Source organism: Cynocephalus volans, chromosome 5, assembly GCF_027409185.1.
Source record: "Cynocephalus volans isolate mCynVol1 chromosome 5, mCynVol1.pri, whole genome shotgun sequence".
Lineage (NCBI taxonomy): Eukaryota > Metazoa > Chordata > Mammalia > Dermoptera > Cynocephalidae > Cynocephalus > Cynocephalus volans.
Genome location: NC_084464.1, coordinates 44,927,235 through 45,050,580, shown reverse-complemented (window position 1 = coordinate 45,050,580; position 123,346 = coordinate 44,927,235). Strand labels below are relative to the sequence as shown.

At 45.4% G+C, this 123,346-nt stretch overlaps 10 protein-coding genes and 2 pseudogenes across 13 annotated transcripts; 8 read left to right on the top strand and 4 right to left on the bottom strand.

Annotated features, from left to right (window-relative positions):
* Positions 1-22,839: 22,839 nt before the first annotated feature.
* On the top strand, positions 22,840-23,082 carry SMIM40 (small integral membrane protein 40). Its single transcript, XM_063096384.1, has one exon. It carries the CDS (start codon positions 22,840-22,842, stop codon positions 23,080-23,082), a length of 243 nt encoding a protein of 80 aa, XP_062952454.1.
* A 2,384-nt stretch (positions 23,083-25,466) lies between these two features.
* Positions 25,467-29,827, top strand: DAXX (death domain associated protein). 3 transcript variants are annotated; one of them, XM_063097172.1, is made up of 8 exons: positions 25,467-25,547; positions 26,429-26,687; positions 26,840-27,671; positions 27,798-28,009; positions 28,166-28,373; positions 28,541-29,018; positions 29,178-29,400; positions 29,601-29,827. In XM_063097172.1, the coding sequence occupies exons 2-8, from the start codon at positions 26,481-26,483 to the stop codon at positions 29,658-29,660; spliced, it is 2,220 nt and encodes a 739-aa protein (XP_062953242.1). In that variant the 5' UTR covers positions 25,467-25,547; positions 26,429-26,480; the 3' UTR covers positions 29,661-29,827. The 3 variants fall into 3 exon arrangements, with proteins under 3 accessions (XP_062953242.1, XP_062953243.1, XP_062953244.1); XM_063097173.1 differs by having other exon boundaries at positions 25,472-25,547; positions 26,432-26,687; XM_063097174.1 differs by lacking the exon at positions 26,429-26,687 and having other exon boundaries at positions 25,473-25,547.
* A 640-nt stretch (positions 29,828-30,467) lies between these two features.
* On the top strand, positions 30,468-33,815 carry ZBTB22 (zinc finger and BTB domain containing 22). The gene is made up of 2 exons (XM_063097383.1): positions 30,468-30,552; positions 31,215-33,815. The coding sequence occupies exon 2, from the start codon at positions 31,285-31,287 to the stop codon at positions 33,175-33,177; it is 1,893 nt and encodes a 630-aa protein (XP_062953453.1). The 5' UTR covers positions 30,468-30,552; positions 31,215-31,284; the 3' UTR covers positions 33,178-33,815.
* A 210-nt stretch (positions 33,816-34,025) lies between these two features.
* TAPBP (TAP binding protein) lies at positions 34,026-44,117 on the top strand. Of its 2 annotated transcripts, none has more exons than XM_063097385.1 (8): positions 34,026-34,149; positions 34,307-34,477; positions 34,710-34,970; positions 41,038-41,202; positions 41,818-42,159; positions 42,239-42,328; positions 42,460-42,497; positions 43,987-44,117. In XM_063097385.1, exons 1-8 carry the CDS (start codon positions 34,113-34,115, stop codon positions 43,996-43,998), a joined length of 1,116 nt encoding a protein of 371 aa, XP_062953455.1. In that variant the 5' UTR covers positions 34,026-34,112; the 3' UTR covers positions 43,999-44,117. The 2 variants fall into 2 exon arrangements, with proteins under 2 accessions (XP_062953455.1, XP_062953454.1); XM_063097384.1 differs by having other exon boundaries at positions 41,038-41,436.
* Positions 44,118-45,771: 1,654 nt separating this feature from the next.
* On the top strand, positions 45,772-53,118 carry RGL2 (ral guanine nucleotide dissociation stimulator like 2). The gene is made up of 18 exons (XM_063097145.1): positions 45,772-45,861; positions 46,088-46,287; positions 47,610-47,693; positions 47,950-48,128; positions 48,259-48,309; positions 48,399-48,696; positions 48,966-49,217; positions 49,298-49,401; positions 49,510-49,594; positions 49,672-49,740; positions 49,938-50,012; positions 50,582-50,614; positions 50,737-50,858; positions 50,952-51,047; positions 51,124-51,235; positions 51,344-51,634; positions 52,059-52,173; positions 52,302-53,118. Exons 2-18 carry the CDS (start codon positions 46,129-46,131, stop codon positions 52,511-52,513), a joined length of 2,337 nt encoding a protein of 778 aa, XP_062953215.1. The 5' UTR covers positions 45,772-45,861; positions 46,088-46,128; the 3' UTR covers positions 52,514-53,118.
* A 640-nt stretch (positions 53,119-53,758) lies between these two features.
* On the bottom strand, positions 53,759-55,054 carry PFDN6 (prefoldin subunit 6). The gene is made up of 5 exons (XM_063097146.1): positions 55,011-55,054; positions 54,721-54,872; positions 54,391-54,461; positions 54,185-54,309; positions 53,759-53,935 (listed from the first exon to the last, which is right to left on the bottom strand). Exons 2-5 carry the CDS (start codon positions 54,782-54,784, stop codon positions 53,806-53,808), a joined length of 390 nt encoding a protein of 129 aa, XP_062953216.1. The 5' UTR covers positions 54,785-54,872; positions 55,011-55,054; the 3' UTR covers positions 53,759-53,805.
* A 134-nt stretch (positions 55,055-55,188) lies between these two features.
* Positions 55,189-70,980, top strand: WDR46 (WD repeat domain 46). Its single transcript, XM_063097361.1, has 15 exons — positions 55,189-55,528; positions 55,642-55,854; positions 55,964-56,044; positions 56,188-56,300; positions 56,419-56,506; positions 56,629-56,690; positions 56,962-57,066; positions 57,333-57,483; positions 57,609-57,744; positions 58,356-58,455; positions 69,517-69,830; positions 69,969-70,063; positions 70,230-70,325; positions 70,480-70,593; positions 70,709-70,980. The coding sequence occupies exons 1-15, from the start codon at positions 55,460-55,462 to the stop codon at positions 70,808-70,810; spliced, it is 1,839 nt and encodes a 612-aa protein (XP_062953431.1). The 5' UTR covers positions 55,189-55,459; the 3' UTR covers positions 70,811-70,980.
* Positions 70,981-71,551: 571 nt separating this feature from the next.
* On the bottom strand, positions 71,552-72,703 carry B3GALT4 (beta-1,3-galactosyltransferase 4). Its single transcript, XM_063096203.1, has one exon. The coding sequence runs from the start codon at positions 72,701-72,703 to the stop codon at positions 71,552-71,554; it is 1,152 nt and encodes a 383-aa protein (XP_062952273.1).
* A 943-nt stretch (positions 72,704-73,646) lies between these two features.
* Positions 73,647-77,932, bottom strand: RPS18 (ribosomal protein S18). Its single transcript, XM_063096808.1, has 6 exons — positions 77,857-77,932; positions 77,245-77,343; positions 74,288-74,374; positions 74,106-74,207; positions 73,898-73,989; positions 73,647-73,769 (listed from the first exon to the last, which is right to left on the bottom strand). Exons 1-6 carry the CDS (start codon positions 77,857-77,859, stop codon positions 73,694-73,696), a joined length of 459 nt encoding a protein of 152 aa, XP_062952878.1. The 5' UTR covers positions 77,860-77,932; the 3' UTR covers positions 73,647-73,693.
* A 173-nt stretch (positions 77,933-78,105) lies between these two features.
* Positions 78,106-95,743, top strand: VPS52 (VPS52 subunit of GARP complex). The gene is made up of 20 exons (XM_063096645.1): positions 78,106-78,390; positions 79,216-79,300; positions 79,450-79,502; positions 79,677-79,752; positions 79,928-79,995; positions 80,298-80,473; positions 80,863-81,013; positions 81,298-81,398; positions 81,516-81,648; positions 81,783-81,840; positions 82,193-82,326; positions 82,792-82,947; positions 83,437-83,555; positions 84,011-84,134; positions 84,412-84,507; positions 84,615-84,722; positions 84,930-84,995; positions 94,404-94,515; positions 94,748-94,866; positions 95,051-95,743. Exons 1-20 carry the CDS (start codon positions 78,301-78,303, stop codon positions 95,195-95,197), a joined length of 2,172 nt encoding a protein of 723 aa, XP_062952715.1. The 5' UTR covers positions 78,106-78,300; the 3' UTR covers positions 95,198-95,743.
* A 6,608-nt stretch (positions 95,744-102,351) lies between these two features.
* Positions 102,352-103,538, bottom strand: LOC134379008 (17S U2 SnRNP complex component HTATSF1-like; annotated as a pseudogene).
* Positions 103,539-109,095: 5,557 nt separating this feature from the next.
* Positions 109,096-109,528, top strand: LOC134379007 (ubiquitin-conjugating enzyme E2 variant 1-like; annotated as a pseudogene).
* The last annotated feature ends 13,818 nt before the right edge of the window (positions 109,529-123,346 follow it).

Here is a 123,346-nt window from a genome sequence, read left to right as displayed (position 1 = left end):
TTGGTCTGTCAGCCCAGTACAAGAGCCTAGTTCAAAACAGTGGCCTCTTAGAAATTTTACTCAGCATTTATAACTCTGTATCCAGGTAACAATAGTCTCATGAAGCGTTTTTCTGCTATTGGAAATAATTTGTATAAATCAGCGGCTAATTTCTACTCATCCTTTAGTTCTCATTATAAACTTCACATCCTTAGAAATTTTGTCTTTTCTGTCTTTCACACTATGTTGTTAGGTGTCCCTGTTCCATATCTCTCATAGCACATTTTATTTCCTGTTGTAAGTAGCTTCATGTTTTGTTGTAATGTCTCACTAAATGTTGGTATTCTCAGCTGGACCATAAGCTTCATGAAGGCAGGGACCTAAGTTTTGTTCACCCCTACCCTGATGCTTAGCACACTGATGTGACAAAGATGGCCATCAATGAATATTTGTTGACTAAGTGAATGAGTGAAAGAAACAATTTCAAAGTGGGACATAAATCAAGTTCTCCCTGCATATGGGCAAATCTGATCTCCCTGTGAAGGCCTTCTGCTTCTGGAGGTTGATTTCCCGCACAGAGAGAGGGGCTTGGACAGGGCTAGATTTTTCTTAATACGGCAGGTGGAGCCCCCCAAAGTATCAGTTTAAGAGCACTATATAACCCAGTTGTATCCAGGCCTGAGAAATTAGGTTACACTTTCAAACTCTCAAATCCACTCAAGGCAGAGAGGCCCCTGGAGAATCCAGAGGCATGAGAAATTCACTCACTGGAAAAACATGATAGCCCAGATGTTCTAGCTTAATCTGTCAGTTTTGTGTGAGTTCAGTTAGTGTCAGTCAGCCCCCTTGAGCTTCAGTAACTCTGAATATATTGGCAAATAGACCTTTAGACTTGCAATGATGATCATCAGGCCTTGTTCCTAGATGGTCGTTTGTTCACTCATTCAATAAACCCTAACTGTCCACCTCCTGTATGGGAGACTGTGGTTGGGTCTGTCTGTGGTATTGATCTAGACAGCTATTTCCATGTAACCCAGAAATCTTGATCTATACATTAGACCTGAAAGCCAATGGCTTATACCAGCTATTTGCTAAATTTCTTCTTCTTCTTTGTTTTTTTTGTTTTGCTTTTTGGAGGCTGGCTGATATGGGGATCTGAACTTTTGATGTTATAACACCATGCTCTAACCAACTACCCCTTGATAGCTGGCCAGCCCTATTTGCTAAGTTTCCTTCCTAATGTTTCAGAGGAAAATATGGTGATGAAGGGAGAAGGTGCTTTAGAGGGCCTGTTTTAATCATGCAGGTTTGAGTAAATTTTCGGTCGGGGTCACCATCACCATGACATCTCTCCCTGAATAGAGCTCAGGGCAACCTTAGGACTAACTATAACTCTGAGTAAGGGACTCTGGGAGCCTGGTCCTGACTCTTCCCTGAGTTGACTGGCTACAGGGGCAGATCAAGGCCACATTGACATTTTTTACTGCCACATCCAGACCTTTCACTTTTTCCCTATGGGAACATTTAACTGCATTATCCTTTGAATCAGGTGGCAAGTACATAAGAGACTTTAGCCTCACACTACTTGAAAGGCAGGATATCATAGTAGGTATAGTATAAGTATGTCCTCTGGAGACAAAGTCTGGCTTCAAATTTAACCTCCAGCACTTACTTCTCTGGGAGTCATGGAAAAATACGGCTAATAAAAGTCCCGTAGTTTAGGATACATTCAGATGCAAACAACAAAAAAAACCAGCTAACAATAAATACATTTAATTGTTTCATACTACAAAAATGTCTGGAGGTAGACAGCTGGTAAAGTACTTTAACTATCTCATCCAAGACCCAGGCTCTCCAGCACCACCTGCCCAACCCAGGGTCCTGAGGTATGGATCCGGGGACCAGACCCCCCTCCCACAACCAGGCACACCACTGTCGCCACCACCAACTAGGTAAGGAGTGTGCCAAAAACATCACCTCCATGTGCGTGTCCCACCACAGCTACCACAATAACCATGGCTGCTGCAAAAGTGGCTAGATGCACAACCACTGTGCAGATGGTCCACCAGCCACTGGAGGGCATTGACACAAGGAGAGTCACCAGCAGAGACCAAGGAAAAGAAAAGGATGTCTCTCTCCACAAAGCTCATTCCAAAATGACAGAAGAAACATCTGGTCTACGATAATATTGGGGGACCTGAACATACCTCTCAGCATTGGACAGATCATCTAGGCAACAAATCAACAGAGTAACCATTATTCTTTCAGAGGGAGAGAAGAAATCTAGAGTAATTAGAGGGGTGAGGGGTGAGGGAGAGGGGTATGGGGAGAGATTGGAAAAGGGGCATAAAAAATAAGTAGGATTTGTAAGAATATATATGCTAGTAATATTGATTTGATCAACATATGTCAACATTGAACCCCCAAAATATGTATAATCAATTATGATTCAATAAAATTTTTTTTTTAAAAAACAAAAAACATAAAAAAGACCCACGCTCTCTCATCCTGCTCCATCATCCTTGATGTGCTGGATTTGGGGGCCCTCTGCGACTCTCCACTGATACTCTTGTCACATGGGAAACACTGACTGATCTTGGAATTCCCAGATTGATATGGGGGTACTACTGCTTGAGGGGCAGGCACGGGACAGTGGTCCTTTGGTGGTTTGAACTGTCATTCCCAATTCTTTTCTCCCTCATTATTTAAGTATACATCCATGCCCTTTGCTGTGCAACTTGCTTGGGCCAATAAAATGTCAGAGGACATGTAGTAAGCAGATGCTTTAAATGTGCTTTTGTAATTTGGCCTGGCCTCTTGTACTCCTACGATCTGATAAGAGAAAAGCAAATTCTAGATGTCCAGTGCCCCTTCAGCCTGGGCCCCAGAATAAAGATCCTGGTCCATAACTGAATACAATCAGAAGCCTGCAGTCCCACCAAGCTCTGTAGAGCCCAGCCTGGATCAGCCAAGCCACAACTAACTTGTAGACTCATGAGCATGAAAATAAATAGAAGTGGCTTAAACAATCTTCTGGGGGACAGATATAGGAAGAGAGCTGGGGTCCTCATATACTCAGTGTGTCCTTTGGCTTCTCTGGTTTATGGGTCAGTATGCTCTTGGTCATATTCATCCTGCAGGCCTTCAGCTAAAGTCAACATTAGATTGGGCAGGCCTGTGGCTCACTTGGGAGAGTGTGGTGCTGATAACACCAAGGCCACAAGTTCGGATCCCATATAGGGATGGCGGTTTGCTCACTGGGTGAGCGTGGTGCTGACAACACCAAGTCAAGGGTTAAGATCCCCTTACCGGTCATCTTTTTCAAAAAAATAAATAAATAAAGTCAACATTAGAGTGTGTCACGGATCTCTTGGTTTTGTCTGATCTTGTTAGTGTTCTCTGGCTGACTCAACTTCCCCATGGCTCTGGATATCCCAGTGGGCCTCCTGAATTTCTGCCATATCCCCCACTCAACCCCTCACCCAGCTGTACAAACACATGCCTCTTCTGCCAGGTCACCATCTTTCTGCCACACCGTGTCCCATGGCTCTCAACTCAATACCCATCACTGGGAAAAACTGAAGTGCAAACTAGACCCCATCTCCATGCCATTTCAACCTGATTTGCCCACTTATCTATACTGGTACAAGTTTGTACCAGTTTCAGTTATTTCTCTTATATTCTGGTTGTTTCTGAGGCTATTTCCCCAATTCCAAGTTAAACCCCTATGATTCCTGTCTCACACTCACCTCCCTGCCTTCCTCTTCTTCAGTCCCTGAAACAAGAAGGGGGGTGGGCTTCTCTTTTATTTCTTTCATATCATATCTTTGGCTTCTTGACTTTAGTTGCCACTTAAGAAGACAAGGGCTCCTTTTGGAAGCAACCCTTTGAGGTAGGTGTCGTCCTCATTATGGACAGATAGGATATCAAAGAGGAGGATTAAATTACCTCCTCTTTTGGTAGAAACTTGAATCTAGATTCTCCTGATTATGTTAAATGGGAGCTAAATGAATGCAGAAAATTATTTCTCTCTCACAGAGTCCAGTTCTCGAGCCCTTTGTCTTGCTGCAAAATCCTATTTTGAATTTTAATAGATGCGTATTAGCTCTTTCCTTCTCTTTATATATCTTCTGAAACAATCCTAACCTCTTTACAAGCAGATTGATGTCACAACCAAATAAGGAGGAATTCACTTACTTACTGAAGGCAAAAAAGAAAAGAGTAAAAGGAAAAAGCACATTAACAGTTTCTCCATAAATTATCCATCCCAGCTTCCTACTTTCCCTGACTTCCCTACCCAAAGTCTGGAGAATTCTTATCTACTCCTTTGAGTATGTGCATGCACGTGTGTGTGTGTGTGTGTGTGTGTCTGTGTGTGTGTGCATGAGAGTGTGTGCATTTGCGTATATGTGAGAGTGCTGAGACAAATGAACTCTCCAATTATTCTTCCAAAGCTGTTATTTTATGCCATGAGTATTTGGCTTTTGAAACTCCAAAGTAAAAAATTTGACTCATTTATAATTGATGTTCTACGGTCATTCTTTTTCTTTAGATAATGAAGCCAGAACCCTTGGTTTTTGTGATAAGGGTAGGAGAGGGTAACAGGGGCTATAGGAAATAGAGGATAATAGGTTAATATTTTCAAAACCTATCTCTCCAGGTTCTAAATCAATGGCAATAGGGATGGAAGAGAGGATAATGGTAACCCAACCAAACTTCTGCTAAGCTGTCCAGCCTGCTGGCTCCTCCTCTGACTTCTTTGAATCATCACTCTGGCTCCAACAACCTCCCAATGCAGGAAAATATAGCCAAGACTTTTCTGTGTCTCAGCCATATACTAAGCGATATGAGATGTACTTTTATGTACATTACCTCATTTTGTCCTCAAAGCAATCCTTCAAGGCAGGTGTTATCATTCTCACTTTTTAAAGATGAGGGAGCAGAGACTGGAAAGAGGTTGAATAACTTCTACAAGGAGGCAAAGATAACACACAAAAGAGGTGGGATTCAAACCCTGTTTCTGTGAGTGCTAACCTCACCATCCTTTCTCTGTACGGAGTGGACTCTATAATGATGAGTATTTTCTTCCTTGTAGGAGTTTCTTTTTAAAACAAGAATAAAAATGAGTTTACCTGATCTGGATTTAAACTAAAAGGACCAGATCTAAGGCCTTGCCAAAGAAATAGCACAAGTGGAGAGGCTGGCCCCCGCTCCCTTTCCATGTGCTAGAGGTGCTCAAGCTGAGATGGATCAAAAAGCCACCCAATCCGGAGCTACTGTTGGGGGCATTTCTCACTCTTGTCCTTAAACTTAGGCTTTTGAAGGATATAACTATGGGTATATTTTTTAAATGCTTACAGTTTGTACTTTTTTTTTTTTTTTTCGGTGGGGGGGGCTGGCCTGTATGGGAATCTGAACCTGTGCCTTTGGTGTTATAAGGTTATGCTCTAATCAGTTAAGCTAACCGGCCAGCCCTATACTTTTTAGAGATTAAAAAATTCTAAAATGCTTATTTTCTTCCAGGCCAGCATATGCTTTTAGTTTTCCTCTCTGTTTAGCCCTTTTCAAGTCTAAATGTTGCCAGACCTTCCTGGTATATAGAGGAAGTTCCTCAAACATCCATAACCCAAATTCCTCCTCTGGTTCAGTTTTGGTTATCTATTCCTGTGTAACAAACTGCCCCCAAACTTTGTGTCTTAAAGCAGCAATTATTTTATTGTCTCTCACTGTTCAGTGGGTCAGGAATTACAGCAGGGCACAGCTCACCTCTGATCCATGTGATGTCTGTGCGGGATAAGATGCCCATGATGGCTTCTTCATCACGTGTCTTGAGCCTCAGCTTGGAGGCTCCAATGGCTGGGGAATGACTGGAACCACTCAACTGGATCACATGTCTGGAGCCTTGGTCAGACAGGCAAGACATTGTCCAGGAAATCTGACAAAGACAAAAAAAAAAAAAAAAAAAAAAAAAAAAAGAGCTAAAAATATTGAGGGGAGCTAGCTGTAGCAGACGACACTGCCCCCACCTATATTTCCTGGGTAGTCCCATTGCAGTGTGCTCTCGCCGACTTCCAACTGCCAATATCCGTGGCTCTTTGCCTGAAGTCTCTCTCCAAAGCCAGGGAAGGTTACTCTATCCAGGCACAAGGCAGGCAGAAGTGCTAGAGAATTAACACTTCCCTCAGGAGCAGCTTTCCACCAGTGACTGTTGGGATTTGATGTATAAATACCTCAGCTCCCTTGCCTTTGCATGCAATAACTCTGAAGTGTGTGTTTTCACCATTTTCCCAAAGTTTCTCTGTAGGACTAAGCCTCGGTCACTCTCAGTAGTCGTTAGTATTATCACTACCTTCCCTTCCCTGTCTCACTTCTCTACTCCCTTACCTGTGTTTTCACAGGTACTTCCACCCTAAATATGTCTCGGAGTCTCTTGGGGGAAACTTAAACTAAGACAATCAGATTAAAGTTGCAGAGCCCAATGCAAAATGAACAGAGCTTCTAATCAGCTTTTTAATACCCTGGTCTTAAACAAAAGCAAACAAAGATCATCAGAAATATAAGAAAAACCTCTAACTTGAAATACAGAGATCGAGCAAAACAAAAATAAAACAATAATTTGGAGGAAACAGAGACTAAAAAGGGAGGAAAAAAAACCTCACCAAACAATCTGATCATCACATACTATACACAAATACTGATAGTCAACTCTGTAACCCATAAATATGCATAATCAAAAATAAATAAAATTTTAAAAACTTACCAAAAAATCTATTATTAATTCTTCAAGAGAGTTAAGAAATTATATCTATGAAATAAGAATGAAATACTATTAAAAAATAACATTAAGAGAACAAAACAGAGATCTTGAAAATTAAAAATATATGACAGCAGAATTGAAAAACATTCCAGAAAACTCGGAAGATAAAGTTGATAAATCTCCCAGAAAGAAGAGTGAAAAGAAAATGAGAGGAAAAAAAGGATTAAAAAATTAGGGACCAGTGAAGAGGTCCAATATCTGATTTTGGAAGTTAGAGAGAGACTAGAGAGAAAACAGTTAGAAGGAAATCACGAAAGAAATAATCTAAGGAAATCTTACTAGAAATAGACTTGAGTTTCTGGAGTAAATGGGCCCAGCACACTGAAGGAAAATATACCTGTTCCAGGGCTATATCAACTTTGAAATTTTACCAGTGAAGACAAAGAGAAGATCCTAAAAGCTTCTAGAGAGGATAAAACAGGTTTTATACAAAGGATCAAGAGTCAGAATGCCATCCACTGGAAACTAGAATACAACGGAGCAACGCCTTCAAATTTCTGAGGGAAGTGTTTTTCAATCTAGGATTCTATACCAAACTAAACAAGTCATTAAGTGTAGAATAACATAAATACATTTTCACTCATGCAAGATCTCAAGGCATCTACTTCCCATGCGTCTTCTCCCAGCAAACTTTTAGAGGATGTGCTCCACCATAACAAGGGCACAAGAAAAAAAGAAGACTTGACAAAAATGAAACAAAAGATCCAACACAAGAGAGCAAAAGAGAATTCCCAGGGAGACCGTGATAGGAGACCCCAAAGACCACAGCTATTCAGAGGGCAGCCAGTTCCCACTGGAGCTGGTCAAAGGCTTCAAGCGGGAATTTCATTAAGATGATATGATAAATTACTTAATGTGTTTGAACACTTTGAGAAGAGATACTTATCTGAGGGATAGTTGGGGGTTGAATTAACGGTAAGAACATAGAAACAATAACAAAAAGGCAATTATTAGGTCAAGGGAAAATGGGAAATTATACAGTAAGTAATGATTGCATGGTCATAACAGGTAAACAACAAATATCCATCTAACCAAAATTAGCTATATTGACTGATGGGGGATGAGAAGTGGGAAGATGGGGCTCATAGAAATATTTGTATCTTTAAACTATGTTCATGAATAACTTTGATTAAAAGGTTTTTAAATATAAAATTACCAAAATAAATAGTTAAGTAAAATAAACACTGGGACCTCTGAACAGGAATGGAAGTAACAGTGACCTCTTACTTATTGTAAAAAGACTCATAAAATTATGTGACTTTTTGTTTTTCAGCTTCTTCATTAACATTTGCTGATTGAAGTATAACATGCATATTCAAAGCGTACATACCTAAGTATACAACTTGATTTTTTTTACAACACAACCATGTAACTATCATCCAGATCAAGAAACAGAATATTCCAGAATATTACCTTACCAGGTGGCCCCACATACCCTCTTCCACTCACTACCTACATGGAAATCCCTTCCTAACTGTAACATGATAATGTTGGCTCTTTTGTATTTTATGTAAATGGAATCACATAGTGTGACCTCTTTTGTGCCTGACTTCTCTCTCTCAACATTATGTCAATGAGATGCATCCATGTTGAGGTGTGCAGTTGTAGTTCACCCATTCTCATTGCTGCAGTATTCCATCATGAGAATATGCCACAATTTGTCCATCCTACTGTTGATGACATTTGGGTAGCTTCCTGTCTGGAGCTACTATGAGGGATGCTGCTATGAACATTTTAGTAAATGTTTTTGGCAGACATTACAAACATATTTTTGTTGAGTATATGCTAATCAACACTAATCGAAAGAAAGCAGAGGGGCTATATTAATACCAAACAAATTAGATTTCACAATAAGAAATATTACCAGATATAAAGAAGGACATAGTGATAAAGGAGGCAATTCACAAGGAAGGCATAACAGTCCCAAATGTTCATGTGTAGAACACAACTTCAAAATACACATGGTAAAACTCATAGAACAGAAAGCAAGATCGATAAATCCACAATTATATTGGAGATTTCAACATTCCTGTCTCAGTAATTAATAGAACAAGTAGATAGAAAATCAGTTAAGGATATAGAAGACCTTAACACACTATCAACAAATTTGACCTAATTGACACTTATAGATCACTTCATCCAAGAAGAGAACACACATTCTTTTCAAGGGTACACACAGTATTCATCAAGATAGACCATATTCTGGGCCGTAAAATGAACCTCAACAAATTTAAAATAATTGAAATCATAAAAAGTGCGTTCTCTGACCACAATTGAATTAAATTAGAAATCAACAACAGAAAGATATCTGGAAAATCCCTGAAATATTTGCAAATTAAACAACATATTTCTAAATAAAATGATACAGAAAGAAAGAATAAACAACACACTTCTAAATAACCCATGAGTCAAAGGGAAATTAAGAAAGTATTCTGAATTGAATGCAAATGAAAACACAACATATAAAAAATTTGTGGGACACAAAGTGGTGCTTAAATGAAAATTTAAACATTAAATTATTATTATTATTATTATTATTAACTTTTATTGAATCAAAATTGATTATACATATTTTGGGGGTTCAACATTGAGATATGCTGATAAAATCAATATTACTAGCATATATATTGTTACAAATTGTAATTATTCTTTATGCCCCTTGTCCAATCCCGCCCCCTCCTTCTTTCTCTCCCCCTCCCCCCTCTAATCACCCTAGATGTCTTTCTCCCTCTGAAAGAATAATGGTTACTTTGTTGATAGCTACCCAAATGATCTGTCCAATGCTGAGAGGCATGATCAGGTCCCCCAATACTATCATAGAGCAGATGTCTCTTCCGTCACTATGAAATGGGCTCTGTGGAGACAGACATCCTCCTCTTTTCTTTATCTCTGCTGGTGACACTCCTTGTCTCAACTCACTCCAGTGGCTGGTGGACCATCTGTGTGCTGGTTGTGGCATCTAGCTGCCTTCATGGCAGCCATGGTTATCATGGTGGCTGTGGTGGGCTACCCACACGGAGCACATGTTTTTGGCCTGCTCCGTGGTGCTGGCAGTGCGCCTGGTTGTGGAGAGTGTCCGATTCCCAGTTCCATGCCCCGGGTCCCTGAGTGGGTCCCGAGGTGCTGGCATGGTATGCCTGGTTGTGGGAGGGGGGTCCAGTCCCCAGCTCCTTACCCTGGGTCCTAGGCATGCCCCGAGGCACTGGCACAGTGTGCCTGGTTGTTGGAGGGGAGTCCACTCCCTTTCTCCATGCCTTGGGCCCCGGGGCAGGGCCCTGATGCGCAGTCCCAGTGTGCCTGGTTGTGGGAGGTGGGTCTGGTCCTCAGCTCCTTACCCCAGGTTCCTAGGCCAGTCCTGAGGCACTGGTGCAGTGTGTCTGGCTGTGGGAGAGGGGTCTGGTCCCCTTATCAATGCCCCGGGTCCCAGGGCAGACATGAGGCACTGGCATGGGGTGCCTGGTTGTTGGGAGGGATCCGGTCTCCTTCTACATTCCCTGGGTCCCTGGTCAGGACCCAAGGCACTGGCAAGGCATGTCTGGTTGTTGGAGGGAGGTTTGGTCCCCTTCTCCATGCCTCAGGCCCCTGGGTGGGCCCTGATGCACTGTCCCAGCATGCCTCATTGTGGGAGGGTGGGTCCAGTTCCAACTCCTTATCCTAGGTCCCTGGGCAGGCCCCGAGGTGCTGGCATCATGAGCCTGGTTGTGGGAGGGGGCTATGGTCCCCTTCTACATGCTCTGGGTCCCCTGGTGGGCCCCAAGGCACTGGTGTGGTGAGCCTGGTTGTGGGAGGGGGGTCCAGTCGCCTTCTGTATGCCCCAGGTCCCTGGGCAGGCCCTGAGGCACTGGCATGGTGTGCCTGGTTGTGGGAGGGGGGTAAACATTAAATTAGATATGTTTCAAATCGGTAATTAAATCTTTCACCTTAAGAAACTGGAAAAAAGGAGAACAAATTAAATCCAAAGCAAACAAGGAAGGAAATAAAGGTTACAGCAGAAATCAATGAAATTGAGAACAACAACGGCAACAACAATAAAAGAGAAAAATCAATGAAATCAAAAGCTGGTTCTCTGAAAAGATCATTAAAAGCAATAAACCTCAAGACAGACATGTCAAGAAAAATACTATTTCAAAAAATCTGTAAGGGGTGTAATCAGATCAGTGCTTGCTAGGAGCTATGGCCTTGGGGAGGGGATTGACTACAAAGGAAGTGTGGGGGGGAACTTTTCAGGGAATGGAAATGCTCTAAATCTTGATTGTGGTGATGTACATAATTGTGAACATTTGTCAAAGTGCATAGAACTGTAGACCTAAAAAGAGTAAATTTTACTGTATGTAAATTATATCTCAATTAACCTGATGTTAAAGAAAATGCGAGAGTATTTTAGCATTTTATATAAAAGGAGTATTTCAGGAAATTTTTGTTTTAGATGTGTGTATTGCAGAGTACAATGAGGTTTTTACCCCGTGAATTGTGGTTAAAGAAGAAGAAGAAGAAAGAAAGAGAGACATTGCCCAAGAACACGACAAGGTCTTTCGTGCCTCAGTACCTTGCACTAGCTGCTCCCTCTTCCTGAAATGCTGGTGCATCCTGCTACTTCTCGTCCCCTAGGAAGCCCTTTCCAGGCCACTCTGTCAAGTAATTAAATCTCTCACCACTTTCTATCTCTGACTCTGTGTCACCCTGTTTATTTTCTTCATATCACTTACTCCAATCTGTCATTATTTTACTTCTGTAGCAGGACACTGAACCTATGGACTTTCTGATTGCAGTCAGATAGCTGCTTTCTCCTTTTCTTCCACCGCCTCTTTTGAAAGAAGGTGAGCGGAGATGCCGGGTACTGTTCAAGCTTTATTAAAGGAAAAGAATTTTCCGGGCTGTGCTCAAAGTGGTGGGCAGCCCGGGGCTGTCCTCAAAATGGGGGACAGCACCAGGTGTGGGGGTGGTAGAGCTTATATAGGGCACCAATGACCAGCTGATACCATCAAGGAGGGGCATTATGCTAATGTGGATACTATCCGATCAGGGTGGAAAACTGCACCATTGCAGAAGCAAAAGGGTTTCTGTTTAAGTCAGGAGGCTTCTCTTAAAGGGAAGGGGGAAGGGATTTGGTGCTGGAGTGGAAGACCAGGCCAGTGGCTATTTTGTGCTTATTGTGTGCACAATGGCACAGGTCACATCCAAGATCCATCACCTTTAAGTCTGCTCTCCGGGGCTAGCTCTTCCACTGCTCCTGAAAGAGAATCCAGGCAGACCACAGAGCATATAATGCTTAATCTCTGGTACAAAAAATTCTCCGAACTTCATTTTGAGTTAAGTTTCTTCTCCGGGTCAGCTAAGATGGCTTGACATGGAAAGCTGCTGGTGGGAAACAGGGGCAGCGTGGCTGGCTCTTCTCTATGCAGTTCTTTCCTGCCTCCTCAGTGTCCTATTCTCCCCCCAACCCCCCTCGGAGACACATGCAGAGGAGCTAAGGGGGTGAAAATGCTTTACTTAACTGGCACAGACCAGAAGTGGTATTGGTTTTCTCTGGCTGTGGCAGATGTTCACATCGACTTTTGCTTTTGTGGGATATTTGTGGGTCTTTTATGAACTCCCAATTGCTGACTATCTCTCACCTGAAAACTTGAATTTGTCTAAGTGTTAGATGGGCTGCAATTCTGCACCACTTCCTGTTACCATTGTGCCTTCTTGGCAGCTATTCCCATCCAAAGGTGGTTTGCTTCTGCACTCCTTGAATCTGGATTGGCCTTGTGACTTGCACTGGTCAATTGAATGAGGAAGAACAGCATTGTGCCAGCTCTGAGCCTAAGCCTCAGGAAGCCTTCTGCACTTTTCTGCCTTCAGTCCTGGGACCCTGCCAGCAAACAAGCTCAGGCTAGTCTTCTGGATGATAGGACATGTGACCCAAGCACACCTTGTCCCCCAGCAACCTCCAGTCAACCCCCAGCAGCTAGACACAAACAGATGAGTGAACCTTGCTGAGATTGAAAGAATTGCCTATGTGAGCCCAGCCCATATTGCTGACCCATGGAATTGTGAGCTAATTAAATGGTTGTTGTTTTAAGACCCTAAGTTTTGTGATAGCTCGAAACCCAGCAAGAGCTAACTGATATAGTCTGTCAAGACGTTATCTGTGCCAGCTGGATTCTGGTTCTTAATTTGCATGCCATAATTTTTATCATCCCTTTACTTTAAATTTTTTTGTGTCTTGATGATTATTTAGAAAAAATAAATAACAGGATGAATAATATTTGTTTTGGTCTTTCCAAGCCTTTTTTTTTTTTTTTTGCAGTTGACCAGTAAGGGGATCTGAACCCTTGGCCTTGCTGTTACAACATTACACTCTAACCAAGTGAGCTAATCAGCCAGCCCTGACTATCTTTTCTTGGCATAGGCACTTTGATTCCAATCTTGTGAGGTAGAGACTATTATTACTCAACTAATTGAGTCAAAGAAATTTTAAAAATTTGTCCAAGGTCACTCAGCTGCCAAGAGGTAGAATTGGAATGTGAACCCAGGCAGTCTGGCTCCAGAGTTGATGCTGTTAAATACCATCTACTCTGCTCTCTGCCACCCTGACAAGTACTCTCTGGGATATGTGTAAACAAGTTTGTGGAGCATAGGTTTAAAATAAAGTATTCATATATTGTTACCTCCAGCCTTTACTTTCCCAAATTACTTCTAATTCATAAGCAGTGTTCCTTAATATATAAAAAGCTCTTTCAAATCAATAAGAAAAGACTGACAACAAATAGAAAATGGGCAAAGGACATTTGAAAGGAAATTCAAATGGTTTTTCAATGTAGGAAACATGCTCAATTTCACTCATAACTTATGGAATGTGAATTAAAATAACAATGACATACTATTTTTCGCCCATCAGGTCAACAAAGACAAAGGCGTTTAATAACACACTCAGTTGGCAGGATCAAGGAAAGGAAATTGGTACTGTCATACATTGTTTTTTCTTGTCACACATTGTTGATGGCAGGGTACACTGGTGCAATCTCTACAGACAGAAATTTTATATTACCTATCAAAATTAAATACTTACATATTCCTTGACCTACCAATTCTACTTCAAAGAATATTCATCTACACTAGACATTTTTGAGAGTCAAGGGAGCAGTATAACAAACAAAGGCCAACCCAGACATTTGCACATACAGTCACCCTAACCACAAATTGTATACGAACCACAATTGCAATATTGTGTGTATTGGTAAAATATTGGAAATAACTCACTTATTCATCTATACACGAATAGTTAAATAAAAGTATCTGTTATAATGCAACACAATGGTTAAAAAGAAGGCAACTCAAAGCATTTGATTTCAAGATATTAAGTGAGAAAAAGCAAGGTAGAATACACCGAGCATGTATTTATATGTATTTTTTATTTTTATATATACTTGTATATATAAGTACAGGCTTGTATATGAAGACGGTACCTCTGGAAGTGTGGCAGATTCAGGTTTTGGGGGTGAGGGGGTGCCTGAAACTTATACAATTTTGCTGGCTCTTTTTAAGAAAAAGAATGCAAAAAGTACAAATACAAAATAAGGGACAAAGTCTGGGGAGGGCCTCGAGCAAGCAAGGGACTCAGATACAGAAGCATCATTAGCTTCACAGTAAATCTCCTCTATGTGGAAAGATGCATGAGAAACCAGTAAGAGGGTATGGCTTCTGAGAGGTACACTGGGTGCCTGGGGGACAAGGGAAAGCAGGGAATGCACCTTTATCCCTTTGGGGTTTTGCACACATGGTCTCTATTTAATAGTAAGGATTCTTCTGTAAATTAATTGCAGTGTCAAATCAATATAATTCCTAAAAATCAAGCAGGACAAGCAGGACGGTAATTTCTCAAGGGAAAGATGCATTTCTTTCTGTAGGCATTCCTGTCATTTTCAAGAGAAAAAAAAGAGGGTAAGTACCTTTTGTTTATTGTTTGATCTAAGTATAACTACGATTGTTTTTTAAATACCAATAGCTTATTTCTCCCACAAAAAAGTAAAATCTGGATCTTAAAATTGGGCTTAAGTTTTCATTTCTCATATACTGTTCTTCCTACAGCTCTTCTTTGTTGATTTTTCATAACATCCTGTTTGGGTTTTGTTTTGTTTTGTTTTTTTTAAAAGATGACCAGTAAGGGGATCTTAACCCTTGACTTGGTGTTGTCAGCACTGCGCTCTCCCAAGTGAGCCATGGGCCAACCCTCCTCCATGTTCTTTTTGACTTTTAATTTTGGGGTTTTTTTTTTGCTCATGTCTGAAGTCTTCCTCAAATATCTGGTGGTCCTTAAATGGACATTCATAATTAAAAGAGAGCCACCAAAAAGCTGGTGGGCTGCTCTGGTACGTTGGCAGGAACTAGTAGCTCTCCCTATAGTGTGATTGAGAGACAACCCAGCTTTTTATTTTTTCTTTGAATAATACCGAATGCCAAAAAACTGAGGGGCTCAGTTTTTTGAGAGATCAGAATCCGAGGGGGTAAAAGTGGATTGCCAGCCCTCTGGGAATCAGCCAGGGTGGCAGGGGGTAGCTGAAGGTTTCACTGCCCCGTATATAGATCTTCACTAAAGGCTCCTGTTTTTAAAGTAGGGAGAATTATCTCTGCTCTCAGTTGAGTTTGGTGTTCCCAAGGCCAGATCTGTCTAGTTTGGCCTTTCCCCATTCATCTTCCAGTGCAATGGGAGGACCTGGGGGGTTGCTTGTTTACCAAGTATGTGTGTGTGGCAGGGGGAATGCTAGACCTTTGCTCCTTCGAAAACTTTAAATCCATCCTCCCTTTGCATCTCCGCTTTCAAAGAAAACTGAGATTTCAATTCCTTAGATCTTCTCTAAGTTCTGCCTCCAGAATCAGCTTGCTTCTTGCTCCAGCAACAGCTCTCACCCTTAGCTTTTGCTTTCTCAGGTAGCAGAAGTTGGTTACCATTCTTCTCTCATTTCTATCAATTTTCCAGTTTCTAAAATGGTGGCATCTCTTCTCCTGTTCTCTTTGTCCCTATAAGTCTGTGTCTCTTTCTTTCTTTCTTTCTTTCTTTCTTTCTTTCTTTCTTTCTTTCTTTCTTTCTTTCTTTCTTTCTTTCTTTCTTTCTTTCTTTCTTTCTTTCTTTCTTTCTCTCTCTCTCTCTCTCTCTCTCTCTCTCCCCCCTTCCTTCCTTCCTTCCTTCCTTCCTTCCTTCCTTCCTTCCTTCCTTCTACTTCAGGGAGGTTTGTGGCATGAGGACAGACAGACTTGGATGTCCAATTCACAAGACTTAACCAAAAGAGCTTAAAATTGCCTTTTTATTTAAAGAAATGAAGTTAGAATTTGTTCTTAAATCAAGATATACCTTTTCTTGAGAAGGACTATCTTTGTAAGCCTTTTATTTAGCATCGATTCATTTATTAATTCATTAAAAAATATTTTCAAGTGACCAGTATACTGCAAAGGTTGGACAAGATGGTGTTTGTCCCACCCTAATGGAGCTTAGATTCTAATTGGGAGGAGGCACAGAGGAAGTAGAGAAAATCAACAAATACATATTACAAACTGTGGCAAACATTATAATGAAAACAAATAAAAGACAGAGATAAAGAATAACTTTATCATCCTCCTTTTCACAGCCAAATGTTTTTAAAAGAGTGGTTTGTATTGGCTGCTCCCATCCCCCATCTCCCACTCATTCTTCACAGCCCATTCCAGCTGGACTTCTGTCTCTTACTCTCCCTGAATTCCTCGATGACCTCCATGTAACTAGATCTGATACACTTCAGATTATTTGATTTCCCAGCAGCAGATGCCACATGAACTCCCACTTTCTTGAGACACTTGTCCCTTGGCCTCCTGACCCAACACTTTTTGATATTCCTCCCACCTCTCTGATTCCTCTTGATCTCCATTGCCTTCTTTAACCTGGCATTAAATACTGGAGCTGTCCAAAGTTTGGTCTCAGACCCTCTTCTCTTTTCACTTGATAATTGCTGGGAGATTGTATTCTTAAGACTTTAAAAATTTAGCCTCACTTTACCGTCTGGCTTCCACCAATAACCTTGACATTATTTTTTGCATACAGCCTTGACTCATTTGCTATTTCATTCTTCCCCAGTACTCTTGGCAAAGCCCTAACTTTCTGACAACTCTGCCACTGCACTCACATAGGTGTACCCAGAGGGAAAGAAAAATCACAAACTATGCTGGCTGGACTCACTTCAAATGTATGGTGGGCCTCAAATAGACTTCAGTCTGCCCAACAATCAACAGTCATGCTGCACCTCCCTAGTCCAGTGGTCTTCAGCCTAGAGTGTGCAAACCCCAAGGAGCACACAAAGGCCTTACAAGAGGTATAGGACATGGCCAGCTATGAGGTGATCTACTTTCACATGCTCTATTTCTTTCTCTAAAACTGACTTTCCTGATAACTATTTGTCAGATTCTCATTTCTCTTCTTTTTTTTTTTTTTTTATACCATTGCCCGTTTACCGCTCTCTGGGCTGCCAAACAAAAGTACAGTTTGAAATATTGTTTTTGAAAGTAAATGACTCTAATGATTGAGTAAGGAGCCCTTTAGCAAGTTAGGTGGCTTTCAATTCTTTGCTTTTGGTGAAATTGTAGGAGAATCTAATTGAGCTGTTAGCTTAAATATCATTAAAACTTATTTAATGATAGTTCACTATGTGATTTTTGACATATAATTCAGGATTTCAAAGAAGTGAGTGTCGTTGCTGTAATGAAAGTCTTTCCACTCCCATTTACTTATTTATATGAACAAGGACTCTAAGCCCTTACATTGATGAAAAAGAAAAAGTGGAAAGAAAAGTTGGTACTGAATGCTGTCTCTTTCCAGAAACATAATTTAGTGATACATGAACTACTTGAAAACACATTAAAAAATACATTTCTGATAAAATTTTCTATTTATATTTAATAATTATCTATCAAAACTTACAATATACTTATGTGATTTTGATCAATTTGTACTGATACTAATAGTTCAATCTAGAAGAGAAGTTTAATGTTTAGAGTGTGATAACCAAAAGAAATTTTTAAAAATTAACTTTAAAAAATATATTTTTTGCAGAGAAATAAAGGGTAATCAATACAAGACTGAGTATGAAGTAAATTGAATTGGGATAAAATTCTGTAGTGGAAGTGAATGAATATAAATTCAAGCAGAAAAATAATGTAAAATGTCCAACCATTGAAGAAGAGCTTATTCATCTTTTTAAAAAGAATGATGTTTAATGCCACATAGCTATGGCATTTAGATTCTATTGGATACATTTAAGAGAGTAGTAAATAGTTTTATTTGAAAATGTCAATATTTGTAAGACACTGGAATTTTTATACTTTTTGCAGTTATCTAAAGTCACAAGGGGTTGTCCGGTTAGTTCCGTTGGGAGATCATGGTGCTGGTAACACCAACGTCATGGGTTCGGATCCCCTTATCAGCCAGCCACCAGAAAAAAAGATAAATCCACCAAGAAAAAATTTAGATGCAAAAAGAAGATATACAAAAGGGCACATAGTTTTCCAAAATGTTTTTAAGGAGCATGCAAGCAAAAAACCCTGAAGACTGATGGATTAATCCTAGCACTGCTCTTATACCCAGGCTAGAGGAGACCTTGCCTCGAGCTCCACATTTTAGAAGGCCCCGCATATTATTACGTAAAAAGAAAAAACTTGGAAAGAACATATGGGCATCTCAGTTATTGAGGATCTGGTGCTCAATTCTGGCACAGTATATTAGTTATCTATTGCTGTGTAAGAAATTACTCCCAAAGCTCAAAACAATGCATATTAACATCTCATGGTTTCTGTGGATCAGAAGTCTGGGAAATTCCTGGCAGCTATTAGCAAAAAAAAAAAAAAAAAAAAAAAAAAGAGAGAGAGAGAGAGAAATCTGGCAGAAGCTTAACAGGATCCTCTGCTTCAGGGGCTCTCAAAAGGCTGCAGTCATGGTGTTGCCAATGATCTTATCTGAAAGCTCAACTAGGGAAGGCTCTGTTTCTAAGCTCACTCACAAACTGTAGTTGTTGGCAGGATTCAGTTCCTTATGGGTTGTTATGCTGAGGTTCTCAGTTCCTTGTTGGATGTTGTCCAGAGGCCATACTCAGTTTCTTGATATGGCAACATGTCAAAAGGACACAGGAGCTAGCTTGAAGGGCTTTCCCATTTGCTAAATTTGGGATAATTTAAGCATCAAAATAAATAATGATAGAACTGATTACAATTCATTAAATAAAATAGTGTTGAAACTGTAAAAATCAAAATGAAGTCACTTGTGTCAAACCCTGGCAAAATGGAGTCAGGGAAGGCCATGAGAGAGGGTTCTCACACATGTATGCCTGCTAACAAGAACTGTGACAAAACCTTAACCTTGCACAAAGGCCACAGCAACCTTACACAAAAAATACTTCTGCAAGGACATCTGCCCAGCCTGTCCAACCTTGGACTGATACCATCTTTGTTATTAATCCTTATAGCCAAAGATAATTGTCCCAAAACAACTTATATAGCCCTTCTCATTTTTCCCTTAGAAACTCTTGTCTTCCTTTACCTCCCTGCATATGCCCACATGTATTCCCATTGTAATGCTCATTTCCAGATAAATATCATTTTCTTTTAGAGAGTCTCTCTCTCTGTCAGTTATTTAAATGGACAATAGAAACCTACAAGTCCAAACAATATAAATAAATATGGTAGTAATGGATTACAATTCATTAAGTAAAATAGAAATTCTTGAGTCTATATGATATAAATAAATGAATATATGGGGGAGAAGAAAATGCTCTCTTTTATAGTAGATTGTTGACTAATAACTGTAGAAGAAATTATAGAAATAAAAAATTACCATTTTTTTCAATTTTATTTATATTTATTTTTGTGGGGTACAGTGCATTGTTTCAATACATGCATATACTGCACAATGATTCACTTAGGGTAGATAGCACAGTTTTGTTCCCTTTGGTTCACCCCTCCCAGCCTCTGGTAACTATTATTCTTCTCTCTACTTTTTTTTTTAACACACAAAGATTAACATCCTTATTGCAAAAGGAACTCTTAAAAATGCATTAGAAAAATCTAAGCAGAAATTTAGTGAAGGACATCACCAAATAAATCACACATCCCAAAGAAACACAGGTTAATAAGTATATTCTAAGATCTGGTTGCAGCTAGGGGCGGGACTGGCCCAGCTAGTCACAGGCCTGGATGTGCAGCGGGGTCGGCGCTAAGACTCACGCCCAGGCTCAGGACCCACAGGGGAAAAATTACCATTTAACAAACATCATCATGGTGGTTATTTCGACAGAAGTCATCAGTGAATACTAAAGCAGATAGGTGGAGATTTGATGATATTCCAGACATTAGGAATTACAAAGGAACAGCTTGTGACTTTAAGGTGGTGAGACCTGGTAGACTAGGTTGGCAGTATTAGGGGTAAGATGGATTCACCTCCTGGACCTCGTGAGATGCTGCACTGAGAAGGGAAAACCATCATTTATCTTTTGCCTTTACCTGCTCTTAGATTGAGAGACATCTTACAGAAATGAAAACCTGTACTCCTTAAAACTGTCAAATTCACGAAAAACAGGGAAATGAAAGATGAAGACTTTCCCAGATGGAAAGAGACTACAGATATGTGACAATTGAATGCAATATATGATCCTTGACGAGAAAGGACAGAGGCATTACTGGGACAACTGGTGAAATTTGAATGGAACCTATAAATTGGATAGTGGTGTTGATTTTCTGATTAGGATGGTATATTAGTTTGCTAGGGCTGTCATAACAAAGTATCACAAACTGCGTGGCTTAAACAACAGAAATTTATTGTCTCAGTTCTGGAGGCTAGAAGTCCAAGATCGATGTGTCATCAGGGTTAGTTCTTTCTGAGGGCTGTAAGGGAAAAATCTGTTCCATGCCTCTATGCTACTGTCTGGTGGTTTGCTGGCAATCTTTGGCATTCCTTGGCTTGTAGGCACATCACCTGATCTCTGCCTTTATTTTCACATGGCATTCTCCCTCTGTGCAGATCTGTGTCCAAATTTACCCTTTTTTACAAGTACACCTGTCATATTGGGTGAGCAGCCACTATACTCCAATATGACCTCATCTTAACCAACTGCATCTGCAGCAATCCTATTTCCAAATAAGATCATATTCTGAGGTACTGGGGGTTAGGACTTTCTTTTTTTCTATATGTTTATAAGTTTTTAAGGGATACAGCTTAAGGCTTAACAGATGGTTATATTAGAGTTGAGAGAGAGGGAAGGAGTGAATATAGCCAAATGTAGACAAATGGGGAATGTGAGTAAAAGAGATACCAGAATTCCTGGTATTGTTCTTAGATTTTTCTGTAAGCTTGAAATTATTTCAAAATTAAAAAAAAAAAAAATCTAGGGCTGGCCCATAGCTCACTCGGGAGAGTGCGGTGCTGCTAACACCAAGGCCACAGGTTCAGATCCCTATATAGGGAAGGCCGGTTAGCTCACTGGGAGAGTGTGGTGGTGACAACACCAAGTCAAGGGTTAAGATCCCCTTACCGGTCATCTTTAAAAAAAAAAAAAAATCGATAAGGTGCTGGGTTTAATTTACACAGATCTTGGTGCTGAACCTGCTATGGGTAAGTAATTATAATGAGATGATAAAGGGTTTTGTGTGGCCTTATTGTAAACCTGTCTGAGACATAAGTGAGGGTATCAGACAATATGTTATAGTTACATAGCAGTTTATAATTTTTAAAAAAAAGCAAACAATCAAAAAATGACCTTTATTTCATTTTTTCCCTCAGAATAGTTCTGTGAGGAAAGAAGTTTTCTCGATTTTATAAAAAACTAAGAAAGGTCTGGTGACTTGTTCAAAGTCACGCAACTAATACGTTATCAGTTTGAACTCTAATCCAGATTCTTTGTCTCTTTATGCGATCTCCTTGCAGCAGCAGCAAACTAATGTGCCACGACTCTAAACAAAATTGTGATATGGTTTCTGCTCTTTTGGGGGTGATCTGACTTCCCAAAGTAAACAAGGTCTTCCTGTTAAGGTCAAAATGAAGTTCAGGTAGGGACCTTAAAGGTTCCAGTTGCGAGGTCCACTTACAACACACACAGCTTCCTCCACCGTTCCCCTCTCCCACTATTCCCAAATAACCCCGGGGGCCCCAAGTCTCAGATGGGCTTCGATTTCCGTCGTGGACCTTCAGGCCAGTGCCTGGGGAACAGGATCAAGAAAAGATCTTCAACCCTTGCTCCAACAACAACCTCCTGGACGACATTCCCCATCAGCAGCCTCTCAGACCAGGACCCCCCACGCAAACCCTCACTCTTCCTTATACTTGCCCCAACAGTCAAGTCCCAATCACACACTCTCGCCCCGCCGACCAATCATTGTCCTTCTCTTTTTATAAACCTCCCCCTGGGCTCGTGCAGCCCAATTATAATCCTCCCCTGGCACCGCCGAGACCAGAACTTGAAAAGGGAGCAGTCTCGGTTTTAGCTCAGCGACCCCAGCCAGGGAAGAACTACGGCTGCGTGGACTGGAAACTCTCCCCGCCCACCACCATCACCCATCTGCTAGTCTCCACTTGCCTCGGTTAGGAGAGACCACCCCCCCGGGCCCCGCCACCCACCGTAAAGCCGGAAGGGGCTTTCAGATCCTTGACAGACAGTTGCTCACAGTAGCATACTAGATCCACTTGCTTCACTCTCTGTTGGGGCCCAAGATTAGAGCCTTGACCCTAGAGACCCAGAATGACGGGCAATTCCAGCTTTTGTCTCTATATCGAGGCTTCAGTTCCCAAATCACAGAATTACGCTATGGTAAACTTAAACAGAGTTTAGGCGTCTTTTAGTCCAGACCTTTCATATAGCACTAGATGATTAAATAATAGTTCCAAAGGCTCAGAGGCCCTTTTCTCCTTTGTCTCTCTCGGGTGCCGGAATTAGGGTCAGGACACGCAGGTGCAGGACTTGACATAGCCACGCCCCTTAATCCTGGCAGTGCTGAGCAAGGGCTTCCATCCCAGTCCCCTGATCCAGCTAGCTGTCAGACTGTGGGTTAGGATGGCAGAGGAGGAAGGTGATGTGGATGAGGGGGATGTGTTCTTGGCATTTGCCCAGGGTCCCTCTCCTCCCAGGGGTCCCCTGCAACGCGCCTTGGACAAGATGTTCTTTATCTTCCTGGCCCTTTTCCTGACACTGCTGATGCTGGAGGCTGCTTATAAACTGTTGTGGCCACTACCGTGGGCAAAGTTTGGGGACTGGCTTCTGGGGACACCTCAGAAGGAGGAGGAGCTGGAATTGTGACCATCTTTCCTATAAACATCCTTTTTCCCTGCCACAGAGGTGAGAGGGGATCAGGAGAAAAACTGGACTGTTGGGGGCTGTGGAGGGGACACTTGGATAGTTTAGAGCAGCAGTCTTTAAATTTCTGCACTTACACTCAGGGAAATAATTTTGCAAAAGTATGTACCTCCTCACATATTTTTAAGTAGGTGTCTAAAAAATTTTTATCATAAATTAAACTTGTTTCAAGGATGTAATTTCCGGCATATTGAAAATATTCACTTTTTTGGTGGGTGGCCAGTGCAGGGATTGAACCCTTGAACTTGGTGTTATGAACACCACATTCTAATCAACTGAGCTAACTGGCCAGCCCCACATTTTTTAATGTAACAACTAAATCACCTTTTTGAATGTTCAGGAGAATTGAAATATCATAGTGATTTGGTACCCACCACCACCCATTTAAAAATATGTAAGTAAGCTCTTAACAGTTGAGAATCATTTCTTTTCTTCTTTCATCATTCTCTTTTCTCCTTGAGCTCTTATTACCACTTCCCCACAGACAATTTTATGCTTTTATACTTGAAAGTCTTTTATTGACCAATCTATTACATTTTCTTGCATATATATATATTAATTGAGGTGAGAAATATATTGTAAGACTCTAGCTGTTAAAAATTCTTCTAGGTTGAGTTATTATAGTTATTATAAGAACAGAAGTGATCAAACTGCATAAAGATTGTACAAATTTTTGTAATTGTTAAAAATAAATTTTTAATAAGATAGAAAAGGAGGTGTTCATAGTGCCTTGATGAAAGAAATAGGTTAAATGTCTATTTAAGACAGGTAAGATTTCATGGTTAAGAACTATGTGTGTGTGTGTATATATATATATATAGAGAGAGAGAGAGTTATATATAAATATATATTTTAATATATATTTATATATAAAGTTATATATATTTAAATATATATGTATATATTTTTTTAAAGGGGGAGAAAGTCTATTGTAAAATGCCAAGGGAAGAAGAAGCTATACTGCAGGTGTTTCCTCAGGAAGACCAATTTTGGGACAGCCGAGGGTCTGGAAATGAAATCCCTATATCTGCCAAGTCCCAGAATCCTTGGAAGAGTTTACATGTCCCCCAATTTGAAGGCTGTAGGCTTAGACGAGTGGAGAGAAGTGATGTGGGATTCTTTAATGGAGGAGAGTGTGAGGTTATGGGACTCTGAGGGCGTCGGGGATGTGAGGGCTTCTGTGGTTCTAGCAAGTGGCAAGATGCCCACGAGTTGAGAAATGCTGAAGGATGCGGGAGGTGGGAATCTCAGCGACTGGGACCCTGTTAACCTTTCTAGTTTCCTCTGGACCCGGCCTGGCCTCCACGAATCCCTCCAGCCGCCCTAAACTGTGGTGGGTGGGGCGGGCGTCACAGCCAGTTTCTTCCCACTTCGTTCTTTCCTCAGCTCTCCCAGAAGAGGAAGAGACGAGACCAGAGGTATTTTATGAGCCTCATTTCGTCTCACAGCCCCCACAGCGGCAGTTTGGTCCCCATCATCGCCCGTCCTCAGGCCCTGGACCTCCCCGACAAAACACTGCCTCCCGGTCAGTACCGCCGGTCCTTCGGGGACCCCCTCCGGAGAAGAGCGGAGACCTGCTCAGGTCTCTCCACCTGCTTGGTCATTAGTTCCGTGGTGGAGCTTGAAAAGCAAATCAATAACAACAATAGCAATAATAATAACATCACACTTGTATGGCGCGTTGTGCTCATTTGTATGTATATGTTATGATTTAACGACTGGGAGACGCAGTACATGGGAGTGGAAGTAGCTGCTGGACAGCGGCAAGGAGCGCGCCGCCCTTGGAAGGGAAGGGGCAGGCGCAGTCGGTGAAGCCGTGCTATCGGGAATCTGGGAGATAGAAGGAAAAGGATTTATTTCCTTCTTAAGAGACTCCTACCCTTCCCTGAAGTCCTGCGCAGCCTTGGAGAGCTCAATTCCTTAACCACCCTGTTCCGTTCCCCCTCCCCTCCTTGGCACAATCCTCTCCGCACGCGACTCGCCGGCGGTTGGGCCCGAGGCAGGAAGTTTCTGATTGGAGGAGTCGCCGAAGCACCGGGTGAAAAGAGATCCACGGGCCGCACACCCGAGTCCGGGCGTAGCCAGCGCCGTACGGCAAAATGGCGGTCTCCAAATACTTTGGGACGCCCTGGGGAGGCAAACCCCGCCCCCTACAATTATTGGAGAAGGGAGCCGCAGACTATGTGGGCGGTGCGGGATGCGCTAGGGGGAGGGCCTTACTGCCGCTTCCGGCCATAGGCAAACTTGGTTCCGTACGACAATATGGCCGCACTTAGGTGTAGTAGGCGGAAACTCGGTGGCTTCCGGTCTGTAGAGGGGCCTGCTGTGGGAGGGGGAAGGAAGGCGGAGGGAACCATGCGAGGTTCTGCGATCAGCGGCGAGAGTCGCCTCCAGAGACCGTTTCTGAGGTGGGGGCCGGACGGTGCGGGGAGCGAAGGAGGGGGCGGGGATATCGAGGGAGAAGTATTGGAGAGACGCGGGAGCTGAGTCTGAGGGAAAAGCTGTGGTACCTTCCTATCCCTGAAGGGGAATGGGGCGGCCGGGGGCTGAACTGGGGGAGGGGGACTTGGCGGGAAGCTCATCTACTAGACCGGCCCGACCCAGGGTTGGGATCCGAGAGGATTCCGCAGAGCCCACTGGGAGGCTTGCGATAGGTTACAGGTCACAGAGAAAGAATGGGAAAAATTAGGGTGGGGTGAGAGGGAGGGGACTTAAGGTGAAATTCCTCCAACCTATAGCACCTATTTGAGGAGACCCATCAGAGGGTGAAATATGGAGACAATTCAGGGGGGGAAAGAGAATGGATTGTTGGGAGGGAACCTCTTTTGCCTCGGAGAATCTAAGAGTTGGGGGTGATCATTCAGGATGGGTGGGGTGTGGGTTTGACTTAAGGGCGAAAGGGGGTAACACGTGAGGTGGTGCCGACGAGGGAGAGTTATCTGTGCAAGGTGGTGTCAGGGAAATTTGGGGTGCAGTGTGGGAGGTGTTCCTGGGCTTGGGAGGAAGAATCAAGTTACCAACTGTGAGTAGTGGGGAAATGCAACAGAAAGACCGGAAATCGACGTAAGGGGTGGAGTTGGGGGTGTGGACTTAAGGTTTGGGGTTAGTTTGCTCTCCCCCGACTTGAAGGGCCCGAAAAGCGTAGAACTAATGGTTGCTGATGATAGGCAGTGAGGACATTGTTAGTAAGACTTGGTGTTACTAAAACCCAAGGAGATTGGAAAATGTGTCAGATAAAGGGATGGGGCTGTGCTGGAGGGGCTCTTTCTGAGGCCCCATCCCCTTCCAGCAGGAATTCCGAAATCCCCAACACTTTCTCCCTCCGGGGGATTTGATCCCCCATGGCCAGCGCTAACAGCATCATTGTGCTGGATGATGATGATGAAGATGAAGCAGCTGCTCAGCCAGGGCCCTCCCACCCACCCCCCAATCCGGCCTCACCCCAGCCAGAAGCCCCTGGCTCCTCTGAGCCCCATCGGGCTGGAGGAAGCAGTAGTTCGGGCGGCAAGAAGTGCTACAAGTTGGAGAATGAGAAGCTGTTTGAAGAGGTGAGCTTTAGGGGAGAAGATTCTTGTATCCCAGGGAGGGGGATGGCTGACTGGCTCTCCTATCCTTTCTTTCCCACTAACCCCACTTCCCTTTCTTTCTCTCAACCTCCCCCCGTCTCTTTCCCACTCCCTTCTTCCCCTGGATCCTCCAGTTCCTTGAACTGTGTAAGATGCAGACAGCAGACCACCCTGAAGTGGTCCCATTCCTCTATAACCGGAAGCAGCGTGCCCAATCTCTGTTTTTGGCCTCTGCGGAGTTTTGCAACATCCTTTCATGGGTCCTGTCTCGGGCTCAGAGCCGGCCAGCCAAGCTCTATGTCTACATCAATGAGCTCTGCACTGTTCTCAAGGCCCACTCAGCCAAGAAGAAGCTGAATCTGGCCCCCGCTGCCACCACCTCCAGTGAGCCCTCTGGGAATAACCCTCCCACAGACCCCTCCTCGGACCCCACAAATGCTGAAACCACTGCCTCTGAGGCCCCAAGGACCCGTGGTTCCCGGCGGCAGATCCAGCGGTTGGAGCAGCTGCTGGCACTCTATGTTGCAGAGATTCGGCGGCTGCAGGAAAAGGAGTTGGATCTGTCAGAATTGGATGACCCAGACTCCACATACCTGCAGGAGGCACGGTTGAAGCGTAAGCTGATTCGCCTCTTTGGGCGTCTGTGTGAGCTGAAAGACTGCTCTTCACTGACGGGCCGTGTCATAGAGCAGCGCATCCCCTACCGGGGCACCCGCTACCCAGAGGTTAACAGGCGCATTGAGCGGCTCATCAACAAGCCAGGGCTTGATACTTTCCCTGACTATGGAGATGTGCTGCAGGCCGTGGAGAAAGCAGCTGCTCGTCACAGCCTCGGCCTCCCCCGACAGCAGCTCCAGCTCATAGCTCAGGATGCCTTCCGAGATGTGGGCATCAGGTTACAGGAGCGACGCCACCTGGATCTCATCTACAACTTTGGCTGCCACCTCACAGATGACTATAGGCCAGGTAAGGGGTTAGTGAGATTCCCATCAGTGACTATTATATGTTGGATGTGTGGTGGAGGGAATAACTCTCTATTCCCTGCTTCTAGGGTTTGGGCTGAGTGCTCTGACTTTATATCTTCCCACGTAGGCATTGACCCTGCACTATCAGATCCTGTGTTGGCCCGGCGTCTTCAGGAAAACCGGAGTTTGGCCATGAGCCGGCTGGATGAGGTCATCTCCAAATATGCAATGATGCAAGACAAAAGTGAGGAGGGCGAGAGACAGAAGAGAAGAGCCCGGCTCCAAGGCACTTCTTCCTACTCTGCAGATTCCCCTAAAGCCTCCATGGATTCTGGTGAGGTGTGGAAGGGGTACATCCTTCAGAGAAACCTTGTTCTTCCCTTGCACTGACTACCTGGGAGTCCTTGGTGACTGATGGGGAAGTGTGCAGAAGGAATGCAAGAACCAAACCCTCTGGGGCAAGGGATTCCTTAGAGAAATTTCTTTGTTCCCCAGGGTCCTAGTGGAATGACATCCCAGGAGTGCCCTACTACTTCCAGGGCTGAGACGGATAATGAAGTTGATGAGGAAAGTGATGATGAGGAGGAGGAAGAAGATGAGGAGGAAGAATATGAGGAGGCCACAGATTCTGAAGAGGAGGAGGACCTGGAACAGATGCAGGAAGGTCAGGGGGACGATGAAGAGGAGGAGGAGGAGGAGGCAGGTATGTCAGGGGAACATTTTCCTCACCTGTCAGTTCTACTCTGTTGGGCATGAGCCACCGGTGTGAGACCCTTTCCCTTCTTTCTCTTACTCCTAGTGTCCTCTCAGCAGTATTTTTTCCCCCTAGTTCTCATGCTACCCCTCTCCTCTTTTCTTCTTCTTTTGCAGGTAAGGATGGAGACAAGAGCCCCATGTCTCCACCACAGATCTCCACTGAAAAGAACCTGGAACCTGGCAAAGGGATCAGCAGGTCTTCAGGCGAGCAGCAAAACAAAGGACTCACAGTGTCACTGTCCTCGCTGTCGGAAGAATCCCTGGCCCCCTTCAGCATAGATGCTGAAAGTAATGGAGAACAGCCTGAAGAGTTGCCCTTGGAGGAAGAGAGCCCTATTTCTCAGCTCTTTGAGCTAGAGATTGAAGCCTTGCCCCTGGATACCACCCCTTCCCCTGAGGAGAGGGACATTTCCTCTTCCAGAAAGCAATCAGAGGAGCCCCTCACCACTGTTGTGGAGAATGGGGCAGCCATGGTCACTTCAACTTCCTTCAATGGAGGTGTCTCTCCTCACTCCTGGGGAGATTCCAGTCCCCCCTGCAAGAAATCTCGGAAGGAGAAGAAGCAAACAGGATCAGGGCCATTAGGAAACAGGTAACAACAACAGGAGGAGGAGTAGGGAAGCCAAGGAGAAATTGCAGGGGGCTTTCTGAGAGGAATATTGGGAACTGAGTCTGTTGGGAGAGATTGGACACCCTCCTTTCAACCTCATACTCCCCATACCCCTCTACGTATTTATGTTTCTGTTCCCAGCTATGTGGAAAGGCAAAGGGCAGTGCATGAGAAGAATGGGAAGAAGATATGTACCCTGCCCAGCCCACCTTCCCCCTTCACTTCCATGTCCCCGGTTGCTGATTCCTCCACAAGGGTGGACTCTCCCAGCCATGGCCTGGTGACCAGCTCCCTCTGCAGCCCTTCTCCAGCCCGGCTGTCTCAAAACCCCCAATCCCAGACTCCCCGGCCCAGTACTTACAAGGTAAGAGGGGGGAGGCTATTTTTCATCTGACAGTTTGTTCTCTTTCATTGTCAGTTTCAGACACTTAGTCTCAATATTGCACCTGCCACATCTTCTCTCCGTTTTTTCCCCACCCAATTTTTAATATCTAAATTCTTCCTTCTGCTTCTACATCCTCTGTACTCCAGACCTCTCTGACTCTGTCTCTCACTTCCCTTCAGATGAGTGTGGCCACACAATGCGATCCCGAGGAAATCATCGTGCTCTCAGACTCTGATTAACTGCCTCCTCCTCTCCCCGCCTCCAAAATGTTTGGAATAGCATTTGGAAGATGGTGGGAAAGGGATGAAATGAGCTAATTCCTTTTTGGTCGTGTTTCTTTTAAAAAACAAAAGCCTAAGTTTTACACAAAAACGTTAATAAACAATAAAGTTTTTTTCTTATTGTATCCCTGTCTCTTGCTCTTCTGCTGTCACAGATTGGCATCAGCTGTCCCCAGGTTCAGTGTTAGCCCAGCCCCCGGATCTGTCCTTTCTAGCCGCTGGCCCTTGCAAGCCTCTGGAGTTTCCTCGCCTTCGGGCCTTCCTGGTGCCCGCTGTCAGGCACTTTTTAAAAAAATGTGCTTCAGCCTCTTTAACAGCGATTTACTTTCTCACTTCGAGCGGTAGGAGCAAAAAGGCCAATCAGGGGCAGATTTAAGGTTACTTGGCCAATCCAGGCCCAGGGGAAGGGGGCGGGACTTCAGAGGCACTGTCAAAAGCTGGGAAGAGGGCGATTTGGTCCCGCAAACCAGCTAATGGCCACAGCTCGGAGGCGGAGCCTGGGGAACGATGGCCAGGACCTATCGCCAATGGGAAAAAGTAGGCTTATAGAATTAAAGGGGAATAAATGCTTCGGCCGAACCAAGTCCTGAGTCTCCAGCGGAGTAGGGGAGCTAGTACCTTTAAGGTAGAATGAGACAATGGTAATTTAAAGGAGAAGTGGCCGAGTCGGCCGAGTATTGCCCAGCGGCACGGGCGGGGTGCCCGCCTGCCCCTTTAAAGTCGGAGGAGCGGGAGGCGGAGCGGAGGCGGAGGGCGGAGGGAGTCGGCGCAAGATGGCGGCGGGAGGGGCCCAGGCTGCAGCTCTGGCCGCCGAGTGAGGGGCGGGGGGGGCCCGGGGGCGCGCGGCCCGGTAAGCGGGGACGCGCGGGGTTGGGGGGCGCCTTCCGGGTGGGAGAGGAGGCCGAGGTAGCTCTCGGGGAGGAGCGGGGGGGGTGGTCGGGGGGGCAGACAAGGGGCGTGGCCTAAGGGACCGAGGGGGCGGAGCAAGGAGCGAGACTTGAAATGGGTGGAGCTAGAGATAAGCTGGGGGCTAAAGGGGGCGTGATCGGTGAGGGGCGGGGGGCCATAGCCTAAGGGGAGATGGAGTAAGGGGTGGTTTTCAGTAGAGAAGAAGACCTGTCCCCCTTTTGGTGTTTGTACAGAACACGAAAAAGGTGGATTTTGGAAAGTCAAGCTCTCAGGCAAATGGAAAATTGGGTGTAATTTTGAGGGAAGACACCCCATTCCCTAAGAGTACCTTATTTCCCTAACTTCCAAGGAAAAGGCACATGATTTAGAGTCAGGACACCTGTGGTTGCTGGCGCTGCCACTTACTGACTGCATGACCCTGAATAATCTCTTAATCTTTCTGAGCCTCAGTTTCCTCATCTGTCAAATGGGGTTTAGAGGAATACCTACCTCACAGTGTTATTGTGGGGAATTACTCAGATGAGAGTTGTGAACATATTTTTAAATTCTAAAGGAAGGGCTATGTTGTGAGACGTTATCATTCTTCTCTCTTTTTCTTCCCAGAGACCCCCCCGGCCGCCCTTCTCCTTCCTTTGTTCCTGTGGCTGGGGGGGGTATCCCCTCCCTCCACAACATGGAGCCATCTCCTCTGTCTCCCAGTGGGGCAGCACTCCCCCTGCCTCTATCACTGGCTCCACCCCCACTACCCCTGCCAGCAGCTGCAGTGGTACACGTGTCTTTCCCTGAGGTGACCAGTGCCCTCTTGGAATCCCTCAATCAGCAGCGGCTGCAGGGCCAGCTCTGTGATGTGTCCATCCGAGTGCAGGGCAGGGAGTTCCGGGCTCATCGGGCTGTCCTGGCTGCCTCCTCCCCTTACTTCCATGACCAGGTCCTACTCAAGGGTATGACCTCTATCTCGCTACCCAGCGTCATGGACCCAGGCGCTTTCGAGACTGTCCTGGCTTCTGCTTACACAGGACGCCTCAGCATGGCCGCTGCTGATATTGTCAACTTCCTCACAGTGGGGTCTGTGCTCCAAATGTGGCACATTGTGGACAAGTGCACTGAACTCCTCCGAGAAGGCCGGGCCTTGGCCACGACCACCATCACTACTGCTGCAGCCACCTCTGTCACTGTCCCTGGTGCTGGGGTTCCATCAGGGAGTGGGGCCACCGTTGCCCCCGCCACCATGGGCTCCATGCGTTCCCATGCCTCCAGCCACGCCAGTGAGAATCAGTCTCCCAGCAGCAGCAACTACTTCAGCCCCCGAGAGTCCACTGATTTCTCATCTTCCTCTCAAGAGACATTTGCAGCTTCTGCAGTGGGCAGTGGAGAGCGGCGAGGAGGCGGCCCTGTATTCCCAGCCCCTGTGGTTGGCAGTGGGGGGGCTACATCTGGGAAGCTGCTGCTGGAGGCAGATGAGCTGTGTGATGATGGTGGGGATGGGAGGGGGGCAGTCGTCCCTGGGGCTGGGCTCCGGCGGCCCACCTACGCACCCCACAGCATCATGCCACAGAAACACTGGGTGTATGTGAAGCGGGGTGGAAACTGCCCAGCACCAGCACCCCTGGTTCCCCAAGACCCAGAGCTGGAGGAGGAAGAGGAGGAGGAAGACCTGGTGTTGACCTGTGAGGATGATGAAGATGAAGAGCTGGGAGGTGGTTCTGGGGTTCCAGCAGGGGGAGGGCCTGAAGCTACCCTCAGCATAAGCGATGTCCGCACCCTGACTGAGCCTACCGACAAGGGGGAGGAGCAGGTCAACTTCTGTGAGTCCTCCAATGACTTTGGCCCCTATGAGGGTGGGGGTCCCGGCGCAGGGCTTGATGACTCAGGGGGGCCCATCCCCTCCTCCTATACCCCCTCCCACCCTCCGAGACCCCTCCTTCCTTTGGACATGCAGGGCAACCAGATCCTGGTCTTCCCATCATCTTCATCCTCCGCCTCACAGGCTCCCGGCCAGCCACCAGGGAATCAAGCCGAACACCACGGGGCGGTGACCCCAGGGGGCACATCGGTGGGGGGCCTGGGTGTGCCAGGTGGCGCTGGCGGGGCCCCTGGAGGGACCAGCAGCGGGGACGGGAATAAGATCTTTCTGTGCCACTGCGGGAAGGCCTTCTCCCACAAGAGCATGCGGGACCGGCACGTGAACATGCACCTCAACCTGCGGCCCTTTGACTGCCCTGTGTGCAACAAAAAGTTCAAGATGAAGCACCATTTGACTGAGCACATGAAGACGCACACAGGTCTGAAGCCCTACGAGTGCGGCGTCTGCGCCAAGAAGTTCATGTGGCGAGACAGCTTCATGCGCCACCGGGGACACTGTGAGCGCCGGCACCGCCTGGGCGGGGCCGGACCCGGGGCGCCCACGGGTCCAGCCTTGCAGCCCAAGAGGGAGTCCTCCGGAGCGGGCGGGGGCAGTGGCGATGAGGCAAGTGGGGCCACGCCCCAGTCCAGCAGAAGTGTTTGGTCCCCACCCAGCGTCCACAAGGTGGAGATGGGCTTCAATGGGGGCGGGGGAGCAAACTGAAGGGGCAGGCTACTTGGGAGTAGCTTTCGGGAAAGAGGGAATAGGGAGCACAGTCCAGGGGTGCTGTGGCCCCTGGGTGATCTCTCACCCTACTTACTGTCTTCCTTTATCTCTATGGACTTGTACATATTCTGGAGGGGGAACCCAGTTGCACCATGGCCAGCCCATTCCACCCCTCAGCTCCTTCCTCCCTAGATGTCCCTTCCTTCCCCACCGATGGGTCCATCGAAGCCCCAGCTTCACAGAGTAGGGCGCGCATGATGGGGGGAGGGAGAGGGGAAGTTTTGAGCATCCTGGAGTCACAGGGTCAAGGGGTCAGGTGGTTGTAGTCTGTGCCTGAAGTCTGTGTTTGTGTTGTTGTGGGGACCAGACCTTTGAGTCCCACCTTTGTCCCAGAACCTACCCCCTCCCGAAGGATGAACCCCTTATTTCTATCCTATCTTTCCCCCCCTCCTGGGGATCCCTAACTCTGTTCTCGTGGGGGAGTGGATAGAGACCAGGAGGGAGTAAGTCGTAGGAATACGAGGTTTTTATTTTTTTAAAAAAATAGTGATTAAAATATTTATTGGTCATTTCACTTGGCTTCCCTACAACCCTTATGTGTTTGCTGGGGACCCGGCACAGGTGGGGGAAAGCGGGATTGAAGGTTCTCGGGGAAGCGGATGATGGAGGGGGAGGATAAGGGAAATTTGGAGAAGGCTCGAGCTTGGCGCTGCTGGGTGGTCCAGGAGGGCGCCGCAGGGCTGAAGTACCTTGACGAGAATTGGAGAGGATGTTCTCGGATCCCCGCCTGGTCCGTGGCAGACGCACCCGCCTCCCAGGCGTCCTCACCTAACCAGTGCGGGGATTTCCTCCGCCCCTCCTGCTGGCGTTTGGAGGAAAGTGAAAGTGAAAGGGGGAAGAGGAGGCTTCTGGGCTAAGGAGATCGCGGCGCCATGAAGCCCCTGTCCCTGCTCCTCGTTGTGGCCTTGGGTGAGCGAACACCGCGGCTCCTTGCCCGGGAACAGTGGCGCGTAGAGGGGGGGCGGGGAAGCGGAGGGAGGTGGCTCTACCCCGCGCCCGACAACAGGGTGGGGGGCGGGTTCCGCAACACCCGGGCTGCCTTCTCACTCGCGCCCCTCTACCCCAGGCCTGGTGACCGCCGCCTCGGCAGGACCCACGGTGATCGAGTGCTGGTTCGTGGAGGATGCGGGCGGGGGCGGACTGGCCAAGAGACCCGCTGCACTGCTGCTGCGCCAGGGACCAGAAGGACCGCCGTCCCGGCCGGACCTCGACCCTAAGCTCTACCTCAGCCTGCACGGTGAGTCTTCCGGGACTCGCCCCCACCTCTGTCGCCTCCACCGAAACCTTCTCCTTTTCTGATCGCGCAGTGACTTCTGGCCTCAGTTTCCCTTTATGTAAAATGAGTCTGGATTACCTCCAAACCTCTCATTACGGGGTAGTCTGTGCGTTTGGAGTTCCCCGAACGCTGCCCCTCCAGCCCCTTTCCTGGTCGCGACTCTACAGCTGTAGCTTCCATTCCGCGCTCACAGACCCTGCCGGCGCTCTCCAGGCTGCCCTCAGGCGGTACCCCCGGGGCGCCCCCGCGCCACACTGCGAGATGAGTCGCTTCTTCCCGCTTCCTGCCTCAGCGAATTGGGCCAGCGGCCTGACCCCGGAGCAGAGCTGCCCTCGGGCCCTGGACGGGGCTTGGCTGATGGTCAGTATGTCCAGCTCGGTCTTCAGCCTCTCCAGCCTCTTGCGACCACAGCCGGAGCCTCAACAGGAGCCTGTTCTCATCACCATGGCAACAGGTAGCTGGGGAGGGGAGGTGGAGTTGGATAGTAAATTCTACGGGTCCAGATCGGCCTGTGACTCGCTGTATGGACCTGAGCGAGTCATTTCCCCAATCGGGGTTCTGTTTCCTTTTTTGTAAAGCGAGGTGGTTCGGCAAGAGTTACCACTCTTAGCCCTCACCCAGTAAAAAAAACAACAAAAAAAAAGACAAAAAACCCCACCTGCGGGTTGGGGGCGGGGCTTCATTGGTATTCGGAAGGGCGGAGCTTTGGATAGGAGGGGTTTCCTCACACCAGACCTTGAGAAACTTGTAAGGTGATAGGGTTGGGTGGAGTTCAGAAGTGGGAAGTTTTCTCTCTCTTGCTCCCAGATCCCATCTTGCTAGGCACGCCCACCTTTGAGGTTCACCCTATTTAAAAAACCAGCCTTCGAGCCCACACCCGGCGCTGCGGCAATCAGCAAAGCAAAGGCTCTTGCACTCAAGCGTGTTCACCTTCCCTGACAACCGGTTCCTTAAGGCGCGTGGGGATGCGCTGAGTCTCAGTGGGCGGAAGAGACCCGATGGTTTCCACTGCAAAGACTGCTTATTGCATGGTGCTAAGCGGCGTGAGGCCCAGGGCTTGGGGAGGGAGTGGGCGGATAATATGAGAAGAGGGAAGATCTGACCCGGATATCTAGAAGCTCTCCCTTCTCGCAGCAGAGGCCGGGTAAGATATCGGTAACATCCTCGGGTTCTCTCAGTCTCGTACGATTTTACGTGAACAACACAGCCTGAGGGATAGGTCAACCCCACCCGAGCCCCTTCATCCTCCCTTCCCCCGTACTTCCTCCCTGACACTCTCCTCAATGAGAGAATCACTCACAGGACCTGAAATCCTCGCCACTTCCTACACCTGCATTCTTAGTCTCCAGCTCCCACCCCGGCCAGGGGCGGAGGAAAACTACTCATTGTGGGAACAGTAGCTCTCTGCAGTGGGTAGGAATATTTCTTAGGGGGGCTGGCTTCAATAAGATAGCGGTGAGAATGTCCTTTTCCCTCTGTCTGTTTTTCCAATTCTTAAAATGTGGATACTCATTCCCAGCTGTCTTTCCATTGTTCTGTCTATCAAGGGAGACACTGTTAATTTATTCACTGATTCGACAAATACTTATTAGCACCAAAAATAAGTTAGGGCTCAGAAGTTCTCAGTCCAGACCACAAATAAGAATCCTGTTGGAAGTTTCTAAATATAGTGAAACCTGGGTACCTCTCCTGGCCAAGTAAATCAGAATCTCTGGGGTGGCCCTGGGCATATTAAGGGTCACAGAGGTGATCAGATGTAGATTCTGCTGTCAAGGAGGTTCTCAGTAGATTTGTCATGGATAATCCTAATGTAAAGTAGAAAGTGACTTGTGCCGGTGAAGGAAGTGCAGATAGGAAGCACTGGGAGGGCCCAGGTGGGAAGAATGTCAGCATCTCACAGACCACTGGGGGTAATAACAAGTTGCTGTGCTCTATCTTCCTTTTCAAGCATTGCTGCTTAATTAGGATTTAAGAAAATGAAAGCTATTGTTGTTGTGATGTAAGATTTTTTTTTTTTTTTTTTTTGGAGACTGGCCAATACAGGGATCTGAACCCTTGATCTTTGTGTTATAGCACCGAGCTCAAACCAACTGAGCAACTGTCCAGCCCTCTCATGAAATATTTTTAAATGTTTGTTGGCAAATATACTTTCTTAACATACTTTGTGTGTATAGTATTTAATGTTACCTCTCCCCCAGGGTGATGGAGACGCAAAGGATTACTCACAGCCCATTTCTTTTGAGCAGTGAGAAGCCCCAAAGGGGTTAATTTTCCAGTAACCCTCAAGAGAGAGGCAGTCCTCCTTGGAAAAATAACACCGGACTGGGTCTTCTCCCAGTATTTATTTTCCAGGGCAGAAAGTTACAGAAAAGGAACATAGGTGGCTACAAAAAGAACAGTAAGATAATTGTCATGGCAACACTCATTAATTTGTAAAAAGTGGATCCACCAACAAAAGCTCATTCTTAGCAAACACTTTCTTTTCCTACAGCAATTTCCTCAGTATATTTACATAACAACCAAGCAACTTTCTCAACATATCAATCAGTAGGTTAACCAAGGACATTTGCCCTTTGAACCAGCAATTTTGCTGTGTTACAATTCTTTATCTACAAGAGAGACTTTAGCCTGGGGAAAGTTTCCTGTCTTTTGCAAGCTTAACATTTCTATGTGTAACTTTAAAAAGTTAGGCCATACCTGAAATTACAGGGTCTTGGAATCTAGGCCCTGTGAAATACATTTGCTATGTAAATGTTACTCCACATTTAATTCTCACCATTCTTTTATAATACTGTTATGGAAAATTTCAAAGATATGCAAAAGTAGAGAGAATTGTATAATGAGCCCCCCATACCTGTTACCCACTTGTGTAGTTATTACATTTTACCAGATTATTTCACCTATCCTCCCTCTATCTTCTTTTTTTATTTTTTTCTGAAGTATTTTAAAGTATATCCTAGGCATCATATTATTTTACTCATAATTACTTAGTAAGCATCTCTATTAAATGAGGATTTAAGAAAAAACATAATCACAATACCATTATCACACCTAACAAAACAAATAATAATTCCTTAATATTATCTAATTCCTAGCCCATATTAAAAATTTCCTGATTGTCTCAGTGATGTCCTTTTACAGTTGATTTGCTCAAATCACAGTCCAAAACAGGTTCATATGTTGTATTTGGTTGTTATACTAGTCCGCTTAGGCTGCCATAACAAAATTCCATAGATTGGGTGGCTTAACAGAAATTTATTTTCTCACAGTTCTGTAGGCTAGACATCCAAGATCAAGGTGCCAGCAGGGTTGGTGTCTGATGAGGGCTCTCCCCTTGGTATGCAGAGCAAGACCTTTTTGCTGTGTCCTCACATGACAGAAAGAAAAAGCTCTGGTGTCTTTTCTACTTCTTATAGGACACCAGTCCTTTTGGATCAGGGCCCCATCCTTATGACCTCATTTACCTTTTATCACCTTCTCATAGTCCCTATCTCTAAATACAGTCACCTTGGGGATTAGGGCTTCAACATATGAATTTTGGGGACACAACATTTAGTTCATAACAGTTGTTTTGTGTCTTAGGTGTCTCTTTTTAATTTGGCAGCTGGCCAGTATGGGAACCCAAACCCTTGACCTTGGTGTTATAACAATGTGCTCTAACCAACTGGGTCTCTTTTATTCTATAATTGCCATCCCTTCCCTTTTAAAAAAAATGTTATTAATTTGTTGGAGAAACCTGGTTATCTGTCCTGTAGAATTTCCCACATTCTGTATTTGGCCAATTGTTTCCTTAAGGTGTCATTTACCTCATTCCTCTTTCCTCCGTATTTCCTATAAACTTATTGTTAGATCTAGAAACTTGATTAGATTTAGATTTAATTTTTTTTTCCAGTGATACTTTATAATTAGTTGTTATCCATTCACCTTTTTAACAGAAAAGCAGAAACATATGTATATAAGCTACAAAACAGGTAGAACTTTTCCTTACTCTTCTGGCCCTGTTATATTTACATTTGTATTCTTACAAACTACAGTTTATGGGATGCAGGTCTAAAATTGCTTCTAATAAACCTTATTAAAGATTACTGTTAGTGTAAGGGTTAAACTGTAAAACCCTTAAAACACTTTTAAGTTTTGTTTATTAATTCTGTTGATCTTTTTCAAAAATTCAAAAGTATGTTTCTGGATTTTGATAAACTAAGGGAAATTACATACTTTTTTTTAATTCTACTGAGCTAAAACAATCCCATGAAATTGAAAAAAGTTTAACCTTATAGGCCTCAGATGCTAGGATTAAAAATAACTTAAAGAGTGTGGTGCTGATAATAACAAGGTCCAGCGTTCAATCCCTGTACTGGCCAGCCACCAAAAGACAAAGCAAAAAACGTAATTACAAGAGGCAAAAAAGATTCCTTCTACCTGGTGGACCCAGACATCTCTGGGAAGAAGTAGCAGAGGAACTGACCTTGAAGGACATTTACAGGTTTTGAAGAAAATGGGAAAGACATTATAAACTGAAGGAACCTCATGACCAAAGCAAAGAGATACCCAATGATTAGAATTTCTACTAGGTGGGGGCCAGGGTTGGCCCCGTGGCTCACTTGGGAGAGTGTGGCACTGGTAGCACCGAAGCCGCGGGTTTGGGTCTTCTGTGGGGATGGCCGGTGCGTGTGCAAAAAAAAAATTTCTACCGGGCGGGGCCAGCCTGTGGCTCACTCGGGAGAGTGTGGTGCTGATAACACCAAGGCCACGGGTTCGGATCTCTATATAGGGATGACCGGTTAGCTCACGTGGAGAGCATGGCGCTGACAACACCAAGTCAAGGGTTAAGATCCCCTTACCAGTCATCTTTAAAAAAAAAAAAAAAAAAAAAATTTCTACCAGGTACAAGAAGGGGATTCTTGTTTAGAGTGTGGTGTTGATAACACTAAGGTCAAGGTCAAGGGTTTGGATCCCTGGACTGGCCAGCTGCCAAAAAAAAGAAAAAGAAACAGGACTAGAAAAAAAATTTTTTAAATTTTTTGTTGCTGGCTGGTACAGGGATCTGAACCCTTGACCTTGAGCACTAAAAATTGAACCCAGGCCATCTAGCTCTAGCCTGTACCTTTAGCTGCTGACTTCCTAGGTAGCTGGGATTTTTAAATAGGCAAGTGACCTGATCAGACTAGTAGTCACATTGTTTGGCTACAGTGTGAAGGAGGAATTAAAGGAGAGAGAGACTGAGGATAGGGAGACCAGAGAGGAGGCAGTTGTAATTGTCCAAATGTACGTTGATGAGGACCTCAGTTGAAAACAAATGTGAGATCTATTAGGACCTGGTAGGGATAGTATGTAGCACATTATTTTTGGCAATTTGCTTTTCCTCACTAGACTGTAGGCAATTTGAGGACAGGGACTCTCTGTCTTGTTCACTACTTTATCCTCTACACTACATCTTGAACATCCTAGGTGCTCAATAAATATTTGTCGAATAAATGAATGAGAAGAAGGAGTCTGAGTCCAAGTATTTGCCTTTAGCGTCTGAGGGGCTGGTGGTGACCAATTGTCAAAGACAGAGGAGATGGACTTTGGAGCAGGATGGGGGAATGTTGCAGAAATGTCATGGAGTTGGGGCATGTTAAGTTTGTCTGGCAGACGGTTAGGTGTAATCATAGCAAACACTTTAGTAGATTTACTGGTTTCCAAACATGGTTCTAAGCACCTTTCATAGATAGGTTTCTTGTTACCCCAAATCAGAAACTGAATAGATTTGGGAAGCAAGACGTATTAAGTGCTTTCATTTATTTGTTTTTTGGCGGATGCCCAATATGGGGATCAGAACCTTTGATCTTGTTGTTATAACACCACACTGTAACTGACTGAGCTAACTGGCTAGCCCTTCATCCCTATTTTAAAGATTAGGAAGGTGAGCCATGGAAAAGTGAAGGAAGTGGCCCAAGGCCATATAAATAAGCTGTGGAGTTAGGATTTGTGCCAGGGCAGCCAAGCTCAAAGCACTTAACCACTGCACTATGCTGCTTCAGTAGAACATAGAGGTCTGTGCTCAGGTCTAGGCTAGAGCCAAAACCTCCCAGTAAATACTCTGGACAGCACCATAGGATTGACAGTCATCAGTCGCTGTCTTCACCAGTAACCAAGAAAGGCCTGGCTCTTCAAGGGTGATTCTTGGAGACTGGACTGGTTCAGATTGTGTCAGAAGTACCCTCAGATCCTGCTGTCCTCAGAGCCTGAGTGGGCTGTGTGTTCAGAGCAGGCTTCAAAGGTCATATACCTTCACTGCTTCTATTCACCCCTAGACCTCTCTGCTTATTCTCAGCCACAACAGGTTCCACCCAGTCCCAGAGCAAAGGGGATTTGCAGGGAGGGCTGGGAGATGGTGAGCATCAGAAAAGGAGGTGTGCTCTGAGGGGTGGATAAATCGGAGTTCAGTCCTCCCTATAATTCCATTTCTCTCCCTATTTTTTCTCCTTCTTTCTCTCCTTCGTGCCTCTCCCACTCCCTCTTCCCCCTATCTTCCCCAGTGGTGTTGACTGTCCTCACCCACACCCCTGCCCCTCGAATCCGACTGGGACAAGATGCTATGCTGGACTTGAGTTTCGCCTACATGCCCACAACCCCTGAGGCCACCTCATCTCTGGCCCCAGGCCCCCCTCCCTTTGGGCTGGAGTGGCGACGCCAGCATCTGGGTAAGGGACATCTGCTCCTGGCTGCAACTCCTGGTCTGAGTAGGCAGATGCCGGCAGCCCAAGAGGGGGCAGTGGCATTTGCTGCTTGGGATGATGATGAGCCGTGGGGTCCATGGACCGGGAATGGGACCTTCTGGCTGCCTGCAGTGCAGCCCTTTCAAGAGGGCACCTATCTTGCCACTGTACACCTGCCATACCTACAAGGACAAGTCACCCTGGAGCTTGCTGTGCACAGTAAGTGGGGGGACAGAGGTCCCCACAGGCACAGGGTGGACACTAAGATTATGGGGACACCATGATAGGGGAAGGTATGCTAGAAAAGAGGATGCCTGGGTGAGTGAATGGACATAGATGGGGGTCCCTGGGAAACTCAGGGGCTTTGGGATGAAGGTTCCCAAATCTGGGGGAAGGTTGAAAGGAGGTCCCTGAGAATCTGGAGGGCTTTGGCATGGGGATTACTGTGAAGCATCAATGGGGAAATAGTGGGTTCCCTATCCAGGAAGAAGAAACCCAGAACCCTTTCAGTTTTGGTGAAGCCAGAGGGCAAACTGAAGGTCTCTGAGGGAGGATGGTGTGGATTGATTTCCCCAGGTTCATTTTCTGCTATTTCCACAGAGCCCCCCAAAGTGTCCCTGATGCCAGCACCCCTTGTATGGGCTGTCCCAGGGGAGGAACCCCCGGAATTACTCTGCCTTGTTTCCCACTTCTACCCTTCTGAGGGCCTGGAGGTGCAGTGGGAGCTCCGGGGTGGCCTACAGGGTGGCTCTCAGAACGCCGGGGGGCAGAGGTGGCTTTCCACCCTGCGCCACCATTCAGATGGCTCTGTCAGTCTCTCCGGGCACCTGCGGCTGCCCCCGGTCACCGCCGAGCAGCATGGGGCACGCTATGTGTGTCATGTCTACCACCCCAGCCTGCCAGCCTCTGGTCGCAGCGCCGAGGTCACCCTGGAGGTGGCAGGTAAGAGCTGGGAGCACAGTGGAACCCAGGCCCACATCTGGGAAAACAAGCAGCTCACTCTTGCCCCTCTGCCTGCCAGGCTTCTCCGGGCCCTCCCTGGAGGACGGCATAGGCCTTTTCCTGTCCGCCTTTCTCCTCCTCGGATTCATCAAGGTGCTGGGCTGGGTCGGTGAGTGTGAGCCCCACCCTAACCCCTGACTGGGGACATCCTCTGCCTATTCCCAAAAACCTGACACCCATCCCTCTGCCTTCCCCCTCTACCACGCCCATATCCCATCCCTTTTCCATCTTCTTCCACAGTTGCCTACCTGTCCATTCGCAAGGATTCAAAGGAGAAGGTAACACCTCTGTACCTTATCTTTCCCTTCTCATCTTATCCCCTCTCCCCAACTCATCACCCATGGAGGGAGGCTGCTGGTATAGTGGGCATACCCTGGACTTGGAAGTGGAATTCACACAGACCTGGGTTAAGTCCTGCTGTTACATCCTAACTGTAGGTGCCCCTGAACATACTACTTAATCTACATCTGTTTCCTTGGGTGTAGGAATTTTTAAAAATGATTCAGGCAACACTGTCCAATAGAAATATAATGCAAGCCACAAATGTAAACAAATAATCTAGTAGTCACATTTAAAAAGTAAAAAGAAGGGCTGGCTGGTTAGCTTAGTTGGTTAGAGCATGATGCTGATTACACCAAGGACCCGGGTTCAATCCCTGTACTGGCCAGTTGCCAAAAAAAAGGGGGGGGGCAGCCAGACCATGGCTTACTCGGGAGAGTGTGGTGCTGATAATACCAAGGCCACAGGTTCAGATCCCTATATAGGGATGGCCGGTTAGCTCATTTGGGAGAGTGTGGTGCTGACAACACCAAGTCAAGGGTTAAGATCCCCTTACCAGTCATCTTAAAAAAAAAAGTAAAAAGAAACAGGTAAATTAATTTAATAGTACACGACGACTGGTAAGGGGATTTTTTTTTTTTTTTAAAGATGACTGGTAAGGGGATCTTAACCCTTGACTTGGTGTTGTCAGCACCACGCTCACCCAGTGTGCTAACCGGCCATCCCTATCATGGGATCCAAACCTGTGGCCTTAGTGTTATCAGCACCACACTCTCCTGAGTGAGCCATGGGCTAGCCCCAGTAAGGGGATCTTAACCCTTAACTTGGTGTTGTCAGCACTACACTCTCCGAAGTGAGCCACGGGCCGGCCCTAACAGTACACTTTAATATATCCAAAATATTATTTCAACATGTAAACAATATATGAAATTATAGTCTTTTTTCCATCCTAAGTCTTCGAAAGCAGGTGTTTATTTTTAAACCGTTAACATCTCAGTTCACACTAGCCACATTTCAAATGCTCAATAGCCACATGTGGGTGGTGGCTACCATATTGGACAGCAGAACCTTAGAGGACTGTGAGGAGTATTAAAGAAGATAGTGCAGGGCCGGCCCGTGGCTCACTCGGTAGAGTGCGGTGCTGATAGCGCCAAGGCCCCGGGTTCGGATCCCATATACGGATGGCCGGTTCGCTCACTGGCTGAGCGTGGTGCTGACAACACCAAGTCAAGGGTTAAGATCCCCTTACCGGTCATCTTTTAAAAAAAAAAAAAAAAAAAAAGAAGATAGTGCATGTCTTTTAGAAGGTACAGGAGATAAAGAACTCAGTACAGTGTCTGGCAGCCAGAAAACACAGAAAATGTTAGCCCCATCCTTCTCCCATCCTCTGTGCCCTTGATGGTTCATATGTCTCTGGACTGACTGTTAGCAGGTCACACTGCCTTCCAAAATCCTGAATTCCTCACCTTCTTCTTACTTCTCTTTCAGAAAGCCCAGTGAGGGCACTCAGCATCACTGTGGAAGCCACTATCATCTCTGGCCCAAGCTACTGTGGTACCTCCTCCCCCAAACCGTACCCCACCATGTGCTACTATTCCCTCCAATTTCCCTCTACTGAGTGGCCAGAATGGCTTTCTTACAAAACATAAATCTTATGGCATTCACTTCCTTAGAGATGTAGGGTGGTGGTTCTCAAATGTTTTGGTCTCAGGACCTCTTAAAAATTATCAAGGACCCTAAAGAGCTTTTGCTTATGTGGGTTATAATTATTGATATTTATTGTACTAGAACTTAAAATTGAGAAAAATTCAAAACACAAGAACACATAAGCACACGTTCCATTCATTGTGAGAGCTATGGTGTCAATACAAATAATGTTAATTCTGGAAAACTCCACTGTACACCCTTAGAGAATGATAATGAAAAAGACAAATAACATCTTGATATTCTTATGAAAATAGTCTTAATCTCACACACTCCCTGAAATAGTCTCTGGGACCGCTGGGACAGAGACCACACTTGGAGAACCGGTGCTCTAGGGCCAAATTCATTCTTCTTTCCGGACCTATGTGTACCCCGTGCTGGAGCCACTGCCTACCTCCCCAGTCCTCCCTGGTGCTCCCAGCCCTCCTCTCAATGCTCATCACGACAGCTAATTCCTTTTCTCCAATGAACCAAACGCCTGCTCGCCTCCGGGTCCCAGCGCTCTGTTCCCTCTCCTGGACTACAGACCAGGTCACCCTCGTCATTCTCCTTAGACCGCCGCGTGTCCCTCTTGTGCGGTTCACCACAGTTTTATTTAAGTAACTGCGAGTCGTTAAATGCCTGTTTCCCTCCCGGACTGTGGGCTCCTCGAGGGCAGGAACGAGTCTGGCTGTCCACCGTGTACGTTTGCCTCGCGCCCATTGGAGGGCGCTCATCAAGTAGCTGCTGGATGTTGGACGAAGGAAGCAGCGGCGCAGCTTAGGGACCTCCGAGGGGCCGAAGGTCGGCCAGGCCGATGGGGGAGCGGGTCTAATCGTGTGGGAATAAAGTTGTGTTCCTGTGCTTCCAACCGGGTCTCTCATTCTACCCCTTTTTCAAGCACAATGAATCTTCCAGTCACCACTGGTCCCTTCCAATTACCCCGATCTCCCAGACGCCTCGGAGACATCTAACCCCCCGTCGAGACAAGTTCGGGCAGCAGCGTGCTCTCCCGGGGCTAGGCGACCGGCAGCAAACAGCCGCCCCAGCCGCCGGAAACCCCGGAGCTCCGATCTGGAAGCGGTTGTGGTGACTTCCTGCCCCGCCCCTTAGTAGAAGGCGGGAACCGAGGGCTCCTCGGAAAACCCGAAGTGGATTTCCGCCCGCTACACTCGTGGGTTGACGTGCAGAGTGGAGCCCCGGAGGTGGAGTGACGGTGTCCTACGCCTAAAACGCTTCCCGCGGGAAGTTTTAGCCTTGTTTTTGTTGGGGAGGGGAATGTCAAATTCTGCTCCTACCCTCCCCCGGGGTCTGGAATCTTTATCCCAGTGCAGTACGAGGCGACTTGGGCTCCAGAGTCCGCGAGTCGGGGGTGGGGCGGAGGACAGAGGAGCTGGGGACCCAGGCTACTGGGTCCCGGCCCCTGGGCGTCCAGCGCTTCCGTAGTCCACGGCCCTGGCTCCTGTCCTCACTTCCTTCCCCTTTTGGCTCCTGCTCTCGGAGCAGGCGGACGCGGGGGGGAGCGGAAAGGGCGGGAGGACCCGGGAGCCGGCGGGGGGTGGGGTACAGGGGGGTGCGGAAAAGCCGAGGAGGGGACTTGGTCCGGCGACTCGGTCGGGGGCCGGAGACGGACAGGAACAGCGGTCCGGGACCCGCGCTGCCCCCACCCTTCCTGAGCAGGTCAGAGCTAGAGCACCCTGTGACCCTGTCCGTTCCGGTACTCGTGACCCCTTATACCCCGAATGCACCAAGGGCCCCCATATTCCACCCCTGAGTTGACCGCCCCCCCACCCTTCCTGCAGGACTCCCATCCGGTTACCTAGACACCCACCCGCGTCCCTTCCCTGTCCTGCTCCCTCGCGCTCGCCTGACTCTCCACCCCCGCCCCCACCCCGTCTCTCCCCAGGCGACCCCATGGCCCGACCCCGCTGATTCCTTCACTCGGCCATGCTCCCGCGGCCCCTGCGGCTGCTTTTGGACACGAGCCCCCCCGGGGGAGTCGTGCTGAGCAGCTTCCGAAGCCGAGACCCGGAACAGGGTGGGGACCCAGGTGGCCGGGTCGTGGGCGGGGGTCAGGAGGAAGAGGAGGAGGAGGAAGAAGAAGAGGTGAGACGCGGGTGGTGGGAGGTAGGGGGCGTAGACATTTCGGAGACTCTCCACCTTTCTTTCGGTGTCTCTGGGTCTCTACATCTCTTCCGCCCTGCCTCAGTTATTTCCGCGCCTCTCGCTGGGTATCTGCCCTAGCGTCTCTGTGGTTCTCTGTGTACTCACACAGAGACTTAGGACCTGCCGGCAGAACCTGCCCTGTTTTTTGCCCGGAATGTCTCGCTGTTCCTGCGGGTCTCCGGCCCTCTCTGCCTAGGCCTGCCTGAGTGTGCCTGCTTCTCTGGGCAGTTGTGTCTTGGTCCCTGTCTCCCTCCTTGTTTTTGTTTGGCGGGGAGGGGTTTGTTTCCACAGTAACCAGCTCCTCTGACTCTGGGATTGGGGAGGGAACCCTCAGATTTCGTGGTCCCTCCCTCGTCCCTCGTCCCTCCCCCACCTCCCCGCCCCGGTACTGGTTAGAGGCTGGGAAGCCAAGATTCTGGGACCTGGAGGGCCGATCCTACGCTGGGAAGAGGGTGGTCACTTGCTTTCCTTGGGGACTAATGGTGGTGATCAGTAGCAGGATTTGGGGCCTCAGGAGGGGCCAGAAGTTGGATTTGGGGCCTGGAGGCCCTGGACTCCTGGGTCCAGACACTGGGTGAGGGCAGGGTGACTGGCAGGGCTGGTTTTTCGGGATTGATAGGGGGAGGGGCTAGGGCCTCGTGACTCTCTGAGTCTACCCTCCTCCCCCCCATCATCTCCACTTCTCCTTTTCCTTCCTGTACTGGGATTGGAGCCGCCACCTTCAGGGGGGTCCCCAGGGCTGAGATAGTGGAGGCCCCACCCAGGGGACCAAGAGGAAAGGGGGCCTGAGGGAAGGACTGATTCTTTGGGTTTTTCCCCCCCGTCCTTGGTGGGGGAGGGCGGGGCTTGTGCCTGTGCCTCTGACAGGTTTCAGCCTCAGGTTGCTGCCTCTGGCTTTCCACCTCTCTCGCTTCCCTCTCCTGCCCTTTGCACCCTACTTCTCTGCTGTGCTGGGGTTCAGCTCTGGGGGCAAGGGGCTTCGGGGGTCTCCAGGATCAGAGTTCCTGCACTCCACCACCCCCACCACTGCAACCCCCTAGACTCCACTGGGCCCTGAGGCGGCTGGCGGGGGGCTGTCTGGGCCCCAGTGGGGGAGACCTGGGGTCACCAGCCCCCCCCACCCCTCGCACTCGCTGGTACTATCCCCCACCACTACAGGTGAGGGGTGTAGGTAGAGGGAGGAGCAGAGCCTGGGGTATGTGAGGGCTGAGGGCAATGGTGGGAGGTGGTGTGGAACTCTGACTTCTTCCTTGCTCCTCTAGGCCCCTGTGTCAGTCTGGGATGAGGAAGAGGATGGTGCCACCTTTACTGTCACAAGCCGCCAGTATCGGCCTCTTGATCCCTTGGTGAGATGTTGACTTTGGCTTATCACCTCTGACCCATTAGCTCCCAGTTTCTGTTCCTTTGGCTGACTTTCTGGCCAGAGTGCTAGGTTGGAGGTCTAGAGTCCTGGATTCTGCTGTGTGACTTAGGCCAAGTCTTTTGCCCTCTCTGGATCTCAACAAAATCAGCCTGAAATATCTCCAAGGTCTGGGATTGTCCCCAGAGATCTAGAAACAGAGTTGGAGAAAAGGTCAGTGACTGGCCCTCTATATCTTCCAGGCTCCCACTCCTCCCCCACGTTCCACCCGACAACTCCGAGCTGGCACTCTGGAGGCGCTGGTTAGACACCTGCTGGACACCCGGACATCAGGGGCTGATGTGACCTTCACATCAGCCTTCCTGGCCACTCACCAGGCTTTCACCTCCACACCTGCCCTGCTTGGGCTTGTGGTTGACAGGTCAGGGTCATAAGGGACCAAGGGTCATGGAGGTGTCTGGACTTCCTAAAGCCTGAACATCCCACCAAAATAGTTTAAGCCACTGGGAGTTTGGGAAAAATGGACAGACAAATTCTCTTCTCCTCCCCAGGCTGGAAGCCCTTGAATCTCATCCTGCTGATGAACTAGAGAGGACAACAGGGTGAGTGATCCCTGATTCTTAACTTTATAGTCCTCTCTGCCAAAGCTGCAGCCTGATTTCTGACCCTTGGCTGATTCCTCTTCTCCCAGTGTAGCCATCTTTGTACTGTCAACCTGGCTGGCCTCTCACCCCAAGGATTTTGGCTCTGAGGTCAAGGGTCAGCTTGACCGTCTTGAGAGCTTCTTGCTTCGGACAGGGTATGCAGCAGGGGAGGGTGTTGGGGGGGACAGCGCTGACCTCATCCGCAACCTCCGGTCCCGGGTCGACTCCCAGGCCCCTGACCTTCCTAAGCCCCTGGCCCTCCCTGGCGATACCCCTGCTGACCCCACGGATGTACTGGTGTTCCTCGCTGACCACTTGGCCGAACAGCTGACCCTGCTAGATGCGGTGAGACCCTGACCTCTGACCTCAGTGCCCCCTGACCCCTTACTAACCTCTCCTTGATTCTAGAGCCTTTCCTTGTTTCCAACCCTTCCTGATCCAATTCCTAGCCTTCTCCACCTACCATTTTGACCTTTCCCCTTTTCCCCTTGGTGGTTATCCTTCAAACCCTGTGTCCTTCTGTTTCCTTGGCCACTTGAGATCCTCAGATCCCTGATAGTGGAAGGCTGACCTCACTTGACTATGAACTTTAACCTCTGACCTCCACCCTGCAGGAGCTGTTTCTCAATTTGGTCCCCTCTCAGTGCCTGGGGGCCCTGTGGGGTCACAGAGACCGGCCAGGACATTCCCACCTCTGCCCATCTGTCCGAGCTACTATAACACAGTTCAACAAGGTGGCAGGGACAGTGGTTAGCTCTGTCCTGGGAGCCACTTCAACTGGAGAGGGGCCTGGGGAGGTGACCATACGGCCACTTCGTCCACCCCAGAGGGCCCGGCTCCTGGAGAAGTGGATCCGTGTGGCAGAGGTAAGAGATGGTTGCCCTATTGGGGACCATGGTGTGGAGAGGGGTCCCACAGCCTTGGCTTCTCTCTTTGACTCCCATAGGAGTGCCGACTGCTCCGAAACTTCTCTTCAGTTTATGCTGTTGTATCGGCTCTGCAGTCTAGCCCCATCCACAGGCTTCGGGCATCCTGGGGGGAAGCAGCCAGGTGGGGAAGATGAGGCATCAGATGTGGGGTGGGGGTCCCTCAGAAGGCTGGGAAGAGGGGGTGGCCAAACCAGGCCTATCCTCACAGCCACTGTTTTCCCTCCCCCAGGGATACCCTCAGAGTCTTTTCTAGCCTCTGCCAGATTTTCTCCGAGGAGGATAATTATTCCCAGAGCCGGGAGCTACTCTTGCAGGTAAGGCCCTGTTTTCTGGCATTCGCAACCATCTCTGCTTCCTATTCCTCCATATCTCCTTGTTTTGTCACCACCAGGAGGTGAAGCTACAGCCCCCTCTGGAGCCGCACTCCAAGAAGGCCCCGAGGTCTGGCTCCCGGGGTGGGGTGAGTGACTAGTGGCGGATGGTTGTGAAGGAATAAGGAGTGGGTGTGGGGGGAGCAGTCTGAGGGATAGCAAGGGGAGGCACACCAGGGTGAGGAGAATGAAATTTGTCTTCTGAGGCAATGGGGAGAATAGTGTGGAGGAATGGAGGGCCCTCAGATCAGTGGCAGCAGCATCTGACCCTGATCCCTGACCTCAGGGTGTGGTCCCATACCTTGGCACCTTCCTGAAGGACCTGGTGATGCTGGATGCAGCCTCCAAGGATGAGCTGGAGGTCAGTGGTGTGTACGTGAATGCGTGCTTTATGATGATGTAATAAGTGGGCCTCAAGGTCAGATAGACCTCCCTCCAAAAGGGGGCTGTAAGGCGTAAGCAGCTGAGAGTGGGACTCTGGAGCCAAACCACCGGGTTCTGCTTCTGTTACCATGATGTGTTGCTTTGTATCTTAGTGATCTGTAAATGGGAAACCAGTGGTAGTATCTACTCAATCTGAGGGTTAAATGAATTCAGATTTGCCAAATGCTTAGAACATGCCTGAGGAAGCACATATGTAGAGTTTGTTAAATAAACAAATACTGAGAACTTGGGCAAGTTCCTTATCTTCTCTGAGCCCCAATTTTCTCATCTGTAAAGTAGAGAGATTTTCTACCTGAGATATTCGATTTAAAGGGTGGAGTGCTTAGGACATGTAGAGGTGGGGGGGGTGGGCTGGAGGGGTCAGAGAGGCTGGAGTGAAGTGTTTGTGAGTTGGATGTGGATGTGTGTGTTTGAGAGAGGGGATATTTTCTCTCTGTGGCCTGGAAGACAGGGTAGGACTTTCACTCATCCCCATTATCCTTGCAGAATGGATACATCAATTTTGACAAGCGGAGAAAGGTGAGAGGAATGCTTGGGATGGATGCTTGATGTCCCTATCCAAGTACCAGGAAGGGGAGAAGGAGGAGGAAGGTTGGGGATCCCTGAGTTTTGGCACCTGCAGTTTGAGGGCTCCTTCCCAGGAGTTTGCTGTCCTTTCTGAGTTGCGGCGGCTCCAGAATGAATGTCGTGGCTATGACCTCCGACCTGACCCTGATATCCAGCAGTGGCTACAGGGGCTCCGGCCACTGACAGAGGCCCAGAGGTGACTTGCTGGGTGAGGCTGGGATGCCAGGGCTCTGGCTAACTATGGGATTGTTGTCACATCCTGATCTCGGCCCATCCCCTCCCTTTCCAGTCACCGTGTGTCCTGTGAGGTGGAGCCACATGGTACCAGTGATCCTCCTGCTCCGCGGGTGCTTCGTCCAACGCTGGTCATCTCGCAGTGGACAGAGTAAGAGACTGGGCAGTTGGGGGTGTTTCTTGGGGACTTGCCACTCTCTGACCCTCCCAATCTCCTGCCACTCTAGAGTTCTGGGCTCTGTTGGGGGCCCCACCCCCCTTGTGTCCTGGGACCGGCCAAGTGTGGGGGGAGATGAGGTACCTGGAACCCCTGCTCCTCTGCTGACCCGGCTGGCCCAGGTGAGCTCTGCACCTGACTTCTGACCTCAACACTGACCCTGACTCTGTGAATGTTTCTTCCTTAACCTCCCTACCTTCATGCCAGTCCCCCATGTTGTTTGTCCCTAGCACATGAAGTGGCCATCTGTCTCATCTCTGGACTCGGCTCTGGAAAGCAGTTCATCCCTGCACAGTCCGGCTGACCCCAGCCACCTCTCCCCACCAACCTCCTCCCCTAGGCCTTCTCGAGGTCACCGCCGCTCAGCCTCCTGTGGCTCCCCACTGAGTGGGGATACAGAAGGGGCCTCTAGGGGGATTGGATGTGGGGGAGGGGAATCTGGGCCAGGGGCCTCTGATTGTCAAATCATCCGAGTCCAAATGGAGCTGGGAGAAGACGGCAGTGTGTACAAGAGCATCTTGGTGAGGGAGCCTTGGGGTGGGGGTGGAGGTGAAGGGTGGCACCTTGCTGGACTATAAATATTGTCTTAGGTTTGGCCAGCCAAATGGAGTTGATTCTAGTTTTACTTCTGACCTTTGGCTTGGCAGATATGTTTTATTTTCATGACTACTTTGCATTAGCTGCTGCACCTTGAACTTTTGGTGGCCATATTAGATTTTCAGAACCAACAGCAGTTTCCCCACAGGGAAGCAGCTGTATTTCACTGGACATTGTGTGGGTTAACTTATGGGGTACAGGGAGCCACCATATTGGGTGTCCCTGTTCATTTTAAAGCGTTGGACACAGATAACCTTTTCTGGTTGGGTCAGTGGCTGAAGTTAAAAGGATGGGAAGGAGAGGTCATCATGGCTGATTGATTGCTCTTTTTGGTCTCCTATCCTGCAGGTGACAAGCCAGGACAAGGCTCCAAGTGTCATCAGTCGTGTCCTGAAGAAAAACAATCGTGATTCTGCAGTGGTTTCGGAGTATGAGCTGGTACAGCTGCTACCAGGGGAGCGAGGTCAGAGGCGATAAGGGAGAGGCAGACTCGGGAGGAGAGTGTTGGCCATCAATGGAGTGCTTCTGCATCTGGGCGGTTGTGGGGGAACAACTGTGTTTGTGCTTGACACTCACTCTCTGAACCTACAGAGCTGACCATCCCACCCTCGGCTAATGTCTTCTATGCTATGGATGGAGCTTCACACGATTTCCTCCTCCGGCAGCGGCGAAGGCTCTCTACTGCTACGTTGGGCCTTGCCAGTGGCCCCTCTGCTTCAGGAACTCCCCCAAGTGAGGGAGGAGGGGGCTCCTTTCCCAGGATTAAGGCCACAGGGAGGAAGATTGCACGGGCACTGTTCTGAGAAGGAAGCCTTGTTGGCTTGCAGAAGTCATGGTGTTCGTACCAGATGTGGGTAGCCATCCTGAATGATGGCAGTTATTTCACACTGGGACAGAAACTCAGGTGGCCAGCCACCCTGGGGCAGTGAAGTGCCACTGGTTTACCAGACTGCTAAGAAATCCAGCCCTGTGAGAACTGGTAATCTCGTCACTAAGTTGGATACTGTGTACAGCATCCCACCTCCCATGAATGCAGCACAGCCAGTGCTGGAAAAAGGCATCAGTTTCTGATTCCTGGCCACATCTTAGCATGTGAAGAGCCAAAGAAAGGCCTAGAAAGGGGGCAGAGGGAGAGGCCTAGAGGCTCTGAGCTCCAGGGCAGAGGAGGATGGCAAGGAGTAGGTTCTAGTAGGAGTTCCTTTTCCCACTCTGGGGGTTCCTGTCACTGTGACAACACTAAGACAATAAACCAAAACACTACCTGAATTCTACTCCCCTGTCCTTATAGTGCATATGAATTGGCTGCTGGGTTTGGGGGTGAGGAGTTGACTAAATGCAGAAACCATGGAACAGGAAGGGGCACAATGTTTTCTACCTTCATGAAGAGCTGAATACAAGGAAAATTATTTCCTCAGAATGGTTTTTTCCTCTCTGCCCCTGGTACCTTTATTTCCTCTTAACATTTTTCTCCTCAGCTGTCACAGACCATGTCACGAAGTAGCCACCAAATTACAGTGATCACTATGAAGAACTCCCCTGGCTACAAATTTGTAAGAAACAAGTTTAGAGCAAAGAAATGAAAAAACAACTTTGTGGACAACATAAAAACTTTGAAGACTTACAATATCATACAGCATTACATGTTGGGATTTTAAATCAGTTTAAGCAAATTCAAACAAATCCTAGAAGACAGAAGCTAAAAAGAACTGAAAGAGATGTTAGGGCTCTTTGGAGGATAACAAGTATTCATAGTAAGGAGGATAACCACACTTCATCCTTGGGGTCTCAGAGAATTGTGAGTTCTTCAATTAAAGTGACATTCCCAACAACATGCTATATTGTAAGTGCCCTTCTCATGTTTCCTAAAAGGTCAAGCCAACCAAGTTAAGGGAGTGTCAAGGATTGCATATACTCGTACAGGTAAGAAGTAGGTTTGAGACATTTCAGATAGATGAAAGGGGCTGGCGGAATGGATGAAGACAATTATGACAGAAGTGGCTGGTCAGAAAAGAGCCAGGTGCTTTTACATTTTATTAGCTACAGTATAGACCCTAGAGCTGCCTTGTTTCCCTCCCTCCCTCCCCGCACCATGGGGTCAGGCCTTCCCAGGAGCCCCTGCCTTTGCTGCCTGGGCCCTCTGGAACTCCTGCTGCAGCTGAGCAAGGGTCTCCCTCTGTTGCTCTGACTGCCGTTCGAGGTCCTGGAGCTGGGATTCATATCGCTTACTGAGGAGAGACAAGGGACACAAGCAGAAAAGGAGAAATTAGTGGGACTTAACTATTGAGGGGAGCTGGAAACAAGAAAGAGATTGGTGGAAAACTTGAGATCTAGAAGAGGGAGGAAAAGGGGGTTTAAAAGGGAAGAGGGGGTCAGAACTGGAAAACTGGGGTCTACTATGAAAAGCTACTCTACAATAGTTCCTCAATATCTCTACTCCAATGCTGTCAGTTCAGGGTGGTGGGACAAAGACTCACATTTCAGCTGTGATATAGTCCAGCCTCTTTCCCACTGTGGCCCGAGCCTCCCCCAGCTCCTGTTTGACCAGCACGGGACCCAGAAGTTTAAAGACCACGTTGGACCCATCCAGCAGGGCCAGTTCCTGACGGAGGAGTGGGACATGTATGATTAGAACCATAGCCAGCACAGGTCCTTCCTCGCCCCACAAATCCCAGTCCCTCACCTCCTTCACGATATTATTTTCTGTTAGTTGTGCCTCAAGCTTCTGCCTCCCTGACATGGATTTACTTAAGTCTGGGGGTGGGAGGAAAGACATGGTTAGAAACATCAAGTGTGCCACCGACCCCCACGATCCTAGTCAAAAAAAGAAAAGAAAAAAAAAAATCTATGGAAGTAGACCAGGATGGGGACAACGGGTCAGTGGGCAGGGAAGAGTACTAAGGTGCGGAAGTAGCTGCACGCGGGGGCCCAGATAGGGCAAAAAACCTTATATTGGTATGGCTTTGGGTTGTGAGCAGACTGGGGCGAAGCCACACCGACCCTGCTCCCTTACCCTTCTGGAGCTGTTGATATTTCTCCACCTCTCCCTGAAGCTTCTTCTGGATCAGCTCAGCCATAGCGGAGATGAAAGCCAGTGGGGAGCGGGAGAGGGGCGCCGGGTTCTCACTCTCTGGAAGGTACCTGATCTCCACTTTCTGGCCTGCCCTGCGAGAATGACAGCACTATCAAGAGGAAGCCCCTCCGGGCACCGCAGCCTCTCCCGTCCCAGATATCGAATCTATCCCGGCCCCAGGGGGTGGAGGGCGAAAGGAGACCCCCAAGCCCCTCAACCGAAACCCTAACCTGCTCACGTTCTCCCTTCAGTATTACAAACCCGGAAGTAAACAAGGAATGCTGGGAAAAACGGCGCCGGAAGTTGCCTTCTAACATATGCCGGGAAATGTAATTCTGACAGGTTTAATGAATGGCGTTCTGCCAAAAAGACTGGACTCGGGAAGTTGTGAATAACATGAGAAAACTAATCTGGAAAAAGAAACTGCACCGTTACTTTGGCCCTGACCCTGGACTTGCCTTTCTTTCATTACTTGGGCATAAGCTGCCGCTTGGGATAGCGGTGCCAGGCCTGCCCCGCCCCTCAAAGGAGAGCGCGCCCTTATTCAAGATGACGCTGAGAAGGCTTCAGGCCTGGCACGGCGCTGAGTGGATGAGGGCCAGAGGACTTCCGTGACTTTCCGAGCCTACCGTGCGACAGCTGAGAGTTTTGCACGTGGATCGTCGTTCGGGTGGGCGAGATGGAGACAGCCCCCAAGCCGGGCAGGGGTGTCCCACCCAAGAAGGACAAACTTCAGGCCAAGAGCAAGGTAGAGGCCTCTCTGGGTGGAAAGGGAAGTTTTTAGCTGCGGGTTCGCGGAGGGGGGAGGCCGGGGGACAGGGCGTGGGCTGCGGAGTATTAGGGCTTCTCATTTTTTCATAGAAAAGGCAGCGGTACTGGGAGGAAGAGACGGATCCGACCACTGCTGGAGCCTCTCCAGGGCCCACTCCTAACAAGAAGAGGAATCGGCAGTTCCGCCCCCAGAGGCCAAAGAACGCATGCATTCCAAAGAAGTCTCGGATCTCCAAGAAGCCCCAGCTCCCGAAGAAACCCCGAGAATGGAAGAATCCGGACCCCCAGCGGAGCTTGTCCGGGGTGAGCCTAGGACCTAATGGCTGGCGGGGCAGGTCTACTTGTGCTTTGAGAGTGAAAGGGGTTGAGGTCAACACGAGCCTGTCTGCTAACTGTTTTCTCCTTGCCCCAGGCCCAGGACCCATTCCCAGGCCCTGCTCCAATCCCTGTGGAGGTGGCCCAGAAATTCTGTCGCATTGACAAATCCAAAAAGGTGAGGACCAGCGGAAGAGTGGGGAAGGGTTGGAGGCAGGAGCGTTTGGGTGAGTGGACAAAGGCTGGGCCAGGTGGCCCTCCTGTGATCCTACATATTCTCTTGGTTCTTCTCCCACTCCTCCCCCACCAACAATGTTCTAGCTACCACATTCTAAGCCCAAAACTCGAAGCAGACTTGAGGTGGCTGAAGCTGAGGAAGAGGAAACCAGTGTCAAAGCTGCTCGTTCTGAGTTGCTGCTTGTTGAGGAACCTGGGTGAGTGGACCCTAACTGAGCCTCCCCAGCCCCTGATTTATGGGACTCTCTCATTTTTGTGTTGGTACACCTACCCTGTACTGGGAAGCCTTACTGCAATCCTAACCCTCGCTTTCAGGTTTCTGGAAGGGGAGGATGGGGAAGACACAGCAAAGATACACCAGGCTGACATCGTGGAGGCTGTAGACATTGCAAGTGCAGCCAAAGTGAGCCTGAAAGGGCCCAGTGGGTTGATTGGTGATGAGAGAAGAATGGGGACTAGAAGAGGGAATTATTGAGGGAAGCCTATTCTTTCTTCACTATTTTCTTTACTGTTCTCTTTCCTTAGCACTTTGACTTGAATCTGAGGCAGTTTGGACCATACAGACTTAACTACTCTCGAACTGGGAGGTAAGGTTGGATTCAAGTGACTCTTGAACTTAAGGTGTGGTTGTGTTTCCTTTACCACTTCAGCCATGCTCACCCCAGCCATGCCCATTGTATGTTTGGGTTGTTGATGAGGTGAAGGTCCTGCAGTTTGCTTGTATGTGAGGGTGACCATCTATAGCAACATCTCTCTTCTCACCTAGAGAGGAGGGGCTGGCGTGGGGCAAACTTCAAACTGTCTGAGTCAGAGTGCTTTCCTGCATTGACATCCTGTCTGGTTCTCCACCTCCAACAGACACTTGGCTTTTGGAGGGCGTCGGGGTCATGTGGCTGCCCTTGACTGGGTGACAAAGAGGCTGATGTGCGAGATCAACGTCATGGAGGCAGTGCGGGACATTCGGTCAGTGGGGGTGAAACAGCCCATCCCTGATTGAATGATAGCCAATGACCCTAGTTCCCATTTTTTTTTTTTAAAAAAGATGACCGGTAAGGGGATCTCAACCCTTGGCTTGGTGTTGTCAGCACCACGCTCAGCCAGTGAGCAAACCGGCCATCCCTATATAGGATCCGAACCCGTGGCCTTGGTGTTATCAGCACCGCACTCTACCGAGTGAGCCACGGGCCGGCCTCCTAGTTCCCATTGAACCACTCTTCCTCTGCCCCCAGATTTCTCCATTCTGAGGCACTGCTTGCTGTTGCTCAGAACCGCTGGCTTCATATCTACGACAACCAGGGGATCGAGCTCCACTGCATCCGCCGCTGTGACAGAGTAACGCGGCTCGAGTTCCTGCCCTTCCACTTCCTCCTGGCCACCGCTGTGAGTGGCTGTGGAGCACAGGGACTGGGTGGCAGCCCTTGGGAAGACTGCTTCTCCTCTAGGACTCCAGTAGAGGGAAGGCAGAGGGAAATCAGACTCTGTCATTCTCTCTTTCTCTGTTTCAGTCAGAGACAGGGTTTCTGACCTACCTGGATGTGTCGGTGGGGAAGATCGTGGCAGCTCTGAATGCACGGGCTGGGCGGCTGGATGTCATGACTCAGAACCCTTACAATGCCGTCATCCATCTAGGACACAGCAATGGTCAGTGCCTGGCCTAGCTTCGACTCTATGACCGTCCTGACCTGCTTTTCTTCTGTATTTGCATTTTGCAAGTCCCTTAAAATTACTCTTTACTTCCCTCTCTTGTTACCTCTTGGTCTTGAGTCCCCATCTGTTTTAGTCCGTTTTGTGTTGCTATAACAGAAATACCTGCGACTGGATAATTTATAAAGGAAAGAGGTTTATTTGGCTTACGATTCTGGGACAGCTGCATCTGGCACGGGCCTCAGGCTGCTTCTACTCATGGTGGAAAGTGGCAGGGAGCCAGCGGGTACAAGCAGATCACATGGCGAGAGGAAGCAAGAGAGAGAGGAGGTGCCAGGGTCTTTTTTAGCAACGAGCACTCCCAGGAACTAATAGAGCCAGAATTCACTCATTACTTCCCCCCCCCCCCCAGGGAGAGCATTAATCCATTCATGAGGGATCCTCCCCCATGACTCAATCAGTTTCCAACACTGCCACATTGGAGATCAAATTTCCACAAGAGTTTTGGAGGGGACAACACATCCAAACTCCATCACCATCTAATCCCAGGCTCAACAACCTCAGGGTTAGGATAGTATTAGTAACTTTAGTTCTTCTCTTATTTGCAGGTACTGTGTCTTTATGGAGTCCGGCCATGAAGGAGCCACTGGCAAAAATTCTCTGTCACCGTGGTGGGGTCCGGGCTGTGACAGTGGATTCTACAGGCACGTAAGTCAGTTGCTTGGGGATGGTGTGTTGGGGTCACAGCTGGGCAGAAAGGTATGGAAGGCAGTCTGCCTTCAGGAGTACAGACTGCAGCCAGGCTGCCTGGGTTTAAATCCTGCTGTTAACACTGACCAGCCATAACTTCCATGTGCCACAGTTTCCTCACCCTGCGAGTGGGGATATGAGTGTCCTAGATCAGGGGTCAGCAAGCTTTTTCTGTAAAGAGCCTGGTAGAAAATATAGGTCTGGCTGGTTAGTTCAGTGTTGACAACACCAAGGTCAAAGGTTTGGATCCCCATATCAGCCAGCCGCCCCAAAAAAAAAAAAAATTATAGGTTATGCTGGCCAAGAGGCAAAATCAAGGGTATTATGTAGGTACTTAAATAATGAGAAAACAAATTTTTAAGGGATTAAATTGAAAGTATAATTGAATATGCTATCCTTGTAATATAGGTGTACTAATGGCAAGAATTGGATTCCTTTTTTTTTAAATTAAAAAAATTTTTTTGGCTGCTGGCCCATATGGGGATCTGAACCCTTGACCTTGGTGTTATAACACTGTGCTCTAACCAACTGAGCTAACTGGCCAGCACTGAGTTCCTTTTTTGGGCGATAACATTTTGCCTAGTTGAGGTTCAAAGTTAGTGTTCCAAATCATCAAATTGCGAATGTTCATCTGTTAATGATGATCTGTAGAGAGATTTTTTGTATTTCATCTTTGAAAACATCTTTTGACACAGATAGGTGATGAGATAGGTGGTGTGTGAGGTTCTCAAAATGCTGTCAAGTTATAACTGTGTTACTGTGGCTTGTAGTGTGCCAAGCAGCAGTGCAAATTGATAAGATCCATGCTCAGTCTCTATCGTTACTATTTGACTGATATAGAGTGAAAGTAGCCACAGCATAAGTAAATGAATGCTTAAATGCTTTAATTTTGAATTAAAAAAAAATTTTTTTTTCTTAATTTTATTTTGTCGATATACAATGTGGTTGATTATTGTGGCCCATTACCAAAACCTCCCTCCCTCCTCCCTCTCCCCCCTCTCTCCCAACAATGTCCTTTCTGTTTGCTTGTCGTATCAACTTCAAAGAATTATTGTTGTTATGTCTCCCCCCCTCCCCCCCGGTTTTTGTGTGTGTGTGTGTGTGTGTGTGTATGTGTGTGTGAATTTATTTATTTATTTTTAGCTCCCACCAATAAGTGAGAACATGTGGTATTTCTCTTTCTGTGCCTGACTTGTTTCACTTAATATAATTCTCTCAAGGTCCATCCATGTTGTTGCAAATGGCAGTATTTCATTCGTTTTTATCGCTGAGTAGTATTCCATTGTGTAGATATACCACGTTTTCCGTATCCACTCATCCAATGATGGACATTTGGGCTGGTTCCAACTCTTGGCTATTGTAAAGAGTGCTGCGATGAACATTGGGGAACAGGTATACCTTCAACTTGATGATTTCCATTCCTCTGGGTATATTCCCAGCAGTGGGATAGCTGGGTCATATGGCAGATCTATCTGCAATTGTTAGAGGAACCTCCATACCATTTTCCATAGAGGCTGCACCATTTTGCAGTGCCACCAATAATGTATGAGAGTTCCTTTTTCTCCGCAACCTCGCCAGCATTTATCGTTTAGAGTCTTTTGGATTTTAGCCATCCTAACTGGGGTGAGATGGTATCTCAGTGTAGTTTTGATTTGCATTTCCTGGATGCAGAGTGATGTTGATCATTTTTTCATATGTCTGTTGGCCATTTGTATATCTTCCTTAGAGAAATGCCTACTTAGCTCTTTTGCCCATTTTTTAATTGGGTTGCTTGTTTTTTTCTTGCAAAGTTGTTTGAGTTCCTTGTATATTCTGGATATTAATCCTTTGTCAGATGTATATTTTGCAAATATTTTCTCCCACTCTGTTGGTTGTCTTTTAACTCTGTTAATTGTTTCTTTTGCTGTGCAGAAGCTTTTTAGTTTGATATAATCCCATTTGTTTATTTTTCCTTTGGTTGCCTGTGCTTTTGGGGTTGTATTCATGAAGTCTGTGTCCAGTCCTACTTCCTGAAGTGTCTCTCCTATGTTTTCTTTAAGAAGTTTTATTGTTTCAGGGTTTATATTTAATTCTTTAATCCATTTTCAGTTGACTTTAGTATATGGTGAAAGGTGTGGGTCTAGTTTCATTCTCCTGCATATTGATATCCAGTTCTCCCAGCATCATTTGCTAAAGAGGCAGTCTCTTCCCCAGTGTATAGGCTTGGTGCCTTTGTCAAAGATCAGATGACTGTAGGTGTGTGGGTTGATTTCTGGATTCTCTATTCTATTCCATTGATCAGTGTGTCTGTTTTCATGCCAGTACTATACTGTTTTGGTTATTATAGCTTTGTAGTATAGTTTAAAGTCAGGTAGTGTTATGCCTCCAGCTTTATGTTTTTTGCTCAGCGTTGCTTTGGCTATGCGTGGTCTTTTGTTATTCCATATAAATGTCTGGATAGTTCTTTCCATTTCTGAGAAAAATGTCATTGGAATTTTGATGGGGATTGCATTAAATTTGTATATCACTTTGGGTAGTATGGACATTTTCACTATGTTGATTCTTTCAATCCAAGAGCATGGGATATCTTTCCATCTTCTTGTATCCTCTCTAATTTCTCTCAGCAGTGGTTTGTAGTTCTCATTATAGAGATTTTTTACATCGTTGGTTAACTCAATTCCCAAGTATTTTATTTTTTTGGTGGCTATTGTAAATGGGCAGGCTTTCTTGATTTCTCTTTCTGCATGTTCACTATTGGAGAATAGAAATGCTACTGATTTTTGTGTGTTGATTTTGTATCCTGCTACTGTGCTGAAGTCATTTATCACCTCCAAGAGTTTTTTTGTAGAGGCTTTAGGCTGTTCGATATATAGAATCATGTCATCTGCAAACAGGGACAGTTTGACTTCATCTTTTCCAGTCTGGATGCCCTTTAATTCCTTCTCTTCTCTGATTGCTCTGGCTAGTACTTCCAACACTATGTTGAATAGGAGTGGTGAGAGTGGGCATCCTTGTCTAGTTCCTGTTCTTAAAGGAAAAGCTTTCAGCTTTTCCCCATTCAGGATGATATTGGCAGTGGGTTTATCATATATGGCTTTAATTATGTTGAGATACTTTCCATCTATACCTAACTTATAGAGGGTCTTTGTCATGAATGAGTGTTGAATTTTATCAAATGCTTTTTCAGCATCTATAGAGATGATCATATGGTCCTTGTGTTTGATTTTATTAATATGGTGTATCACATTTCTTGATTTGCGTATGTTGAACCAACCTTGCATCCCTGGGATGAATCCCACTTGATCGTGGTGAATAATTTTAGGTATGTGTTGCTGCATTCTATTTGCTAGTATTTTAGTGAGGATTTTTGCATCTATATTCATCAAGGATATCGGCCTGTAGTTTTCTTTTTTGGTCATATCTTTACCTGGTTTTGGTATCAGGATGATGTTTGCTTCATAGAAAGAGTTCTGGAGACTTGCGTCTGTTTCAATCTTTTGGAATAGTTTGTAAAGAATTGGTGTCAATTCCTCTTTGAATGTTTGGTAAAATTCTGCTGTGAATCCATCTGGTCCTGGGCTTTTCTTTGTTGGGAGCTTTCTGATAACAGCTTCAATCTCCTGTAATGTTATTGGTCTGTTCAGATTTTCTATATCTTCATGGCTCAGTTTTGGGAGCTTGTGTGTGTCCAGAAATTTATCCATTTCCTCCAGATTTTCAAACTTGTTGGCGTATAGTTGTTTACAGTAGTCTCGAATGATTCCTTGTATTTCAGATGAATCAGTTGTAATATCACCTTTTTCATTTCCAATTTTTGTTATTTGAATCTTCTCTCTTCTTTTTTTTGTTAGCCATGCTAATGGCTTGTCAATTTTATTTATCTTTTCAAAACACCAACTTTTTGATTCATTGATCTTTTGTATTGTTTTTTGGGTTTCAATTTCATTAAGTTCTGCTCTGATCTTAATGATTTCTTTCCGTCTGCTAACTTTAGGTTTGGATTGTTCTTGTTTTCCTAGATCTTTAAGGTGAAGTGTTATGTTGCTCACTTGCCATCTTTCCATTCTTCTGAGGTGAGCATTTAATGCAATAAATTTCCCCCTTAATACGGCTTTTGCAGTATCCCACAGGTTTTGGTATGATGTATCATTATTTTCATTATTTTCAATAAATTTTTTGATTTCCTGCTTGATTTCTTCTTGGACCCATATGTCATTAAGTCGAATGCTATTTAATTTCCATGTGTTTGTATAGTTTCCAGAATCTCGTTTGTTATTGATTTCTAGTTTTAATCCATTATGGTCTGAGAAAATACATGGGATAATTCCAATTTTTTTGAATTTATTGAGACTTGATTTGTGACCTAATATGTGATCTATCCTGGAGAATGATCCATGTGCTGATGAGAAGAATGAATATTCTGAGGTTGCTGGGTGGAATGTTCTGTAAATAGCTGCCAAGTCCAATTGGTCTAGAGTATTGTTTAGATCTTGTGTTTCTCTGCTGATTCTTTGCCTAGATGATCTGTCCAATATTGACAGTGGGGAGTTCAGGTCCCCTGCCATTATGGTATTAGTGTCTATTTCCTTCTTCAGGTCTAATAGAGTTTGTTTTATAAATCTGGCTGCTCCAACATTGGGTGCATACATATTTATGATTGTTATGTCTTCTTGATGGATCAGTCCTTTTATCATTATGTAGTGTCCCTCATTCTCTTTTTATGGTTTTTAGTTTAAAGTCTACTTTGTCAGATATAAGAATAGCTACTCCAGCTCGTTTTTCTTTTCTGTTTGCATGGTAAATCTTTTTCCATCCTTTCACTCTTAGTCTATGTGAGTCTTTATGGGTGAGGTGGGTCTCTTGAAGGCAGCATATAATTGGGTCCTCCTTTTTAATCCAGTCAGCAAGTCTGTGTCTTTTGATTGGGGAATTTAAGCCTTTTACATTAAGAGTTGTTATTGAAAAGTGTTGATTTCTTCCTAGCATTTTATTGATTGTTGTTTGGTTGTCTTAGGTATCTTTTCTTCCTTGCTTTCTGATTTACTGTTTGTTTTCTGTGTTTGTTGGTTCCTTAGGTTGTAGATAGCCTTTTTGTTTGTTTGTTTTCTCTTCATGAATGCCATTTTTATTATACTAGTGGCTTTAGATTTTTCTTGGGTTTTTATGGCAGTGGTAGTTATTTTTCAGGAACCAAACCCAGTACTCCCTTGAGAATTTCTTGTAAGGGTGGTCGTGTGGTAGTGAACTCCCACAGTTTTTGTTTGTCTGAGAAATATACTATTTGCCCTTCATTTCGGAAGGATAGCCCTGCAGGGTAGCGTATTCTTGGCTGACAATCTCTGTCTTTTAGTATTTTGAATATATCATCCCATTCCTTTCTGGCTTTTAGGGTTTGTGATGAAAAGTCTGATGATAGCCTGATTGGGTCTACCTTATAGGTGATTTGACGCTTCTCTCTTGCAGCTTTTAAGATTCTCTCTTTGTCTTTGAGTTTTGCCAATTCGACCTTTTTGGGTTGAATACGTTTGGTGATCATTGAGCTTCCTGGATCTGAAGATCTGTGATTTTTCCTATACCTGGGAAGTTTTCTGGCACTATTTTGTTGAATATGTTTTCAATGCAATCTCCTTTTTCCTCCCCTTCTGGAATACCCATGACTTGGATATTTGAGTGCTTAAGGTTGTCTGTTATCTCTCTCAGCTTTTCTTCAATGCCTTTGTTTCTTTTTTCTTTTTTATTTGTCTGCTTGTGTTATTTCAAACAGCCTATCTTCAAGTTCAGAGGTCCTCTCTTCAACTTCCACAAGCCTGCTGGTTAAACTCTCCATTGTGTTTTTTATTTCGCTGAATAACTTCTTCACTTGGCAAGTTCTGCTACATTTTTTTTCAGGGCGTTGATTTCCTTGTACATTTCCTCTTTCAGGTCCTGTATACTTTTCCTCATTTCATCATGATGTCTAGCTGAGTTTTCTTGTATCTCATTCAGTTTCCTTAGAATTATCACTTGAAATTCCTTGTCAGTCATTTCAAGGTCTTTTTGTTCTATAGGATCTAGAGCTTGAGATTTATTATCTTTTGGTGGTGCACTTTCTTGATTTTTCGTATTTCTATCTTTTCTTTGTTGTTTATTCATTGTGGCAGGGGGTTTCACAGTCCTCAGGTTTGACAGTATTGACTGAGTAAGATGTTGCTGTGGTTGCCAATTTGGTATCGCTACCTCAGTGACTCCCTGTTCCGTGCGCTCTGGTCCGGGCTGTTGGGATGCGCCGAGGCACTGCAGAGCGTGTGGTCTCTGCAGAGCTTCCCCTTCCCCTGCAGGATGTCTCCCTGCTCTGTGCGCGCTAGGCCGGGCTTGGGATGGAGCTGGGTGGCGGTGGTGAAGCCTACCTGCTGCTGGATTGCCTCAGCAGCAGCGCGGACCCTGTGGAGTTCCTGCCTCCCCTGCTGGATGTCTCCCTGCTCTGTGTGCACTGGGCTGGGCTGGGAATGAAGCTGGGTGGCGGCAGTGAAGCCTACCTGTTGGATCACGCAGTGGTGGTCCCGCAGGGCGTGTGGTCTCCGTGGAAATTCTGCCTCTCCTGCTGGACGTCTCCCTGTCTCCACCGCTGGTTGATTCGCTTGCAGCTCCAGGGACGGGCGGGTGGGGGCGGGGGTTCAGAATCCGTAGTCAACGCTGCAGCCCGGGGTGACACACGCCGGCTCAGGCCTCCATGTTTCCACGTCTGCGGCTACGGCTGCGACGCGGGCTGCAGCACACCGGCGGGTCGCACGCGCGGATTGGGGGAAGATTCCCGGTTCTCGGCAGGGTAAAGACACCCTTTCGAAGCTGTTCCTTTGCGCCAATTCTGCTACAGCTGCATCTAGCGCGGGCCTCAGGCTGCTTCTACTCGTGGCGGAAAAGTGGCAGGCAGCTCTCCTCTTCTGCCATCTTGACCTCCACTTAGGATGTGAAGACCACAACATTGTATCCTAGGTGCAATACTCTGAGGAACAGACCAATGAAAGCCTGGTCTTCTAGCTCCTGGAGCTTGTTAGAAAATGTATCACATCAGTCAGTTTCTCTATTGTTTTCACTTTCCATGTGCATAGAAAACCAAGCACCTCCCAAAGGGAACAGCAAGGACCTGAACTTTCCTCTTTTTCTCCCTGAAGCAAAACCTAAATTAAAAAAAATTTTTTTTTGAAAGATGACCGGTAAGGGGATCTTAACCCTTGACTTGGTGTTGTGAGCACCACGCTCACCCAGTGAGCGAACCGGCCATCCCTATATGGGATCCGAACCCGGGGCCTTGGTGTTCTCAGCACCACACTCTCCCGAGTGAGCCATGGGCCGGCCCTAAATTAAAATTTTTTAATTAAAAAAAGGAATCTACTTTGCTATGTTCCAGTAAATCTTTATTTGTGGACACTGAAATATTAATTTCATTTACTTTTCACAAGTCTCAAAATATTCTTTTTTTTTTCAACCATTTAAAAATGTAAAAACCATTCTCAGCTGGTGGGCTGTATAGAAATAGATGGTGGGCCAGATTTGGCTCATGGGTGTTAGTTTGCCAGGCATTGGTGTAAAGCCCTTACATTAGAATGAGCTAAGGCTTACGAAACGTTTAGCACAGTGCCTAGCAAAGATGGAGCGCTGCACTCATCATCGTCCTCGTTAAAGATAATCTTTTTTTCCCAAGGCTGTTCTGTCTGATTTGTATTTTCCTCTAATTCCTTTCACCTGCCAGGCATTCACTGGGCACCTGCTGTGGGCTGGGCTCTGTGCTGAGAGGTTCTGGGGATATAAGGATGAACCATTGAGCCTACCCTGGTGTGGTGGTCCAGTTACACTTTATGTACAAACGGAGGTGGCCGTAGTTTACGGAATGATTGGCCTGGTGGTGCATTTGGTTTCTACTCAGCTGTCTTCTATCATCCCTGGATAGGTTACCACTCCCAGAGTTCTTCCTTATCTGCTCCTATTCACTCTGAATTTTCCTGTCACTCAGATTTTGACATCTTTGATTCCTCCAGCTAGCTGCATATCTCCCACGTTCTTCAGCCATCAGTAATAATGGGGATCAAAAGCTCTGTTTACTGAGTGTTTTCTGGGTCCCCAGGCTCTGAGACTGTCTTTGGTGGCATTGCTTCATTACTACTCATGACCACCTATGAAGTCCTGACTGCTTTTCCTCAGGGGTCCCTCCCAGCTCTGTTTCTCTCCATCCTTGTTGTCTCCAGTAGACACTAGCGATACAGCCAGTTTCCAGCCTCCAGATCTTCCTGACATGTCCTGGGTGTTGTTGTCAGAATAATCTTTCCCACAAGCTGCTTTTCTCCTTTACACTGCTGCTTGGGAATCTCCTATAATAAGTCTAAACTACCTAAGTTTATTTACAAGTTGTCTTAAAGAAAATCAATAAGCAAATGCATAGGAAAAGGAAAACTCCAGTGGCTACCAACTTATGAAAGGCTTAGGGATGCTCGGACCCCTTGGCCTTCCATAGTTGTATCTTTGTGGACAAGTGATTTGGTTCCATCCTTTTTACTCCATGTCTGTGCCAGCCTGGCTCTAGGACAGTGGGGAGGCGTGCCTGAGGCTTTTTGCCTTCTGTGGGCCACTGGGCCTAAGCTGTAGTTTGCCTTCCTGAGCTGCCTGGGTCTTAGCTGCTCCTGTGCCTAAGGCTTTTTAGTTCACTGAGGCCTGGGGTTTAGTCAACACCTCAATGTGGAACAGTTCTGGTCCTTCTTCTCAGGCACATCCCTGCTGATCTCTGGACCTCCTCAAGAGCTCCTCAGACAGGCCATGGGAGCTCCAGAGATGAAGCTGACCATCTTTCTCAGGGAGTTTTCTGGAAGTCTGCATTAGCATTGGATTGGATTAGCTTCTCAAAGCTGAACTGCTTCTTGCAAGTGTAGTAGTATGGTAGTGTGGCCTGGACTCCCACCTGGTTGCTGGGCTGGTATTTACCGAGGGGATCCCATAGATGGATTTGTCAGGGGGAGAGCAGCCAGCATGTGCCCTTGTCAGTTCACCGAAAGGAGTGACCCTGTGTCCCAAGAGCCCTCAGTCATTCCTGGTTTGTACTGATGGCCTTCTTCTCTGATGGAGTTGGGGCCCTAATGATGATGTCTTGTCAGGAGAAGTACCCAGCTGAGCATCTACTGGGCTCCATCACAGGGTGAGTCTCTGCTCATAGGAACTCTTCAGTCCCCTCCTGAGTTCACAGCCAAAGCAAAAAAGACCATCCTTGGCCCCTTGGCAAATATATATCGCCTGGCTGGTTGGTCCCTCTCTCTTATGAACAACTTGAACAGAGATAAACTCCAGAATCTGAAACTAAACACCTTATGCAGTGCATGATCCTTGAGAGGATTTGGTCACCAACCTTGCCCTTCCTGAAAGCAAAGAGAGAGGCAGGGCAGGGTCTTCTAGTGCATTACTGTAGTCCCCCCCCCCATTTGCTATTTTGCTCTCTGTGATTTCAGTTACCTGCAGTAAACTGCCTTCCAAAAATATTAAATGGAAAATTCCAGAAATAGTTTATAGGTTTAAAATTACACACTGTTCTGAGTAGTGTCATGAAATCTCATGTAGTCCTGCTTTGGCCAGCCTGGGATGTGAATCATCCCTTTGTCCAGCTGTATATGCCACCTGCCTGTTGTCACTTAGTAGCCATCTTGGTTATCAGATTGACTCTCAAGGTATCATGGTACTTGTATTTAAGTTGCCCTTATTTGACTTAATAATGGCTCCAAAATGCAAGAGTAGTGATGCTGGCAATTTGGATATGCTAAAGAGAAGCTGTAAAGTGCTTCCTTTAAGTGAAAAGGTGAAAGTTTTCAACTTAATAAGGAAAGAAAAAAAAGTCGTATGCTGAGGTTACTAAGATCTACAGTAAGAATGAATTTTTTGTGAAATTGTGAAGGAAAAACTCGTGCTAGTTTTGCTGCCGCACCTCAAACTACAAAAGCTGCAGCCACAGTATGTGATAAGTGCTTAGTTAAGATGGAAAAGACATTAAGTTTGTGGGTGGAAGACACGAAGAGAAATGTGTTCTGATCAATAGCAATTGGTCGTATCCTAGTACCAGCCAGCCACTGAAACAAAACAAAAAGAAAAACAAAAAAAGATAGCAATTGGGTTTGGTATTGTCTGTGGTTTCTGGCATTGACTGGGGGCCTTGGAGCATATCGCCCACAGATAAAGGGGAACCACTGTACTTCACTACTTTCTAAGTAGGTTTTCTCAAGTCTGTACAGTCTTCAATTTGTGATTTTTCATTGCCAGAAAGCATTGTTATGATAATGAGCTGAGTTTAAAGTCTGACTTTAAAGAAGCCCTACAGAGCTGACTGGATAGCTCAGTTGGTTAGAGCGTGGTGCGATAACACAAAGGTGAAGGGTTCGGATCCCCTTACCAGCCAGCCACAAAAATAGAAAACCGTACTATTTATGTCCACCTGATTTTCTTCACCATATTTCTAACCAATCCTGACAACAAACCTCTGCTTCCGTCTCACTGTCTCCACACTCTGGTGTTAATGCATCTCTACCTGCTGTATGTTTCTTGTGCTTTCTCGAGAAGTATCTAGAATGGCTCAAATCCCACCTTTCCCATTAAGCCTTCCTTGCCCACTGCACATGCTCTTTCCCTTTGTGAGCTGCTTTGCTTGCCTGTCCGTGCAGTGGAACATAACAGTTAGGTACACTGTTGTGTGTGTTCTTCCCTTGATTCAAGTGTCTTGAGAGGGGACTATGGTGATGGTAGGTCAGAGGGCAGACATTAAAGAAACGGGCCTGACTTGAATCCTAGTTCAGTCATTCACTAACGCATTTCCTTTCTCTGAGTTTCGGTTTCCTCATCTGTAAAAGAGAAATAAAAATAGTACTGAGTTGTGTGAGGCTTAACTTAGTCATGCCTGTGGAATGTTTAGTGGAATGGTAGTGGTTATTATTATTTTTTTTCCCCCATCAAGACTTGATGCCTGGAGTCTGAGCACAGGCTTGCTTAGTGAACCCATGCTGACAGATTAATTGATTCCCTTTCCCCCACCAGGTACATGGCCACATCTGGCCTGGACCACCAGCTGAAGATCTTTGACTTGCGAGGGACGTTCGAGCCTCTGAGCGCTCGGACTCTGCCCCAGGGAGCAGGGCAACTATCCTTCTCCCAGCGGGGACTCCTGGTTGCCGGAATGGGTGATGTCGTCAACATATGGGCAGGGCAGGGCAAGGCCAGCCCACCCTCCCTGGAGAAGCCCTACCTCACCCATCGGCTTTCTGGCCACGTGCATGGCCTTCAGTTCTGCCCCTTTGAAGATGTGTTGGGGGTGGGGCACAGTGGAGGCATCACCAGCATGCTGGTCCCTGGTGAGTGGGCCAGTGCATGGGGCTCGAGGTGAATGAACTCTGGATGGGCCTAAGACAGCCAAGAGCAAGGGGCTTGGTAGTGCTGGAGATATTGGACTGGGTTCTTGCTTATGGCTCCATGCTCCTCCCTCCCTTCAGGGGCTGCTGAGCCCAACTTCGATGGCCTGGAGAGTAACCCTTACAGAAGCCGGAAGCAGCGCCAGGAGTGGGAGGTGAAAGCTCTGCTGGAGAAGGTGAGCTCCCTCTGCCGGAGAGGTTGTCTGTGTGTGGTTTGGGGCAGTGCTGTCATCCTGGGGATCCTGGGAAGAGTGGGGTTCAGAAACCTCCCTGGCTTCTCTTTGGTGCCACCCTCCTGTGGCTTGTTACCCATTCCTGTCCCTCTATGATACATATCCTCAGGTACCTGCAGAGCTCATTTGTCTAGACCCACGAGGCCTGGCGGAGGTTGACATCATCTCTTTGGAGCAGGAAAAGAAGGAGCGGATAGAGAGGCTGGTATGGAGCAGGTCCTGAGTGCCCAGGCCCTTCCTCACCCCCACCTCTTCTCCCCTCCATGGGCCTGTCCCCAGAAGTGTGGCACAGCGGGTGGGTGCTGCCAGTTCCCTGACTCTGAGGCTGTTAAAGTTTTCATTCCTGTCCCCTCTGTCAGGGCTATGACCCCGAGGCCAAGGCCCCCTTCCAGCCAAAGCCAAAGCAGAAGGGCCGCAGCTCTACGGCAAACCTGGTGAAGAGGAAGAGGAAGGTCAAGGACAAGGAGCACAGGGTAAATGAGTGCCTCACACCTAGGGACCCACAGGTTACACCCTCCTTCTTGTGCCTCTGGCCTTGCCAGCCTGCCAATTCTCACCTTGCCCCTGTGTCCTCCCCTTGCCTCCTAGGACAAGGTCCGGCAGAGCCTTGAGGAGCAGCAGCAGCATAAGCAAGAGAAGGCCAAGCCCATGGGCACCTGGCCATCTGCCCTGGACAGATTTGTGCACTGAGCCAGGCTCCAGGATGGCCTGGGAACAACAGTCTCTCCCCAGAATCACCTGTAGGGAAATGACTGTTCCCTGGAATGACGGGGGGCAATGTGGCCTCCTCCCCAACTAGTGGTGGACAGCTGGATGCTGGGGTGGGTTGGTATTAAAAAGGAAAGCAATTTTTTGGATAATGTGTCTGGATCATCCTGTGGACCTGTCCCCCTACTCCTTGCCCAGTGTGGGGCTAATGTAGGACCAGAGGTAGTGTGCTGCCTCTGTCCCAACCCCATATCCCATGGTTGCTGTCGCCTTAGCCTTGCCTTTTGGGGGCCTTCCTTCTCAGGGAGGCTGTCCTCTCTCTCCATGTCCCTGGAGATGTCCTTCCCATCCAACAGGGTCTGGCAGCCTCTGGGCTCTCTGGGTTTGTATTCTGAGAGCCCTGGTGAAGACCACACTGCACTCGAAGAGGTGGAGAGACAAGTTTATTGAGGAGCTCATGCCCCTCTTCTGCCCTGGCTGGAGAGAACAATCCCAGCATTTTTATCTCTTCCTGATGACCATCCTTGGGGCTGGCAGACCAGGCCCTTAGGTGTCTCCTATATCCCTGTTCTTTGATGAGACTGAGGGTCTCATATGAAGAAACTAGCTCATAGATAGCTGCAGCCAGCTAGGGCCTCTGCCTTGGGCCTGGGAGAGAGAAGGTCCTGGGCGTGCTGGTTGGACCCTCAGCTCCTCAGTCCTCTCCTGTGGCCCCAGGAACTCTCAGCTATGAAGCCAGGCTATTACTCGACACCGCAGGATGCCCAGTATACCCTGGAGCCAGGAGCAGAAGGGCGCAGTCCTTTCCCCATCAGAGCCGCCCACCAGCCTCCAGGCTTCTTGCATTTTCCAGGGGTCCAACTTGTGGGATGTCAGCAGGAATTTCCCATAGCAGCACCGGTCCAGGGGGTAGTGAGTGGCGCCAGCCAGCTTGACACAGTGGGTTGGGGCGAGGCCTCCTCGTCTGGCACTTACCCCCACAAAGACGTCCTCCAATGGCAGAGGGGGTGCCCGGCTAGCCACCTTCAGAATGAGCTGCACAGCCGAAGCTGACAGCACATACCCTGTGCCGGAGGCATAGGGTGGGAAGGGGCCCCAGGTGTGAGGCCACTGCTCCTCTGATACACAGTGCCGGCCCCCTGGTGTCCGAGAGGGGTTCACTCGCCAGTGCACACGGCCCAGGTACAGAAGAGGCACTGCCTCTCCCCCTAAGGCCTGGCCTCCTGGCTTTTCATCTCCAACCTCAGCCTCTTTCTGGGGCTCCATGACCCTTTCCCATTGCTCCCAACGGCCGCCTCCTCGAAGGACCAGCTCTGATACCAGTTCAGGGACGTTGACATACACATCGTCGTCTGTCTTGAGGATGTAGCGGGCCATGGGGCAGTGTTTGTTGGCCCAGTTCAGCCCGCTGAGGGTCTTGAGGGTGAGGTTGCGGTAGGAGTCCTGGAAGGCCGCCTGCAAGATGTCCCCCTGGGCTGCTGACTCCCTGGCCAGTTCGTTGCTGTGGGGGCCCAAGGAAGGGTGCTGCTCCTTGGGCTCTCCCAACAGGAAAAGCGTCTGTACCCTGAGCCCCCGCGCCTCGCGCAGTCCGCCCCACGAGGCCCGAATGGCGTTTCTCTGGTTCAGATTTTCCGGGGCCGTGCACACCAGGATTAGCAGGAAGGGAGGGGCGCCGGGACCACCGCAGGCCTCATGGTTCGGGATCAAGAGGCGGGGCAGGGCCAGGGGCGGCCCTGGCGAGGCTGGGACTGGAAGCAGGGAGGTTAGCGAGAGGCTCAGCAGCTCCTCCCCTATCCCCGAGGGCCCAAAGAGGGTCCAGACGATCGCCACCAGGAGAGCGGCAAGAAGAAGGCGTCGGAAGAGGCTGAGGGGCATGGTGTGGCAGTCAAGGGATCTGGAGGGAAAGGAGGGTGGTTAGAAGATGGAGCGCGGAGATCGCCCGTGTGCGGGTCAAGGGAGGGCCACTAACCGGCCACACCTGGGATGGGGTGGGTGGAGCACGCGGCCAGTACCAGCGCACCTTGGGCGGAGAGGGGAGGCGGCGCACGCGGGGACCACTGCTGGAGCTGCCGGGATGGTTACCTTGTCTTCGCGAGCACGCCTCCAGTACCGGTTCCATGGCTGGCCGATTGCTGTGCCGCGGCCCCTCCCCCGCCTCCCTCCAGCCCCGCGCTGCGCGTTCACATCATCCCCGCCGGAAGCGACATCTGAGCAGCGCGGCAGAATCCGAGCGGGAGGGAGCGGGGCTGTGCGAAATGCAACCGGACCGCTTTGTCCTGCTGCTCCCCACCCTGACCCCCACACACACGCTTCATCTCTCTGCCGGCAGCCCAGCCCTTCCGGGTCACCTAAGTCCGTGCCTGTTTTTGCCCCCGTAGCTGCTAATTTTATATGCACCAGCCCACAACCAATTTTCCGATTTTGGACTACATACCGGACCCCATCTTTTAGAAACCTAGGGTGGTCAAGACCTGCAAATAACCCACCTGAGATGCGACTGGTTAAGCTCAGCTACCCGCACACTCCACAACCGTTCTACACACCAACACAAGGGGACTTGGTTGTCTTAAAACAGGTCTGGGCTCCCCCCTCAAGATTGTGAATGTTGCTGCTCCCTCATACCTCTACATACTTTGCAGGGTGGGACATCACTAGCTACATAGAGAGTTACTTCAGGTGGGGGAAGTGGCATCACCATTGCTAAGATCAATGGCAGTTTGGGAAGGTGAGTGGGGAAACCCCCAGCTAAGTGGAAAGGGAGAAATGACCAACGGGGCCCAGCATCAGTATCACCAGAAGAAAGGAGAGAACCACAAAGGAAACCATAGGTATAGAAACTATTTATTAACAGACAAGGCCTACAGATTATTTCTTCTTGGACACACCCACGGTACGGCCACGACGACCAGTGGTCTTGGTGTGCTGGCCTCGGACACGAAGGCTGCAGGCGAAAAGAGGAGGGTCACAGGTCATACACAGCAGGAAGTTTTGCAACAAGGAAGATTGAGCTTGAGGAAAAACACTGGGTGTCTAGGGGCAGGCAGGGAGATGAGACCACCCCCTACTCACCCCCAAAAGTGGCGCAGCCCTCTATGGGCCCGAATCTTCTTCAGTCGCTCCAGATCTTCACGGAGCTTGTTGTCCAGCCCATTGGCCAGGACCTGGATTCAGAGGAGAGAGTGAGGCACATTTATTTTACTCCCTGACCTCCTATGGCCATTTCTAATTCGAGCCTTCCCACCTCCTTTCCTCCAATCCCTCCCATTTCAACACACACCTGACTGTATTTTCCATCCTTTACATCTTTCTGTCTGTTCAAGAACCAGTCTGGGATCTTGTACTGGCGTGGATTCTGCATAATGGTAATCACACGTTCCACCTGGCAGGCAGACCAAGGTCAGATCTAAATAATCTCCTTTCAAAGGTAGGCCCAACCCCCACCCCTTTTCTTGTCCTCACCTCATCCTCAGTGAGCTCTCCTGCCCTCTTGGTGAGGTCAATATCTGCTTTCCTCAACACCACATGAGCATATCTTCGCCCCACACCCTGAGGAGAAGTTTTGGAATCAGGCTTGAATCTGTTTTTTTGGTTTACCTTATAGCACATTATTCAAAAAGCCCATAAAGGTAGGTCCTGCAATAATCTAGTGCTTTACAATTTCCCAGATCACCCTTCCCTTACCCACCTTTGCAGATATAAAGCCTAATCATTAAGTAGAAAGGAGAAAGAAACTTTATGGGCAGGGCTAGATCAAAAACAGAACTTGGGATAGATAGTAACCCCTTAAAAGCAGGATCTTTTTTCTCATTGTCTAGCAACTGTAGTTGTCAGTAAGTGCCTTTTGATTTCTACATTGTGGAGAACAAAGGGCCTGTCTTTCCAAGCTGATGCAGCAAAACCTGGGTCTTGCAAGTTAACAAGGTTGGCCAAGATATAGGACTGTCCTTTGTGCTCAGTCTCTAAGGGTCACAATTCTTTGGGCAAGTCACAGTATCTTCACGATCAAAATCTTCCAAAATGACAAACTTGATTTTATCAGTGCCCAGAGATGACCAGTATCTAGGGAGCTAACTCTTCCCAAATCAAACTTACATTGGTGGTGGCATATCAGCACCAGTGCTGGCACCTCTTGCCATCTTAACACATGAACCAAACTCGTTTGGATAGTGAAGGATGACATATGTGCTGGGTTAAATACAGCCACCTGCCCCCCATTATGTCCACCTGAAACCTCACAATGTAACCTTATCTTTACAGAAACAATTACGTAAAATGAGGTTATGCTGGATTAGGGTGGGCCCTAAGTCCAATAACTGGTGACCTTGTAAGAGAGGACACAGAAACACAGAAGGAAGAAGGCCACATGATGACAGAGACTGGAGCAATGCAGCTAAAAGCCAAGGAACACCAAGGATCACTGACAATCACCAGCAGACAAGAAGAGGCAAGGCAGGATTCTTAGAGCCTTCAGAGGGATCATGGTCCTGCTGACTCCTGACTTTTGGCCTACAGAGCTGAGAGAATAAATTTCTGTTGTTTTAAAAGCCAGCTTTGTTTAACTTATTACAGTAGCCCTAGTAAACTAAAACAGATGGTACTTCCTCTCTGTAAGAAAGTGACCTAGGATCAAATTATCAGGTTGATTCAGAAGAACAGGGTCTAAGTCTCTCTCAAATTTAACTTAACTATGTACAGATGTGAATGTTTCACTCTCATCTTTGTAGTTGAAAGGCCTGGACTATACAACAGAAGAGCTGACACCAACTTGGCATTGCTGTGTTACTCATGAAGGCACTGGCATTTTGGCAGAACAAGACTTCCTTGTTAACAAGGCCAGTGGATAACTCCCAGGCATTTTGACCAGCTCCAGCTCCCTCCTCCTCCACGTTTCCAAGTAACCCATAAACTGCAGTTATCACCCTGATTTAGAGGAAGAGCAGACCAACCTTAAAGAATACCCATAGCAATATACAAGTGGAAACAATGAGGATGGCATAGAATAATTTCACAGCATCTACAAACAATACCTCTCAATAAACACCCCCTCCTGCCTGTGTAAACTTCCATTCTTCCCAAAAAGCTTCTCTCATCACAGACTCTCACAAACCACCTGAAGATGCCTCAGTTAAGCTGTTTTTTCATGAGTTGTAAGTTGACTACCAAGTTAACCCAAAGTAACAACAAACCCTGTCAATTTGAGAAGCAGAGAGGTCAGGTTTAGCAGAAGCATCCTATTATCCATACTCATCTTTTACATTCACTATCTCACTTAAGCCTCATAGCGCAACTTTCTGAAACAGGTACTGAATTTTACGCTGCCTTACTAGTTTCACAGAAAGACTGTCTAACAGAAGAAAGGAATCTTCTTCTATACCATTTAAGAACAAATGAGAGCTGTGCTCCCTGCAGTACAGAATGAAAAATCAAGGGAACATGATAAACCTCATTAATCAAAGCTAGGAATAACTGTTTAATATAATTTACCTTTTGATAAATACAGACCCATCTTTAAGTCTCTGAGCATCCCTCCAGCTAAGCAGGCTCCCTTAATTTTATCCCTGTGTGAAATTTTATCAGTTTTCTTTAAATCCCTCAAAACCAGCAACAGTATCCCTAGTACCATCCATTCCACTGTATGACTGCTTACCATGTACCAGAAGCTGGAGATTGTGAGCAAGACAGGCCTAGCCCTGCCCCTATAGAATATATATACTGGTAGGCAAGAAAGACATTAGCTATTTCCAAAACTAATTCTGTTTTAATTAAAAAAAAAAATTATGCCCCTATCTGTTAATGCCAGTTCATTAGGATCATAAAGAGAATGCATTCACCAATTCTTGCAACAAGCCAGAGGCATGTACTGGTTCCCACTTCAACTGGAAGGAAGCACTGAATTTCACCTTTGGCATCTAAGTCAATATCCTGCTTACACCCCTTCCACTCCCCAACTATAGGTTTCTTCACTCAGAATCTGTTGGCATTTTTTACTCATCACTCAAGATGTACAATAATTATACAATTTTCAGGGTATATAAATTTCCCAGGAATGGTTACCGTTATGATGCCCTGAGAGAGGAAGGGGGTGGAGTCGGAAGAAACCCCATCTAGAAGGGATCTCACAAGCTGATGATCCAGGAGAATTTTAGTGAATTCAGGTAGGCAACCATACCCACTCCCCACCTCCCCAGGTGAGATGTTTTGGCTTGACCTTAGACCACTTTTTGGTTTTTACTACTTACTTCTTGTGGTAAACATGGTAAGGGATAAGGGAATAACTAATCCCCTTAACCCTTTGACTTTTCTTAGAGCAGCAGCCGAGGTGATCCGGATGCAACTTGTTTCCCCAACCTTGCCTTCTTTAAATCATAGGTCTTAACCACCCAAGTTTCATTTGCATTTTCCTTACCCTACATTACCTTAATAGCAGTGATGGCAAATGCTATTTTCCGCCGCCCATCGATGTTGGTGTTGAGTACTCGCAAAATGTGCTGGAACTTCTCAGGGATCACTAGAGACTGATTGAAAAGAGTATGGAGAAAAAATAAAGACACCCTGAACTATCATCAAACCGTAAGGTCGCTAAGGTGAACAAACAACCTCAAACAGGAACGTTAAGCTTGTCATACAGAGAGCAACGACCGCCCATCCCACCCCTTAGGTTTTCCCATAACGACAAACTCAAACTCCTCAGTACTGCAGAGAAGGAACATGTAACGTTCAGGGCTCGGGAAAATGCAACCACTGGAAAGAGGAGGCAGATCTTTCTCCCCGTTCCCAAAGGTACACTCTGCGTGGCGGAGGCCGGAGGTCTCCACAAACGCCCAAGCCTTTGGCAGTTTTCGGACGCCCGGGGAGTGACCCTTCCTCGGAACTGGAAGTCTTTGGTTATCCCTTCCCAGAGGCGGGATCCAAGTCTCCACGCAGAAAGCTGCAGGCCCCCAGGATAGGGCGCTCTCGGCACCTTGACAGCCGATCTTTCCAGCCCCGGTTCCGATGTCGCCGGATACCGGCACGGGCTCCAGTCTTACCATGGCTGCAAAAACAGGGCCAACGTGCAGGTCTGCTGTGGAAGAGAGAGCGGAAGTGACGCAATATTCTTATATATCTTCCAGGCGGAAGAGGCGGGGTAATCTAGGAGAAGAGCTTCCGGAAACTGCTTCAGCGCGGGGCGAGTCGACTTGAGTCTGGCTTGGGTGTCACAACTTCCGGTGCGGTCTTTCCTTACAGTCCGTAAAATTCAAGGGTACAAGAGCAGCGAAGGTTCCGGGGCGAGATTGTGCTTGAGACTTCCACATTCTTATTTGCACTGGGGTGGAGTGGTTAGAACCGAAAAGGGAAGGGTATAGTCAAACAATTTAACTAAAATATCTGGGATCAATTTCGCAATGTGCAAGACAAGCTGGTACTTGTAGTTCCACTCCGGGAAACAGACTCGCCAGGACTGTCAGCTGCCGGAAGTGAGGCTGCGGGGAATGGCCGCCGCTGCGACCATGGCGACCGCCGCCCGGGAGCTGGTGTTGCGGGCTGGGGCCTCAGATATCGAGGAGGAGGAGGGCCCCCTGGTGAGAGCTCGGGGCTATTTCTTCTCGATAGTCTTGTTCGGTCGTTCTCGCGTCAGAAAGGCCTGGGCTGGGTTTAGACATAAGAGTGGGAGCTCGGTTGCTACTGGTGATGCTATCTGTTTGGCTCCCCATCCCCTTCCCTGGGATCTGACCTGAGCCTGAGCGGGGACTAGAATGGCTGAAACTCAGGTTCCGGGGGCAAAATTTCAACGCCCCCCGCCCCCCACCCAGCATTTTCGGTTGAACAATGCAATGTAAAGGTTAAGAACATCGCTTCTGAGCCACACCACCTAGGTTCTAATTCCAGCTCTGACACTTACACGCTTTGTGTCCTTGGGCAAGTTAACCAGCTTCTCTGTGCCATCGCTTTCCACACCTATAAGTTGACGGTAATAAGACCTACCCTATAGTTTGTCGTCAGGATTAGATGAATGACTATGTGTAAGATGGCACCAGGCATGTAGAAAAACATTATGTGTTAGCTGACATTTTTAGTAGGTCTGGGGTTCCTCAGAGGTGTACTGATAGAACACCTGAGATAGCAGGAGTCCGAGGGTCCTACATTCAACTTCAAGTTCTGCTCTGTCCCCCGCAATTCTTAATTTCCTCATTTGGACACCTCCACCGTCTTTATGGATTGCCTGACTCCTTGTCATATTCCCTACCCATCAGCCCGAAGTCGTGGACTGTGTACAATGTGAAACTCTTAGAATATTTTGACTCAGTGCCTATGACTCCCCAGTAAAAGCTCCCCCACCCTCACTTGAAGGATTGGGGATATACAATTATATTTTGTTCTTTCCCTCCCTCCTTGTACCTCTCCAGGGGGGTGGTCCTGGGCTCCAAGAGCCACTGCAACTTGGGGAGTTGGATATCACCTCTGATGAATTCATCCTGGATGAAGTGGATGGTAAGTGAAGGCGCGGTGTGGGTGCAGAGTACCTGTGATCTGAGAGGCATGGAGTCTGGAAGGAATAAGGCAGAGACTGGTGTGCAGATGCTCAGTGTGAGGAAAGGGAGCTGTGGAGCTGGACTCTTATGATAAACTTCTATTTTCAGTTCATATTCAGGCAAATCTGGAGGACGAGTTAGTAAAGGAAGCGCTTAAAACGGTGAGGCTTTCCACTGTACTCATCTGCCCCTCCGCCCACCCTCCTCCCTAAGGAAAAAAAAACAGTCTCTTGTAATATCACCCTGGTCTCTTACCCTTTAGCCTTTCACTGATTATTTTCCAGTGTCCCTTCACTGTGACTTTCTCCTAACCTGTCATCTTTATGTTCTCTCAGGGTGTGGATCTCCGTCACTATTCAAAGCAGGTTGAGCTGGAGCTACAGCAGATTGAGCAGAAATCCATTCGGGATTGTATCCTCCAGCAGACGGAAGGGATGTGGGGTTTTTGTGGGGTGTGGTGTTGGCACCCCAGCTGGGGCTGATGTTTCTTTGAGGTTTCTGTCACTTCGGGGAGAAATTGGAGAGGTTCTTCAGGTTTAAGGATTTCCATTTTCATCTTGAGGCCCCTTAACTTTTTGTGAGTTAGATATTCAAGAGAGTGAGAATATAGCATCTCTGCACAATCAGATCACAGCCTGTGATGCTGTCCTGGAGGTTAGTAACCATGACCTGTGTCCCCAAATAACTCTGAAACAGATCACAACCTCTGGTGCCATTATTTAGGTCATCAGCCTCATGTGGGGACAGGTCAGGGTCACTTTCAGGATGACCTCAGCAGCCTGTTTTGTTGTTACTGTCATAACTCATGTTATTTCCTGGCGATCTTTGGGGTACCTCCTCATCTGCCACCCTCAGGAGCTGGTAGATCCAGGCAAGTTCACCAAGAGACTTAGCTGGTCCACTTGTCCCCTGTCAACCTTGTGACACTCCAGCAACATCTTCTACCCTCCCCCCAGCGCATGGAGCAGATGTTGGGAGCTTTTCAGAGTGACCTCAGCTCCATCAGCTCTGAGATCCGGATACTGCAGGAACAGTCAGGAGCCATGAACATTCGACTTCGAAACCGCCAGGCTGTTCGGGGGAAACTTGGGGAGCTGGTTGATGGTCTGGTGGTGCCCTCTGCTCTGGTTACGTGAGTCAGTCATTTTAAGGATCACAGTGTACACAGCAGGTAGATGGACTGGGGTGACCTACCCTATTTACCACATGGGTCTCCTGGCTCCACATCATCAGGTTCCTTCCAGAAATTAATGTAGGTTGACAACCATTTCTAACCTTGATGCATGCTTTAGGCATCAAAGATTAGGAATTATCCAAGGTCAGGTGTGTAGTGAGGGGGTCCAAGGCTTATGTGGAGGGAGAGGTCCAAAAATAGAAAACTTCATATATATATCCTACCTATATGGTACAGTGTAAGAAGGTAGAGTTGACAGAGGTTGGATATAAAGGGTGAGATTTGGGTCTGATTTAGGGATGTCTGGGTCTCCCTTCTAACCCATCCCACCCCTCCCTGTTACCCAGGGCAATTCTGGAGGCTCCTGTGACAGAGTCCAGGTTCCTGGAGCAGCTGCAGGAGCTGGATGCCAAGGCAGCAGCAGTTAGAGAACAGGAAGCTAGAGGCACAGCTGCCTGTGCAGATGTCAGAGGAGTGCTCGACCGGCTCCGGGTCAAGGTGGGGGTGGATACCCCAGAGACTACTAGAACTGGCTTCCCCAAGACTTATACCCTGGATTTCCCTGGCAGAGGTCATTGTAGCCTGTCCCCTAAAACTTCACCCTACCTTTTCCCAGCAGAGCTAATTCTAGCCTCTCTGGGTTTCCCTGAAGATCTTAAGAAGTGCCAAAGAGGTATTCTCCACCTTTCCTCCTGTGTTTAGCATTTGTCACTTCCCCCACTTCCTTCCATACAGTAAAAGGGTTGCAGCTTCATGCCCTGTGTTTGGTTCACGACATCTAGGCAGTGACGAAGATTAGAGAGTTCATCCTCCAGAAGATTTATTCCTTCAGAAAACCAATGACCAACTATCAGATCCCTCAGACGGCCCTGCTGAAGTACAGGTTACCACCCAAAGGAAGGGCACGGGATGGCCTCTGATCTTTTGAAGAGCTCCGAGTAGGTGTCTGGTTTCTTGGGCAGACAGGAAGACTGACTTGTTCCTGGATCCCCTTCCCCAGATTCTTCTATCAGTTCCTGCTGGGCAATGAACGAGCAACAGCAAAGGAGATCAGGGATGAATACGTGGAGACGCTGAGCAAGATCTATCTGTCTTACTACCGCTCTTATCTGGGGCGACTCATGAAGGTGCAGGTGAGGCCAAGGAGGGAGAGGCATTCCTGAGCACTTGGACTGGGAGAGGTGACATCCCTGGGTAAGGAGGGACAGGAATTTTTTATTGCACTGTGGGAAGAGATGATACCAGTTCTCTTTTCTATTTTCTCTAGTATGAGGAAGTTGCTGAGAAAGATGATCTTATGGGCATGGAAGATACAGCAAAGAAAGATATCCTAGAACTGGGAACCCCTTGTGCCAGACCTTGAGAGTGGGAGGACTTCTGGCTCCAGCCTCCAAGGCACAGCTTCTTACCTTTTTCTGTGGGATCATAACCTTTGAGAATGTGATGAAGACTGTGGCCTCCCTCCCCAGGAAAATGCACATATCATTTTGATATATAGTTTTGCATGTGATTTCAGGGCCTGTAGAGATTCCCTGAAGTCACTCACAGATGTCAGGTTAAGTGGGATGGATAAGAGGGATGTCTAGGCTATGACTGGCTTCTTGGGATCCCTGGAGATAACAAGTGTTTGGGCCCAGTTGTGGTCTCATCGTTTTCCCTGACTCTGACCTGTCTCACGATTCTTCTCAAAGCCATCCCTCCGAAGCAGGAATACCATCTTCACCCTGGGCACCCGTGGCTCTGTCATCTCCCCCACTGAACTTGAGGCGCCCATCCTGGTGCCACACACAGCCCAGCGGGGAGAGCAGAGGGTATGAGGAAGAACAAGTTACAGTCATGAAGGGGACTAAGCACAGAGAAAGGGAAGGCCAGACCTCAGGGCAAAGCTTCCCAGCCTGCAGGCCCCTGTATCAAATCCCCTTAGAACTGAGAGTGGCCTTCTCTGATCGCTCTAGCCTGCTGTGATGGGAAAAGGAGTGGGAACCGTTGACCTAAGGGCATGCATGGGGAGAGGTTGGCTGAGGGGAATGACTGTCATGAGGCAGGTGTTGAGGTGGCTGCAACAGCAGGTGTAATGGGCTCTTCCTCTGGTGCTCCTTGTGTTCCCTCACCTTTTCAGCACCCATTCAGGATGCCCTTTCACAGCCTGGACTTAGGTTGGATGGGAAAGTTTTTCTGAGCTCTATTACCCAAATTTGCTGATTTTTTCCAACCATATCTATGGAGAGTCAGTTTTGGAGTTCATTCTTCTGTCTCCTTTACCCTTTCCCTCATAGTATCCATTTGAGGCCCTCTTCCGCAGCCAGCACTATGCCCTCCTAGACAATTCCTGCCGTGAATATCTTTTCATCTGTGAATTTTTTGTTGTGTCTGGCCCAGCTGCGCATGACCTATTCCATGCTGTCATGGGCCGTACGCTCAACATGACCCTGGTAAGATACCTATTTCTTGTATTCTTAAACCTCTTTATCCTCAGTCCTCATCAGTACCATTGTGGGGTCACAACCCCTGTAGTACTGAAACCAGGATCCCCTCATTCTGAAATCTCTAAGCCTGTACTCACAGTGTGATTCCCCATGAAAACCTCAAAACTTGGGGTCCCTGAGACTACCCCTACTGCTGATTCACACCCAGGCAATAGTACCTGAAAACTGAGGGGCCCATGAACCTTGGTGCTCTAACCCCTGACCCAGGCTCAGTCCTGAATTCTGCTGTGATAGGGTTTTGATCTTGGAGCCTGGTGAGCAAAACAGTGGGACCATCCGAGTGGCAGTGGACAGAAAAGGAGGGACATTTCCCTTTTAGGTTTCTCCAGCCCTGTGCCTCATCTTCAGAGAAACACATGCATTTGTCCATAGCTACTGGGAGTGACAAACTAACAAACATTCTCTTCCAATCCTCTGCTTGTCCCTAAATCACAGAAACACCTGGAGTCCTACTTAGTTGACTGCTACGATGCCATTGCTGTTTTTCTGTGTATCCACATTGTTCTCAGATTCCGCAACATTGCAGCAAAGAGGGATGTTCCTGCCCTGGACAGGTCACTGAATTCTGATCTTTAATGCCCTGCAGGCCTTGAACACTTGATCTTACACAACTCCTCCCTGACCCCTGGGTTCCTACTGGCTGATATCATTGGCCTTTATTCCCATTCATCATGTTTGGAAGCAGTACTGCTGCTTTCTTTTTTTTTTAAAAGATGACCGGTAAGGGGATCTTAACCCTTGACTTGGTGTTGTCAGCACCACGCTCAGCCAGTGAGTGAACCGGTCATCCCTATATAGGATCCGAACCCGTGGCCTTGGTGTTATCAACACCACACTCTCCTGAGTGAGCTACAGGCCGGCCCTGTACTGCTGCTTTCTGACCCACCTTTCACACCCCATCCCCACCAGCCACTGACCATGAACCTGAAGGATGCCCCACTGCCTCCAAACACCTCCACACCCCCAGCATTTTTTGCCAGCTGACCTCTGATTCTGATTAAGCCCACAGGTACTGGGAACAGGTGCTTGCTTTGCTGTGGCCACGGTTTGAGCTGATCCTGGAAATGAATGTCGAGAGTGTCCGAAACACTGACCCTCAGCGCCTTGGGGGGCTGGATACTCGGCCCCACTATGTGAGTGAGAGCGAGAGTAACAAAGGGGTCCTTGAAAGGCAGTGCTCTAAACTTCACTGTCGAGGTTGGCCAAGGTCACAGTTGTGTCGAGGGCTATACTATACTATGTGAAGGGCAGTCGAGGAGTGTGGTCAGACTCATGGTGGGTCGGGTCCTGTTGGTAGGAGGGATTGGAGGCAGGAGTCACATATAGGTTGATTGGCCATGGAATTTGGGAGGTTGTGTTGGTTGGGTCAGGGGCTTGATGTGCCTTTTCTTCCCACTCTCTTTCTCCTAGATCACACGCCGATATGCAGAGTTCTCCTCTGCTCTTGTCAGCATCAATCAGACAATTCCCAATGAACGGACGATGCAGCGGCTGGGACAGCTACAGGTGAGGGTAGGGCTGGAGAGACTTCCCAGCAGCAAGGCTCTGCTGTGGGAGGAGCATAAAGAGGGTCCTTGCTTTCTCATGTCACTTCTTCCTTTCGGCTTTTTCAGGTGGAGGTAGAGAATTTTGTCCTCCGAGTGGCAGCTGAATTCTCCTCAAGGAAGGAGCAGCTTGTGTTTCTGATCAATAACTATGACATGATGCTGGGAGTGCTGATGGTAATAGATGCTCCTTCTCCCTGTTTCCCTACCCAGATAATTCAGTTTTCCCCACTGCTCTGTTAGCTCTATGAGGGCAGAGATTATGTCTGTCTTTTTCAGTGTTTTACTCTTGGAGTCTGGCACAGTGTTTGACTAAGCGTAGTAAACATGGAATGAAGGGGACTGCTCTCCCCCAAATTGACATTTCCTTTTGTCTTCCCTTAGGAGCGGGCTGCAGATGACAGCAAAGAGGTTGAGAGTTTCCAGCAGCTGCTCAATGCTCGAACACAGGTAGGGCTATGGGGAAAAGGGAAGGGACAGTCTTGTGTGCTGTTTTTAGTTTTGTGCCTGTGTGTAGGGGGTGGCATAGGAACTCACGTACACAAAATTGGAATTATTGTAACTGTTGGTTTGCAACATGGTGTCATTATTGGTCTATTTTATTTTATTTTATTTTTAAATGATATGAATGCTATGAACTCACCACACAATCCAAGAACTAGCACCCTGGCAAAAATCAACATCAAATTATGAATTCCTCCTCATCCCATGCCCCTGCCTCTTGTGGAGAGGCACCCGTTGACCTAAATGTTGTGTTTATCATGCTCTTGCTTTAAAAATATAGCTATATGTATGCCAAAACAATAATTAGTTCTGTTTTTGAGTATTGTAAAAATAGAATCATAGGGTTTTTTCATGCATAATTTTTCTAATGTCATGTTATTGCATATAGCTGTAGCTTATTCTTTTCCACACATATATAATGTTACATTGTGTGACATGCATATTCTTCTCTAAGTGGACATTTGGATTGTTTCCAGTTTTTTGCTGCTGTGAGCATCGTTTGATGAACAATCATGTCTTAGCACAAACGGATGCTGATAAGCTTTATCGAAATTTTCTCTTCGGTAGATCTACCTAGCACAGTAGGCTTACTGCTTATAGGGTATGCCAGTATTCAACTTTATGAGACAATGCCAAATTGTTTTCCTTAGTATTTGTGTCAATTAATTCCTTACCAGCAGCAGGTAAGAATTCTCACCAAGCCACATTTTTTCCAACACGTGGTATTATCAGACTTTCTTTGCCATTTTGGTAGGTATCTCACTGGGGTCTTGATTTGTATTTTCCCGATTACTAATGAGATCGAGCATCATTGACATGTTTAGTAGCCTTACGAATTTTTCTTTTCTGTTAAATATCTGTCATAGCACATAACATTTGACCTTCTTAAATTGAGTTGCTTGTGATTTTGTTTTTGACTTATGAGAGTTCTTTATATAGTCTACTTACTAATTTTTGTTGATTATATAGATTGCAGATATAGTTCAGTATGTGTCTTTTTACTTTATTGTGAGGTTTTTTTTTTGTGTGTGTACGTGAACTGTATTAGTTCTGAGCTCCCTGCCGCCTCTCCACCCATGGCTGAACAGAGCAGCTATGTTGCCTTTTGATGAACAGAAATTCTTGATTTTAATATGGTTGAAATTATCAGTCTTTTCTTTATTTTTGTGTCATGTTTAAGATATTCCTTATTATCACAAGGTCAGAAAAATACTATACTACATTTTCTTCTTAATATTGTAGAATTTTGTTTTTACTTTTAAGTCCTGAATTTACCTGGTATTAATTTTTGTGTATGACGTGAGGTAGGAATGTAGTTTAATTTTTCTGTATGGGTAATGATTGGCCCAGAGCCATTTATAGAAAATCCCTTTCTTAGACAGCAGTCTTATAGCACCAAGGTCACGGGTTCGGATCCCCATACTGGCCAGCTGCAAAAAAAAGAAAAAGAAAATCTCCCTTTCTTTCCACACTTGATCTGCAGTGCTGTCTCTGTCATATAGTTAAACTCCGCAAAGATGTGTGTCTTGCCTTTATTCGTTGCATTGATCAATTTGGTTATCCCTGCCATACAGTTTTAGTTATGCTTTATGGGGCAAGTTCTTCTACCTTCTTTTTCATCAGTGTCTTGACTGTTATTGGCTTTTGATTTTCCATTTAAATTTTACAATCAGTTTGTAAGTTTTCACATTAAAAAAAAAACTGAGGATTTTGATTAGAATTACATTGTCTGTAGATCACTTTGGAAGAATTGACACTTTATGATTTTGTCGTTTTTTTTTTTTTTTTTTTTTTTTTTTGTGACCGGCACTCAGCCAGTGAGTGCACTGGTCAGTCCTATATAGGATCCGAACCCGCGGCGGGAGGGTCGCCGCGCTCCCAGCGCAGCACTCTACCAAGTGCGCCACGGGCTCGGCCCAACACTTTATGATTTTGAAACTTCCTACCCATGAACATGGATTCCCTTTTCATTTTTATTTATTTATTTATTTATTTTTAAATTAATTAATTTCTTTTTAAAGATGCCTTGGTGTTGTCAGCACCATGCTCTCCCAAGTGAGCAAACCAGCCATCCCCATATGGGGATCCAAACCCATGGCCTTGGTGTTATCAGCACCACACTCTCCCAAGTGAGCCACAGGCTTTCCCATCCCCTTTTCATTTTTAAAGACAGTCTTTGATGTCTTTTGATAAACTTCTATAATTTTAAGCACTAAGACATTTCAAGTCTTTTGTTAGATTTATTCTTAAGTAGAAGTAATACATACATTTAGTCCTACTAGGAATAAATAAATCCTTTCTAATCCTTTGTCTTTAATTTCTTATGTCTTTGATCTCTTACTGTACTGGCTAGAACATCCAGGATAATATTGAACAGTTGAATAAAAGGGTGATAGTGAGGACTGTTTTTCTATTCCTGATTTTAAAAGGAATGCTTTCATCATTTCCCCATTAAGAGTAATATTGCTCTTAATGTTGTAGGGTTTTTTTTGGTAGATACCCTTTATCAGCTTAAGATAATTTCTTTCAATCTCTGTTATGTTAAAAGTTAATATTATGGTTATTACTATTAGGAATAAGTCTGTATTTATTAGGAATAATAAATCTAGGAATAATTACTACATTTTTTCTCTTTGTTTGGACTTTCTACTCTCTTTTTTTTTTAACTTGTCCTTTAAATGAAACATTGTTACCTAAATGTTTTCTTGTTTGAACTGGTGTATAGAAGTGCTGTTGACTTTTGTATATTAATCATATATCTAGCCACCTTCCTAAATTATTATTTCTATTAATATTTTTGGAGAGGTGTGTGTGTGTATTTCCATATAAACATTTATCATCTGTGAATTATGGCAGTTTTACTTCGTCCTTTTTGATCCATATGTCTTTGATTTCTTGTGTCTTTAATCTCTTACTATATTGGCTAGCACCTCCAGAACAATGTTGAATACTTAAGTAGAAGTGGTGATAGTAAGAACCCTTTTCCTAATTTTAAAAAGAATGATGTCATTTTCCCATTAAGAGTAACATTGCTGTAGGTTTTTCTGGATACTCTTTATCAGGTTAAGGAATTCCTTTCAATCCCTAGTATGCTAGGAGTTATTATTTTTTAAAATCATGAATGGATATTGAATTTTTAGTCAAAAATAGTTACTTTTTTAGGCCGGCCCGTGGCTCACTCGGTAGAGTGCGGTGCTGATAACACCAAGGCCACGGGTTCGGATCCTATATACGGATGGCCGGTTTGCTCACTGGCTGAGCATGGTGCCGACAACACCAAGCCAAGGGTTGAGATCCCCTTACCGGTCATCTTTAAAAAAAAAAAAAAAAAAAAAAAGTTACTTTTTGTGGACCTGTTGAGATGATCATATATTTTTTCTCTTTTTTATCTGCTATATGGTCTGTGGCATTTTAGATTTTTAGATTGTTAAACCACACTGGATTTGATTTGCTAATTTGTTTAGAATTTTTGCTTCTCTGTACATGGGTGACATTGGCCTATGATCTTCCTTTCTTGTACTGCCCTTATGTGGTTACAGTACCAAAGTCATACTGAATCCATAGGAGGTGGGAAGAGAGTATTCCTTCTTTTTCTTTATTCTGAAAGAGTTTAAGATTGAAACAATCTCTTCCTTGAAAGGTTCATAGAACTTGGCAGCGAAAGCATCTGGGAAGATTTAAAACTGTAAAATTTCCTCTAAGTACTACTTTTATTGCATTCTATAGGTTTGAATATGTAGCATTATTATTATTGTTGTTCGGTTCTAATAATTTTTTTATGTTTTGAATATTTTGAATATTTTTTTCTTTGGTCCATGAGGTTTTTCCTCTTTTTTTTGCTGGCTTGTGCAGGAATCAAACCTCAGACTTTGGTGTTACCATCATTTCTAATCAGCCAGCTGGCAGAATATTTTAAATTTTCCAAATGTAGTTTCCTTAATTATCTTTTTGTTATTAATATCTAACTTAGTTGAATTTTGAATGGAGAATGTGGTCTTTTTGGTACTGATTCTTTGAAATTTGTTTAGTCTTCTTGTGGCCTAGTACATGATCAACTTTTGTAAATGTTTCATGTATGTTTGTATTCTTTAATTGTCATTTGCGGAGGTCAGGCTTCTTAATTGTGTTATTCACATCATCTGTATTTTTACTGACTATTTTTTTGTCTATTTGACTCACCAATATTTGAGGGAGATGTATTGAAACCCATAGATTTGTCACTTTGTCTCTTTGCTTTACATAGTTTCAGCTTATTTTATTTAAATTCTTAAACATTTTAGAACTGTGAGATCTTACTGTAACTTAAAGCATTTGTCATTATATAATGACCCTCTTTAGCCCTAATGCTTTTTTTTTGTCTTAAAGCCTATTATGTCTGGTATTAACATAGCTCTGCCAGCTTTGTTTTTTGTTTGTTTGTTTGTTTTTTTGGTGGCTGGCTGGTATGGGGATCCAAACCCCATGACCTTGGTGTTATAAGGCTGAGCTTTAACCAACTGAGCTAACAGCCCTTGCCAGCTTTATTTTGGTTAATATTTGCCTGTTAAATTTATTTCCATTTTTTGTACTTTCAGCTTGTTTATGTTTTCACATTTTTAGTGTCTTTTGTAAATATATATAGCTGGAGTTTAAAAAAAATCCAATTGGAGTATTTCTGCCTTCTAATTTATGATTTTTTTTGTGTGTGTGACCGGTAAGGGGATCGCAACCCTTGGCGTGGTGTCGCCCACACCGTGCTCAGCCAGTGAGCACACCGGCCATTCCTATATAGGATCTGAACCCGCAGCGGGAGCGCCTTTGCGCTCCCAAGCGCTGCACTCTCCCGAGTGCGCCATGGGGCCGGCCCCTAATTTATGATTTTAATCCATTTATGTTACTGTGTTTAATGTTACATTTGGACTTTTTTCTACCATCTTTAATTTTCTGTTTGTCTGTGTCTTCTGTCTTTGCCTCTCTGTTTTTTTTCTCTAATTGTTTGGATTTTGTACTTGATTCTGTTAGGATTTGTCCTTTACAATTTACCTTGCATATTCAGTGTTCAGCTTGACACCTAAGCATAATATATAACCACTCTCTTGAACAACATGTGGACTTTAAAACATTTTAAATGTTTTGATGCTTCAATCACCCCTCTTTGGCCTTCCGTGCTAATTATTGGCCAGCATTTTATTTCTGTCCTATTTTTAATTGTTCCTGTTTTATAGTGATTATACTTATTTGGATTTCCATGTATATTTTCCAGTTTTTTTGCATACCATTCCTTCTTAAAACTCACACATTCTCTTTTTGAAGTTCCTTTGATGAAAGTTGCTGGTAGTAAACTTTGTTTTTGTTTTTATATAAATGTCTTGGGGGCTGGCGAGTCAGATGACTAGAGCGTGGTGCTGGTAACACCAAGGTCCAGGGTTTGATCCCTATACAGCCAGCTGCCAATAAATAAATAAATGAATGAATGAGTGAATGAATGTCTTTATTTCATCTTGTTAGGGAAAGAAATTTGCTGGCTTACTGTCAAATTCTAAGAGTTATTTTCTCTCAGCACTTAGAAGATCATTTTCCTTTGCCTTCTGGCCTAAAGTGTTACTGTGAAGAGGTCTGCTGTTCTAATTTTTGTTTCTTTAAAGACAGTCTGTTGTCTCTGACTGCTTTTACAGATCTTCTCTTTTTTCTTTGGTATTTTAGTTTTTCTGCAATATGTCTAGATATGTGGATTTCTCTTTATTCATCTTGCTTGGTATCTTGCTGTGTTTCCTGGGTCTTTGCATTTATGTTTTTCATTAACTCAGAAGAAATCGTCGAATTTTTTAAAATGTTGCTTCTTGATTCTTTCTTCTCTCTTCCTGAGAATCCAATTAGCTGTAGGTTAGACTTTCCCATTCTATATTCCCTTTTTGTAAACATGGAATTAGATGAGAAAGGTAACAATTGTCCTCACCTGAACAGTTAGATGAGCAGAGGGAACATCAGCTCCTCTTCAGAAATGCTGTTCTCTAGATTCTCTGATCTCACAAAGATGCACTTAACAAATGGACTCTGTTAAAAGCAGCTGAGGTGCCCTGGGATTTGCCAGGTGTGGGGAGCCAGCTGCCATCACCGCTCCCTATCCTTTTTTGGTTGGCTACTGCTTGATAGTATGTGGGACAAATTGTTAGCCCAAACCTAGTGCACTGTTTCCCTCTGGTCACTCCTCTGCTATCAAAGTGTTCTCTTTTTTCAGAGATGAGATCTGAATCTATGCCCAGCTCTAAGGCCATGTTAGCATGCTGGCCAGTGTGCTATATTCTTGTTGGAGATGAACTGTAGCACCAGAGCCCATTCTTCCTTGTCAGTCTTGACCCAAAGATGTCACCATTCCTAGTTATTTGTCACCACATAATTGGTGTTGATTGGAAACTTTCTGAAATGGGGCAGAACTGCTTGACTGTCTTTTTCCATGTAATTTAAGCATAGTAATATAAATACAGTAATAGTTGGGGGGAAAAAAAAAAACCACAAAGTGTTCTCTTTTGCTGAATAGAAAGCTTAAAGAAAGTTTGTCTAAGTCAAGACCAGTGCTGTCTGTAGAAATGTAATCCAAGCCACAAATGTGAACCACTTAAGTAATTTTAAATTTTCTAGTTGCTACATTAAGTGAGAAGAAACAGGTGAAATGAATTAAAAAATATATTTTGTTTAAATGAGTACATCCAAAGTATTATTACTTCAACATATAATCAATAAAAAATTAGTAATGATATATTTAAAAATGTTTCCAAATATGAAGTCTCTGAAGTTTGGTGTGTATTTTATGCTTACAGCACATTTCAGTTTGGACTAGCCCTGTGTTAAGTAATCAGTAAATAGCTACATGTGACTCATGGCTACCATGTTAGACAGTGCAGGTCATCACGGTTAGCTCAACTTTCCTTTGCAGTCCACTTTCTGTGCCCAACACTGTTACTTTAAGAGTGTGTGTGTGTTATTGCATTTAGATAACTGTGATAGGTTGAATTTGGTTATTTAATGTCTGTCCAAAATCACATCACAAATAAACAAAGATGCCTTGATTATAGAAAGATCCTTTCTTGAATCAAGTCTCCCTAGTCTCATATTAGTTACGTGACAACCCTCAAGGAATGTAAGTGGATTTTGGCGGGGAAGAGTAGAAAAGATACAAGTAATTTATTTTTATTTTATTTTATTTTATTTTATTTATTTATTTTTTTAAAAGATGACCGGTAAGGGGATCTTAACCCTTGACTTGGTGTTGTGAGCACCACGCTCAGCCAGTGAGTGAACCGGCCATCCGTATATGGGATCCGAACCCGGGGCCTTGGTGTTCTCAGCACCACACTCTCCCAAGTGAGCCACGGGCCGGCCCTAAGTAATTTATTTTTAAACAGAATAATAGTTTCACTTTCATCTTAACAGATCTTACTGTCTGGTTTGAGTTTTCTTGTTTTGTTTTGTTTTCTGTTTTAATTTCCTTCTTCCATTTTTTAAAAATTTAACTTTCTATGGTGGAAAATGTCAAATGTACATGCTTGTAGAGAGAAGAGCAGTACTACTACTGATCCTCAGCCAATAACAATTCACAGCGTGTTTCATCTGTACCAACACCCATTGCTCATCCTGCTCTTGTGTCCCCCAGTTATTGTGAATTTTGTGTGTGTGTGTGGCTGGCCACAGGGATTGAACCCTGGACCCTGGTGTTATCAGCATCACACTTTAACCAACTGAGCTAACCAGCCAGCTTTATTGGGAATTAAATCTTATACATCATTATTACTTCATCTGTATCAGAATGTGTTTTAAAACCACAATACGTTATCAAACTCAAAAAATGTTGTAATTTAAAATAGCTAGTATTCACGTTTCCCCAGTTATCTCATAAATGATTTTTTATGGTTCAAATCAGGATCCATATAAGGTCCATACATATGTCTTTTCTAAATTTATTGATTTCCCTTCTATCTTTGTCCCCCCTTCTCCATAACTTATTTGTGGAAGAAACAGTCATTGAGTCATTTGTCATGTATAATGACATATAGTCTAGATTTTGCTGACTGCATTCCATGATGTGGCTAAACTGTTCCTCAGTCTGCTATATTTCCCATAAATGTGTAGTTATACGGAAAGGCTTGATCAGATTTCAAGTAGATTTTTTCTTTTACAAGAATATTTGAGGGCTGGCCGGTTAGCTTAGATGGTTAGAGCACAGTGTTGTAACACCAACGTCAAGGGTTCAGATCCCCTTACAGGCCATCCAGCCAAAAAAAAAAAAAAAAAAAAAGAATATTTGAGAGGTAGTGGAGTGTACTTCCATGAGGGAACACATAATGTCTTCTTGGCTTTATTTTTGTGATGTCAGTAGCCATCAATGACCACTGCCTAGATCCTTTAATTAGATTTATATGTCTGTTACTGTCTCAAAAATTTCCATCTCTTGGGGCCGGCCCGTGGGTCACTCAGGAGAGTGTGGTGCTAACACCAAGTCAAGGGTTAAGATCTCCTTACTGGTTATCTTTAAAAAAAAAAAAAATTTCCATCTCTTTATCTGTTGTGCCACATTCTGAGTCATTTATTCAGTTATAAATTCTTATTGTATCATTTTTCAGTTATATCTAATCTCCTGTTTAACCTGTTGACTTTTTAAAATTGGGTTTTTATTCCTAAAAAATTCCCAGTTTTAAAAAAAGTCTGTCCATTCCTTATTGTTCTTATTAATTGGTCATCTTTATGTCTACATCCTTAGCTTTAAACATTTCATACAAAAAATACAACTGCTGTGTATCTGACGATTCTAACAGCAGTCTTTGGAGGTCTAAGTCCATTGCTTATTGTGTCTGCTGACTCTTGTGGGAGCTTGCGTACTATGTGTCTGGTGATCTTTGAGTTTATTGCTTGATCTTAATTAGGGGGAGTTGTGTAGGCCTAAATTAGGATTGAGGATATTTTCCTCCGGAGAGGATTTGCCTCTGCTTTTGCAGTAGCTGAAATATGCCATCCATCTTGGTGCCCTGACCCCAATTTCTCATTGTTCTGCTCCTAGCTCAAGTTTACTTTAGTTTTTTGGTTTTGGGGTTTTTTTTTGGTGGTTGGCCGGTATGGGTATCCACACCCTTGACTTTGGTTCTTGGTGTCACAAGGCTGTGCTCTAACTACCTGAACTAACTGGCCAGCTTACTTTCGGTTTTTTTGAAGAGGGGGATCCTTAGAATCTCTACCTCTTGTGAGACCAGTGATGTCTTAAAGTGTATGACCTTCCCAGAGTTCCTATGAGTGTCCTAAGCACCTGGTCAGTCACGATTACAGAATTGGGAGAATCTGCTGACACCAGGACACCTGACTCTGTGTGTGTGTCTCTCTCTCCAGGAATTCATTGAAGAGTTGCTGTCTCCCCCTTTTGGGGGTCTAGTGGCATTTGTGAAGGAGGCTGAGGCTTTGATTGAGCGTGGACAGGCTGAGCGACTTCGAGGGGAAGAAGGTATGAGGATGGTGTGGTAGTGGTGGTATCAGTGGGCACATGAGTGGAAAAGAGAAACAATAGGATGCAGATTACATGGGGAAGGGGTAGAGCATAAAAGACTGGGTTGGGAGAACACCAGAAAAGAGGGATGTGATGGTGAGGATGGCTGCACCTTGAGAAGGACTTAGTTGGGTGGAAGATCACCCAGCCTAGTTCCTCTTTGACACTCTCTCTTTCCTCCTGCTGTCAGCCCGGGTAACTCAGCTAATCCGTGGATTTGGTAGTTCCTGGAAATCATCGGTGGAGTCTCTGAGTCAGGATGTAATGCGGAGTTTCACCAACTTCAGAAATGGAACCAGTATCATCCAGGTAGCCTGCATCTCCCAGCCCCCGCTCCCATCCCCTATCAATTATTTTCCCCCCTTTTCCCTGGGCTCAACGTCATCTAAGTGACCCTTGATCTTCACCTACCAGCTGTGCTTATAGTTCTGGATGAGCCCTAACCTGATTCCTAATCATCCTCAGCATCACTCTACATGACTTTCTCTACCAGGGAGCATTGACCCAGCTGATCCAGCTCTATCATCGCTTCCACCGGGTACTATCCCAACCCCAGCTCCGAGCCCTTCCTGCCCGGGCTGAGCTCATCAACATTCACCACCTTATGGTGGAACTCAAGAAGCACAAGCCCAACTTCTGATGTGCTGGGAGCTGCCCTGAGATCAGCCTGTCCTCTGCACCCCATTGCATACCCTTCTTCACCTGCGGTCCCCCTGCCAGTTTTCCTCTTGCCTCCCAGGCCCTTGATATGCCTTACCCTGTCTTCATTCCCAAGACCCTCCCTCAACAGGATAAGCTGGATCCCTTTGGCCTTCTAAATCTCCCAGTGTCTTCAGGTTTCCCAAGACTACTTCCCCCTGGACTTCCAAAATGACCTTTATCATTTTCCCAATTTTGTCACCCTCCTTCCCCACTCACACACCCAAGGGTCTTTTTTCCTCGTAGTAAAAACTTTCACTGCTTCCATCTCTGGTTTATTCAACACTTGTCACCATGTCCTTGTCACCTAGAATTGGTGACAAGGGGAGAGTGCCTCCAAGTCACTGATTTTTTTTTTTTTTTTTTTTTCACTCGAAGTTATTTTTCTGTAGCTTTTTGACCTAAGCTCTCAGCAACTTGAACACTAACCCATCACCTCCTGGCTTGAGAATTATTCTAAGGTCAGTCTGCAGAAAATAATAAATAATGACATAACACTCTTCTCCTATTTCCTTTCTCCAGAGTCCTCTTCCCTCTGTGACTACTTCCTCGGTTTACATCCCTGCTGGTGGGTGTCCAGAAAGAAGGGACATGGATAGTAACCTCTAACCTCTAGCTACTTCAGGCTAGAGGTGGCTGCATTGGTTTTAGGGAGGGGACTATTTCACAAGTAACCAACTTGTTGGAGAAAGATGGTTAAAATGGCAGATGTCTCAAGGGGTGGAAACATGGCTGTGCAGCCTCAGGCACTGTCCCGATGGCTACCTTGGGAAAAGCCCAAGCTGACTCTGGGAATGCCTCCTCTTGCTCAGAGGCAGCTTCTTAGCTCCTCCGGTTGTAGCCGTCACAGCCCCTTGCTGGAGGGCTCCAGCACCCACACCCTTGGGGCAGACCAGGTTCACCATTTATTCATCTCTTCCATTTCTTTGTTTGACTGGGAGCCTTCCTGCTGCTCTGCCTGTACACCTTATTTGAACTCAAATAAGGCTGAAGAGACACGGGGGCACCATTTAGTCCTAAGGGCCAAGGCTCTGGACAAGGGAAAAAGGTAATTTGGGGATGTTTCCTCTTCCCCAGGGCCTAACCATTTCCTCCCCAAGTCCCAGGCAAGTGATGGAAGGGAAGTAGTTTCTACTTCCCCCTTGGACCTCCGGAGGCGGCTGTAGCCCGCCAGAACGGGGAGGCGTCCTTAGCAGTGCCGCAAGTGGTCGGAGCGCTGGGTCTGACTGCAGAGCACACTCGTCGCGTGGAGTGGGGAGGGTGCGTTCTGACGCCGAGCTGGTGCGGCGCCGGCTGACCGGCTCTCCTGATTGGTTGCCGCGGGGAGGGGGCGTGGCAGGGTGACTGGGGGCTTCTTCGCTCCCGCCTTTTTAGGGTGCCGCCCTGTCTTCGAGAGCAGCGCTCTGATTGGCTTTGGAAACTATCTCAGCGCTCTGGCCGTGTAGCTTTGAGCGCCTTCGCCCCCGACGCGAAAGCGCAGAGGAAGCGGGGAGTGGGACTGAGACTGACTTCTGATTGGTCCAGATGCCTCAGGGGCGGAGCTGGAACTGTCCTTATCTGACCTCGCCTCGCCTCCCGCTGCTTTCCCTCTCCTCTCGGCGTTGTTCCAGGTTTACCCGACCTGACTCCGCTCAACTAGTTACCTGAGTCCTTGCCTAGTTCTGGACTGGGTGTGCTAGGCCCTGAGGGGCCGCGAGCCCACCCCAGACGCCGGCCCCAGGAATCTTCTGATCCTCTACCTCCCCTCCGTCCTTCCCGTTCCTCGCCCACCTACTCTCCCACTCCCTTCCAGGTTTCAGTCTTGGGGGATCCAGGTGTGCTGGCATTTCACGTGACTCCAGCTTCACTGCGAGGAGGATTGGAGAAGCGCCAAAGGCTTGGGATAGGCTGCTTTGACAAAGAGCAAAGCAAAAAAACCCAAAAAACAAAAAAGGTTCCCAGATAACCACCCAGGGAGACTGCCCAGAGGAAGTCGAACAAATGCTCCGATGGGGGAGGGCTGTACAGGCAGACACCGTGGTTCTTCACAGTTTTGATCTTTCTTTCTCCTGGCCATCCCGAACCCAAATATTCACACTTGACCGATAGGCGCAGGTTTTTGCAGACCTCACTGAGGGGCAGTGCTGGAATGTGAGCTGCGGAGGTAAGACACAGTTCCGGAAGCTCCTTATTCTGGAACCCAGTGGGCATTCAAGTGATACTGGAGCATGCAGGTTTGGGGGAGATTTAACTCCTCCCGGGGTTCCATAGGAATCCTCTGATCCATTGGTCTCTCTGGATAGGGTGATCCAGAGCTGAAAAGATAATAGTGTCAGATAATAGAGGAGACAATAGCGTGAAAGGGAGCCGACCTATACCGACCTATAGCTATACCTATACTGACCTCCAGGGGGCAGCATGGACCAGGGGATGGAGCTGTTCTCGGTCAGCTCAATTCCCTGAGCGGTCTTTGTTGCTTTCACCTGCTCATGAAGGCTGCAAGGCTTCCCCCACGTCCTCTTCTCGCTGGAGCTGCCGAGGGGCTTATCCTTCAGCCCCCAAATCCTCTGTTCTGTGACTTAGGTGGGGCCTTGTGATTCCCAGGCAGAAACTCATAACTTCTGGGGAACATCACCTCTCAGACTTCTCCCTCACTTCTTTTACTGGCAAAAGACATACTGGCCTCGAAGACCCAGAAGCATCTGGTATCACTCCATAGAATGGAGCTGTGCCAATATCCTCTTCTCTGCTAATCCCTGAGACCAGTGTCTTATCTGGTACAGGAGTCCCTAGTGTCATATAGGAAGGACTTGGAGGTGTCCTCATGGACTGTAAGGACCCCCAACTCTGTTCAGGGATCCTTTTTTTTTTTTTTTTTTTTTCTATTTTTAAAAATTTTTATTATTAGCATATTCATTGTTACAAATCGTGATTTTTCTTTATGCACTTTACTTGACCTATCACTCCTCAAACTGTCTCCCTCCCTTCCCCCCATCTCTAGTATCTTAGGTTTGTTCTGTCCTTCTGAAAGTTCAGTGTATTGTTGTGGTCTTGTCTTTCTTTTCTTTTCTTTCCTCCCTCCCTCCTTCCCTTCCTTCCTTCCTTCCTAGCACCCAGTATGAGTGAGAACATGCAGTATTTCTCTTTCCTTGTCTGGCTTATTTCACTCAACATAATTTTCTCCAGACTCACCCATGTTGCAGTAAATGGCAGAATTTCATTCTTTTCTATGCCTGAGTAGTATTCCATTGTGTATATATACCACGTTTTCCTTATCCAGTAGTCCATTGATGGACACTTAGGTTGGTTCCATATTTTGGCTATTGTAAATAGAGCTGCGATGAACGTGGGAGTGCAGATATCCCTTTGACATGATGATTTACATTCCTTTGGATATATACCCAGCAGTGGGATTGCTGGATCATGTGGTAGTTCTATCTGTAATTGTCTGAGGAACCTCCATTCTGTTTTCCATAATGGCTGCACTAATTTACAGTCCTACCAACAGTGTAAAAGAGTTCCCCTTTCCCCGTATCCTCACCAGCATTTGTTATTCTCAGTCTTTTAATAATGGCCAGTTTAACTGGGGTGAGATGATATCTCAATGTGGTTTTAATTTGTATTTCTCTGATGATTAGTGATGCTGAGCATTTTTTCATGTGCCTGTTGGCCATTTGTATGTCTTCCTTTGAAAAATGTCTATTCATCTCCTTTGCCCATTTTTTAATTGGATTATTTGTTTTTTTACTGTATAGTTGTTTGAGTTCTTTATATATTCTGGATATTAATCCCTTGTCAGATGTATAGTTTGCAAATATTTTCTCCCATTCCATAGGCTGTCTTTCTGCTCTGTTGGTTGTTTCTTTTGCTCTGCAAAGCTTTTTAGTTTAATTTAATATGCAGAAGAATGAAACTGGACCTGTACCTCTCACCATATACCAAAATTAACTTGAAATGGATTAAAGACTTAAATATAAGACCCGAAAACATAAAATTACAAAAGGAAAACATAGGGGAAACACTCCAGAAAGTAGGACTGGGCAAAGACTTTATGAATAAGACCAAACACAAGCAACAAAAGGGATCTGTCCTTTAAAGAAATATCATTTCCCCCTATTTCTCTACCTTTGTGTCTTCACCTTGCCCTGAGTTGTTTCTTTTTTATTTTTTTGGTGGCTGAGGGGTAAGGGGATCCAAACCCTTGACCTTGGTGTTATCAGCACCACACTCTAACCAAGTGAGCTAACTGGCCAGCCCTAAGTTGTTTCCTAACTGAGCTCTCTGGGAAACATTTACTTGCTGATCATCAGCACTTTCTCTGCATAATATGGGGGTGCCCACCTTAGCCACAACTTCAGAGCAATTGAATGTGGACATGTGCCCTGAGGACGAAAGAAAGAAGGGATATCCTCCTTTCTTCCCATCCTATAAATATAGATCCACCAGTCCTCCACATAAGAATGGTGGCTTTTCTGATTTTAGGATATCAGGTATTATGGGGAGCAGGCAAATTTTCTGGGTTCCAAAATAAAGTAGTCAGATTTAGTGTAAAGATTCAAAGAAAGAAAAAAAGCAAGACCAAGCAAACTTTGAGAAAAAGGAGAATAGAATTAGCTCTCCCCCATACCAGCCAGCCACCACTACCACCACCACCACCACCAACAAAAAACGTAAGGTGTGATTATCTGTATAAGCTAGAGAAGAATCTTCTGTACAAACATCTTCCTTGGGAATAATGATGATAGGGCTGAGATGAAAGGCCAATTAGTTTTCCTCCCCAGACTGACCCAATCTTGAGGGCTGGAGACTCATTTGATGCTTCCATTCAAATAGTCAGAACATGCCTCTGGGTACCAGGTCTTTTTCTCCCATCTTTTCTCCAAATGTCATATCCCTGGGGGCTTTGGATAGTGGGAGAGCCTTCAACAGTGGTTAAGATGGAAGCACAGCAGGTACATGGAGAATCTCCACTCACTGAGCCCTGAGACAAGGCTAAAATTAAGATGGAGGAGAGGCTGCTGGAGAGGATGGCTTGGACTGTAAAGCTGGGAGAAGCACCTCCTGTCCAGAATTCTCATGTCCTCTTGACCTGGCTTTTTTTCTACTCTGAGACACTGCTGGTGCTAATGTGGGTCTCTTAACCCAGGATCCCAAAGGGTCTGTAAACAAGGATGAGGAAAAATTAATTTTACTTTCACTAATCTCTAACCGAAGTTGAGCATTCTCTCCAATGATAAATGCAGGCAACAAACCAGGTATTTGCAGTACCTGTGACTGTCACCAGTAGAATTCACAGATGTATTTATATGAGGGTACTTCAAAAAGTTTGCGGAAAAATATAATTGAAAGATAATACGAATCTTTCCATGAACTTTTTAAAGTATTCTTTTATCACTCTCCAGTTGTTTCAAAATGTCATGTATGTTCATTGTTATTTTGTAGTTAATGATAGTGGTTAGACCCACCACTAGATTTTATCACACATTTTTTTAATTTTGGTAACTGTTCTTCAATACAGTTGTTTTTCTTTGTAATCCTGTGTATTTTATTTTACGTAGTTGTAAACTATTCTGAGACTCTACAGACTTCACTGCTAAAGGCATATCCAAGGCATATAAAGGTTAAGAACCCCCAGATGTCTAATGAGATAAAGTTTCTTGTTTTGTAATATTTTACATTCATGGTAATTGGGAAGGTTGTTTTCATGTTTAAACTAAATGTCTGCTTGTGTAACTTCTTTCCATATTTTCTTGTCTCCATTATTACTAATTCAATTATTCACTCATTCATTCACCAAAAATTTAGGAAACACCTCTCCTGTACAAAACTATGCTGCACGAAACTGAGCTACTATGTGCAAAGTAATCCTCACTAGACATGGGGTTCCCACCCATCCTGTACCCTATTCATAGTCTGGTGGAGGAGCTGGACGGTTTACTCTCACAGGCCACACAGGCTACAGCTTACTAAGGGCAGGGTGGAGGGAGAGTTGCCCCCTGGTGCTAGCAATAAGAGAGTGTGTTGTCTGTAGAGAATTTAAAATTAATTCTGAAACCAACTTTTTATTGTTACCATGCACCAGCAATTATGAAACAATGTTAGTGTCAAAATACTCCTCCCAGTGGTGCAGCCCCTTCCCACCCCACCTTGCTTGGTATGCCACTGCACACAGGAAAGTTTTAACCATTTCCAGTTTACACACATGTAGCCTTTTGATACTGCCTTTTTGCCTCCTCAGCACCCCCATCCCCGTTCTCACCTCACTCTACTCAGGGTGGGATCAGCAGTGCTGCTGGGTTAGCCTACCCCAAAGTGAGTGCCCCAGCCCTCTACCTGTAAGCTCCTTGGCCTTTGGTTGGCCTCGTTCATAGTCCAGCATAAGTCCTGCAGGCTTAGCCTCTGTAGGCATTGTCTCAGCTCTTATTTATGCCCCTGTGCTTGAGCCCCTTGGCAATTGCTGTTGATAGTACATGATTCCTTTTCCTCATCTCCACATTTCCCATTCTTCAAGAAATCTCTGGGTTTTCCAGACACTTCAAGGATTAATTAACTGGCCTGAAGGCTTCTCTGATCCCTGAGTTTCTTTTTCTTCCCTTACTTTTGGAGAACTTACAGTGGTTTTACTTGGAAGTGTTACTGTCTTCATTTTTATTCCTGAATTTTATGCAATTCTTTTCTCTGCAGCTACAGGGCCTCATCCCTGGCCTGCAGAGAGCTCACACCTAGTCTGAGCTGCTAGAATTGAGGTGAGAAGGAGGTACCTGAGGGTAGAAATGTATTGTTTCTTCTCCAGCTGCTATTAAAGGTCTTGGATGTGATTGAGTCGGACCAACCCGCACAGTCTCCCTTTTGGTTAACTCAAAATAAACCAATTTGTGTCTTTAATTATATCTGCAAAATCCCTTCCCAGCAGCATCTACACTAAAATGCGATTGAATAACTGAGAGATGGTGTGCTAGTGATTGGCCAGGGCAATGATTCCAAAGGCCCTGGGCCCCACATCCCCAAATGCAAAATGTGAGGTTGTTATGTTTCTACAAATAAACTCCCCCTCTCAAATTCAGTTAATATAAGTGAATCCAGTGGTGTCCTTAGGGTTTGGCATCTGAGGAGTGTCTATGACTTGGGAAGAGTGGTCTGAATGGAGGGTGAGAGGAAGAGACCAGGTTTCAGCTGGTTGAGGGTGAAAGGGCAGTCAATGACTTGTTCTTTCTCATTCAGAGACTGAAAGCCTCTGTTGGTCTCTGGGGCACAGAGGAAAGCCTCCCATTCTCTCAGCCTTTCCTCTCTTTTTCTTGAGCATTCCTCAACTTGATGGTCTGTAATCCCATCAAACTACCTTCCATTGAGGATTTGAACACAGTAATCAGCTTCCTCAGTATTCCTCAAGGACACAGAGTCCATACCATCTGTATGCCTATCAGAGAGAAGGAACTTCCTAATTTGTCCCAACTTTGAGTACTCTACTGAAAGGACTTCTCTGATCTCATTCAGCACCAATGGATCATCTTTAAAATCCATAGGATGAAACATATTTTTGATGATGACAACTTGCTCATGGTGCATTCTGGATGGCCCAGCTCTCCTCTCAGGTCTCCAGTCTGACTGCTTTTGTTGCAGACAGCTTCTTGTAATCTTTGCACTTGTTTTTTTAGGCATCATATTCCCTCTTTGTTTGAAACTTCGCCACCTTGACAGGTAATTTGTAGCCTCTAATTTCATCTTCATCCAAAAGTTTTAATGCAAGACCTGCAGGTTCCCTCCTCAAGTAACAGCAAATTCCATCTCCTTTAAGATTTCTTTGGTTATCTTTGTAAAGCTTGACCTTAAATTCTTCTGAGGATTTCTCTTAATAATGGAAAATTTGTATATAAGCAGTACTCATACAAATTCATCCACTGTAATGTCTGGAGGCAAACCAGACATGTATACATTTGTATTTCTGTCTTCTTCAACATGAAACCATCTTGATTCTATTTTTCTTTAACTCTCTTTTTGGAATAAGAGGCATTGGGGATTTTTCTTTGTGGAAGTTCCTCTGCATTCCTATCATTGACAACTTGTACATTTTCAGGATTGCTAAAAAAAAGGCCATAAGCAGCCTGATATGTAGCAATGAAACCTTCAGTGGCCTTGGGGAACTAAGCTTTCCTCTCCAGGTGCCACTTGTACGGGGTGTCAGCTAGACACTAACCAAAAGAATCCATGTTTTTACTGGAATCTTCTTGGATTCCTTCTTGGTGTGCTGCATTCGCAACTGCTCATTAAACTCCGTCATTCCCATCCCTGTTGTCACTGCTCATGTTTCCTATCTAGCCAGGGGCAAGGTCCAGGTAAGCAAAGAGGCTGCTCTGGGACCCCCCCCACCAAGTGTATCTGAGGTGGCTACCCAGGCATTGTTTTAAACATTTAACACACTAAGTCTTTGAATTGTCACATTGTTATCCTCATTTTACAGAACAGGAAATTGAGGCCCAGAGACCTTGCCCGAGGTTATAGACAGCTAGTGCATGACAAGGCTGGAGATTTGAATCAGACAGGTCTGCTTTAGAGGCCACATACTTAACCACTACTTTTTACAGCCTCCAAGAAGCTAACTGGGTGAAATCTAGCCTGCCTCCCATCCCTGTTTCCATCATATAATGGTGAAAATATAAACTCCCTAGCCCACCTACTGTATCACACTGTTGTCCCCACTACACTCTGTATTTTCTGGCTCTAACCCGGCTCTTCACATGCCTCCTCCCTAACTTGCCCCTCCTGCCCTCTAATAAACTGCAAACCCCCTCATATCCTTAACTTCTCCTTGGAGTGTTCCCTCCACTTCCCGGCATTAACTGAAATTTAACTCTCCCTGGAGGACACTGCCTCCTCTGCAGACTTCTGAAATGAGATCTGTTTATTTTCTTATAGGTGAGGGTGCTTTCCTTGCTCCAGATTACTGCCTCCAGGCTATTCCTCCCCCAAACCCCAATTCTAGCCTAAAATAACTCTGCCTGTGAGGCTCATCCATTGGACTTAACTGCCATCTTTCTTTCTCTCTCTCCTTTTCCCCCCTCACCACTATATTCACAAGGACCTCTTCCTTTCTCATTGCTACCCACTGCTGCCTGCCAGACCTCTCTACCTTGCTCAGGGAAATGCTGGCAACTGGCTGATTGTCTGTCTTCCCCCTGAGTCCTCTCAATGGGCGACTTCATTGTCCACATGGGAGACCCATTCCCCACCCAGCCTCTCAACTTGGTGACTTTATCCCCAACAACTTGGTGACTTCCCCACTCAACTTAGCCACCCATTCTCATTGTCACCCCCTGGACCTTATGACCCAAAGCAGCCCCTCCTTGAGAATTATTCAAGCAGCCAGCCCGCAGCCCCCATCTTCTAACCTTCCATCCATTATTTTGTCTACTCTCCTCTCAATCATTTTTCAGTCTCCCAGAACCTCCAGATCAGTGGTGCCTCCCTTCCTCCAGCTCCTCCTTATCCAACTTCGACTACATGACCCATCATTTTGACAACTCTTGACAATATCCTAAATTCCCTTGTTCCTCTATATTTTCAGCACCTATCTGGTAAACCCAAATGCTGGATAAACCCAGTGATCTATTTTCTTCAGGATTTTACTCTGATAGCTGAGAATAGTTGGGGGACATCACACAACCAGGAAATCCTCATTCATGGTCATCAGCCATAAGGAGGCTTCAAGCTTAGCGACCCAGCCTCATCACTCTGCTCCATGGCTACTTTAAACCTTTCTGATCCTTGAACCTATGAGGCTCTTCTCTCTGTCTCTCATCTCAATCTTAGTTTATGATCTTGCTCTCATGTCACAGAGAAACCTGAAGCCATCAGAGGTGAACTCCATGAACCAGCTGTTAGCAGATCCACACCCTCCAGCATCTGTGCCCATCCTCTCCTTGTTCTTTCATGTTAGAATACAGCAATGGTTCTCCAATGATGATGTGTGTAAGATTTAGTAGATCAGGATCAGGAGCAGAAATTTTCATTTCTAACTAGTTTGCAGGTGATGCTTAATGCTGCTGGTCTGAGGACCCCACTTGAAAACCAGTGGAGTATAGGAACTGCCCTCCTTCTGCCCACGGCCAGTCTCTCTGCATCCCATTTCCTCCATTACTCCTTTTATTCCTCCTGGATCTTCAACCTCTCACTCTCAAAATAAAACAAAAGCAAAAACAAAAACAAATCTCTTCTCTACCTCACTTCCTTCTCTGCCTACCTGTGTCTCTCAGTTCTCAATCACTTCACTGCCAGACTCACTCTGTCACTCAGGAGGGACACAATGCAGGTTGTTTGATTGGATTCTGGTTTGAAAAAAAATGTATAAAAGGGGCCGGCCTGTGGCTCACTCGGGAGAGTGCGGTGCTGATAACACCAAGGCCCCGGGTTCAGATCCCATATAGGGATGGCCGGTTCGCTCACTGGCTGAGCGTGGTGCTGACAACACCAAGTCAAGGGTTAAGATCCCCTAACTGGTCATCTTTTAAAAAAAAAAAGAAAGAAAAAAAATGTATAAAAGACGTTTTGGTATTAATTGGGGAAATTTTGAGTATATGAGACATCTTCAAAAAGTTCACCGTGTACTGGCCAGCCACCAAAATAAAATAACAACAACAAGAAGTTCATGGAAATATTTGTGGTATCTTTTAATTACATTTTTCATGAACTTTTTGAAATACCCTCATATTCTGCCTATCAAATGGTTATTTTCTTAGCTGTAATCATGGTACTGCAGTTATATAGGAGAAAGTCCTTATTTGTAGGAGATATATGCTGAAGAATTTAGTTGTGAATCATCATGCTTTCCTACATTTTTACATGGCTCAAGAAATATATGTAAATACATAAGTGTTTCTATAAGTAACAATTGTTAAATCTAAGTCAAGTGAATAATTGTGTTATATTTTCATTTTTTTGTATGTTTGAAATTTTTCATAATAAAAAGTTGGGCAAAATTCTCTATTTCCTCATTTCCACTCAGTGCTCAACCCTTTTGGGCTGGTGTCCACCTCTACTATGCCACTCATGTGTTTTTACAATGAACTTCATGTCTTTAAATCCATTTTTTTTAGTTTCCTCTTACTTGAACTGTCCCTAGTATATAGCCAATTCTGAATTCTGAATTCAACCAAGTTGACCAATTCTTTCTTGGAACACTGTCTTTCTTTAGCCTCTGGGACTTGCAAGCTTCTGGTTTTCCTCCTATCCCTCTGGTTGCTCTTTCACTCCTCTGTTGGCTCATTCTGCTCTATCTGGCCATAATGGAGTTCATCAAGGGTGGTCAGTCCTGACCCCCTCCTCTTCTCATGGTCACTGTTCCCCCAGGGGATCATGCCTGTCACATGGCTTCAGTTCCTATCAGCTGATTATTCTCAAATTTATGTCCTTCTAATCTCCAGACTTGTATCTCCAGATTGCCTACATGGCATCCCTACTTGGATGTCTCAGAGATACCACAAACTTAGTATATCTGAAACAGAAATCATAATTTTTCCACACAAGCAGTATCATCCTTAAATCTGGACTAGCGGGGCCCTGCCCTGTCCCACAGACTTTAGGGGATCTCACCAATCACAACTGACCTATTACACACAACATTAAATGATACCTGGGCGCCTCTGTCACTGGGATCTGCCCTCGGTACTGGCACAGCGCAACCTGAAACACTAAGCATCTGCTCTTGTAATGAACACCTTTCAGGCCTGGGGAAGTGTTTCTGCAGTCTTTTGCCTTGTATCCTGGAAACAAAAGATGACTACAACTGGATTCTGTGAGGTTATACCTCTGCCAGATTCCAAGGCACATTGCTTTAGAGTGTAGGGATGATTTAAGCAGTGGAAGTGTTTAGGTAAGAGAAAATACAACTTAATTAACTTGTCAAATATTACCTCTTAAATAGCATGACAAAGTATCCTTTCCCAATTTGTGTTCCACAGGTATGATTCATGTTGTGCCACATTTACAATAGTTGCAAATGACAGTTGAGGAACATTTTCCAATATTAATTCTTATTACTGTTAACTTTGTATGCATGTAGGTCTAGACATAACTTGTGTGAAGTATGATATTGAGTCTGTATTAGTAAGTAGATGGACATCGTGTACTAGATTATAAGTAGTTTAATTTTTATAAAACTATTTGTCTTAGTTCATGTGGGCTGCTATAACAAAATACCTTAGACTGGGTAATTTGTAATCAACAGAAATTTATTGCTGACAGTTCTGGAGGCTGGAAAGTCCAAGATCAAGGTGCCAGCAGATTTGGTGTCCAGTGAGGGCTTGCTCTCTGCTTCACAGATAGCACCTTCTTGCTGCATCCTCACATGACAGAAGGGGCAAACAAGCTACTTGGGCCTCTTTAAAAAAATTTTTTTTGGCAGCTGGCCAGTGCAGGGATCAGACCCTGGACCTTGATGTCATCTGCACCTTGCTCTCACCAACTGGCCATCCCTGGGCCTCTTTTATAAGGATACTGATCCTATTCATGAGGCCACAACCCTCATAACCTAATCACCTCCAAAAGGCCCCACCTCTTAATACCACCACATTAGGGATTAGGTGTCAAATTATAAGTTTTTGGGAGGGTACAAACATTCATACCCTAGTACTATGTAATGAAATTCAATACAAATTTCAAAAAAGTCAGCAAAAAGCATTATATAAATTTATTTGATTTTACATATTGATATTTATTAATTATAATTTGTATTTTGCCTTTTAATTTTGATAAATAATTTTGAATATTTTAGAAGAATATATGATAAACGTATGAAAATGATTTTAAGTTTTAAAAATTTACATATTTGGGAGAGTGTGGTGCTGATAACACCAAGGCCACGGGTTTGGATCCCTATACAGGGATGGCTGATTAGCTCACTTGGGAGAGCGTGGTGCTGGCAACACCAAGTCAGGGGTTAAGATCCCCTTACCAGTCATCTTTTAGAAAAAAAAGGAAAATAGATAAAAATAAAAAATAAATAAAAATTTACATATTTTGTTGAAAATACATTTAAATTTTATAAGCTTTTGCCTACAATTATATTTTATTTTAAAGTCTAGATCATTGAGAAAAGCACAAATTGTTATATAATAGAAATAGAAACTATGAATGTGGAACTCAAAGAAGTAAATCGAAAATGAAAAGTAAATAAAATATTCAAAATGTTCAAAGAGGCTGTCTATTAAATTTCTAAAAACTGGGGAAAGAGTACAAATGAGGCCAGATACATTCTCATTGCTTTGATTAGTAATTAAATCAATAAGAAATATGAAGTTGCATGGATTTTATCTAATCTGTCCAAGTTGTGGATTGGATAAAATACTTGCTTTTTATTTTTCTTTGAATTAAATGCAACACTTAAAAAAAAAATGGAGAGCTTTGGGCCGGCCCCTGGCTCACTCAGGAGAGTGTGGTGCTGATAATACCAAGGCCACAGGTTCGGATCCCATATAGGGATGGCCGTTTAGCTCACTGGGTGAGCGTGGTGCTGACAACACCAAATCAAGGGTTAAGATTCCCTTACCAGTCATCTTTTAAAAAAAAGAAAAAAAAAAGGAGAGGTTTTGTAGCAAAATTGGGATTTCCAGTTCCTTGTGGTAATGCCAGTTCTGAATCCAACCAGGAGCTGCTACCCTCCAGCTGGGGAGGGGACTCTCCAGTCTTTCCACCTTACCTTGGCACTTTGCACATTACCTGCCTGGCCCTACAGGAATCTGAGTTTGCAACTTAATCTAGTCCTTTGAAGGAAGAGTAAGGTCTTTTCTGTTGTTGGGCACTTTCATCGCCAAGTGAGGTTCTTAAGAGATTTTAAAAGTTGAGATTAAAAAAGAATTTATAGGCAAGATGGCAGCCACCACAGACTCGGGAGTAAAAGTCCCTCACAATTTCCAACTGTTGGAAGAACTTGAAGAAGGCCAGAAGGGAGTAGGAGATGGTACAGTTAGCTGGGGTCTAGAAGATGACAAAGACATGACACAAAATGGACAGGGATGATAATTGGGCCTCCAAGAACAATTTATGAAAACTGAATATACAGCCTTAAAATAGGATGTGGACCTAAACATCCAGATGCACCCCTACCTTTGTAAGATTTGTAACAAAAATTAATATGAATGGAATTAATAGTTCTAATGGAGTGGTGGACCCAAGAGTCATATAAATGCTAGCAAAATAGCAGAATTCACATAGGATCAAAGTTGTCCTGCAAGAGCTTCGGCACCTAATGATGTCTGAAGAAAATAGGAAACTCCCTCAGCCGCCTGAAGGACAGTATTAGAATTAATCAAAAAGAAAAACCACAGGCTCTTCCTTTTCCCCACATTTAACTTAAGCAGTATTCATTTTCCACAGTAGTAACTCTTCTAGATACGTCTTGTAGACCTCAAAGTACTGGAAAGGAAGCTCCCTTCAAAGACAATTTAGCTTAAGACACTGTAAATGATATTAATTTTTGTCCATTTGAAATATATAAGTTGTGCTATAACAAATCATCCTGTCAAGTGTAACCACTGTCCATGTAGTCAAACTTCTGGGATTAAGAAAGTATATTTAAATTGATTCCCACCATAACTAGTGAGGCACATCTAACTCAACTGTGAAAAGACACATCACAATCACTTTGCTGCTGGTTACATGGCCTGGGGTCCTGCCTTCTCCTTTGTCCCCTCCCCCTGCCCCCTGCCCTCCCTGCAACAGCCCTCTAGCTTGGGGTGGCTTATTAGAGCAGATGTGAAGGTTTCAGGCTGCAGCCTGTGGGACTACTGCTGGGTGTGGGGGGTGCTTTCTACATCCCTGGTTTCTTTTTTTAAGTCTTAAATAATGCCCCTTCCCAGCCATCGTCCTGTCCCCCCTCTCCTCCACTCCCACCCTTGGTGGAAGCATAGATTGTAACTCCTCTGCTCCCTTCTGAAATTGGTATTTGGTGAGGAATTTAGGGCTTTCCCCATATCCTATCTCCCCGACATTTATAGAGGGATGCTGCTTTTTCCTTCCTCCTCAAGTCCCTTTTTACTTTATTTTTTGAAGATGACTGGTAAGGGGATCTTAACCCTTGACTTGGTGTTATCAGCACCACACTCTCCCAAGTGAGCCATGGGCTGGCCCTGTCAAGTCCCTTTTTGTACTGTCACCACCCAATATTTTCCAGGACACTTCCTTGCTTTGGCCAGAAGTCATCAGATAAAGTTGGAAAGAATCTCTGACTTCCCTCCTTTAGTTTCATAACCACATTTACTCACTCTGCACCGACCTCAGAAATAAACATTGGGTCTTCAGCCTTTTAGCTCAGGTTTTGATAAGGTGAAAAGAACAGTCACCAGGGTTACTGAGCCCTGCCAGCTCTCAGAGTCCTTGGTGGTTAAACTTGGAGAAAGGTCACATGAAGACATTTGTAAGCATACATGATCCCTGTGAATTGTTTTGTTTTGTTTTCTGTAATTGCTTTTACTCTTAAAAATTGAAGAAGTTTAAAAGAGAACTCTCATTTTGGTCTAGTCTGGAATCTGACAACTGCAACAAAAGGAACCCTGAATTCAGTGCATACTTTGATTTTGGTGCTGCTGCTTCTCACCATCTTCAGCAGGGATTAAAAACGTGGTTTGCCCAACAGATCCCCAAAACTAGTGGGCTTGACTTCCTGGCATAATGCTGCATTTTTCCATTTTCTGTTCCGGACCACAAAATGCTGAGATGTGGATGCATACCAAAATAAAGCAATTCATTGTGTTCTAAAAATAAATAAAAATAAAAAAGAATTTATAAAACAGCGGTGCTGCAGTACCAAGGTCCAGGGTTCTGATCCCTGTACTGGCCACCCCCCACCCCCCAAAAAGAATTTATATGCAGCTGGAGGTGATACCTAACATGGACAATAATAGCAATAGAATCCATCACAAGAACAACATAAAACAATAGTCTCCTAGAGTAGTTACTCTAAGCCAGGTCCTGTTCTAAGCACTTTACATTAACATATTTAACTTTCATAACACAACAATGCTACGATGTAGGCACTTATAATATACACACTTTATAGATGAAGACACTAAGGCATATAGTGGTTAAAAAACTTGCCTAAGATTATCAGATATAAATAGGAGGAGTGTGACTTTATACGGCAGAGGAGAGAATAAGTAGGGAAGTCAAATCTTTCCACCTACACAGCCATCATTGTACTCTTCTAAAGAGATTAACAACCAACTTTCATATAGCATTGTTCCATTTATTAGCTCATTTAGTCATCACAACAACCCAATTAAACAAATCCCCACCTTTGCAACGCAGCTTTTGTTTTGTATCTTTTTTTCTTTAAAAAAAAAGCATTACAGATTTGGCTAAAGCCCATGCTATTTCTCTCCTTCCTCATGGTAATTATCATTCTGAAGTTGCTGGGAATTATTCTACGCATATTTTGTACTTTTAACAAATATGTTTGTTTTATTAAACAACACATACCACTGTTTTGTGTATTTTAAAACTTACATAAATTAAAAAAAATAAAAATAAAAATAAGTGTACATAAATTGTTCAATCAGAGCGTGGTGCTGATAACACCAAGGTCAAAAGTTCAGATCCCCCCACTAGCCAGCCACCAAAATAAATAAATAAATAAAACTTACATAAGCAGTATCATACAGCATCCATTTTTGCTACTTTTACTCATTATATTGGTAAATATATCTATAATTTATTGTTGTGTAGTATTCCATTGTAAGAACGAATCATACTTTATTTGTCCATCCCTTTACTTTAGGTTGTTGCCACTTTCCCTTGACAATCAAATGATTCTCCAATGACCATTCTTATCCTTGCCTCCTTGTGCATGTGTAGAAATGTTTTTCTAAGGAACAGATCTAGAAGCAAGGTTGCTGGGTCATAGGGTACGTATATTTTCAGCATTAAGTATTGACCAAATTCTCTTCAAATTTGCTATATCTGTTCATACTTCAACCCAAAATGTATGAGTTTCTATTGTCCCACATTTTTGTTAACACTTAGTATTTTAAGAAAAGTATTTTAGTTTAGGGCCGGCCTATGGCTCACTTGGGAGAGTGTGGTGCTGGTGACACCAAGGCCACGGGTTCGGATCCCTATATAGGGATGGCCGGTTAGCTCACTTGGGAGAGCATGGTGCTGACAACACCAAGTCAAGGGTTAAGATCCCCATACCGGTCATCTTTTTTGAAAAAAAATTATTTTATTTTAATTTTATTGGTGGCTAGCTGGTATGGGGATCCAAACCCTTGACCTCAGTGTTATCAGCATCATTCTCTCCCAAGTGAGCTGATGGGCCAACCCTAACACTTAGTATTATCAGAGTTATTTTAAATTTGTTGACTTAAATATTTTTTTTTGTCAGGGCTGGCCCATGGCTTACTTGGGAGAGCGTGGTGCTGACAATACCAAGTCAAAGGTTAAGATCTCTTTACCCATCATCTTTTAAAAGAAAAAATTTTTTTGTTGTTGAGTTAATATGTGTAAAATAGTATCTCATGCTTTGATTTGCATTTCTACATTGCTAGTGAAGTTGACCATGTTTTCATATGTTTATTGGCCATTTGGGTTTCCTCTTTTGTGACTTGCCTATTCATAACTTTTGCTCATTTTCTCTTGCCTCATTCTTATTGATCTGCAGAAGTTCTTTATAAATCCTGGATATAATACTTTATTGGTTATATAGGTTGTAAATACTCCCCAAGTCTGTGACTTGTCTTTTTACTTTGTTATAATGTCTCTTGTCTTATAGAAAATTTAAAAAATGTCTTTAATGTGGTCATGTCTTTATTGTTTGTGCTTTTATTTATTTATAATTGACAAGGAAAAATTGTATATATTTATGGTGTACAACATGATGTTTTGAAATACGTATATGTTGTTGAATGACTAAATCAAGTTAATATATTCATTATCTCACATATTTTCATTTTTAATATTGTACATTTAAAATGCCCTCTCAGGGGCTGGCTGGTGGTGTAGCTTGGTTATTTACAGCATGGCCTTATAACATCACGGTCAAGTGTTTGGTTCCCCATACAAGCCAGCTGCCAAAAAAAAAAAAAAAGAAAAAATACTCTCTTAGTAATTTTCTAGTATATGATAAATTGTTATGAACTCTAGTCTCCATGCTATACAACAGATTTCTTGAAATTATTCCACCTGTCTAAATGAAATTTTGTATCCTTTGACTAACATCTCCCCAAACCCCATCATCCCTAGCCTGGTGTAACCACCATTCTGTTCTCTGCTTCTGTGAATTTGATTTTTTAGATTCCACATATAAATGACATCAGGCAGGCACTATCTGTCTTTCTGTGCTTGGCTTATTTCATTTAGCATAATGTCCTCTAGGTTCATCCATGTTGTGGCAAATGACAGGATTTCCTTCTTTTTTTAAGGCTGAGTAGTATTGCATTGTGTATATACCACATTTTCTTTACCCATTCATATGTTGGTTGACACTTAGATTGATTCCACATCTTGGCTATTGAGAATAATGCTGCAGTGTACATGGGAATGCAGGATCTCTTTGACATATTGATTTCGTTTCCTAAGGATATAAATCCAGAAGTAGAATTTCTGGATTATATGGTAGTTCTATTTTTAATTTTTTGAGGAACCTGCATACTGTTTTCTATAATGGCTGTACTAATTTACAATCCCACCAATAATGTAAGGGTTCCCTTTTCTCCATATCCCTGCCAACACTTGTTATCTCTTGTCTTTTTTACAAAATAGACATTATAATAGTCATAGTAATAGGTGTGAGGTGATATCTCATTGTTGTTTTAATTTGCATTTCCTTGATGATTAGTGATGTTGAGCATTTTTTCATATACCTGTTGGCCATTTGTATGTCTTCTTTTGAGAAATGTCTTTTCAGGTCCTTTGCCATTTTTTTTTCTTTTTTTTTTTTTTTAAGATGACCGGTAAGGGGATCTTAACCCTTGACTTAGTGTTGTCAGCACCACGCTCTCCAAAGTGAGCTAACTGGCCATCCCTATATAGGGATCCGAACCCATGGCCTTGGTGTTATCAGCACCACATTCTCCCAAGTGAGCCACAGGCCGGCCCTCCTTTGCCCATTTTTAAATCAGGTTATTTTCTTGCTATTGAGTTGTCGTTTATTCCAATTTTTAAATTATTTATTTATTTATTTTTTGTGGCTGGTCAGTACGGGGATCTGAACCCATTACTTTGGTGTTATAAGGCTGCCCTCTAACCAACTGAGCTAACTGGCTAGCCTATATTTTGAATATTAACTTATTATTAGATGTATGGCTTGCACGTATTTTCTCTCATTCTATAGGTTGTTTCTTCACTCTGTTGATTGTTTCCTTTGCTGTTCATAAACTTTAGTTTGATGCAATCCTATTTGTCTATTTTTGTTTTGGGGGTCATATCCAAAAAAATCTTTGCCCAGACCAATGTCAAGAAGCTTTTGGTGGCTGGCTAGCTCAGTTGATTAGAGTGTGGGCTTGTGACACCAAGGTCAAGGGTTCGGTTCCCCATACTGGCCAGCCACCAAGAAAAACACATTTGTACTTACTCCTAATCCCAGACCAATGTCAAGAAGCTTTTATCCTATGTTTTCTTCTAGTAATTTTACAATTTCAGACCTTATGTTTAAGTCTTTAATCCATTTTGAGTTGAATTTGTATATGGGGTGAGATAAAGATCCAATTTTATTCTTCTGCATGTGGATATCCACATGCTTTTCATGGCCATTTACTGTTCCGGTTTTCCCAGCACTATATATTGCAGAGACAGGTCTTTCCCTAGCTTGTATTCTTAGCACCTTTGTCAAAGATCAGTTGACCATAAGTGTGTGGATTTTTTTTTATGCCAGCCCATGCTTCTTTGATTACTATAGCTTTGTGGTCAGTTCTGAGGTCAGATAGTGTGGTGCCTCCAGCTGTGTGTGTGTGTGTTTCTCAGGATTGCTGTGGCTATTTGGGATCTTTTATGGTTCCATATAAATTTTAGAAGTTTTTTCCCCTATTTCTGTGAAAATGTCACTGGAATTTTGATAGGATTGCATCGAATCTGTAGATTGCTTTGGGTAGTATGGACATTTTAACAATATTAATGCTTTCAATCCATGAACATGAGATATATTTCCATTTGTGTCTTTTTCTGTTTCTTTTATCAATGTTTTATAGTTTTCAGTTTACAGCTCTTTCACCTCTTTGGTTAAATTTATTCCTAAATATTTTATTTTATTTATTTATTTTTTACATGTTTTATTTTTGATGCTATTGCAAATGGGATTGTTTTCTTGATTTTTTTTCTGATAAGTGTGTTATTAATATATAGAAACATTACTGATTTTTGTATATTGATTTTGTATCTTGCAGCTTTATTGAATTCACTTATTAGTTCTAACAATTCTTTTGTGGAGTCTTTAGGATTTTCTATACATAAGATCATGTTGTCTGCAAACAGTGATGGTTTAACTTCTTCCTTTCTGATCTGGATGCCTTTTATTTCTTTTTCTTTTCTACTTGCTGCTGTAAATTGAATGTCTCCCCAACCTCATTGAGGCTTAATCCCACTGGAACTGTTGAGGGTGGGAAATCCTATCATGGTAATTGAAAGGTGGGGCCTTGAAAAGGTGATTAGATTGCAGGACTGTGCAGTAGTGAAGGATTAAAAATGGTGGTCATTGGGCCGAGCCCGTGGCGCACTTGGTAGAGTGCGGCGCTGGGAGCGCTGCAACGCTCCCGCCGCGGGTTCGGATCCTATATAGGACTGGCCGGTGCACTCACTGGCTGAGTGCCGGTCACGAAAAGGACAAAAAAAAAAAAAAAAAAAAAAAAAAAAAAAAAAAAAAAATGGTGGTCATAGGTGTGGTTTGGAGGGCTTTAAGAAGAGAGTGAATGAGGAGGTTAGTCTCTCATTTTCTCTGCTCCACCATTTTTGCAATGTGATGCTCTACCATCACTGTCACTACCAAGAACCTCACCAGGTGTGTTCCCTGGCCTTTGGATTTCCCCATCTGTGATACTGTAAGCAATAAATTTTGTTTTCTGATAAATTACACAGTTCTATGTATTTTGTTATAAGTGACTGAAACAGACTAATACACTTGCTCTGGCTAGAACTTCCCATACAATGTTGAATAGAAGTGGTGAGAGCTGGCATCTTTGTCAGCTTTGTCCTGATCTTAGAAGAAAAGCTTTCAACTGTTCACCGTTGCATATGATGTTAGCTGTGGGTTTGTCATATATGTTCTTTATTACGTTGAGGTACTTTACTTCTATACCTAATTTACTGAGAATTTTTATTATAAAAGGATGCTGAGTTTTGTGGTGCTTTTTCTGCATCTGTTGATATATATGATCATATGGTTTTTGTCCTTCATTTTGATGTTTGGGTTTTTTTGTATCTTGTTTAAGAAATACTTCCCTACAGGGCCGGCCCGTGGCTCACTTGGGAGAGTGTGGTGCTGACAACACCAAGGCCATGGGTTCGGATCCCTATATAGGGATGGCCGGTTGGCTCACTTGGGAGAGCGTGGTGCTGACAACACCAAGTCAAGGGTTAAGATCCTCTTACCGGTCATCTTTAAAGAAAAAAAAAAGAAATACTTCCCTACTCTAATTCATCAATATATTCTTATATTTTCTTTGAACAGTTTTAAGTTTTGCTTTTCATACACTTAAGCTATCTGAAATGTATTTTGGGGCATGTTTTAATGTAGGGATCTTTTTTTTTTTTTTCCCATTTGGATAGCCAGTTAACCCAAGATCATCCTTTCCCACTGATTTATGTCACTTGTTTCATATACCAAGTCTCATATCTTTGTGAATATGATTCCAAGAAGTTCTATTCTGTACCCGTGGTCTAATTATTTGTCTATGTGCTAGGACTACACTCTTTTTGTCACTGTTATTTTAGAGTATAGTCATGATATATGATAAGGCAAGTGCTCTGGTATTCTGCTCCAAACTTTTTTTAGCTTTTCATGGCCATTTACTTTTCTATGATAATTTAAGAACAACTTGTCAAGTTCCATAAAATACCTTGTTGGGGTTTTGCTTAGAATTGTACTGAATTTATAGATTTGAGAAAAATTGTCAGCTTCATATTGAATATTCTTCTGCATGTTTATGACATATCTCTTCATTCTTTTATGTTCTACAATAGTGTTTTATTTTATCCATGAAGCTCATACACGTATTCTTTTTTATTTATCCCTGAGTATTTTGTAGTTTTTGTTGCTTTTACAATGAAGAATGGTATATTCTTAAAATAAAGTCTTCTATTCATTTATTGTTCTGGTATAGGCATATTAATGTTTGTGTATTCATCTAGTCTCCAGCAAGGAGTGTGTTAGTTTGAATAGTTTGTTTGTAGGTTCTTGTGAATTTTCTTTGTAAATAATCAATCTATGAATGGTGATGTATAGTGAACAGTCTATGTATAGTAATCATCTATGTATAATGATGGCTTTATTTCTCCTTTTTCTTATTGTGCCAGTTCAAACCCCCCCAGCACAAAGTTAAATCAAAACCATAAAAACTGGTATCTTTGTCTTGACTTTGGAAGTTACTTTCTATTCTTAGTCAGCTAGATTTTTTCTTAAAAAAATCATGAATTAGTATTAAACTTTATCTAATGGGTTCTCCATACCTATTGGGACAATCATATGTTTTTTCCTTTTAATATTTCAATGTCATATTATTAATACATTTTTTTTAAGAGGCTGGCCTGTGGCTCACTTGGGAGAGTGTGGTGTTGATAACACCAAGGCCACGGGTTCAGATCCCTATATAAGGATGGCCGGTTGGCTCACTTGGGAGAGCGTGGTGCTGACAACACCAAGTCAACGGTTAACATCCCCTTACCGGTCATCTTTTTTAAAAAAAGAGGGGCCGGCCCGTGGCTCACTCGGTAGAGTGCAGTGCTGATTACACCAAGGCCACAGGTTCGGATCCTATATAGGGATGGCCGGTTAGCTCACTGGCTGAATGTGGTGCTGACAACACCAGTTCAAGGGTTAAGATCCCCTTACCAGTCATCTTTAAAAAAAAAGAAAAAGAAAAAAAATACATTTTTTAGTAGACAGTCCTTGCATTCCTGAAATAAATCCTGCTTGGTTATTCGCTAAACATATGCACATATACACACACATGCACAAACTCCACTGAATTGTTTGCTAATATTTTATTTATGATTTTTAGTCTTATAAGTATGATTGGCCCTCTTTTTCTATAATCTGAAACGGTTTATATAAATAAATAAGTAATTCATTTAATCATTGGCAGAAAACATCCGTATAATCATCTGGGTACTGTGTGTGTGTGCGCACATTTTTAACTTCTCGTTAAGTCTTTTAGAATTTATAGATCTGTTCAGTTTTCTGTTTCTTTGTGAGTCACCTGAGGCTGACTTTCATCTAATTTCCCCATTCTTTAGGTGGATGATAAAACTCCAGCCATTAGTTACCAGAACCAGTTCCCTTCCAGCCCCCTTCAGCTCATCCTCTGGCTTTCGGTTTCCTCTGTTTCTAGCAACCTGGGATTTTACTTTCCTTTGGAGAACTCAATCATATGTTTAATTTTTTTTTTTTTCATATTTTATCCAGTATTTCCAGGTGATGGAGGAAGAGTTTTAGATTTTCTAATTTCTTCATCTTGCTTGATTCTGAAGTTGTTCCCATTTTACGTACAAGAAAGCTAGGGTTCAGAGTGGTTGAATAGCCTGTTGTTGTAGGTCCCACGACTAATACTTTTAACCTAGTTATTGAACCCAGATTTGCCAGTTCTGAATCCTGTGCTCTTGCCTTATTGTTCTATGCTGCCTTCTGAAGCCAGTGAGGCAAAACGAGAAAGAGGCACTAAAAAGTTAAAGAGGAAGAGAGTCTCATAGGCAAGATGGAGGGGGCATGGGAGGAAAGGTGGGGCTGTGAAGCTGGATGATACCAGGAAACAGCACATGGACTCCTAGGCTGCAGCTGCTGGAGGGAGAAACATGACCTCAATCCATCCCCTCTAAATCCTGAAGTATCTAGACCCTTGCCCCAGATCCTGGCATGAATGCATACAACCAATGTTTACAAAGTGTCCAGTGCTAGGTTCAGGGTATGGCAAGAGTGAGCATCTGCAGTCATGGTCCATACCCTCAGGGAGCTTACATTCTATGGGTAGAGAGACATCAATCAAATAATCACCAACAAATGTAGAACTGGATCTGTGCCAAGTGCCTCCGAGGAAAGGTACATCTTGGTGTAAGAGCTCATAAGAGGGGAATTTAGCCTTGAAAGGAAGGTCAGGGAACTTTCCCTGAGAAAGTGAGGAAGGAGCTGAGATCTGAAGAATGAAGAGGAGCTGAAAGGAGTAAAATTCAGCACCAGTTAGAGGATGAGACACAAACGCAAGGCAGCTCGCTGGAGAAGGTTTTTTATTCAGTGGGCACATCTGCTTTTATAGGGTTAGAAGAGAGCTGATAGGTTTGCTGAGGACTGGGGGCGTTCGGAGATTGGATGGATTGCATTGCTAAGGGGCCAGGAGCAGGGAGCCTGTGCTGATTGGCGTGCGATTCGCGCTGGTGGGAAGGTATTGTGGCTCCGGCAGGAAGGAGAAGGCAGAAGAGAAGGGTAGCCAGCGCCATGATGGGGCATGGCCGAAAGTGTTCTCATACGATCTAATATTCCTCCTGTAATAGAAAAGAAATTGTAATAGAAAAGTGTAACTTTAACCTACACTATTTGCCTGTATAACTTTAACCTGCACAAATTGTAATAGAAAAATATAGCTCTAACCTGCACAATTTGCTAGCTTTAACCTGCACAATTCTGCAAACGCTTGCTAAAACGGGGAAACACATCTAAAGGCATTTTAAGTAAAGCAGCTTCTAAGAGTTCAAGAAGAGGTCAGGCGGACTTAAAAACACATTCCAGGAACCAGTTGGTCCCAAGGACTAAACCAGCCCCCCCTTATCTTCAAGACACCTGGCTGGACCAGGGAAGATAAATGATTGAAAAATGTATCATCTCTTATCAGGGTGCAAGCCTGTTAAGGCGCCCCAGTTAATTAGCAGTTATTTCTGTTATGAAAAACTGTCTAAAGAACTGTATAAAAACCTTGATGTTAAAGAACTCGGGGCCACTTATGACAAAGCGACCCAGCATGCTGAAATAAACTCCTCTTGCTTGATTGCAGCGATCTCTTGTCTCGTGGTCTTGGTGAAGTGAGGCACCCCTGACATGTGGGATTTGTGCTTAGTGCACGGGTCTTACACTCCCTTTTTGTTTTGTTAGGAAAAGGGCAACGTTTCTCTTTCTGGCTACTTCCTGCTGGTAGGGGGCATCGTTTAGGAAGGGGTTGGAGTGTCAGGGAGGAATATGGTCAGGAGACCCCATAATATGGTGGAATATAAAAGAACCTCCTGCAGGGGTTGAAATGGATGAAAGTTCCTTGCAGCCATAAATCGGTAATCTGTTGAGTCCACTCCTGATGTATAAAAACCAGGTGTAGTAGCCAGGCGTCAGAGGAAAGGGCATCTAGGAAGGCAATCCATCACGTCCTGTATGTTTCATCAGCATGTGGTGAGGAGTTTCCGAGAAGAGGTGGAGGGTTCATCAGTAGCTAGGAGTTGGTAGTTTCTAAGTAAAAGCTGGTTAAAAGTCTGGTTAGAAATTTTGCCCACTTGGGTTTGTAAAAACTTGAGTATACAAGGTAAAAAAAAGGCATACCAGAAGGATCACAGAGAGGGGGCCGAGGATGGGCCAAACCCAGGTTAGGAGAGGGTTGGACATTAGAGAGGAGAATGGGCTGGAGTCGGGTGGGGCAGGCAGGCTGGTGGCTAATTCAGTGAGTTTAATGATGTTATTTTCTACCACACCTGATTCGTTAATATAATAACAACATTCTTCTCTTAGGAAGAGGCAGGTGCCACCTTTTCACGCTGTGAGCAGATCAAGGGCTCTCCTGTTCTGGAGGGTCACTTGGGCCAAAGAAGTTTTTTGTTTTTGTAGGGAGGTTAGAGATTCTGCCGTGGATGCAAGGGCCCTTTCTAACTTGGATTTAATATCTTCGACAGCCCACAGAGAGTGGCCCAGGGCTCCTCCTGAGAGGCCGGCACTGGCGATGGAAATGGTTAAAGACATACCAACCAAGATAGGGAGGAAAGCTGCTCTTTTCTGTCAGTCTGGGGGATTATTTGTGAGGTTAAGACTGTATTGGCAAAAGGGGTCATTGAAAGATTTGGAAATAGTGGGGCCACAAAGGCATGTTCTAGGGAGGAGGGTGTGGTTGCCGTCCTCAGGCTCCCACAAAGGAACATTTGGTAGGGGTGAAGAGGGCAGTGGGGCCTGGGAAGTGTTTGGATGAAGGAGTGAGTCGGTGTTGTTGACTGGGACAGCGGCAAGCAGGGGGTGAGCCAAGGAGGCGCACAAAAAGCAATTTCCAGGGGAAATGGATGGAACAGTCTGGTTTTAAAAGGACAGGGTATCGGAGATGATCTGTAACCAAGTATATATAGGGGAGCCTGGGGCATGAAGGGAAGGGGCATTTTCTAAAGAGGATATGATGTTCTGTTCATGATGTTTTATGTCTGTAGAGACAAGAGATATAGGGTCGTGAAGAGGAACATACTCACAGGATATTTCAAAAGTTCCACAGGGGTGTGAAGCATAGCCATTACAGTAAACAGAAGCAAGGACCCTGGTAGCCCATCGGCTCTCCCATGGGTCCTGGATGGTTAAAGAACACTGTCGTTTGCTGTCACACTGAAAAAGTCTCCTACTGGTAGGCTGTCCCACATACCCTAACCCCCAGTGGATCTTACATGACCAGTACGGACAGCCGCCATAGGTGTCAGGCCAGCAGTGGCAGTAATCGCGGGTCTGATCAAAGAGGAAGCAAAGGTAAGGGTGGTTGGCTTGTTTAACTAACTTGGAATTGGAAAGAGTGATAGTGACAGCCTCGGAGCAACCTTTGATGGAGCAGTCCGCAGTAGCGGCCAAATGGGTGACTTTGGTGTTTGTTGTGTGTGTGTATGATTCTCTCACCTTAAATCTCCATACATAAGATGGAGAAGAAGAGGAACTTTGAGGAAGTATAAAGAGAAAGAGGAGGAGGATATTAAAAGTGTTAAGAATACTAAAAGGGAGCATCCTTGTGGTTGATGAGAGGAAGGGCAGGAATGTGGGAAAATCGCAATTTCAGGGGATTAGATGGGTCCGGAGTACAAGAATAAGAGGGAGAAGGAGTAGATGGAGGGTAGCCTCAGGACTCTTCTGAGATATCCTGGACGCCGGTGGGGACGAGGTTCCAGGTGTCTGGTTTTAATCTAGAAATGTGAATCCAGGGAGTAAAACGGTTACCAGGTAAAGAGAGTTTGGCGGCTGTAGGGGTGCAAAGAATAACTGGGTAGGGGTCCTCCCACTTGGGCGTGAGAGGTCCTTTTTCTTCCGGGGAGTTGTAATATACTAGTTGTCCAGGGTGGAGAGGCAAGAAGTTTTGAGAGGAAGCAGGGTCAGGAAGAAGCCAATCTTGAAATTTCCAAAGTTTAGAGCGGAGATGGAAAAGGAGAGGTAAATTGAGGTCTGGCGGTATTGGACCCTGTGAGGGAGTGAGCCCTGGAGGTAAGAGGGGATGCCCGTACATTATTTCAAAAGGAGACAACAGAGAGGGTTTTTTTGGAAGAGCCCTTATCCTGAGTAAGGCCAACGGGAGTAGCTGAACCCAGTCCAGGTGTAGTTCTAAGGATAATTTTGTTAAAATATTTTTAAGAGTTCTGTTGGATCTCTCTACCTTTCCGGAAGCCTGGGGACGATAGGGACAGTGTAAGTGCCACTGAAAAGAGAGAGCTTGGGAAACTTTCTGGGTAATCTGAGAGATAAACTCAGGACCATTGTCTGACTGTAATGAAGTGGGCATTCCAAACCTAGGGATAATCTGAGAGAGAAGGATGGACGCCACTGTAATAGCCCTTTTATTAGATGTGGGGAAGGCCTCTACCCATCCAGAGAAGATATCTACGAACACTAGGAGTATCTGGTGCGTCGTACAGGCAGCATGTTAGTGACATCCACCTGCCAATCAGCTGCAGGTGTGTGACCTCTGGCCTGGTGGGAGGGGAAAGGTTTAGGTTT

Coding starts and splice junctions, on each gene's coding strand:
- SMIM40 (XM_063096384.1), top strand. CDS start 22,840: ATGGCAGAGGAGGAAGGTGATGTGGATGAGGGGGATGTGTTCTTGGCA.
- B3GALT4 (XM_063096203.1), bottom strand. CDS start 72,703: ATGCCCCTCAGCCTCTTCCGACGCCTTCTTCTTGCCGCTCTCCTGGTG.
- PFDN6 (XM_063097146.1), bottom strand. CDS start 54,784: ATGGCTGAGCTGATCCAGAAGAAGCTTCAGGGAGAGGTGGAGAAATAT. Junction 54,462..54,720: donor ATATCAACAGCTCCAGAAGG/GTAAGGGAGCAG, acceptor TCCCACCCCCAG/ACTTAAGTAAATCCATGTCA. Junction 54,310..54,390: donor AAAATAATATCGTGAAGGAG/GTGAGGGACTGG, acceptor CTCCTCCGTCAG/GAACTGGCCCTGCTGGATGG.
- WDR46 (XM_063097361.1), top strand. CDS start 55,460: ATGGAGACAGCCCCCAAGCCGGGCAGGGGTGTCCCACCCAAGAAGGAC. Junction 56,301..56,418: donor CTGCTTGTTGAGGAACCTGG/GTGAGTGGACCC, acceptor CCTCGCTTTCAG/GTTTCTGGAAGGGGAGGATG. Junction 56,507..56,628: donor ACATTGCAAGTGCAGCCAAA/GTGAGCCTGAAA, acceptor CTCTTTCCTTAG/CACTTTGACTTGAATCTGAG.
- ZBTB22 (XM_063097383.1), top strand. CDS start 31,285: ATGGAGCCATCTCCTCTGTCTCCCAGTGGGGCAGCACTCCCCCTGCCT.
- TAPBP (XM_063097384.1), top strand. CDS start 34,113: ATGAAGCCCCTGTCCCTGCTCCTCGTTGTGGCCTTGG. Junction 34,478..34,709: donor GCTCTACCTCAGCCTGCACG/GTGAGTCTTCCG, acceptor CCGCGCTCACAG/ACCCTGCCGGCGCTCTCCAG. Junction 34,971..41,037: donor TCTCATCACCATGGCAACAG/GTAGCTGGGGAG, acceptor TATCTTCCCCAG/TGGTGTTGACTGTCCTCACC.
- DAXX (XM_063097172.1), top strand. CDS start 26,481: ATGGCCAGCGCTAACAGCATCATTGTGCTGGATGATGATGATGAAGAT. Junction 26,688..26,839: donor ATGAGAAGCTGTTTGAAGAG/GTGAGCTTTAGG, acceptor TGGATCCTCCAG/TTCCTTGAACTGTGTAAGAT. Junction 28,374..28,540: donor GGAGGAGGAGGAGGAGGCAG/GTATGTCAGGGG, acceptor CTTCTTTTGCAG/GTAAGGATGGAGACAAGAGC.
- VPS52 (XM_063096645.1), top strand. CDS start 78,301: ATGGCCGCCGCTGCGACCATGGCGACCGCCGCCCGGGAGCTGGTGTTG. Junction 78,391..79,215: donor AGGAGGAGGAGGGCCCCCTG/GTGAGAGCTCGG, acceptor GTACCTCTCCAG/GGGGGTGGTCCTGGGCTCCA. Junction 79,301..79,449: donor CATCCTGGATGAAGTGGATG/GTAAGTGAAGGC, acceptor TTCTATTTTCAG/TTCATATTCAGGCAAATCTG.
- RPS18 (XM_063096808.1), bottom strand. Junction 73,990..74,105: donor AGGATGGAAAATACAGTCAG/GTGTGTGTTGAA, acceptor CTCTGAATCCAG/GTCCTGGCCAATGGGCTGGA. Junction 73,770..73,897: donor GGGCTGCGCCACTTTTGGGG/GTGAGTAGGGGG, acceptor TTTCGCCTGCAG/CCTTCGTGTCCGAGGCCAGC.
- RGL2 (XM_063097145.1), top strand. CDS start 46,129: ATGCTCCCGCGGCCCCTGCGGCTGCTTTTGGACACGAGCCCCCCCGGG. Junction 50,615..50,736: donor ATTTTGACAAGCGGAGAAAG/GTGAGAGGAATG, acceptor GCTCCTTCCCAG/GAGTTTGCTGTCCTTTCTGA. Junction 52,174..52,301: donor GCTGCTACCAGGGGAGCGAG/GTCAGAGGCGAT, acceptor CTGAACCTACAG/AGCTGACCATCCCACCCTCG.